The sequence below is a fragment of the Mytilus californianus genome, unplaced genomic scaffold, assembly GCF_021869535.1.
Source record: "Mytilus californianus isolate M0D057914Y unplaced genomic scaffold, xbMytCali1.0.p SCAF_7, whole genome shotgun sequence".
In the NCBI taxonomy this organism is placed as follows: Eukaryota; Metazoa; Mollusca; class Bivalvia; order Mytilida; family Mytilidae; genus Mytilus; species Mytilus californianus.
In genome coordinates this window covers 47,004,193-47,148,371 of record NW_026262723.1, presented here as the reverse complement: position 1 = coordinate 47,148,371, position 144,179 = coordinate 47,004,193, and the positions used below count along the sequence as shown (strand labels likewise).

At 32.4% G+C, this 144,179-nt stretch overlaps 1 protein-coding gene and 1 long non-coding RNA gene across 2 annotated transcripts; both read right to left on the bottom strand.

Moving 5' to 3' along the window:
* Nucleotides 1-34,054: 34,054 nt before the first annotated feature.
* LOC127708441 (mediator of RNA polymerase II transcription subunit 15-like) lies at nt 34,055-46,099 on the bottom strand. Its single transcript, XM_052213310.1, has 5 exons — nt 46,018-46,099; nt 41,334-42,837; nt 39,816-39,904; nt 34,830-34,924; nt 34,055-34,403 (listed from the first exon to the last, which is right to left on the bottom strand). The coding sequence occupies exons 1-5, from the start codon at nt 46,097-46,099 to the stop codon at nt 34,365-34,367; spliced, it is 1,809 nt and encodes a 602-aa protein (XP_052069270.1). The 3' UTR covers nt 34,055-34,364.
* Nucleotides 46,100-67,421: 21,322 nt separating this feature from the next.
* Nucleotides 67,422-68,014, bottom strand: LOC127709164 (uncharacterized). The gene is made up of 2 exons (XR_007985529.1): nt 67,918-68,014; nt 67,422-67,520 (listed from the first exon to the last, which is right to left on the bottom strand). It is a non-coding gene; the product is annotated as an uncharacterized LOC127709164 (long non-coding RNA).
* Between the last annotated feature and the right edge of the window lie 76,165 nt (nt 68,015-144,179).

The window sequence follows — 144,179 nt, the reverse complement described above, 5'->3', positions numbered from 1 at the left end:
AATGGGTCATATTATATATTTTTATTATAACAAATTTTCTATTTCAGTTACTTTGACATTATATATATTAATCAATTAAATCAAAATTAATCATGTTATGTACTTTTTTTAACCTATTCTTTAATTTACTTTTATATTATGTTTGAAATTATATTGTAATTATTCTGCTCATTTTGGGCGCCGTGATTGGCAAATAAAATATTTGTTTGTTTGTTTACTATTTTTTAAATTACAATAACTTTTTAACTTTCCAATGGATTTTCTTCATGTTTTATGTTTTTAGTTTTATTAATGGTTAAGTTAAATATTTTGTAAAATCGAAATAAAAAAAACATTAATAGATCTAATATTAATAATAAAATTTATACCAAAACTCGGACTGCCTGAACAGGGAAATGAAAAGAACTGAACGGACCTGAATCATCAGTGGCGTAGCTTGACCCTTAATTAATTCTAGTGAGGCAAACGATTTGCTCCTTGGAGTCAAAGCCTATGGAAGCGAACATCCGCCAAAATTAAACATTTCTTAATTTGTAAAATGCAATTTCTTAATTTGTAAAATGCAATTTCTTAATTTGTAACATGTAATTTCTTAATTTGTAACATGTATTTTTTCCATCCGTTACATGAATTTCTGCATTTCTTTATTTGTGAAATCAAGGATTTGTACTATACAAATCCTTGGTGAAATGTAACTTCTTAACTTATGTAAATGCAATTTCTTAATTTGTTAACGTATTTTCTTCGTTCGTTACATGAAATTCTATATTTGTAATTTCTTTGTTTGAGTCACGTTTTGGAAGAATGTGTCAGTGTAATTGTTACCGCTGCCAGTCAATGAGATGTTCCGTTTCTCAAGAAAAACTACAAGTTACAAATCAGCAAGTTACAAATCAAGAAATGTATGCAGATGCCATGGTCATTTTTTCGGAAACCAAAGATGGTTTGCAAGAGATGTTAAATGCATTTTATATTTATACTAAAAAATGGAAATTAACGGTAAATATTGATAAAACCAAAATTGTAATTTTTAGAAATGGTGGCTTAGTAAAGGAAGAAGATAAATGGTTTTATGATGATGTACAAATAGATATTGTTAGCAAATTTACTTATCTAGGTGTTGTTCTTAATTTTAATGGAAAATTTCCTGTTGCACAAAAAAAAGTTGCGGAACAAGGTAGAAAAGCTATGTTTTGTTTATTTAGTAATATTAGACAAAGTTTTCATTTAATTATGCCACGTTATTGTCATTATTTGATACATATGTGAGTAGTATTCTATGTTATGGTTTGGAAATATGGGGCTTCCATAAAGCTCAAGACGTAGAAAAAATACATATTGATTTTTGTAAAAGAATTTTGAATGATAAAACAAGTACACCGAATGTCATGGTTTATTATGAACTTGGCAGATTTCCAATGTTAGTAACCAGGAAATTGCGTATATTTAAATATTGGATTAAGGTATTGAATAATAACAATTGTATATTACTTGGTTGTTACAATTATTTATATGATATGTGTTTGAAGAATCCGAATGACAAAAATAACTGGGTTTGTAATATACGAAAGGCATTGTTCCACCTTGGTTTAAATGATCTGTGGTATTCACAAAATTCTTTATGTAAAGATCATATTATGGTTATTAAACAGAGACTATGCGATATTGTCAAACAAGAGTTTGATGCTACTTTAGATAGTTCATCAAAATGTTTTTTGTATAGATATATGATATCCAATTTTTCTTTGCAGTCATATTTATGTAAACCGATACCCGAAATTTACAAAAAGTGTATTGCTAAATTTAGATTGTCATCACATAATCTAGCTATAGAGAAGGGAAGGTATTCTAATGTAAAAAGAAACCTTAGAACCTGTACATTGTGTATTGATGATATTGAGGATGAAATGCATTTTATTTTATCATGTCCTTTATATTCAAATTTGCGTGAATCTTTGATAAAACAATATTATTGGCGTAAGCTACCTGTTTATAAACTTTTACAATTATTAAGCACTACTAATGTAAAAGACTTGTGCAACTTAGGAAAATATATATTTAGAACACTGAAGCTCAGAAATGACTGTTTTCAGTAAGTTGATCTGTAATTCATTTGTTACATATATTTGCTTTTTGGAATTATATTTATATGTATTTATTTTTTGTGTATTTTACTTCTGTCTGTTTTGTCATGATCGTATATTTTTGTTATCTATATTTAGTATATATTGATTATACATGTACCTATATGTTGTAAAACATTTGGTTAATAAAGAATTGTTATTACCATATATCCCCACACAAAAGCATAAGTTGTCAAACAAATAGGGGGTGCATGTACCAACCCCCGACCCCCCTTTCTCCTGCCACTTACTAATGATCACTGATTAGAATTTTGTATGATTATAGTTATTCAACATGTATATGAAATTGATTATTGCTCACACACAATTTCATATAATCGCTTACTTCTAAAGACGAATGATTAATTTTAGATATTTCTGATTTGAAAACAAATTGCATCAGATTACCAGTCAATAAAGTTTGTATTTTGTATATTATATAAAAGAACATAAAAACTTAAATGCGTATGAATAATAAAATATTGGGTACGAGATGGTAAAAGTACTAGTTGATAGAAGTACGAGTTGGCTAAGGTACGAGTTGACATGGATCTACAGTGACCTCCTGCGGAATATTGTGGAATTATTTCATTCTTGATTTGTAAAAAAACTTCTTGATTTGTAAAACTTCTTGATTTGTAACTTGTTGATTTGTAACTTGTAGTTTTTCTAGAGAAACGGAACTTCTCATTGGCTGGCAACGGTAACAATTACACTGACACGTCCTCCCAAAACGTGCCTGACTCAAACAAAGAAATTACATTTCACAAATTAAGAAATTGCATTTACACATTAAGGAGTTACATTTCACAAATCAAGAAATGTAGAAATTCATGTAATGGATGGAAAAAATACATGTTACAAATTAAGAAATTACCAATCTAATTAAAATTAAATCTCCGCACTTGCTCCTCGTTGTTTATATGTCGCGCGTGGGAGATCCTCCCAAGCGCGACATATAAACAACGAGGAGCAAGTGCGGAGATTTAATTTTAATAAGATTGAGAAATTACATGTTACAAATTAAGAAATTGCATGTTACAAATTAAGAAATTGCATGTTACAAATTAAGAAATTTGTTTCTTACAAATTAAGAAATGTGAAATCATGGCGGATATTCCCTTCTATAAAAGCCTGACACTGCACCGTTCAAAGAATGCGACGGCCCGCGGATAGTAAAACGACGGTTATGACATAACCGACGTCGCAAAAAATGTATGCATATATTCAAGACGACTCAAAAATAAATAAATAACCGTTTTCAATAGCATATATGGCGGTTCTGTAGTGTGTCGACCAGTATTATATGAGTACGAATTTCGACTGCAACGGGAAAAGGACTAGGAAACCTTGAAATATTTGTTTCAAGGATTCTGTGATATTAACAGTAACATTACAAAAGTTTATTTTGATATTTTGATAAATGACAATATGCGCTTTACAGATTTAAATGGTATAGATAAAGTTACAAATATACTCAACCAAAGATCACACATCCACACAGGCAAGTAAATAATCTCGGATCCTTTTTAAAACAGTCTATCAGTGCTGAAGGCCGTACCTTGACCTATAATGGTTTACTTTTATAAATTGTAACTTGGATGGAGAGTTGTCTCATTGGCACTCATACCACATCTTCCTATATCTATCATGTGAAATAAGGACAGGTGACACTTGAAATATTTACTTTTATTATGTATATAAATGATCTTGTTGATATTGCTTATTTTTATTTTGATATGTTTATTGTGTCACATGCTATAATTGTATGGTGAAATGGCAATTAAGATTTGATTTGAATTGAATTGAATTGTAACGCGTAGTGAGCATATTACACTATCTATACTGTTGGATAGGGTCTGACATAACGCCCACCACTTCAACAGTCGACAAGAGCTTTTCTGTCGCACGTGAGAAATTTAGATTGCACTTTTTTCTATATATCCTAATCCTATCATTGCAGGATAAAAAATAAGATACCTAGATATTCATGAAAATGGAAAATTGCATTTTGGCAGTCTTATAAAACTATTGTTTGATTTTATTTGACAAATATGATTTTTCATACCGATATGGTTTACATAAAATTCAAGTTTATTTTATAGTCTAGTCAATTCAGTGAACAACCTTCAACTAATTGCAACACAAAGTTTTTCTCTGAAAAACAAGTCTGTTACTATCTATGAACAACATACTAAAATTATACAAAAATATATTTTGCGGAAAGTGGTGTAATTAATCAAAATTTTGTGTAGTAAAAGTAAGGTTATATGAGTTGCTTCCCAGCAAACAAAATAACGTTAGTATAACGTTGGTATAACGTAAACTTTATGTTATATTTACGTTACTGAGAGACGTTTATTTTACGTCATTTTGTAGACTCCGATCAACGTGGAAGTAACGTTAAAAGTAACATTACAAGAAACATAAATCAAACGTTATAGTAACACTAATCAAACGTTAGTCTTCCATAAATTAATAACGTTATAAAAAGATGTATCTTTAATGTTAGTTTTACTTAAAAAATAAACGTTCTCAAAAACGTAACCACCACGTTAGTCTTCTGTAAAAAAATTACAATCTAAGAAATGTTACTTTAACGTTGGATTTACGTTAATAAACAACGTTAGCAGATATGTTACTATAACGTTGTTTTTTTACAGAAGACTAACGTGGTGGTAATGTTTTTTTAACAATGTTTGTTTTTACTCAAAACTAACGTTAAAGTTACATTTCTGATAACGTTATTTATTTACAGAAGACTAACGTTAGAATTATATTTTTTACAACATTATTTATTTACGTAATATTAACGTTAGAGTAACACTTCTGATAGCGTTATTCATTTACTGAAGACCCACATTAGTGAAATGTTAAAAAAAAAAAATCATTTACTTGCGTTTACCATAAATCAATTCCTGTCTTGTGAAATCTTAATGTTTTATGTTATTCCTGAAATTCTGTATAGATGGATATGGCAGATGTCTGTTTCTGTTTTATTCATTCACAACTAGTTTAGTGAATAGACATCTATGTTGTTGAAGACTATATGCTATATGTTCCCATCTAAATATAATTTGACTACTTTTGTTCGTCGAGTTGCTGTTGCATTGATGTATACCTCACGTCTAAAAGTGAGGCGGGAGATACCTATGGGATAGTTAAACTAGAATAGTCGAAAAATAGCCGACAGTGCTTAAGGCACACTTAAAATTAAAGGGTCATCTTTTAATCTAAAGATTTACTTAAATGGTATTCCAATACAATTAAATGCACTCTTCTTTTTTTACCCTGCCTCTCAGCTCTTCCTTACTAGTATTTCCATTGAAAAGTTAGATCATTTTGACATTACTGTTGGTTGAAAAACTTCAGCTTCAGGTAATAGAATACTCCAAACAAATGCATAAAGATGTGTTTTCATATTTAATTTGATCATATATTATGTATATATATTATACATTATCATATATTATTTATCATTTATATAATTTGTATCATTGAAGAGTCATTTAAAGAGTCACTCAGAGTCTGATATATCCTTTCTTCTTCTTGAAGCTGGTTTCTAAAAAACACAATAAAAAATAAATAAAGGCAATAGTAATGCAAATTTTAAAATGAATTTTATACATAATGAAAATAAATGTAAGTTTATTGATTTAATTAAACGAACCAACTTTAAACATGTAGTAGGCATGATTGTTTTATTAGTTGTTATTGGTTTTGAACTAGCTGATGAGTTAAGCCCTTTTCAACTGATTTTTATAGTTTGTTCTTATGTTGTACTATATATAACACCACTGTCCCAGGTTAGGGGGAGGGTTTGGCGAAAACAAACTTAGTTTAACCCAGTCACATTTTCTATGTGCCTGTCCCAAGTCAGAAGTAATTTAGTGGTTGTTGTTTGTTGCTGTATATCATATTTGTTTTTCATTCATTGTGTTGTACTTAAATCAAGCCGTTAGTTTTCGCGTTTGAATTGTTTAACATTTTGTCATTTCGGGGCTGACTATGCGGTATGGGTTTTGCTCATTGTTGAAGGTCATACAGTGACCTTTAGTTGTAAACTTCTATGTCATTTGGTCTCTGGTGGAGAGTTGTCTCATTGACAATCGTACCACATCTTCTTATTTTAATATAAAAGCAGTTAACTTTATGAATAAAAATAAATTGTTTAAATTGAATATTAGGTCTTGGACAAACACTTTGCCTTCAAGTATCTTAAATAACTCCTCTCTACTTTCTGTTCTGATGACACTTACTGCAAGCAATAAAAAATGTCTACATTTGTAATATAGTATGGCAAATCTCATTTTGAAAAGGTTCATTTAAACATAAAATAGAATACATGTAGAAGAAAATAGAAATCCAACTTGTAGGCAAAATGCGGAAACAGGATCTGTTTTTTTATCTATTAAAAATGAATACTCTGTTTTAGGTTTTGTTACAAACATCTTTCTTATAGATAGTTTTAACATGCAAGCTCATAATGTCATGCAGAGACGCATTTTTCCATTATAATTCAGCAGCAACAAACATTTCTGAATTCTTTATTTTTATGTCAACTTTTTTAATATGAATGCACTACAAAATATCATCTACAGGTGGGTGTTTTTGTACAGTGAAATTGTAGGTGAAATTCTAAAATTGTCTCTTTAGATGGTACCCCAACCTCAAAGTGCCTTTTGTGTGTACAAAGTATGTTTAAATGGAACAGCCCTAACTGCAATGTTATCCATGGGAAAATCTAATTTATTGTGGATTTTAAATATAACAGTCAAATATATATATGCAGTGAACACAATCTCTTGGTACTGTTCCAAAATTGATTGTGGTTTGGGGCATGGGATTCACTAAAATCAAATAATTGTGTGTGGTTGTATTTTCCTTTTAATTATAAGTAAAATGAAAATTTTATATCATAGGTGAATGGGGTCTTAATAATAACCCTCCCATGCCAACTCCCACCACCACTTTTCTGCATTTAATTTTCTGTAACGCCCTTACCTAAACGGGTTAAATAACAACAAAATAATAGATCTGATTATAATGATTTTTTTTTAATGCATAATTAGCAACAAAGATTATTAGTAGCATGTGTTTTTTTTATCTGGTAACTATAGAGGCTCTCAAGAGCCTGTCGCGCTCATCTGTATCTACTGTGGTTTGGGAAATCATGTAAAATAAGGTTAAAATCATAATAAATAGTATTAGATACCCTAATAATGATTGAAGCCAAGTTTGGTTTAATTTGGCCCAGTAGTTCAATCAAAAGCAGAAGATTTTTTAAAAAGTTTACAAAAATTACCAAAAAATTGCAGAAAATGACTTTAAAGGACAATAACTCCAATAAGATGTCAATTGACGATTTTGGTCATGTTGACTTATTTGTAGACCTTTCTTTGCTTGATATTTTTGCTGTTTACAGTATATCTCAATCTATAATGATATGCAAGATAATTAACAAAAACTGCAAAATTTCCTTAAAACGAGATATCATTGCAAAAGGATGCTGTCATGAAAGTCTCCCAAACGAACATCAATTGAATACCCCTCCTCTCCAAAATTTATTTCACCCAGGGCCTGTATAATGCTGGAAATGCCTTTGTTTTTGGGAACACCCCTTCAAAAAAAATTTGGGCAGGGGTCTCCCTGACCCGCCAGGTCGGGAAGGGCATTCACCCAATATAAGTATTCTGAAAGAGACGATATAATAATGGTTTATAGAAAAGTAACACTGAATAATTCTGAAAATGGAAAATATTAAGCAGAAATTATAAGCACCCCCCTGAAAAAATTGCACCCTCCCATGGAAAAAAATCAAGTCATCCCATTGTAGTCTTACAATAGTTACTGAAGACCCCTTATCATTATTTAAATTAGTTTTCAAGTTGTGACCAATTGAAATTGTTTTTTTACAATCATTGACTTCTATAGTAAACCCATATGTTCTACATATTGAATATGCAAACTCTGTAGGAAATAGAAGATGAGATGCATTTTCTTTTAACATGTAAAGCTTTGGTTAATGTAAGAAATCCCTATCTTAGCAAAATATTTAGTAAAAATAAAAATATTTCAAAACTTGATAACAAATCTCTGTTTATTTGGTGAATGGGAAATGAAGATAAAAATATTTTGATAATAATTTGTCAGTTTATAAAGAGGTTTTAAATAAAAACAGGGATACAATACTAAATTAGATTACTTTGTATAGAATTATAGATATATATGATCATATATACATTTACAATAGTTACTATTTACATTTAATTAATAATTGGTATGCTGTGAGGTGTACTGTCCAATAAAGGGTCCAGAATAACAAACAATGGGTCATATTATATATTTTTATTATAACAAATTTTCTATTTCAGTTACTTTGACATTATATATATTAATCAATTAAATCAAAATTAATCATGTTATGTACTTTTTTTAACCTATTTTTTAATTTACTTTTATATTATGTTTGAAATTATATTGTAATTATTCTGCTCATTTTGGGCGCCGTGATTGGCAAATAAAATATTTGTTTGTTTGTTTACTATTTTTTAAATTACAATAACTTTTTAACTTTCCAATGGATTTTCTTCATGTTTTATGTTTTTAGTTTTATTAATGGTTAAGTTAAATATTTTGTAAAATCGAAATAAAAAAAACATTAATAGATCTAATATTAATAATAAAATTTATACCAAAACTCGGACTGCCTGAACAGGGAAATGAAAAGAACTGAACGGACCTGAATCATCAGTGGCGTAGCTTGACCCTTAATTAGTTCTAGTGAGGCAAACGATTTGCTCCTTGGAGTCAAAGCCTATGGAAGCGAACATCCGCCAAAATTAAACATTTCTTAATTTGTAAAATGCAATTTCTTAATTTGTAAAATGCAATTTCTTAATTTGTAACATGTAATTTCTTAATTTGTAACATGTATTTTTTCCATCCGTTACATGAATTTCTGCATTTCTTTATTTGTGAAATCAAGGATTTGTACTATACAAATCCTTGGTGAAATGTAACTTCTTAACTTATGTAAATGCAATTTCTTAATTTGTTAACGTATTTTCTTCGTTCGTTACATGAAATTCTATATTTGTAATTTCTTTGTTTGAGTCACGTTTTGGAAGAATGTGTCAGTGTAATTGTTACCGCTGCCAGTCAATGAGATGTTCCGTTTCTCAAGAAAAACTACAAGTTACAAATCAGCAAGTTACAAATCAAGAAATGTATGCAGATGCCATGGTCATTTTTTCGGAAACCAAAGATGGTTTGCAAGAGATGTTAAATGCATTTTATATTTATACTAAAAAATGGAAATTAACGGTAAATATTGATAAAACCAAAATTGTAATTTTTAGAAATGGTGGCTTAGTAAAGGAAGAAGATAAATGGTTTTATGATGATGTACAAATAGATATTGTTAGCAAATTTACTTATCTAGGTGTTGTTCTTAATTTTAATGGAAAATTTCCTGTTGCACAAAAAAAAGTTGCGGAACAAGGTAGAAAAGCTATGTTTTGTTTATTTAGTAATATTAGACAAAGTTTTCATTTAATTATGCCACGTTATTGTCATTATTTGATACATATGTGAGTAGTATTCTATGTTATGGTTTGGAAATATGGGGCTTCCATAAAGCTCAAGACGTAGAAAAAATACATATTGATTTTTGTAAAAGAATTTTGAATGATAAAACAAGTACACCGAATGTCATGGTTTATTATGAACTTGGCAGATTTCCAATGTTAGTAACCAGGAAATTGCGTATATTTAAATATTGGATTAAGGTATTGAATAATAACAATTGTATATTACTTGGTTGTTACAATTATTTATATGATATGTGTTTGAAGAATCCGAATGACAAAAATAACTGGGTTTGTAATATACGAAAGGCATTGTTCCACCTTGGTTTAAATGATCTGTGGTATTCACAAAATTCTTTATGTAAAGATCATATTATGGTTATTAAACAGAGACTATGCGATATTGTCAAACAAGAGTTTGATGCTACTTTAGATAGTTCATCAAAATGTTTTTTGTATAGATATATGATATCCAATTTTTCTTTGCAGTCATATTTATGTAAACCGATACCCGAAATTTACAAAAAGTGTATTGCTAAATTTAGATTGTCATCACATAATCTAGCTATAGAGAAGGGAAGGTATTCTAATGTAAAAAGAAACCTTAGAACCTGTACATTGTGTATTGATGATATTGAGGATGAAATGCATTTTATTTTATCATGTCCTTTATATTCAAATTTGCGTGAATCTTTGATAAAACAATATTATTGGCGTAAGCTACCTGTTTATAAACTTTTACAATTATTAAGCACTACTAATGTAAAAGACTTGTGCAACTTAGGAAAATATATATTTAGAACACTGAAGCTCAGAAATGACTGTTTTCAGTAAGTTGATCTGTAATTCATTTGTTACATATATTTGCTTTTTGGAATTATATTTATATGTATTTATTTTTTGTGTATTTTACTTCTGTCTGTTTTGTCATGATCGTATATTTTTGTTATCTATATTTAGTATATATTGATTATACATGTACCTATATGTTGTAAAACATTTGGTTAATAAAGAATTGTTATTACCATATATCCCCACACAAAAGCATAAGTTGTCAAACAAATAGGGGGTGCATGTACCAACCCCCGACCCTCCTTTCTCCTGCCACTTACTAATGATCACTGATTAGAATTTTGTATGATTATAGTTATTCAACATGTATATGAAATTGATTATTGCTCACACACAATTTCATATAATCGCTTACTTCTAAAGACGAATGATTAATTTTAGATATTTCTGATTTGAAAACAAATTGCATCAGATTACCAGTCAATAAAGTTTGTATTTTGTATATTATATAAAAGAACATAAAAACTTAAATGCGTATGAATAATAAAATATTGGGTACGAGATGGTAAAAGTACTAGTTGATAGAAGTACGAGTTGGCTAAGGTACGAGTTGACATGGATCTACAGTGACCTCCTGCGGAATATTGTGGAATTATTTCATTCTTGATTTGTAAAAAAACTTCTTGATTTGTAAAACTTCTTGATTTGTAACTTGTTGATTTGTAACTTGTAGTTTTTCTAGAGAAACGGAACTTCTCATTGGCTGGCAACGGTAACAATTACACTGACACGTCCTCCCAAAACGTGCCTGACTCAAACAAAGAAATTACATTTCACAAATTAAGAAATTGCATTTACACATTAAGGAGTTACATTTCACAAATCAAGAAATGTAGAAATTCATGTAATGGATGGAAAAAATACATGTTACAAATTAAGAAATTACCAATCTAATTAAAATTAAATCTCCGCACTTGCTCCTCGTTGTTTATATGTCGCGCGTGGGAGATCCTCCCAAGCGCGACATATAAACAACGAGGAGCAAGTGCGGAGATTTAATTTTAATAAGATTGAGAAATTACATGTTACAAATTAAGAAATTGCATGTTACAAATTAAGAAATTGCATGTTACAAATTAAGAAATTTGTTTCTTACAAATTAAGAAATGTGAAATCATGGCGGATATTCCCTTCTATAAAAGCCTGACACTGCACCGTTCAAAGAATGCGACGGCCCGCGGATAGTAAAACGACGGTTATGACATAACCGACGTCGCAAAAAATGTATGCATATATTCAAGACGACTCAAAAATAAATAAATAACCGTTTTCAATAGCATATATGGCGGTTCTGTAGTGTGTCGACCAGTATTATATGAGTACGAATTTCGACTGCAACGGGAAAAGGACTAGGAAACCTTGAAATATTTGTTTCAAGGATTCTGTGATATTAACAGTAACATTACAAAAGTTTATTTTGATATTTTGATAAATGACAATATGCGCTTTACAGATTTAAATGGTATAGATAAAGTTACAAATATACTCAACCAAAGATCACACATCCACACAGGCAAGTAAATAATCTCGGATCCTTTTTAAAACAGTCTATCAGTGCTGAAGGCCGTACCTTGACCTATAATGGTTTACTTTTATAAATTGTAACTTGGATGGAGAGTTGTCTCATTGGCACTCATACCACATCTTCCTATATCTATCATGTGAAATAAGGACAGGTGACACTTGAAATATTTACTTTTATTATGTATATAAATGATCTTGTTGATATTGCTTATTTTTATTTTGATATGTTTATTGTGTCACATGCTATAATTGTATGGTGAAATGGCAATTAAGATTTGATTTGAATTGAATTGAATTGTAACGCGTAGTGAGCATATTACACTATCTATACTGTTGGATAGGGTCTGACATAACGCCCACCACTTCAACAGTCGACAAGAGCTTTTCTGTCGCACGTGAGAAATTTAGATTGCACTTTTTTCTATATATCCTAATCCTATCATTGCAGGATAAAAAATAAGATACCTAGATATTCATGAAAATGGAAAATTGCATTTTGGCAGTCTTATAAAACTATTGTTTGATTTTATTTGACAAATATGATTTTTCATACCGATATGGTTTACATAAAATTCAAGTTTATTTTATAGTCTAGTCAATTCAGTGAACAACCTTCAACTAATTGCAACACAAAGTTTTTCTCTGAAAAACAAGTCTGTTACTATCTATGAACAACATACTAAAATTATACAAAAATATATTTTGCGGAAAGTGGTGTAATTAATCAAAATTTTGTGTAGTAAAAGTAAGGTTATATGAGTTGCTTCCCAGCAAACAAAATAACGTTAGTATAACGTTGGTATAACGTAAACTTTATGTTATATTTACGTTACTGAGAGACGTTTATTTTACGTCATTTTGTAGACTCCGATCAACGTGGAAGTAACGTTAAAAGTAACATTACAAGAAACATAAATCAAACGTTATAGTAACACTAATCAAACGTTAGTCTTCCATAAATTAATAACGTTATAAAAAGATGTATCTTTAATGTTAGTTTTACTTAAAAAATAAACGTTCTCAAAAACGTAACCACCACGTTAGTCTTCTGTAAAAAAATTACAATCTAAGAAATGTTACTTTAACGTTGGATTTACGTTAATAAACAACGTTAGCAGATATGTTACTATAACGTTGTTTTTTTACAGAAGACTAACGTGGTGGTAATGTTTTTTTAACAATGTTTGTTTTTACTCAAAACTAACGTTAAAGTTACATTTCTGATAACGTTATTTATTTACAGAAGACTAACGTTAGAATTATATTTTTTACAACATTATTTATTTACGTAATATTAACGTTAGAGTAACACTTCTGATAGCGTTATTCATTTACTGAAGACCCACATTAGTGAAATGTTAAAAAAAAAAATCATTTACTTGCGTTTACCATAAATCAATTCCTGTCTTGTGAAATCTTAATGTTTTATGTTATTCCTGAAATTCTGTATAGATGGATATGGCAGATGTCTGTTTCTGTTTTATTCATTCACAACTAGTTTAGTGAATAGACATCTATGTTGTTGAAGACTATATGCTATATGTTCCCATCTAAATATAATTTGACTACTTTTGTTCGTCGAGTTGCTGTTGCATTGATGTATACCTCACGTCTAAAAGTGAGGCGGGAGATACCTATGGGATAGTTAAACTAGAATAGTCGAAAAATAGCCGACAGTGCTTAAGGCACACTTAAAATTAAAGGGTCATCTTTTAATCTAAAGATTTACTTAAATGGTATTCCAATACAATTAAATGCACTCTTCTTTTTTTACCCTGCCTCTCAGCTCTTCCTTACTAGTATTTCCATTGAAAAGTTAGATCATTTTGACATTACTGTTGGTTGAAAAACTTCAGCTTCAGGTAATAGAATACTCCAAACAAATGCATAAAGATGTGTTTTCATATTTAATTTGATCATATATTATGTATATATATTATACATTATCATATATTATTTATCATTTATATAATTTGTATCATTGAAGAGTCATTTAAAGAGTCACTCAGAGTCTGATATATCCTTTCTTCTTCTTGAAGCTGGTTTCTAAAAAACACAATAAAAAATAAATAAAGGCAATAGTAATGCAAATTTTAAAATGAATTTTATACATAATGAAAATAAATGTAAGTTTATTGATTTAATTAAACGAACCAACTTTAAACATGTAGTAGGCATGATTGTTTTATTAGTTGTTATTGGTTTTGAACTAGCTGATGAGTTAAGCCCTTTTCAACTGATTTTTATAGTTTGTTCTTATGTTGTACTATAACACCACTGTCCCAGGTTAGGGGGAGGGTTTGGCGAAAACAAACTTAGTTTAACCCAGTCACATTTTCTATGTGCCTGTCCCAAGTCAGAAGTAATTTAGTGGTTGTTGTTTGTTGCTGTATATCATATTTGTTTTTCATTCATTGTGTTGTACTTAAATCAAGCCGTTAGTTTTCGCGTTTGAATTGTTTAACATTTTGTCATTTCGGGGCTGACTATGCGGTATGGGTTTTGCTCATTGTTGAAGGTCATACAGTGACCTTTAGTTGTAAACTTCTATGTCATTTGGTCTCTGGTGGAGAGTTGTCTCATTGACAATCGTACCACATCTTCTTATTTTAATATAAAAGCAGTTAACTTTATGAATAAAAATAAATTGTTTAAATTGAATATTAGGTCTTGGACAAACACTTTGCCTTCAAGTATCTTAAATAACTCCTCTCTACTTTCTGTTCTGATGACACTTACTGCAAGCAATAAAAAATGTCTACATTTGTAATATAGTATGGCAAATCTCATTTTGAAAAGGTTCATTTAAACATAAAATAGAATACATGTAGAAGAAAATAGAAATCCAACTTGTAGGCAAAATGCGGAAACAGGATCTGTTTTTTTATCTATTAAAAATGAATACTCTGTTTTAGGTTTTGTTACAAACATCTTTCTTATAGATAGTTTTAACATGCAAGCTCATAATGTCATGCAGAGACGCATTTTTCCATTATAATTCAGCAGCAACAAACATTTCTGAATTCTTTATTTTTATGTCAACTTTTTTAATATGAATGCACTACAAAATATCATCTACAGGTGGGTGTTTTTGTACAGTGAAATTGTAGGTGAAATTCTAAAATTGTCTCTTTAGATGGTACCCCAACCTCAAAGTGCCTTTTGTGTGTACAAAGTATGTTTAAATGGAACAGCCCTAACTGCAATGTTATCCATGGGAAAATCTAATTTATTGTGGATTTTAAATATAACAGTCAAATATATATATGCAGTGAACACAATCTCTTGGTACTGTTCCAAAATTGATTGTGGTTTGGGGCATGGGATTCACTCAAATCAAATAATTGTGTGTGGTTGTATTTTCCTTTTAATTATAAGTAAAATGAAAATTTTATATCATAGGTGAATGGGGTCTTAATAATAACCCTCCCATGCCAACTCCCACCACCACTTTTCTGCATTTAATTTTCTGTAACGCCCTTACCTAAACGGGTTAAATAACAACAAAATAATAGATCTGTTTATAATGATTTTTTTTTAATGCATAATTAGCAACAAAGATTATTAGTAGCATGTGTTTTTTTTATCTGGTCAGTCACAATGGTAACTTATAGAGGCTCTCAAGAGCCTGTCGCGCTCATCTGTATCTACTGTGGTTTGGGAAATCATGTAAAATAAGGTTAAAATCATAATAAATAGTATTAGATACCCTAATAATGATTGAAGCCAAGTTTGGTTTAATTTGGCCCAGTAGTTCAATCAAAAGCAGAAGATTTTTTTAAAAGTTTACAAAAATTACCAAAAAATTGCAGAAAATGACTTTAAAGGACAATAACTCCAATAAGATGTCAATTGACGATTTTGGTCATGTTGACTTATTTGTAGACCTTTCTTTGCTTGATATTTTTGCTGTTTACAGTATATCTCAATCTATAATGATATGCAAGATAATTAACAAAAACTGCAAAATTTCCTTAAAACGAGATATCATTGCAAAAGGATGCTGTCATGAAAGTTTTAAACTCCATGCTCACATCTGAATGCGTCAGATATCTTTTTAAAGATAGTAGTTGTTTTCTATCTCTTTTTCATATTGGCACAGTATTACTTTTTGTACAGAAATAATGATGCATTTAGATTACAGCTTCAAAGCGATACCCAAGCTCTTGTAAAACGCACCGACAAAGACAATATTTAACAATTTTTGAAAATTCAAACTGGGGAAATTTCCCGCCAATGTTATCTGAAATCGCTAGGGTACCGTTACCAGGCAAGGACGGATTTACAAATGGTTCCTATATATATATATAAAATGCATGAATACTGTGTTTTATTCATGATTGTATACTTTGAATGTTCCTTTCCAGGATATTCACTGTATTTTATTTAAAACTTTTCTTTTACATAAATGTATAGTGCTTTTTAATGTTAATATAAACGAAGAAAGACTTCTCTAATATATATTTATCAATTTAAAAGAAGATGTGGTATGATTGCCAATTTATGTTCAAAACAATAAAAAAAAAACAAATATGATAGACAGCAACCAATATAACTCATTTTCTTAAAAAGAAACAACAACGTAGAATTCAGTCTTTTCTCAGGATTATATCACAGGTAAATTACAGGTAAATTCGCGCAAACGTAAAACTATTTCTTCGGGCGCAGGACGTTTGCGTTTTTTTTACCTGTAACACAAAAGGACTCTTGCGCTCAAACAATATAGACATTTGCGCTTTAAACTTGATACACCTGAATCAAATTGACCGGACATTTGCGCTTTTTACCTTTGAAAGTATACCTGTAATCGTAACCAACTTTACTAAAGTCAAGGAATGATATTCACGCATTTTCTGAAAGTTAACCCGTACACAAAATCACAAAAAAAAAAGTAAAACAAAGATAAAACGAATTTTTTTTAGATGGAATATTCAAAATTTTGCACTTAATTTCTAAGGCAGCTTTATACCATTAGTGGATTAAAAATGGAAACTTTATTCCATCTTTGTTCATTCTACTGTCTGAAAAGTCAGAGGAACTATTTCATCATAGTTTATATATCTAAGATTGCTTCAATCTACAGACCAAAATTAGTTTTTTAACCACATGCAGATCATGTTGACCATGAAGAAGGTTGTTATAAGGAATTTACTACTATCTGGCCTCTTTTGAGTGTTGTCGTATTCACCTGACACAAGCATGATGGCGAAATATTTGGTAATTTGAACTTTTTATGTGTCAGATGTGAAATTTCGTAACCATTTGTCTGTTTTAAAAAGAAGCAATTGTGTGCTTTTTTTGTAATGTGTTCAATGACAGAAATACATATATAAATAGTACATGGTATATTTACAGTAATTAGTACATCGGCAAAATCAAGACAAATACATATGGTTGGTTCTTTGAATCATTTGACAAACTTATAAATAAATAAAAATAGTAAAAAGGCAGTCTGGATTGTGAGGATATTTTTATTACTTAAAAGTTTACTTGTATGATTATTCTATTAGTAGGAGCATGGAAGTATTATATTGACAATATTATACCTCGATTGGAGGAACCAGGGGTTCCAGCAGGAGTATGCTCTTTGCAATGCTTTATTTTTATGAAATATTATAAGATATTTTTTTTAAAGCTACACTATTTACTTGTCCACTTTGCATTTTCGTTTTGTATATCTAATATTTAGATAATAATATTATGAGGTTTCTTATGTAGTTTTTTCCGTTTTTTCTAATATCCCAAATAAAACTATGTCTAAGATAAGTGGTAGTTCAATTTGGACTTATGTGTATATCCATCTATTAAGTTCTTCTCATAAGTCAAATACTTTTGCATGTCCAGATTATGCCTATGATTTCTATTGAGTCCGTACAGAAAGTACATTTATTGTTTTGTATAACTTTAATTTTGTAGAGAAATTCATTTGTCCCCAAAATTCTGTGAGTGATCCTGTAATGGAGCCACTGTGATTTTGAATTTTTAGTTAAGTAAAATAACGTTCTATACACTTTATTCCAGATAATATTATGACTACTAGTATTTAGGATTGAGGACTACTTTTCCTGTGATGTGATATTTGTTGTTTTATCTTTTATAACATTGTACATGTCTTTTGATCCTTTTGTAGATTTAAAAAAATATTGTAATAGTAATTGGTATAATTTACCGATAAAGCTTCAAAATCTGATTACATTTAATATCAAGACTTTTCATATAAGAATTAACTGCTGAAATAACACCCAGGTATATAAGAAAGTTGGTATCAATAGTATATGTTTTTTGATATTCTTTTACATGTGTTCTTGAACCTTTTTTTTCCCGAATAAGTCAGTAACTTACAATAATTATTATTTTGTTTAATGATTCTTTTTTATCCCAGTTAATCTTAATCCTTTTATAAACTGTTTAAATTTCACATGTTAATATAAATAAGAAGATATAGTATGAGTGCCAATGAGAAAACTCTCCATCCAAGTCGCAATGTATAAAAAGTTAACAATTATAGGTCAAAGTACGGCCTTCAACACGGAGCCTTAGCTCACACGGAACAGCAAGCTATAAAGGGCTCCAAAATGACTAGTGTAAAACAATTCAAACAGGAAAACTAACGGTCTAAATAAATCTATATAAAAAACGAGAAACGAAAAACACCTATGAACCACACCAACAAACGACAACCACTGAACAACAGGCTCCTGACTTAGGACAGGTGTATAAAAATGCAGCGGGTTTAAACGTTAAAGTCCATTCAATTCATATATTTGAGAAATGGTTTCTCTTTTAATTTTGTCAGGTTTACCATGGCCAAAAATAACAGAAAACAAATTATTGAAGCAGCCACTTGCATACATGTTGTAAGAAGGCTAGCACATTAATCTGTCAGTGAAGCAGCCACATGTATACATGGTTGTAAGAAGGCTAGCACATTAATCTGTTAGTGAAGCAGCCACCTGTATGCATGTTTACAACTAATTATGTTTTCAACACATTTCTGTGTGTGATAAAAGTTGATATTTCTCTAAAAACTATTTTTACCTAGAATCAAAAATTACTCTTCCTATTTTAAGTCAAAATGTTGCCTACATCATTCCAAAAGAATTCAACTGGATTTAAGAAATGTTTTATTTTATGTACAATGTATGTACCAGTATATGTATATCTGATTTAAAGGAAAGTTCAAATTAAAAAATTTCTGAAATGCACTAGCTAGTTATATGTTGGGTTTTTTTTTGCAACTAAATTAGTTCTTACTGTCTTCACATTGTAAAATGATTTGAACGTTGAGTAAGTTATTTACGTCTCCCTTCTTTGGTCTTTGAATAGTTGTCTCATTCGGAATTATACCACATCTCCTTATTTCTATACCAGTTATAGAAATAACTGGGTTGTGGTAAATTTTTCAAACAATATATTAGTTTACTGTTTATTTTGTGAGCAAGCATTGACAATATGCTTGAATAGGGAAATATTTGTTGTTGATATACACGAATGCATAAAAATTAGAAGAACAAATGTTGAACATATTCCTTTATAGCTTTTCTTTACTTTAAAGGTTGGTGTAATGCCTTCAACAATGAAAAAATCATAGAGGGCTATGTATACGTAAAGGTCACAACCACTTATTTTTTACATGTAGAATTTGAAAGACAACTACAAATAAATGTGTACCCTTCATTGAATGGCGAGGATTACTGTATGCCTAACAGCAAACTCTTTAAATGGCTAAAACAAAGGCAAATGCAAAAAAGATTCTATCTACTATATTTGCAGACTTAGTCACCATAAGATGATTTATTATGTTTTATGGGCCACTACGTTCATGTTCTATTTTATTTTTAATGAGTTTTTAGCCTAATGTAAGTTATGGTGTTACTTTCATTTTCTGATGATAAGGTGCAGGACCAAAAGACATGTACATCATCTTCAACATGCTGTCAGATTAAATACATAGAGGGATAACCATGTTTAAGCTTTAAATACTTTCCTCACCATGTTTAGGAGAAGAATATATGTAGGAGAAAACAGCATAATTGTACTCATCTACTTGGTAACAAAAAAATGTTAATTATAACAATCAGAGTTATCTCTCTTAATTCACGAACTGGACTTGCATGTTTTATGTTCATAATCAGAGTGATCGGAGTCAGTGAGAGGTGTTGGTATGAAAGTGTGAACGATCGTGTCAATGCCCGAAAGGGCGCTGTGATTAGGAAAATAAAGAATTTGAATTTGAATTTAATTTAAAAAGGCGAGGTATGTTTTGCAGTAGATCTTTTCTTGGCCATTGATTCTTTTCTGGTAATAATTTCTAATTTTTTGGACTGCTTATATACAATGCTGCAGATCAAATATAAGATAATTGGTGTGATTTCCATCACGAAGTAAAACCCATGGACACAACTACCAAGTATGAAATGCTACCTCTTACATCATCAAAGTTACAACTGAAACAAACAAAATTTAGTTGGCTGGTTTTTTTTTCTATCCAACTATTTATTTTTGTTTCTCTAAGCAAATCGTAGACTTTGCCATTGCTGTATGTGGGGCGGGGTTATCATTTTGTGATCTTTGTACGCAATACCTTTCGTTTTGTTGGTGTTAAGTAGTATGTCTTTTACTCTCCTTTTTTTCTCATTTTTATGCCTGCCATGTGTTATTATCACCAGTGACCTTTCTCAAGGCCGGAAAATATACACCATCCACGCGTTCTTTTTTGCAATTGAATTACTCATAATGTCTTTAAAAAGATCAAGATTGTCTTCACAGTGTCTGTTGTCCTGAAATCCACACTTTAGTTTGGCCAACAGGCCATTCGATTCTAGAAACCATACAAGGCTTACTTTACCCATCATTTCGAGGGGTCCTTTTTTCAAGTTTACTGGAATACATATGAAAAAGATGGTCACCAAATTTTTAAATTTCCACTTACAGGACATCGTTTATATATAGAACGGGAAGTTAAGGGTGAAGATAGCATCTTTTATTTTCTTGAGAAACTGTAATAGTTGTATGTAGTCTCATACGAATAAATTAGATAAGTGGAAATAGTTTGTTCCCACAGAAATTTCTAGTGTCTGTTAAAAATATCGTCATCCGTACGTAACAAAAATATGCATCTTGGTAATTTAGAAACATTTTGATAGAACAATGTTGTTTTCATACAAAGATAATTTCGTCTTTTTTATTCTATTTTTCTTTAGTGTTTACGCTCTATGGATCTTTGGTTTCAGAAGTAAAATTGTAAATTTTCAACTTTGTGACTAAACATTGTTCTCTATCACGTACAAGAGTTGCACCACTCTTTACACATAATTAAAGGATTATATCCTGTTTTAGATAAGAGTCATGCAGTTTAAGGTCATCAATATCTTTAAATGGACGTCTACGAGAAAACCATGCAAAATGCCAAAAAAAATATGAAAGGGGTGGTGGAGATTTCAGCTGATTTTGGGTTCCTGACAAAATATTAAGTACATCTAATAGTCCTATGGTTGAAAAATGACAATATACGGCAAATACAGTAAATATTTTGGTACTAATTTTGCTTTAAAATCTTGATGAAAATTGACATTTTTTAATTTTTTTTATTTAATTGTTCAAAGTATTAAAGTATTACATGTCAAAACTTTTTGTTTTGCCTAAAAATTTAGATTTTGAACTAAAATTAAATGCAAGTTGAATCTTATTTCGACCTTCATTTTTGTTTATATATCTATTGAAAAAATGTGTTTTTCTCAAATTTGAATGTAACCTGCACTTCATATGTCCATAAATCCTCAAAAGTCACTCAACTTGACACAATATTTTGTCAAATGTTATGGTTCACTATAAACTTATATTCCTTAACTGGAATTCTGTTGCAAATTAATATAAGCTTTTTGAATAAGGATAAAAAAACTGAAAAAAAATATACCTGCAATTATCTCCCTTTGTAAAACTCTCCAAATAAAAGGTAGATTTAATGTTTATTATGGAAGGAGGGAAATGAACAAATGAGCAGAAGGATGGATTATAATGGCTGAGGAAGGAAAGCGGTGTATTTTTTATGATAGCTGTGTATCGACAACTTATTTTTATTATGAGAATGTAAGAAAGAAACCACAAATCATGTGATATTTTTCAAATGTGGCACAGACATTTCCATTGCAGAATCATTGGTGATTCTTAATCGTGCTGGTCTAGGTTTCAGACTGTCAAACTTTACAAAATACATATGCCTCAAACATAGAGAAGAGTTTGGACTGCAGTGGACAAGAAAAAAAAGAACATGTTGCCATCCACTCCATGACCTTTCCAAATCTGCAAGAGTTGCAAATGGAGTTAACTTCATCCAAAGCAGAGAGATCTGGTTCAAGTTTAACTTGAATGTTTCAGTTGGTTCTAGTAAGATTATTTCAAAATTAATGAATAGAAAAGCAAAATGACACAATAAAAATAAATCTAGAAATTCATATATATATATATATATATATGGCAGTCAGCAGGGTTTAAGAACATCAGTTGTTCGACCTGTTAGTCAAATGCGTTTTGTTAAAATATACTTTTTCACTTTTTTTGGTCTTTTGAAAAATGTTGTTTGTGCTGTATTTAGACCCCTCTACAACGAAATTTATTTTACATGCACACGTATAAAAATTGCGGTTTTTATCCAACGCAATCATAGCTTTGAACGTTGTTTTCAATTTAGACTTGTTTATTTTTTCGTTTGGGCTTGTATTATATTTGCTTTCGGGTTTATATGATCCGTTCATCCTATTTTGACTCCTCAAAATTCAAGAGTTTATCCTTAATTGAGGTAAATTGTATGGCTTTCCAAAGACCGTTTCGATTCCTAAATTCGGATATGGTGTACAAAAACCTTTGCACCTTTTGTTTGCGGTATACCATCTTTTCCGCAAGTTTATTGTTTCTGTTTGTATTAAATTTACAATTAAGATCCATTTATTACATCGGTGATCCGTTTATTTGGCAATCGCCAATGGCAGTCAGCAGGGTTTAAGAACATCAGTTGTTCGACCTGTTAGTCAAATGAGTTTTGTTAAAATATACTTTTTTACTTTTTTGGTCTATTGGAAAATGTTGTTTGTGCTGTATTTAGACCCCTCTAACAAGAAATTTATTTTGCATGCACACGTATAAAAATTGCGGTTTTTATCCAACGCAATCAAAGGTTTGAACGTTGTTTTCAATTTAGACTTGTATATATATATATATATATATATATATATATATAAGTGCCTATAAATAGCAGCACATGACATACAAATCTATGGGAGTGTGGATTAATCAGTACAGAGATTAATTCAATTACACAAATAAAATTATAGATTGCCTAACAATGTAATTTTAACACGCTATTTAGTATGTAAATATAAGAATGTTTAAAATATCTACAAAATGATGAAAATAAACGCAATATTTAGCTAGACTAACTAGCTTTATCAAGCGTGCATCTATCCAGGTGAAATCGGATGTAGATGATAGAAACTTTTGCAGCTCAATGTATATGTTGCACTTGAATTTAGCTGCCTTGAAAATAATACATAATATGGATGAAGTTCAAGATTTTTACAAAAATTGATAGTTGAAGTTAGCAACGTCCATTGGCCAATATTACAGGATAAAAAGGACGATGCTGTGTACTAAATTATGCTTTATCTTTCCTGTATCTTTTCTCATCTTTTTCGTTAAGACCATCAGGTTCTAAAGTGCGGAGTTGGTGGATCCAAAAATTTTCTCTTCTCCTTCTCGCCGTGGTGTCCCACTCGGTGTTGACTTCTATGATTTGGAAAGTAACATTATCAAAAGAATGTTTCGTTGAACGAAGATGTCTTGTGAGAGGACATTTTTTGTTGGTTTTGTACCATGAACGATGGTTATTGAGCCGAATATTAAATTTGTCCATTGTTTCTCCCACATACTGAATGCCACAAGTGTCACATGTTAATATATAAATTGAGTTCTCCGTTTTACAGTTGGAATTTGAGTAGATGGTATAATTTTGTTTAGTAACGGAGCTGATGAAAGAACTGCTTGTATTGGCAGCTTTACAACACAAGCAGTTCCTTCGACCACATTGTTTGTAGCAACCGGGAGATGGAGTAGGCTGCTTTGCTAATACAGATGTCACTAATTTGTCACGGATGTTTTTAGGTCTTCTGAAGGCCATGACTGGTGGTGAGGAAAATACTTTTTTAAGATTAGAATCATTTTCTATAATTTTCCAATGCTTCTGAACAATGGAAGACACATTTTTTAAAATCAGGATGGTAAGTGAGTACAAGGGGTGTTCTGTTAGCTGCTTTATTCTTATCTTTGTACTCTAGAAGTTCTTGGCGACTAGTTTTGTTTGCTCTTTCGAAAGCGCTATCAAAGATGTTGTTATTGTATCCTCGAACAACTAGATGTTTACGTAGTTGTCCAAGTCTAGCATTTTGCGTATTTTCAGTAGAGCATATTCTCTTGATTCGCAACGCCTGGCTGAATGGGATGCCACGGGAGCAGTGTTTAGGATGGCAACTTTTAGGAGAAAGGAATTGATGTTTGTCCGTTTGTTTGGTATGAAGGTCCGTTATAATGGTTCCGTTCTTGATGTAACTCGTAGTGTCGAGGAAGTTTATTTTCTCCATAGATGATTCATATGTAAATTTTATTGAATGGTGGAAAGAGTTACAGTGTCCTAGAAATTCATTAAGATGTTCTTGTGAATCTGTCCATTTGAAATCAATATCGTCAATGAATCGGAACCATGATAAGGGCTGGTATGGAGCACTAGCCAAGAGGCGTTTTTCAAGTTGGCCCATAAATATGTTGGCATATGACGGGGCCATGTTTGTGCCCATACTAGTACCGTCTATCTGGAGATAATGTTTTTCATTGAAAGAGAAGTTGTTGTTCTCTAGCACTAGTTTCAGAAGTGTAACAAGGCACTCAGTTGGAGGATTTTTTTCACTACGAGTGTTCCATACCTCTTCACACGCTGCTATTCCTTCGTCTTGTGGAATGTTGGTATATAAAGAAGACACGTCCATGGATGCAAGTATAGTATTGCTTGGTAGAGGATTGAGGCTTTCCATTTTCTTTAGATAATCAGTCGTATCTTGAATGTAAGAGGGTAGTTCTTTCACATGAGGTCTTAGATGATGGTCTATTGCGTTTATTTTCATCATTTTGTAGATATTTAAAACATTCTTATATTTACATACTAAATATTGTGTTAAAATTACATTTTTAGGCAATCTATATATATATATATATACAAGTCTAAATTGAAAACAACGTTCAAACCTATGATTGCGTTGGATAAAATCGCAATTTTTATACGTGTGCATGCAAAACAAATTTCTTGTTAGAGGGGTCTAAATACAGCACAAACAACATTTTCCAAAAGACCAAAAAAGTGAAAAAGTATATTTTAACAAAACGCATTTGACTAACAGGTCGAACAACAAATGTTCTTAAACCCTGCCGGCTGCCATTGGTGATTGCCAAATAAACGGATCACCAGGTGTAATAAATGGATCTAATTTATAAATTAATACCAGACAGAAAACAATAAACTTGCGGCAAAGATGGTATACCGCAAACAAAAGGTGCAAAGATTTTTGTACACCATATCCGGATTTCGACAATTAATGTCTCAAGTTTCAGTGATATATATATATATAAATATATAAGAAATTAATGTCTCTTCAGTGATGTTAGGGATCGAAACGGTATTTGGAAGGTCATAAAATTTACCTCAATTTAGGACAGACTCTTGAATTTTGAAAGAGTCGAAATAGGATGAACGGATCATATAAACCCGAAGGCAAATATAATACAAGCCCAAACGAAAAAATATAAGAAAGTCTAAATTGAAAACAACGTTCAAACCTATGATTGCGTTGAATAAATATATAATATAAACAGAGAAAAAAAAACACTGTCCATTTATCTTGGAAAAGAGGGGGGTATTTTTTGGGGTATCGGGTTCGTTTGCCCTGGTTACATATTTGCCATGGGTCTGTTCGCCCTGAGTTCATTCGCCCATAGAGTCCATTCGCCCTCGGTTTTGTTCTCCCTACTTTTATCAAGGGTTTGTATATATACAAATCCTTGCTTTTATTAAAAAATATTAATAAACTTATTCAGATATTTATATGGTATAGATTCTTGAAATTCATGAAAATACATGGAAATATTCAAAATTGATGGCGTGTTTTTGAACATTAATTGTTCATAATAATAATTCTCATTGATTGTTGTAATAATTTTCTTTGATGGATTAATAATAAAATCAACATTTTGTTTTGATAATCTAGTCAGCTTGGAATGAGAAAAACAATGATGTACGATTTGTAAAACATGAAAAGGATTTATCAGTTCATTTATTATTATACTGCATAAATTGACTGACTAGAATTATTAAAATTGTTTACAAATATCAATAAAGATAAATACATTGTATTCCAGTATTCTACGCAAATCAAAGGAAAATAATTATTTGATTGCAGCAATACAAGTATTCTGCAAATTTTTCAACAAACTTTAACATACTCTGTTCAAATAATAAACACTGTGCAACTAGACAACAACAAAAAAATAAAAATCAGGGCGAATGGACTCTTGGCGAACAGGTAATGGTATTAGAGTGAACAGGTACTAGGACGAATGTAAATCAGGGCGAACGAACCCGGATTATTTTTTTGGAAGAAAAAACCTTTTCACTACCTTTCTGCATTGTCCATTTCTGAAACAATTTTTTTTCTCTCAAGAAATCTAGAATAATCTGATAAATCATGATAATAAAATATGGTCTATTCGAAAATACCTATTTTCCCCAGGCTTCCAACAGATGAATAGTTTTGTGCCTACTTTTTTCCTGGGTTGTTTGGTTTGAATCAAACAAAGTTATATTTCAATTAAGTTTTATTATACATGTGGGAATGTATGCACTTTTTTTTTTACCTCATACATTGATAAGAAAAAATAGAAAGTGGTTTCTTCCAAATTAAATGTGGATTCATTTATTTTCGTGGGTACCAATTTTCGTGGATTAAGTAAAACTTACATGTTCGTTGATATTTATTTTGGTGGTTTTGACGAAGTCTGCATACAAGCTTATGGAAAATTTGTTATTCGTTGAACATTTAATTTCGTGGTTTACCTGTACCCACGAAATCCACAAAAATTGGTATCCAACGAATAATAATGAATCCACAGTATTATATGTTATAGTACCATTCATTGCCATTATACATCACAACTTTCTGTTATTGGCAATTTGTACTTTTCCGTTTAAACTCTGCTGCATATATTTTTGTCCCCCGCGTAACGCGTTGCGGGGGACATAGAAATATACCGGGTGTCCGTCCGTCCATGTGTCCGTCCGTCCGATCTTGTTAGCGCTCTCACGGGTACAATTCTTGCTAGATTTTTATAAAACTTATACTGTAGTTTAATATTAGCAATATCTCGGACAAGGTCTTTTACATTTAGTGCCACAGATGCACAGGACAATTCAGACAAGAAGCGTAAATGCTAAATTTCCTACAAAACAAAAGGAGTTGTAATAAATATTGACATTTTTTTTTTAATTTATTTAGTTAAACCTCGGAATTTTTTTAACACTGAAACTTTTCACAAACAAAAAACGATGTTCAACAAATAAAAATGATTGAAGTATAATCAACGTTCAAACCTATGATTGTGTTGGATAAAAACCGCAATTTTTATACGTGTGCAAGCAAACAAATTTCGTGGTAGAGGGGTCTAAATACAGCACAAACAACATTTTCCAAAAGACCAAATGAGTGAAAAAGTATATTTTAACAAAACGCATTTGACTAGCAGGTCGAACAACTGATGTTCTTAAACCCTGCTGACTGCCATTGGCGATTGCCAAATAAACGGATCACAAGATGTTACAAAATAGATCTTATTATTAATTAATTACCAAACAGAAAACAATAAACTTGCGGAAAAGATGGTATACCGCAAACATGAGGTGCAAAAATTTGTACACCATATCCGGATTTCGACAATTAATGTCTCTTCAGTGATGTTAGGAATCGAAACGGTATTTGGAAGGCCATATAATTTACCTCAATTTAGGATAGACTCTTAAATTTTGAAAGAGTCAAAATAGGATGAACGGATCATATAAACCCGAAGGCAAATATAATACAAGCCCAAACGAAAATATATATATATATATATAAAAAATAATATAAGATAATGACGGTTTCAATTCATCACTTTTACATATATATAACATTAATTCCTGATATGAAAAAATAAACCAAGTTATGGACATTGATTCACACCAGTATTGACATATATACGGACAAATTACTCGTTTTACTATTTATATTGTATTCATGGATAGATATGTTGGAATTCACAAGTGTAGGTGGACATGCTAAGATTTTAGTAACAGAAGAATGACATTCTGTAAAAGTAACCCTAGCAAAACAAAAATTACTGATGCAAACATGAAGCTGCGGTGACTTCAGACATGCTTTTGATTCAGTACCTCATGCTAGTTTATTTTACAAGCTGAAACGTGCAGAGGTTTGATTCAAGTTTTATGATATTATTAAGTCCTAATATAGTAATATTAATCTATGTATTAAAATAGAAAACAAGAGAACTAACTTTTTGCTCATCCTGTATTGGTGTTAGACAGGGAGATAATCTTAGCCCTAATCTGTTTAGTTTATATCTCCGTGATTTATCATCACATTTTGATTCCCCTTGTGACCATATTACATTAAATGACATAAATATTAACTGCCTATTATATTGCTGATGATTTAGATTTGGTATCTACCAGTTAAAAATGGCTTTCAAAATTCAATTAATGAATTGTCACCATTTGCTAAAAAGTATGGCATCTGGAAATAAATACTACTCAAACTAAAGTATAGTTTTTAATAAGTCAGGATACTGGTAGAATCAAGAAAAATATTTTATTTAGATATGGTATAACGTTGAAAATAGCAAAATATACACCAATCTATGCCAAATTTGATGCCTAAAAGCTTTTATTCCATTAAAACAAAAAATCTCTCAATTAATACACATATTTAATTCCACAGTAAAACCAGTATTGCTCTTTGGATCTGAAATATGGGGAGAACTCCAAGTACCGAAATTTATAAATGACCCTGAAAAATTTGTAATAAAAAAATTGGAAAATTCAAAACAAGAGACCATTCATCTTAAATTCTGTCAATTTGCATTAGATGTTGGACCAAAACCTTCAAGAAATGAGACTACAGGACATTTAAAGAACCAGTAGCTATGTCGACATAACTGCCAAGCAAGAATCATGGGTTAATTGTATTCACAAGATGTTTGAATTTTTGAATGTTGAACACTTATATATAAATATATCAAAACATAAACAGAGTTATAATAGTTAAGTTATAGATATTTCATATCTTTTGGATAGTTTTGCGGTGTTTCGTAAATTATACCATAGCTTTTGTTGAAACCCCCGGCAATAACCTCACGAGACGAAGTCGAGTGAGGTTGCCGAGAGGTTTCAACAAAAAACTATGGTATAATTTACGAAATGCCGCAAAACTATCCAAAAAATATGGAATATCTGTTTTAACCTATCGCATCTTTTGCTGTTTAAAATTGTATATTTCATATATTTTTGTTGGTTTACTTTAAAAAATAGTTTTGATAAGAATCAGTTAAATAACCCTTTTCGGGCCTTACGCATAAAGGTCCGCCTACTTTTTAAAATAAGCACGGGCTTCTGAAACAGATTAAAAGTTGAACTGCAAAGGGTTAGTTTTTTTTATTTTATCAAAATGTTAGAATGTTTCAATTTTTTAATATTCATTTATAATTCTGAGGAAATTAATTTCACAAGAAACTTTTTGAGAGTTTGGATGAATCATTCCACATTTTAATTTGTACTGAAGCTCAAGTCGTACATTGATTAAAAGGGATTTCAAAAGTTCATGATTAAAATCACATGTTGACTAGCAATAATTTACACAAAAAGTAAGCTTCATTTAGAAAAACCAGACGCTATCTAATTTTAACATTTCAACATTATTGTTATTACTTGAGCAACCTCGTTAAAGTCTAGATGTCAGCAATGTATAACAAATCGGGTGCGGGTCCAGGATTCTGAAAGGGGGATATAGCAAGCCAATATTTGGAGTAATACAATGAAAAAGTCTATGCATTTACCAAATATGAAGCTCCTTAAAATGGGCTTGCTCCCTGCCCTCCCCACAAAAAGCTGCCTCGGCAAATTCAAACCTATACAAGTAGCTGTACAGTGAAGCCTATGGAATACAATCCAAGTATAAATCTCAATAACCAAAAATCAACTTATATTTTCCAGCATAATATATACACATTTATATACTTTTTAAACTTTATTTGTTTATTTGTTCGAGGAGCGATTTTTTTTCATTTAAAAATATAGGACAACAGAGTTGCTGTACGTGGGTTCGATTCCCACCCTAGGCATTCATTTATATCGGCTGGCGCAAAGCGGGCAGTTTAGCTTAGTGGCCCCGCACTGACTCTGTTGTTCAAATGTCAAAAAATTCAGGCAGCCAGGTCTTGCTATCTTTCTTTTTCTCGAAGACCCTATACAACAAAACCATGGTTATTGTGAAAATTATACCATAGATATCTATGGTATAATTTTCGGTTATTGAGATTTATACTCGGGTTGCATTCCCATAGGTTCCATTGCACAGCTATAGGTTAATTTTCGGTTATTGAGATTTATACTCGGGTTGCATTCCCATAGGTTCCATTGCACAGCTATAGGTTAATATTTAGTAAAATGATTAAAAACAAAATGTATAAATCTTTGGCATAAAGAACTAACTAATGATAATAAAACAAGAGTCAAAGTTGGAAATATGTTAAGAACATACAGAAAATTTAAATATGTATATAGAACCTAACTTAAACATAGGTTCAGAGGAGCAAAGAAAATTATTTGCCAAATTTAGACTTAGTGATCATAACCTGAATATAGAAAGGGGTAGATACCTAAATTTATTAATTATAGACAGAAAACGTAACTGATGTAAGGAAACAGTAGAAGATGAAAAGCATTTTTTATTAGACTGCTCAGCCTCTGTTCTTAAAAACTGTAGAATGCCATTCATCAGTGATCTGAATTAAAAGATGTTATGGTTAATGACTAATGAAGATAAAATTGAGAATCTAAACGGGGAATGTGTCAAAGAGACAACAACCCAACCAAAGAGCAGTAAACAGCCCAAGGCCACAAATGGGTCTTCAACACAGTAAGTACTTGTTGCTAGCTAGATGAACAACATCCGAATTGATTTTGTCGGTAACATCTTCCAGTGTAGCAGATTTGCTTGGTTTTGAAATCCATGAACTCTTCTTTTTAAAATGCGGAATTCTGATTTCTTCCTCAGATTCAGACGTGTCTGAGTCTCCCTCATTATCCTTGTTACCAAAGTATTCTTTAATTCTGAGGGTTCTGGCAAAGTTATTGAGGTCATCTTCCAGTTTCATATTATCTATGATACTGGGAGAAGGGCAAAAAATTCAAACCCTAAGATAAAACTTTTATTTCATCCTCAGTTAGAGAGACTGTTGACAAATTAACAACCGTGTTATTGGTATTGACCGGATTTTACTTTTTCTTCGAAATCTACGGTTGCGAGGCTTTTTAGTTGAATTTTTTGAAGGTCTGTTTAAAGGGTGGTTAACTTGCACACCATCACGTTTAAATTTGTTTATCTGCTTGATGTGAAGCTTATGTGATTCAATAAGTTGATATATATATATATATATGGTAAAAATCCTCTTTTTGCATTTTTTTTTTGCTATTTATGGATATATTTGGATTCTGTGGATTTATGTGGACTCGCTAGAACAAGTTACGAAAGAATGACTTTTTATAATGAAAAAATAGGAAAAACAAAAACAAGTTATGCAAATCTGTAGTTGTGACATAAGGAACTATTACGATGAAACTCAAAACTACCGAAATGAAAAAAAAAATGTAATTTTTTATTTTTTTTGGGGTTTTTTTTTTGTAGCATATAAAAACTGTGCAAACAGTAGTGACAGTTTTTTAACAGTTGCGTGTATTAAATAAATCATCTGGTTTTTTTTACAAATAAAGAGACAACTTAAAAGGTCAACAGAATATCAGAAATGGCAAGTTTAAGTAGAAATTTAAAGACAAACATTTGTCTTTACACTGGAAACAAAAGACGGAACAACCTTAACACAAGTCAACACAAAAATAAAACGAACTAACATTAGAAATTAAGCAGTCCGTCCTTCATTCGTGACACCCTTCGCTTTTCTCATGTAAAAATCGGCTCATCAGTCATCATCATGATAAGTTGAATACACCGCAAGTAAAAAATCGGTTTTGGTGGGGTTCGTGTTGCTCAGTCTTTAGTTTTCTATGTTGTGTTTTCGTATACTGTTGTTTGTCTTTTGGTCTTTTTCGTTTTTAGCCATAGCGTTGTCAGTTTATTTTCTACTTTGCAAGTCCCTGTGTTATCTTTTGCCTCTCTTTCTTAATCACGTCGAGAAAATGGCCAACCAACCATTCATATAGAGTATATATATACTTGAAAGATTAAGATATATTCGACACATACTCGTATATGAACACATAGGGCGATTCATTTAAGATGACTATGATGTCGAAAAAATCGGACAATTAGGTGGGAGCAATATTTATATACCCTGGCTTTTAATGTTCTATTTAAGAATTGAATTGCTTCTTTCTGCAATTTAAATGAGGTTTAAAAGCATTGACCATAACACAGTTTGTATGAAGTGTGAACGTCAAACACTTTTACAACTCTATAAAATTACAAAAAGAAGCATTCAATTCTATTGCTACAACCATAAATTACCAGTTAATTCAATCCTTTTCATTTGTTTTGTTATCCATTGATTTAGGTGGCAGAAACCTGTTATTTTACAATAAATCTTTAGAATTTCATTAATTTATGATTTATTTTTCCTGAAAAATCATTCAAGCTTATATGCAAATAACATTTATGGTTTCGAGTAACTAAGATGTGTGCGTACTTATGTGAATATAGATCTATAGAAAACCTGTAAATTTGGGTGTCTGTCCAGCATGGAGGTTTTAAAATTTATAAATGCATTGCAAATGAGGCAAAAAATGTGATGCTCTGATACAAATCTAATACTCACCTTCAGAATCCTGCTATGTCAGACAAGAATTTTAAGCAAATTTCAAGAGATAAATGATATTCAATGAATTAGAGCCTTGTCCGCACCTATCCTTACCATCAAAATCTCTACATAAAACTGAATTTTCCCCCCATTTTGATTGGATGCCGTCAAGAGAGGAGACCCAAATTTTGACTTCTGATTGGTCCCATATGTGAAAAAATCCCAAACCTGTGTATGCCACTACTTACTAATGTAGTACAATAGCCTAGAATTTACATTCATTTGTTTTTTCAGTCCACATGATGCAATTATATACCTTATTGCTTAACTATAAAAAAAATTCTCCTGCGTGGGACACATGTCCTAGGTACTGGTACCTGCCACCTTAACGTAGTCACGGTTAGCACGTGCAGTCTTTAAATGTTGCAATTCATTCGAAAAAAATATTTATATTTTTGGGGGGATGACTCAGTCAGTTAAAATTACGGAATCGTATGAAAAGTCTATGTAATGAAGTTATTCAGATATGAAAGGCAAGTAATAATATCAATCTGGGATTATGCATTAATAATTTGGTTTTAAGTGAACACAAAATAAAACGTTTAAATATTATTCCGAAAATTAATTTGCTGATTAAATTAAAACACATTATTTTGTTTACCTTTTTTAAAATACGTATTTTTTTAGAAAAAAGATTTTTGCGAGGAAACTGCATATTTTAAAACCTATTTTCTTCGTAACTTCATAACAATAAACTAAGAACGACTGACTTTTCAACAGCAAAAACATTGATCATGTTGATGTATACAGACTGTAGGAAAATATACAGTTTTATTTATAGATATCATATGTACAAAGTTTCAAATGAATGTCTTAAAACGACAGTTGAATGAATTATAATGACAAAATAATGAATTGGTTATAACATTCCCACAAAATCTTCAAAGAAACAAACAGCTGTAATCCAATGATGAAAGACATATTTATTTGGTTTTCTTCTGCCTGCATTCACTCTGCAGATGTTGAGGTTTTTCGTTGAAAAAACAAACGAAACGCTAATTTCTTTGTCCCCGATCAACTTTGTCGATTGTTAATAACGTAATCAGGCAGCGTTCGGGCATTTTATCTTCGTACAAGTTGCCTGAAAAAGAAGATTACTATCTTGTGTATATCTTTTAACATCTACCACGTGATATTTACCCATCAAATTTCCTTTGTTTGTCTCATTGACATTTTCCGCCCATTTAGAAGGGTACCTTGTTATTTGTTCTTGTTATATTTTTTTACATTTGCCTTTGTTACTTAATTTCTCTTTTCATTACCAGTATTTTATTTTTCTCCTACGATTTCAGTAAAACAATTAAGGTTTATTCTCTTTTTGCTTCTTCATGTTTATGTAAACTATTAGTCCATGTATGAAATCCAGGTATTTTAGATATAGCGTTTTGGTAACTGCCGTCCGAGATCCGCGGCGTCTACAGAAAGTACCCAAAAGGTTGTCAGTTAACATGAGTCATATTTTTAACAAGTACTTCAGGAAAATATGGAATACATTGAGTTGACTTACCACGCCATCATCTCTTTCGCAAGCACAGTGATTGCCACATCTGTCAACTGGTATCACAAAATTTTTACGTATGAACCAGTCGTTATACATACATCCTGTAAAATATATATGGTGTTCAAACGCTTTAAAATATCCTTTGTAATAACAACATTTGCCTTAACAAATTATGCCTCGCAATTTTGTTTTGAATTAAGTCTTGTAAACTGGCTCAAAATAATTTATATGGATACGTTGTTAAACTAACGTCTCTTAAAGTTTCTTCATTTATAAACATACTTATTGATTGTTAAATAAATGTATTCCAATAAAGCATGACTTTACATGATAAAAACATTTCCTTTTAACAGTTAACCCAGCTATGAAATGACAATAAATGAAATGTGAAATAGTAAAATGGCAAAATTATACAAAGTATATATAGTATATTTCACTGTCACATAATCGCTAGTAAATTATTTGTGTGCGACGCTAGTGCTTTGTATAATGTGTAATAAAGACGAGTTTTCCTGCCACTTTCGCACACAGCCATCACAATCACAGGCGCTTGGGTTTATGATACAGAATTATTTTTTTTTAATTTTTTGTTGTTGATTAAAATATTCAATTTTCTATATTTATACAACATATCTATCACAACTGCGCATGTCTCACCTAGTTTCGAGTGATTTTACCAACTTTGAGACAAACCCGCATTTTACTATCCACACTTTTTGTTTCTTAGTGTGGATACCCAGTTTTATTGACCCCTACGCGACGCGTTGCAGGGTCACAGAAACACCGGGCGTCCGTCCGTCTGTCCGTCCTTGTATCCATCCGCCAGTGCATACTTTTTTACCATTTTTTTCACTGTCTTAAAGAGTTCAAGGCATTAATTTTAATTAAATCTCTCTCTTCAAGTTAAAACATTGGTGCATAAAGATAAATCAAACTGACGTTCTTCTAAAAAAAAATTGACATTAAGGTTTCATTTTAGCTGTCAAAAAGTCTATTAATATAGAAAAGGGTGCTTCATGTGTTCAAGTTAAGCACTATTAGCATTTAACAAGAAACATTTGTCCATCCTGTACAATGAAGCTAGCATCACACACACAATCATGTAAGCAGTATAGCCTCATTAGAGCCTAAACTTTCTTAGTTCTCTGCTTTGGAATAGAAACGAAGTTTAGTATCTACATGTAAGTAGTTCAACAAAACATAATTTGACAAAATGTTCACTATAGTTAAGAAATTGATACTCCTTTTCAGTTACGTAAAACATGAGGCCCGCTCCTCTATCAATCTATGTTTTGTTTGAGTGAATATATCCTACTGTTTTCACTAATACAACGGTGACTATCAATCTAACTTGATAGGTTGCATTTACTGTTCTTGATCAGTTGATGGACAAGGCCTTCTTTTCTAAATGCAGTTTTAGTATTAAATGAACATGTCATCATGCTTTCAAATATAAAAGAGATATAATTTTTTTTTAATTATTCAGTGTCGGTCTATTGGGGCGTCGGACCAATGGGGTGTCGGACTAATAGGGCGTCGGACTATTGGGGTGTCGGATCAATGGGGTGTCGGACTAATGGGGTGTCGGAATATCAGGCTGTCCCGAAATTTTACCTTGTTATATATATGTCAGCTAGTGATAACTTAAAGATCTTTTACGTGCAAAGAGTGTGTCACTCTTTTAAAAGGAAGCTTCAGAATTAATGTCCCCATTTCGACTGGTCCTAGCTTCGTACTTATACATGTATTTTATAGTATGGACAGCTTTTTTACAACAAATTAACGAAATCACGACAGCAACAAACAGCTTCTAACTACAAGTTAACCAATTTGAAAGATTATCAGCTAATGAACGAATCGTTATCACAAGCTTAGTTGTTAAGTAAAAAAGGCTCCGTTTTACGGAACATCAGTATACTTTGCTATCTAATTTTCAATTGCTACTTATTTACTAATAACGACGGCAAAAAAATTGGTAATAACTTGGAATAAGGCTTAAAGTACATTTTAAGAAGTACTAACGAAACTAGTCAGTTACTATTTCATTTAGACCAGTTAAGTTTGATTAATATGTTTCGTCAAACTCCTATACAAAAATGGGAGTATGAACTGTCAGGTCAAATGTTGTGGTCTGTTGAAAGAACAATTAAACTGTCAGTTTGAGATTCTGATGACCGTATTTATTAAAAGTATTTTAAGCTACCCATGGCCATTAACTTTTCCTTTAGGTTAACGGCTTCTAATGATGTAATATTTTGATCGCAGAGAAAAAATAGTCCTAAGAGAAACACTCTTTTTTTTTTCGCGTGATGCATGGGACTCTTCTTTTGCTCCAATTATTATTTTCCCAGTTTTTACGCGGAACGATGTTGAGCAAGCCAGTGTTTATACTAGTAATGCTATTTCTGGGAAACATTTATACGTAAGAATTTAATTACTAGTAGTCATTTCTTTTTTTAATTTCCATTCTAAATTTTAATATGGCTGTACTACGCTTCACATAATCATTTGAGACAATATCTTTAGTTGTGAGTAGATATATACATGTTGAAAAGATAAAATTACAAAATGTAATCAAAATAAGTAAATAAGATGCAACCGTTTCAAACCCCAATACCAACCACTCTGAACGAGCTTGGCGTAGATCCTAAAGTAACTGTTATCGATTCAATATAAAACTGGATGACAGCAAACCGTGATATAAGTATTCAGTTTGGTGGTTTGTTCTAACCGGAACAAAAAGTAATAGTTTTTAACAACCACTTTAAAAAATGTTATCATCATTTACCTCAGTCTTTGGGAAGTAATATAAGGCGTTTCTTTGGTACGAAAGTGGACAATAGACTCCAGGGAATAACACAAAATTTACATAATACTGATAAAATTGTATACAACAAATTAACTTTCTTACACATTATAAATTTACATGCATATTCCTCTTATGCCGTATTTTATATGTTCTCAAATCATGATCGGTCGGACCGTTTCCTGTTCTCCGAAAGAAATGTGCACTTTTGTGAAACTTTTCGTAAATAACTCTTGTTTTGCGACACACTCAAATTCAATATATATTATATCAATTGCAAAACATATTAACAATGAATATTACTTAATGACAAAGAAAATATAATTGTACTATCGATTCTGTTATATAGATACAATGGATAAGCGTGGATTCTTGAAAAAGAAACCATGAGCCCGGAGGGCGAATGGTTTGTTTTTCATGAATCTACGCTTATCCATTGTATCTATAACTTAAACTATTGTGTTCATTTCTTTTCAAAATTAAAGCCTTTTCTTAATTAGAAGGTATTGTAAGTGAGTTTAAATAACCATGTTATCGTGTCTAACGATGCATTGATAAATCTCAGATCACAATAAATTGGTTAACAAAATACAAATATAACACTTCTACCTTTACAGATCTTTATATTACCAGGCATATGAATATTATCTGTTTATACAAAATAAGACATATTCGAAATTATTTCTAATAAAATTGAAAATGGAAATGAGGAACGTGTCAAAGAGACAACAACCCGACTAAAAAGCATATATAAAGTATATATAATAAGTATGTTATCGAAATTTTTCTAGCACGCTAGGCACATCACGATTTTCTCGCATAGGAATTTGCGAACAAACCTTTGTAATATTATGTAGTAAAACAGATGAAATCAAACTTTATTTATAAAACAAAAATTGACAAATAGAATGTTATAATTTTTGTTTCAAACATGTGAAATAACCAATAATAATATAAAAAAAAACAGGTAAAACTCGCTATTATTACAAAAATATCCACTATGACATGCAAATTTAGAAAAAAAAAACAGGATAACTTAAGAATTGGAACAACAGAGAGAATACAGGGATTCGAACCTAAACCGACAAATCCCTATCTTTAACTCATTGATTTTAACCATGCTAACCTCGCGGCTACCAACTCATACTATACGATTGCCTATTTTGTCTATATAAAGGTACAAGCCATGTGTGTCCGATGAACCGATGTATATCAGATGTTCATTTAAATATATAAAATAGACATCTATAGTGTAACCCATTGGTAGCCGAGAGGTTTTGTCGATGTGTTCATGTCAGTCACATATAACAGATTTCAAGAATTCCCAGTGAAGGCATATAAAAAATACAAAAATTAAAGGTAAGTTTTTAAATTAATTCCATACGTGAACAGAAATCAGTAAATTAGCCAATTCAAACTTAATGCAATGAGGCACACAAAGGAAACAATTGAATATAATTTGGTGAGTCAATTTCAGCGGCTGATTTAGGAAGCGTTGATTCTAGAAAAAGAATCCACGGTAAATGAATAGGCTGACGTCACCACAATGGTTTAATTAAGTTTAACATTGTTGGGCTGTTATTTAGACGAATTATATATATATTATATATATATTATTTCTCTAATTCTTCGTCAATTTATCCCTTTCTGCACCCATTGTATAAAAAAAATTTAATCAACGTGTGGTTCGTTTGATCTCAGTTCTTCATTGGTTAAAATCCGATTATGACGTCGAATTTTCTTGCTTTCCTCTGAATTTCCTATTGTGACGGCATGAAAAAAGGCGACCATGCATGATGACATCCCATAGAAAGAACACATCTTTTTGCAGATCATTCGAAAAGAAGGAATAAATTTGCCTGCGTATTGTTTGAAAATCATCAGAGAAACAGATTCCACCACCAAATCTCGTATAATACGATATTTATCCACTCTCGACAGTTAAATTTTAAATATTTAAAACGCTCGGCGAGCCTCGCGTTTTAAATTTGAAAATTTAACTGTCTCGAGTGGATAAATATCGTATCACACTCGATGCAGTGGTAGAATCTATATATATATATTCAGTTTCATTATCACTTGTTTTATTTGAAATATGATTTGACGCTTGACTTTTGTAGGATGTGTCTGATACAATGAGGGTATTTGTTGCAATTAAATGATAAATTACTAAATACTTTTATTACCTGCCAAACATTTACACTGTAATAAAGGAATCCATTTTGGACATCTGTATTTCTCATCATAGACACAAGCCTGTCCTTTGCCACATTTACTGAAATGAAAAATTATTCAGTTAGGAGGAATTTTGCTTCTATTTCATTAGCTAGATTAATTGAAACATCGTATAATTGATTGATTGATGAATGCTTAACATCCAGATACTTATATCACTTGCATATTCAAGATGATTGCATGGTACAATGTTATGAGATTTGAATATACCCTGCTTTGTGCTGGACCGCCGTGCTAGCTAACAAGCCAGCACAAGACTACTGAAACAAGTATGCCACCACAAGAACACGGATGCGATTTCAACTCGTGTATCATTGCACCAAATAGATTTCTATATGTCATAAAGGAAAGTAACTTTTCACGTGGTCGTGTTTATGGCATGTGCAATGTCGCTTCAAATCAATGGAGTTATGTGAATCTTTTTACAGTCATTAGTACTTCCGGCGAAAAAGAAAATTGCACATATGCCTTAAGGGAAAGTTATGCACTTTTAGTACATTTGTTTTTCAATTTAAAGAATTGTTTGCTTTTAAGTTCATTTTATATTAATTGTTTCGAAAGATCTTTTTAAAGTTAGCACATCATTGCACGTTTCTAAAAATGCATATAAGATGGTGTTACAACATTGAAGTGTTCTTATATTTCTAAATCATCAGTAACTCAACAAAATCTTTGGGTAACATTCATACTGAACTGCGTTTTCAACGGTATTGGTTCACAGTTGTCAGTTGTCTTTGTTGCAACTTCGACAAAAACACAATAATAATTAATATAATATAGCAGTTAAAGTAAATATGGTTGTATATACTTTCTTTTATAAAGACATTTCTCCTCTTTTATTGATGGAGGCAATTAGTTTCATGTCACTAAATCGTAATTTGATAAAGTAAAGTTTATAAATCTACAAAAAAATAATTAAATATACATCACTATTGTTTTATTTATGGTCAGTAAATTCGTGAAAACTTTAGAACAATCATATTACAGTCTCCATTGAGAGTAAATGTGATGATTCCGTGTTCATACTCAGTTGTGCACAATTTAAGAAACAAGAGTAGGTAACTCTTCCTGTACATTTGATTTATACCTTTCCGTCGACCATGCATGTAATCGTCTAAAATTCCCCAGGCAAAGATTTTTAGATCTTCTTTTAATGCCGCTTTATTTCACATAGCTCCCGTGTAATTTACGTGTATTTGACTTAAAACAATTGAGTGCTAGCGTTTTGATGAAGATTAGTAAAAAGGGCGATTTAGTCTTGACAAATTGTTTATATTTTGATATTCAAATACGGTGCATTAGAACCCCTTCTCTCTAAATAACAAAAGGAGACAAAAATGTATTTTCTCGATTCCAAATATTTAAGTTAAATATCTTACAAAATAACTATCTTCTCATGATTAAGTCTGTTTACTGGTCACTTGATGCTCTTAAGAAGTTTAATTAGTTTCTAATTTTTAGCACCTTACCTATGTTGACAGCTATATTCGGCAACTGTGGTCGTTGAAGGTGGAGGCATTGTTGTAAATCGAGTAGACATAGTTAAACCTGGAGCCAGTGTATTCATAATATCGGGAATTGGTGTCGGTTGAGACTGACCCGGAAAAATATCTGTAAAACCTTGTTGGCCAAAATCTCTGAATATTGTGTTAGCCCTTTGAGGAAGATTATTTAATAAAACATCTGTTAAAAGTAATCCAACACTAGGGTCCATAGGATGTGTCAATGTTACGTTGAAATCATTCGCTTGTAAAATGGCACGCGTATTTGCGCTTCGAATATCATTATTATTAGCAAATTCAGACCTTGGAACATTGTTAAATTGTCTTTGATTGCCGATAAATTGTGGAGGAGGTGGATCAAATCGGTTAAACTGTGAGTTTTGTCCAGGGGCTTGAAACCCAACATTAGGTAAACCTCCTCTAAATTGATTGTTGATATTTCCTGTAACCTGTCCTTGATTTTGAAACTGATTCTGTTGTGGAAATATACTATTTTGAGATGGCTGCTGTAAATTTTGATTGGCTTGAAATTGTCCTTGTTGATTCTGCGCACCGGGATTAGACACATCCTGAACCGCATTATTAGTAGTTGGATCTATCAAATTAAAACGCTCGTCAAAAGTATTAGAACTAGTTATAGAATTTACTGCATCTTGTGTGTTTGGTATTCCCGTTGGAAGTGCTCTCTGAAATTGTTGGTTTCCATGAATTTGTTGAAATTGGTTTCCTTGATTTTGCTGAAACTGGTTTCCTTGATTTTGCTGAAACTGGTTTCCTTGAATTTGCTGAAACTGATTTCCTTGTAACCCCTGATTTCCTTGCATTTGAAACTGATTTCCAGACATGGGAAGATTTCCCTGAATGTTTCCCATAGGTAATCGCTGCCCTATGTTGACTTGGTTACTAGGTATAGCCGTTGGTAAAGGATTTCCTGGAATTCCTGCTATGATATTATTCACTAATCGACCTGAAGGTGAATTAGGCGGGCTGAGAAATGGATTTGTATTTGGGATTGGAGCCATAAGAGTTGCAACAGGAAGCTGTATACCTGGAAACGGATTCCTGAATCCACCCCCAGCCTGAACAATTCGTACCTGTTGATTTTGGCTATTAAATACTCCAGCTGGTCGGGTAATAAATGTTTGTTGTCCTTGTAGATTAGGTTGGAAACCCTGCTGTCCACCTCCTTGAAGGTTAGGCAGGAATCCTTGTTGTCCAAAATTTTGTCCCTGTCCTCCTTGTTCGTTCTGCTGACCTCCTTCTTGAAGTATTATTCTGTTTCCATCTCTAACTGTTGTTTCTAATAATTGCACTCCTGCAGAACCGTCTGGAGGACTTAGTGTGAAAGATCCCGCTTGTTCTAAATCTATAGTTTGGTCCACTGGTCGAGGAAAATTTTGAGGGACGAAAATGTTTCCTCCACCAAATGGCGAAGGCGGTTGTGCTCCAAATCCTAACCTTTGGCCTAGCACTCCAAATAATTTCGAAAAAATTAGAACACAAAGAAATATCAATTTACCGGATCTCATTTTAAAGATTTTTAATTCCAAACAATCGAAATAAATACGGAGAAATGAAAAGTGTGTATTGTATCAGAACGGTCGTACGTTCTACTGACCATAACTATCAAAGGTATGGAACGACAAACAAGGTGTTTACGATGACAGGGTGTCAGAGATGACAACTTTTATTGCTTTATTAATAGTTATCATGTCTATACAACTCGAACACAAAAACAAGAGGTGGGAAGAAAACGCTTAATTAAAATAAAGTCGTATTTCATTTTTAACATCAATAGAAGTTGTTTAATAGCCTAATCAAGTGAGACAATGTTTTGATCAGCTTTATTTTGATAAATTATAAACGTATTGTCGGCTCAAAGAAGACACGGTGATAGATCATATAAATACGAATAGTTTTATGTCGTGATATCTAATAGTAATAATTAGCATGAAGTATTTAATATCATTTGGAAAATTATTCATATTTAAAAACCACCTTAAAATTGAATACACACATATCTCTGTGACCAATAACCCAAGAAGAACTTATGGTGTGTACATATTGTACGTCGGAATGCATTTTTTAAATAGATCTAGCTATGATTTGTTTTAACTAGAATTCAATTTGGCAAAATATATCATTTTCATTACAAGCTATTAGTTTGTGAAGAGATACAAGAAAAAGAACAAGAAGAAAAAGAACATATTTTATTACCAATTAATTATATTATGCATATAGAGCAAACAGGTATAAGTAAAACAGAAAATTGATTAGCAGAGATACTTAGAATCACAATACAATTAGCCTGTAATAAAGCCCTTGGTTTATAGTATATAATATAGTTACATGAAAAATGATTTTAATAAATGTTCCAACAGCATTAAGGTCCAGTATAGAAAAAACATGTAATTGTTTGGCAAACAAAGTCATTCAGAGTTAAATTTTTCACATGAAGTTAAAAAATGGATTTCATCTTCAACACAGCCAGAGGAGCATTTTTTGCAAATTTTTTCATTTCGTGGAATATTTAAAAAAACGGCCAAATTTGAAACTTATGAGCAGATATAAGTAGTTTTCAAATAGCTCTTCTAAAATCAAAGTTCTTAACCAAAGAGATATAATTTTCATAACCAAAATTTTGTTTAAATTTCAAATAATTGAACAATTTTCAATCAGAAGCATTATTTTGGCTAACCAAGGAGGTCTCATGCAACCTCCCTGGGCTAACATACCAATTTTTAATATATTCAGTGTGAATTTTAATTTGCTAGATACATTCAAAAACTTATATTGTCCAAAATGTATTACTTCTTGTTTAATTTTTAAAAAATCTAATAATTTTTTATATACATGTTTTATATTATATTGAAAAAAATAAACCCTGAAGATTAAACAGAATGTTTTCTTAAAAAAATAAACCCTGAAGATTAAACAGAGTATTTTCTTAAAAAAATAAACCCTGAAGATTAAACAGAGTGTTTTCTTAATCAATAAGAGTAATTTAAAACATGCGATTTGGGTTCTTCTGGCTATTCCTACATTTTGTATTTTACTATTCTGGCTATTCCTACATGGGAGCTTATGGGAAGAACAATAGATGTTGTTATTGCAAAAATATGTTGTTTTAGTCATTAGTGTCTAATTAGGTCACAGGTAACTTTACCTATGGAAATTAGATAAAAATAATTATTTATATGAAATTTATGTACAAAAATTGTTCTCCTTTTTTTGTATGAAAACATGTATCAAGTGTTATAATTAATTGTTTCTAATATGGCATTTCTTGAAAATAAAATTATTCAAAAGAAAAGGTAGTTAAAGCATTTAATAGTAACCTACACTTTCAACTTTGGCTTCAAAGATTTAATTAATTTCATTATTTGAATAAATTATGATTTTTTAAACAAAAACAGAAGGTCCTAGAATAACAAATCATTTAGAAGGTTGGCATAGTAATATGAAGAAGTTAGTCAATGCACCTCACCCAAACATCAAAAGCCTTCCATGCTCTAACACTTATCCAATACAGAGCCGGTGGAAAACGTGTTCCAAGAAAGAGCAAATACAGAGAAATAGATGACGTCTTTGCTCTAAATCCATTGGATGTTGGATGTGTACTGATTGATATTTTAGTCTTAGATGCATGATTTTTTTTTATTAGTTATTGGCTTTGAACTAGCTGTCAGTAACTGCGAGTACATTCAGATCTGAACTTAGCGTCATTTTGTTGTGGGGATGTATAAGTACCCGTCCACGTCCACTCTGTGTTTTTGTTAGATGTATTTCTATTTGTATCCCTCTGATGAAGCCTTTTTCCACTGATTTTTTATAGTTTGTACTGTTACTCCACTGTCCCAGGTTAGGGGAGGGTTGGCGCCTTCAAACGAGTTTAACCCCGCCGCATTCTGTATGTGCCTGTCCCAAGTCAGGAGACTGTAATTCAGTGGTTGTCGTTTGTTGCTGTGTAACATATTTATTTTTTGTTCGTTATTTTGTACATAAATTAGGCCGTTAGTTTTCTCGTTTGAATTGTTTTACATTTGTCATTTCGGGGCCTTTTATAGCTGACTATGCGGTGTTGGCTTTGCTCATTGTTAACGGCCGTACGTCGACCTATAGTTGTTAATTTCTGTGTCATTTGGTCTCTTGTGGAGAGCTGTCTCATTTGCAATCATATCCCATCTTCTTATTTTTATATTCAAATACTGAAAACAAGGTTACAGAATGATGAACTTACGCCAGTCCAGTATGGAGATGCTGCTTCTCATCTCCTGCACATTGATTAAGACTTTGTATTCTCTTGTGTGTTCAATTTAGTACAATGTATTACTGTGTTAGTGCTCTGTTTCAATGTCAATTTAGTATACTTTTCGGTGCTTTGTTTCAATGAATATATAGTGTAACTCAAAATTTGGTGCTTTTTTCAAATAATAATTACTACATTTTTAATATATTTATATTTCAATTGATATTATTTACTTGTATATATTAATATTTTCACCTAAATAATTTAAATTGCTTGTGAATAACCTGTGCCATTGTGCTTTTGAATATTATTTACACAAAATGTGCTATGAAATTATCAATAAAATATTGTAATAGAAACTATTCTTTGTCTTTATTTTCCACAAGATTTACCTGGATTTACCTTGGTTCATTAGTTTAGTGTTGTTACAACATGATCCTACATAATCCCATTGTTTACGTAAAAATTCTGGGATTTCCAACATAAAATTTTACTAAATGTAGGAATAGCCAGAATAAACCGCGATTTGTATATAAATATTTGACCTAAAACAGATAACTGTAATATTAACAAAATATACAATGAGTAGGTGGACGACATGAATTCACACCAGTACGTGCTGTGATCTTGCAAACAGTGACTGCAAGCATTTTTCATACGGTATAATGGTGTTTATTAATATTTCTAACTCATTTTTGTGCTATATATTATAACTTTCAACCACTCTCTTACTATTGCGTTCTATTAAATGTACCTTACTGTTTGAGCCATACATGTGCATGCATGTGATCAGCAGCTTCCATAGATTTGATTTCCAATTGTTAAAATATAATTTATTCATGATTTTTAGTGTAAGTTATTTCTTTTGTATACACAAGGAAGTTATGTGAGAAGGAGAGTGATTAAAAAAATAGCATCCCAGGATAGCAATCCGAACACAGTCCATGGTCCACTCCATGTGATCAGGAGAATTGCTAATGTCACGTGATTCTAATCGTTGACTGGGTCATTAAAATGCAGGTGTAATTACCGTCTCCTCGAACGATGCACAGTCTGCAGGATGAATGCTTCTTACTATCTGATTGTAAGATAATTACTGACTCTATAATAGTGAAGTTCGTTGATTGGTTGGGACAATGATAACCTAGTAAATGTCTGTTAATCCCGTAGACTGTCGGATTTGGACTCTTTATTTTAGCAATTAGATTTTGCCTGGTTACCAATCGGTACACAGGTAACACTTACCTATAAATAGCCGAAACTCCTAAAATTTTGTAAACACACGTGATTATTTCGCATTCAATCCAGTCGTGCGTAAATTTTATACATGAAAACATAGGAAAACACCGCGCATGCTTTTTTCTTAGATTATAGATATTAATTCTTAGTAAGATAATCAAAAGGCAGAAAAAACATTGAAAACGGATATATCCAAATCATTTATTTTCAATTAATATTAGTTTACAATGGAATCTTTATCTCATCTCAGGGGGCGGCGGCACTTCGACCTTTTTTTGGTAGGGGTGACTAGCTGAGACATCCAATACCCCACCCTTTTCATCATATCTTGAATAACAAAAGAACATACCCTAGCTATCATATTTTTTACAATAATTATACCTACAAAAAAAAATATAGCTATCATTGTTACGTTATTTCAACGGGAGATGAATAGTTTTTGCAAGTGTCTTAAGCATTTACGACAGTAATTTTAATTGCATCTGTAAAATAATATCGACATCTGATTAGTTTCAGATTGACAATCATCAACCTTGTTATATATTTCACCTAAATTTGTCGACCAGCGGCTCATGCCTTCCAATCATTATAATAAGTGCCGCCCCTTTTTTCCACATACCCCAAGATCTTTAGGGGATCCGGGTGTGGGTTGGGTTGGATGTTGTCTATCTCTCCCTAGCTCTTCCTATCAAGATATCAGACGTTTACTAAACAAAAATCCAAAGGGGAATATAAGAAGCATGGAATAAAACAAAACTACTCTTAGACGATAAAAGCAATTATACATGTATGCTAGCATATTACAAGCAATATTTGATATTTATGCATGATTTAAAGGGAGATTTGAAGTATACATAATGTATTTAGGAAGCAACCCAATTAAACAGCAAACAAAACAATTTACTTCTAAAGGTTTAACATACGGTCTTTTACAATGGACATGTCATTACAATATTTTAAGTTCTTTATCCTCCCAAGTCTAGCTATAATATATAGCAAAGTTACGAATACATGTACAAAAATATCTTATGATAGCAAAACATTCATAAGGGGTTCTGCGGAACCCTGTGTCTCGCCTGCGATTGCTGCTATCGGCGTAAAGGTGTAATGTTGAGTCTATTTATGAGTACAAAGAATTAAAAAAAAAAGACTTTTTCTTTAGATGCTATTTCCTGGTCTTGAAGATTAGCTTATGTCCAAATTTCATAACAATTCATGAAGGTTTAAAAATGTCAAAAAAGTTTAAAACCAGACTGTCTGTAAATGTTTAACTGTAAAAAACCCAAGTCCAGCTATCAGAAAAAACTGAAAATAAAAAATATTTTCAAAAGTTTGCTACAAACGCAGATGATTAACACATTACCCCTCCGTTTGAAGTATTATTACATTCCCCCAAAACAGATATTGGTAAATCTAAAAAATTGTATAAGCCATTCATAAGTTTTGTAATCCACTACAATTAATATACAAGGGCGTGAAGGCTATTCTGAATGAATTAACCTACAAAGCGAAAACATTTTCCACTTTCATCAGCTAAAGACGGCTAGCTTATTATAAAAGCTATTACTTGTTATCTATACTAATCAGTTTAAATGTGTTTTCATTGTGCAATATCATTTGACGCAAAATTCGAAAGTATATCGTATAACTACTGTGAAAATCGACTAACAAATGACAAAGTTATGAGGGTTTAAAGAAATTCAAAAATGCAATTTCTATTGAACCCCACCTTGCTTTAAACAAATATTTTCGCTTCACCTGTATGGCGCTGGCCTTGATAATTGGTAGGTAATATCATAGAAAATAGAGGAATATGTGAGGTACTTTCGTTACGGTGACCTGTTTCGACCGGAACGAGTATTTGTAATTGAAACGAAGAGAAATTTATCGAGAGTCAGCGAAAAGTTTGTTTCTCATTGCGTTAGGTTGTAGATATAGGCATAGGCGCTTAGATTTTCACTTCCCATGTTGGCTCCTGGACATGGGAAATGGTAGGTTATATCCTCAAAAGGAATATGTGAGGAACCTTTGTTAAAGTTACCGGTTGCGACCGGAGAGATTTAATCTTATTGAAACAGAGGAACTTATCCGAGAACCACTAAAAAGTTTCAGTAGGTATGCTGTAGACATCAGTACATGGCAGTGTATTTCTCTCATAAAATTGTTTCTGTGCAAAATTAAATGTTTTTGCATCCAATATTTTAACTTCGTTCCCTTTAAATTTACCGGGTCTCAGTGAAATCAAAGGAACAAAAAAATAAGAAAAATAAAGAAATAAGATAACAATTTTTATTTTTGAAAATTCTCACAATGTGACCAAGCCAAATCAATACCTTGTTATACACTGAGTTTATTAAATGAAGATTTTGTTAAAACCAGTACTTCATTGGCTTAATAAAACGGTAAAATGTCAGAAAATTAACACATGCTTTTTACAGAGGATGACCTTCAGGTCATTCCGATGTATTGCTATCGCCTAAATTTCCATTATGCAAATTACTTTTGGGATTTCAACCGATCTATAAAAATTATAGATCCGCGGTCATTACAAGGGAAAAAAGTGCATTTTTATACCTGCGATTCCGTTTTCCGTTCGTACGATGTTTCATCAAAAAATGGAATCATTTCAGTTGTTGATTTAGTACTGAAAATTTGACTGAATTATCTCCTTTTAAATACGGTTTTATATGTTTAATTGGTGTTTAAGAAAGAGGTCAGGTGCTCATGTTCATTCATAAAATTATCGTTCATTCATTCATGAATTTATCGTAAAATCAAAATCACTACACAGGTCACACAGGTTGTATACGTAATGTCCAATGATTACCTGTAATCTAAAAATAAACAAACTTAGCTGACTCCCCTTACTATAGTGTGTGATAACATTTTGTGAGGAAATTCGATGTTTGCTATACCACTGTTCATTTCAAAGCACTTTATGACGATACCACTTTATCAATATGAATGAAACTTTTTGCAGTGTTTTAAGAAATAATTTTACTTTAAAATCGCGTATCATTTGTGAACTATTAAATGTTTTACAAGGACGAATTTTCTGTATAAAGTCAATAATTGTGTGAACTTTTGAAGCCCAAACTTTATATAGCCTTAAATACGCTAATGAAAGATCCGAAAAATATACCCATACAGAACGACATGTTTTTGAAATTGTAGCAAAACTTTTGGTTGACAAATTTTAATTCGTTATTGCATAAATATTAACTTGAAATATCTGTCATTTTCTCCCTACCAAGTTTACCCCTATTACTCATTATGATGTGGATTGGACGTTGTTATTGAATCTTATGCAATTTGATTGGATTAAGTTATTATTAGATTACCTTCAAACTGTTCATGCTTTTTCGTACGAGTATATCGATTAAATCAGAGCGTGCATGAATGTGTACAGTAAATTAAATGACCTGCAAACTGGACACTGGACCAGTCCATATTACGTTTTATCAATGAATAGATTTTTTTTTTGTATTTTCCAAATTACAGGGCCCATAAAGGGCATAAAATCAGATACAATTGATTTACATAATTGGTAACAACAACAATAATAGCGGCATATGAATGAAACTTAAGGTATGAAAGGTAACAATTGCCACTTTTTATCTTTTCACATAATTTTCCACATACACATTAGATAAATTATTTTTGATAGCCTATTGCAGAGAAAAAAGAGAAAGTTTACTGTATTAACGTTCTATTCCATTAAATACGCCATTTTTCGCAGAAAAACATTTTATGCACGGCTACGCCAGGTAAAATTGTTGTTTATCCTAACAAAAAAATACAATTTTCAGTTTCATTGGAATATTATAATAATAATAAATCCCAAATTTATGTAGTCATTAGATAAAGTCCTTATATGTCCGATCTGCCTATTTTTGGACATCAAAAGACAATACGATCGTTTTAAGGTCAATTTCGTCTACCTCACACAATCTTGTTAGGCACTATAATGAAATGGACCTGAAATTTATTTCACATGTTTCCTGAAAATTGATAAATATCAAAGCAACATAGAGCTGTTTGTTCTAGTTCGTATAATGACAATTTAATGTCATGTTTGTTTGTGATGACCCCCCTTTTCGGGATTGCATCAGAATTATAGTTATCTCGTATCGCATGAGGATGACACATATCAACTGAGCAATTATGTTTGGGACTTAGTTTTAAGAAATGATGTCAAAGTAACATTATGAAAATATTTTTAGTAAGCTGAAATATATATTTATTTTTTACATGTTTATGTCTTGTAAGATATTTTATTTCTTGCCCGTTTTTCAACATTTGCGTCTGGAAAGTTGAAATGTTTTAACTGAATGGTTAATTTAAATTAATTATGAAAATTATTAAAATTAAATCAATAAAGGAAATTATTGCCCAGTTACAAACACTGCCAGGGGACAATCCATATCGATTTTTTTTTTAGTTATATGTTTCAGCACATGTATAATTAACCCCAACTTTAGCCTGGTAAACTTGTTGTCTCCTTGCGAAATATAAAACATATTTAAAATGATTTCCTGCTAAAGTCTTTTATTGATATAAAGTTAAAACCGTCTTGCTTCTCACTAGTCAACACTCCTGTCCTGTCAGGTTTAATTCTTATATATATGGATGAAAAATAAAAGTCCACAAAGCATTAACATGGCAGCAATTGCTTTTACAGCCTTTAAGGCTTTGATTTTTTTTACAGAAGAGTGTCCACCATGCACTTGCACTGCACTATAATAATAGTAGAATAGAATGATATACAAATAGATGAAAATTATATATACATGCAACCGTAATATTAATATAATATATAACAACAAACCAGTGTATTCTCTGGAACTATTATTATATTAGTATAATAGTCTAAGGTATACTGATTTGTATCACTACAATATAATAGTTATTACGGTGAGGTTGAATTTCCTGTCATTTATTCATCATCCAAGCAGGAACTTGTATCAGAAAAAAAAATCTCTGTAAATTAACCTCAGTTTCAGGTATAGAGATGTGATCTGTTTCTGTGACATGTGCTTTTGACCATACACAAGAACCTGCGGTCATCCGATGTTCAGTACTTCAGTACTTTGATTTTACATTAATAATAGGATTGCCAGGCATGTAGATTGGTACCTCTCTATATGTGATTTTTTACCGACAATACACATGGTATGTGTAGATTTCTTCTTAATCGATACTCTTTTAAGGCCATCATGCACGGTTGTAATATTTATATAAAAAAAAATTTAGAAAATACGTCAATTTGTTAATTAAGATACCACGACAGGAAAGCGTGCCTATTCAATCATTTACGGACATTTTTCCTGCACATTTTTATAAATATTTTATGTTTTAAATTTTAATTCCATATATATATATACATGTAATTAGGTTAAAGGCTCCCTCTGCGCCAGAATCGATCTCAACACCCACTTACAGAAAAGGCGGTAACATTTTATGTGTTATTAGCGTATTTCGTCCTCTCTCCTTCTCATATAACCTCCTTGGTGTACCTTTGCTTTGCTAGTCCACTAAGGGCATTTAAAGGGGAATTTTGAGGTCTAAAAACGTACACCGCCACATATTTGATAGCCTGTTCCAATTGAGGAACCTTGTCGTTTATAGCAAATAAATGCAGATTGTTGCCATGGATACACCAACAATAAAAATTATACATTTTAGCAGGCTTTGATGTTACATGCTTGCATAAATTAAATCTGAAAGCGTCGCCGCTGTTTGAAATTTATTCATTCATTCATTCAAGGCTTTGGTATACTACATGTATTCCCAACAAAACTGACATAAAATATCCACTAAAAAGGTTTTCTTATGTAGTATCATATGGATTAATTATCTTTTTTATTTTGATTTTAGTTGTTAAGAATTTGGAGTTTATGGCATATCTTTGATAGCTTTTGTTTAATTTATTCACAATTTTTTTAGACACAGAACGATTTAGAGCTAGACATATTGTATAGACACCTGTTTATTGTTTCAAAGAATGTGCGCAACATCTAGATGTCTTTTAATTGTTTGTGGCGTTGGGTAGCAGTCTCATAGACATATACTCACATATCTTTTATTCCTATGTAAGTAGAGTATATATAAAAAAGAAAAAAAAAGACATTTTTATAAATTAAAGAATTCCATTTCAGTAGTGTTAAACAAACTATAGAATGTCTTCTGCAGAAATATGAAAATGAGGAGATGTGGTGTGATTTCCAATGAAACAATTATCCACCTTAGACCAAATGAAGAGAACATAAACAACTACAGGCCTTCAACAGTTAGCAAAACTTATGGTAATCTACAAAAAGCCCCGTCTGACATGACTTAATTAGAGAAACCTACTACAGACAGCAACCAACCATAACTATTGGATCACAGGATTTAGACTTGGGACAGGCGCGTAATAAACTTTATTTATGTGGTATCAGCACTCGTGTTACCTTGAGGTAACAATTGACAATAAATAAATGTGTAAGTCTTTGCTAAATATCATTCACTTGGTAATAAATAAGGTCAAATACAGGTCACTTATAAAGATACAGAATTCTTTTGTGTTCCATATTTGTCACTTTATCAATTATAGAGATCTCAGCATGGTGACAACTAATCAACTTGTAAATGTGTATGTAGATATATTTTTTGACATTAATCATGCAATTACAATTTTACAAATCGCATTACGACTAAATATATCTAGGAAAAATGATCTAAGATATATATATAAAATACGGATGGGATGATAAGAACAATGAGAAAAGTATGTGCAATATTTTAAATGTTTTTGTAGTTTGTCTTGTTTAATGTCTCACGATAAAATGTACTAAGGACAGACAATACATTTATGTTTAGTATATCGTGTTCCAATCTGAGTATTGTAGATTTTTTTATTTTTGAATATTAAATTTGTCATTAGCCAACAATACAGCGTGATCGAAGAAAGATTTAATAACAAAAAATGAAAACAAAATAGGACATTATTGTAAGACTTCTTACTGATTTCAGAGCGTGATTCTACAATTGATATCGAAAACAAGTTGTCTCGAGGCAATACCAGTGCCCCCGCCCGCTGCCAATTCATATATGTTAAGCGCACTATATAAAAAAAGTCCGTACAAGTACAATTATTTGTATGAAACTGGATAGTTATTTCGGGTTTAATAGGCCATCTGAAACGAAACTCAAGCTCTGATAAGTTAAGATATAATATTTTATTAGTATAAAATCCAAACAATCGGATTGCTACTAAATACATGTACAAACACAAGCTCTGTGACCGTATTGTTGAATGCCTCACTGTGATTTTGAGATGAAGAACAGCAATAAAAGCGCTGTTCCTTTGTCTATTCTGTTTTGTTTTTTGCTGTGCATATACCGATTTTATGTTATTGATGGATTTGAAAATTAAGGACATAGGTAACATGATATGCCCTGTAAGTAACTTGCGGGGCATAACATTGTCCAATTATTAAACGAGATATTCATTTATAGATTATAGTATACTTTTGCAAGTAAATGATTTTGAAAAATGTAATTTTTTGGGTAGATTAAACTGTTCAAAAGTATGATATAAATGGAAAATCTTGGTTGTATATACAGGTATTACCAAGGAATTGTATATTTAAAAGGAATGGAAACGCGGTCGATTTCAAAGAAAATTATATTATGCATCTCTGTTGATGCGTTAATTACCCAGTTAACACATAAACATTTTGTTTATGTTTTAAAAACATTTTGAAAAATGTTGTAAAAATATCGTAGAAAAATATCAAAATCACATTAAAATGTATGGCGCTAAAAGTATTTTCCAAACATTTTCCATAACATGTCCAGGATATTTTTAAAACATCATTGAAACGTTACTGAATTTTGTCGACAATGTTTGTAAAATGTTTTATAAATGTTTTAAATATGTTTGTTTATAAAATATCCTTGAATCATTTTTAAAACATAAGAAAAATAAAAAAATTGCAGGATACAATGTTGTGAAAATGTTCAAAAAACATTTAACACAATGTTTTAATAATGTTCATATTCTCAAAACATCATTTAAATGTTATATGAATATCATTATAAAAATGTTTTCTAGCATCATTATTTTCAGATTTTAAAAATCTTTGTGCATTTTATTTGGTCTTCGCATTGAACAAAAAAATTTTGAGAAGTATTCATTGATCTCTTGTTTGATCGATGATGTGTAGCATCCGACTTTTTTTTCTGAACAGTTTTTTGACTATACAAGATAACTAGTGTCAAGATATCCAGCAATTCTCATCCTGCAATTCTCTTGCGATAAAGCTATCCTGCAATTCGTCATCCTGCAATTGCGTTAGAAAAACAACTTGAATGACAATTTTATTTTTTTCAAAATCATGGTTTTTGACTTGTTTTGTTTGAAAAAAAAGATAAATATAAAGTTTTTTTATATCCCATTCACAGATTTCTAACTTTAGTTTACAAATTTCAAACTCATCTTTACGGTCTATAACTAGAATTTACAATTAAAAAATCATGACGATTCACAAAGAGTTATATATCTATGAAGTCCCAGATATGGTTTCGTTTTTATGCATGTTTAAGAATTTCTTGGGTAAGCTTTCCTAAAGGCCCAAAATTTCGTTCGAAACACGGAAATAAAGCCAAATTCTAAAAAATACATATTGCACTGTAAAAATTGTGCTTAGAATTTAAACGTGTTGCAAGACTTATGTGCTTAGGAAAGTGTTTAATTTCTAAACATAAAAAAAATAAACATGTTTTGGCTCTCAGCACTTCGCAATAAACATGTTGCTGTGCTAAACATGTTTAGCTACTTTGTCAAGTATATAAAGCTAAACGTGTTTAAATTCTAAGCACTTTCAATATTTAGACACTTTCCTAAACACGTTTAGAATTACAACACATTTAGGCCGAATACGGCATTCATATCACGTGCTAATTTTTGAGCGGAAAGAAGAAACAAAGAATCCGAAGTCAAAGGCCACGCTGTTTACTTCTGACCATAACTGACAGTAACTTGACTGTTTCAGAAAGGTAAGGAGTTATGATTATACTGTCTTTTGGATAACCACTTTCCGACCCATTGTTTTGGTAGTTCTTAATGGCTAAGGATTATAAACTCTGCTCTAATGAATAGCTATTGGATTTTACTACAACGGGAGGATAAAGAATTTCTGGGGTTATCATTCTTAAAGGCCGAAAATGTCGTCCGAAACATGGAAATAATCCAAATTCGATAAAATACGCTCTAGGGTCACCGACTTTCAAACCAATTAGCTGGGTAGTTCTTAATGACTATGGATTATAGACTCTGCTTCAATGAATAGCTATTATATAGTTATACATTGGGATTGTAGAGAATTTCTGGGGTAAGCATTCTTAAAGGCCTAAAATTTCGTTCGAAACACGGAAAAAAGCCGAATTCTATAAAATAAGCTCTAGAGTCACCCACTTTCCAACCAATTGTCTGGTTAGTTCTTTATTGCAAGGGATTATAGACTCTGCTTCAATGAATAGCTATAATATAGTACTACATTGGGATAGTAGAGAATTTCTGGGGTAAGCATTCTTAAAGGCCCAAAATTTCGTTCGAAACACGGAAATAAAGCCAAATTCTAAAAAATACGTGTTGGGGTACCCACTTTCCGACCCATTAATTTGGTAGTTTTTCATGGCTAGGGATTATAGACTCTGCTTTAATAAATAGCTATTGGATAGTACTACAACGAGAGGGTAAAGAATTTCTGGGGTAAGCTTTCTTAAAGGCCCAAAATTTCGTTCGATACACGGAAATAAAGCCAAAGTAGATAAAATACGCTCAATGGTCACCCACTTTCCAACAAATTGTCTAGGTAGTTCTTTATGGCTAGGGATTAGACACTCTACTTCAATGAATAGCTATTTTATAGTACTACATCGGGAGGGTACAGAATTTCTGGGGTAAGCTATTTTAAAGGCCTAAAATTTCGTTCGAAACACGGAAAAAAGCAAAATGTTATAAAATTCGCATTTGGGTACCCACTTTCCGATCCACTGTTTTTGTAGATCTTTATGGCTAGGGATTATAAACTCTGCTTCAATGATTAGCTATTATATAGTACTACATCGGGAGGGAAAAGAATTTCTGGGGTAAGTATTCTTAAAGGCCGAAAATTTCGTCCAAAATATGGAAATAAAGCCAAATTCGATATAATACGCATTTGGATAACCACTTTCCGACCCATTGTTTTGGTAGTTCTTAATGGCTAAGGATTATAAACTCTGCTCTAATGAATAGCTATTGGATATTACTACAACGGGAGGATAAAGAATTTCTGGGGTTATCATTCTTAAAGGCCGAAAATGTCGTCCGAAACATGGAAATAATCCAAATTCGATAAAATACGCTCTAGGGTCACCGACTTTCAAACCAATTAGCTGGGTAGTTCTTAATGACTATGGATTATAGACTCTGCTTCAATGAATAGCTATTATATAGTTATACATTGGGATTGTAGAGAATTTCTGGGGTAAGCATTCTTAAAGGCCTAAAATTTCGTTCGAAACACGGGAAAAAGCCGAATTCTATAAAATAAGCTCTAGAGTCACCCACTTTCCAACCAATTGTCTGGGTAGTTCTTTATTGCAAGGGATTATAGACTCTGCTTCAATGAATAGCTATAATATAGTACTACATTGGGATAGTAGAGAATTTCTGGGGTAAGCATTCTTAAAGGCCCAAAATTTCGTTCGAAACACGGAAATAAAGCCAAATTCTATAAAATACGTGTTGGGGTACCCACTTTCCGACCCATTAATTTGGTAGTTTTTCATGGCTAGGGATTATAGACTCTGCTTTAATAAATAGCTATTGGATAGTACTACAACGAGAGGGTAAAGAATTTCTGGGGTAAGCTCTCTTAAAGGCCCAAAATTTCGTTCGATACACGGAAATAAAGCCAAAGTAGATAAAATACGCTCAATGGTCACCCACTTTCCAACAAATTGTCTAGGTAGTTCTTTATGGCTAGGGATTAGACACTCTACTTCAATGAATAGCTATTTTATAGTACTACATCGGGAGGGTACAGAATTTCTGGGGTAAGCTATTTTAAAGGCCTAAAATTTCGTTCGAAACACGGAAAAAAGCAAAATGTTATAAAATTCGCATTTGGGTACCCACTTTCCGATCCATTGTTTTTGTAGATCTTTATGGCTAGGTATTATAAACTCTGCTTCAATGATTAGCTATTATATAGTACTACATCGGGAGGGAAAAGAATTTCTGGGGTAAGCATTCTTAAAGGCCGAAAATTTCGTCCAAAATATGGAAATAAAGCCAAATTCGATATAATACGCATTTGGATAACCACTTTCCGACCCATTGTTTTGGTAGTTCTTAATGGCTAAGGATTATAAACTCTGCTCTAATGAATAGCTATTGGATATTACTACAACGGGAGGATAAAGAATTTCTGGGGTTATCATTCTTAAAGGCCGAAAATGTCGTCCGAAACATGGAAATAATCCAAATTCGATAAAATACGCTCTAGGGTCACCGACTTTCAAACCAATTAGCTGGGTAGTTCTTAATGACTATGGATTATAGACTCTGCTTCAATGAATAGCTATTATATAGTTATACATTGGGATTGTAGAGAATTTCTGGGGTAAGCATTCTTAAAGGCCTAAAATTTCGTTCGAAACACGGAAAAAAGCCGAATTCTATAAAATAAGCTCTAGAGTCACCCACTTTCCAACCAATTGTCTGGTTAGTTCTTTATTGCAAGGGATTATAGACTCTGCTTCAATGAATAGCTATAATATAGTACTACATTGGGATAGTAGAGAATTTCTGGGGTAAGCATTCTTAAAGGCCCAAAATTTCGTTCGAAACACGGAAATAAAGCCAAATTCTATAAAATACGTGTTGGGGTACCCACTTTCCGACCCATTAATTTGGTAGTTTTTCATGGCTAGGGATTATAGACTCTGCTTTAATAAATAGCTATTGGATAGTACTACAACGAGAGGGTAAAGAATTTCTGGGGTAAGCTTTCTTAAAGGCCCAAAATTTCGTTCGATACACGGAAATAAAGCCAAAGTAGATAAAATACGCTCAATGGTCACCCACTTTCCAACAAATTGTCTAGGTAGTTCTTTATGGCTAGGGATTAGACACTCTACTTCAATGAATAGCTATTTTATAGTACTACATCGGGAGGGTACAGAATTTCTGGGGTAAGCTATTTTAAAGGCCTAAAATTTCGTTCGAAACACGGAAAAAAGCAAAATGTTATAAAATTCGCATTTGGGTACCCACTTTCCGATCCATTGTTTTTGTAGATCTTTATGGCTAGGGATTATAAACTCTGCTTCAATGATTAGCTATTATATAGTACTACATCGGGAGGGAAAAGAATTTCTGGGGTAAGCATTCTTAAAGGCCGAAAATTTCGTCCAAAATATGGAAATAAAGCCAAATTCGATATAATACGCATTTGGATAACCACTTTCCGACCCATTGTTTTAGTAGTTCTTAATGGCTAAGGATTATAAACTCTGCTCTAATGAATAGCTATTGGATATTACTACAACGGGAGGATAAAGAATTTCTGGGGTTATCATTCTTAAAGGCCGAAAATGTCGTCCGAAACATGGAAATAATCCAAATTCGATAAAATACGCTCTAGGGTCACCGACTTTCAAACCAATTAGCTGGGTAGTTCTTAATGACTATGGATTATAGACTCTGCTTCAATGAATAGCTATTATATAGTTATACATTGGGATTGTAGAGAATTTCTGGGGTAAGCATTCTTAAAGGCCTAAAATTTCGTTCGAAACACGGAAAAAAGCCGAATTCTATAAAATAAGCTCTAGAGTCACCCATTTCCAACCAATTGTCTGGGTAGTTCTTTATTGCAAGGGATTATAGACTCTGCTTCAATGAATAGCTATAATATAGTACTACATTGGGATAGTAGAGAATTTCTGGGGTAAGCATTCTTAAAGGCCCAAAATTTCGTTCGAAACACGGAAATAAAGCCAAATTCTATAAAATACGTGTTGGGGTACCCACTTTCCGACCCATTAATTTGGTAGTTTTTCATGGCTAGGGATTATAGACTCTGCTTTAATAAATAGCTATTGGATAGTACTACAACGAGAGGGTAAAGAATTTCTGGGGTAAGCTTTCTTAAAGGCCCAAAATTTCGTTCGATACACGGAAATAAAGCCAAAGTAGATAAAATACGCTCAATGGTCACCCACTTTCCAACAAATTGTCTAGGTAGTTCTTTATGGCTAGGGATTAGACACTCTACTTCAATGAATAGCTATTTTATAGTACTACATCGGGAGGGTACAGAATTTCTGGGGTAAGCTATTTTAAAGGCCTAAAATTTCGTTCGAAACACGGAAAAAAGCAAAATGTTATAAAATTCGCATTTGGGTACCCACTTTCCGATCCATTGTTTTTGTAGATCTTTATGGCTAGGGATTATAAACTCTGCTTCAATGATTAGCTATTATATAGTACTACATCGGGAGGGAAAAGAATTTCTGGGGTAAGCATTCTTTAAGGCCGAAAATTTCGTCCAAAATATGGAAATAAAGCCAAATTCGATATAATACGCATTTGGATAACCACTTTCCGACCCATTGTTTTGGTAGTTCTTAATGGCAAAGGATTATAAACTCTGCTCTAATGAATAGCTATTGGATATTACTACAACGGGAGGATAAAGAATTTCTGGGGTTATCATTCTTAAAGGCCGAAAATGTCGTCCGAAACATGGAAATAATCCAAATTCGATAAAATACGCTCTAGGGTCACCGACTTTCAAACCAATTAGCTGGGTAGTTCTTAATGACTATGGATTATAGACTCTGCTTCAATGAATAGCTATTATATAGTTATACATTGGGATTGTAGAGAATTTCTGGGGTAAGCATTCTTAAAGGCCTAAAATTTCGTTCGAAACACGGAAAAAAGCCGAATTCTATAAAATAAGCTCTAGAGTCACCCACTTTCCAACCAATTGTCTGGGTAGTTCTTTATTGCAAGGGATTATAGACTCTGCTTCAATGAATAGCTATAATATAGTACTACATTGGGATAGTAGAGAATTTCTGGGGTAAGCATTCTTAAAGGCCCAAAATTTCGTTCGAAACACGGAAATAAAGCCAAATTCTATAAAATACGTGTTGGGGTACCCACTTTCCGACCCATTAATTTGGCAGTTTTTCATGGCTAGGGATTATAGACTCTGCTTTAATAAATAGCTATTGGATAGTACTACAACGAGAGGGTAAAGAATTTCTGGGGTAAGCTTTCTTAAAGGCCCAAAATTTCGTTCGATACACGGAAATAAAGCCAAAGTAGATAAAATACGCTCAATGGTCACCCACTTTCCAACAAATTGTCTAGGTAGTTCTTTATGGCTAGGGATTAGACACTCTACTTCAATGAATAGCTATGTTATAGTACTACATCGGGAGGGTACAGAATTTCTGGGGTAAGCTATTTTAAAGGCCTAAAATTTCGTTCGAAGCACAGAAAAAAGCAAAATGTTATAAAATTCGCATTTGGGTACCCACTTTCCGATCCATTGTTTTTGTAGATCTTTATGGCTAGGGATTATAAACTCTGCTTCAATGATTAGCTATTACATAGTACTACATCGGGAGGGAAAAGAATTTCTGGGGTAAGCATTCTTAAAGGCCGAAAATTTCGTCCAAAATATGGAAATAAAGCCAAATTCGATATAATACGCATTTGGATAACCACTTTCCGACCCATTGTTTTGGTAGTTCTTAATGGCTAAGGATTATAAACTCTGCTCTAATGAATAGCTATTGGATATAACTACAACGGGAGGATAAAGAATTTCTGGGGTTATCATTCTTAAAGGCCGAAAATGTCGTCCGAAACATGGAAATAATCCAAATTCGATAAAATACGCTCTAGGGTCACCGACTTTCAAACCAATTAGCTGGGTAGTTCTTAATGACTATGGATTATAGACTCTGCTTCAATGAATAGCTATTATATAGTTATACATTGGGATTGTAGAGAATTTCTGGGGTAAGCATTCTTAAAGGCCTAAAATTTCGTTCGAAACACGGAAAAAAGCCGAATTCTATAAAATAAGCTCTAGAGTCACCCACTTTCCAACCAATTGTCTGGGTAGTTCTTTATTGCAAGGGATTATAGACTCTGCTTCAATGAATAGCTATAATATAGTACTACATTGGGATAGTAGAGAATTTCTGGGGTAAGCATTCTTAAAGGCCCAAAATTTCGTTCGAAACACGGAAATAAAGCCAAATTCTATAAAATACGTGTTGGGGTACCCACTTTCCGACCCATTAATTTGGTAGTTTTTCATGGCTAGGGATTATAGACTCTGCTTTAATAAATAGCTATTGGATAGTACTACAACGAGAGGGTAAAGAATTTCTGGGGTAAGCTTTCTTAAAGGCCCAAAATTTCGTTCGATACACGGAAATAAAGCCAAAGTAGATAAAATACGCTCAATGGTCACCCACTTTCCAACAAATTGTCTAGGTAGTTCTTTATGGCTAGGGATTAGACACTCTACTTCAATGAATAGCTATTTTATAGTACTACTTCGGGAGGGTACAGAATTTCTGGGGTAAGCTATTTTAAAGGCCTAAAATTTCGTTCGAAACACGGAAAAAAGCAAAATGTTATAAAATTCGCATTTGGGTACCCACTTTCCGATCCATTGTTTTTGTAGATCTTTATGGCTAGGGATTATAAACTATGCTTCAATGATTAGCTATTATATAGTACTACATCGGGAGGGAAAAGAATTTCTGGGGTAAGCATTCTTAAAGGCCGAAAATTTCGTCCAAAATATGGAAATAAAGCCAAATTCGATATAATACGCATTTGGATAACCACTTTCCGACCCATTGTTTTGGTAGTTCTTAATGGCTAAGGATTATAAACTCTGCTCTAATGAATAGCTATTGGATATTACTACAACGGGAGGATAAAGAATTTCTGGGGTTATCATTCTTAAAGGCCGAAAATGTCGTCCGAAACATGGAAATAATCCAAATTCGATAAAATACGCTCTAGGGTCACCGACTTTCAAACCAATTAGCTGGGTAGTTCTTAATGACTATGGATTATAGACTCTGCTTCAATGAATAGCTATTATATAGTTATACATTGGGATTGTAGAGAATTTCTGGGGTAAGCATTCTTAAAGGCCCAAAATTTCGTTCGAAACACGGAAAAAAGCCGAATTCTATAAAATAAGCTCTAGGGTCACCCACTTTCCAACCAATTGTCTGGGTAGTTCTTTATTGCAAGGGATTAGAGATTCTGCTTCAATGAATAGCTATTATATAGTGTTACATTTGGATAGTTGAGAATTTCTGGGTAAGCATTCTTAAAGGCCCAAAATTTCGTCCGAAACATGGAAATAAAGCCAAATTCGAGTAAATAAGCTCTAGGGTCACCCACTTTCCAACCAATTGTCTGGGTAGTTCTTTATGGCTAGGGATTATAGACTCTGCTTCAATGAATAGCTATTATATTGTACTACATCGGGATAGTAGAGAATTTTTTGGGTTAGCTATTTTAAAGGCCAAAAATTTCGTTCGAAACACGAAAAAAAGCCAAATTTTATAAAATACGAATTGGGGTACCCACTTTCCGACCCATTGTTTCTGTAGTTCTAAATGGCTAGGGACTAGAGACTCTGCTTCGATGAATAGCTGGCATATAGTACTACATCGGTACAGTAAAGAATTTCTTGGGTAAGCATTCCTAAAGGCCGAAAATTTCGTCCGAAATATGGAAATAAAGCCGAATTCGATAAAATACGCTCTATGGACACCCACTTCCCAACCAATTGTCTGGGTAGTTCTTTATGGCTAGGGATTATAGACTCTGCTTCAATCTTAAAGACCAAAAAATCCGATTATATCTTAATGAAGTGTTATCTAATAACTTTTTCACTATATTCATTTTGTCAGTCATAGTGTGAAATGGCCCTCCATACTCTCGGCATCCTGTAAAGTAGTTCCTAAAAAATAACAATATGTCTATGTTGAATGAGTAACTGATATTATCTGTATTATAGCAAATGTCTTGTAAAACAAAGCAGAAAAAGTGTATTACGCTTTTTTGGAATTTTTGGTCCTCGGTGCTCTTTAGCTTTGTACTTGTTTTGGCTTTCAAACTTTTTTCATCTGAGCGTCACTGGTTGGTCTTGTGTGGACGAGACGCACGTCTGGCGTATTGAATTTTAAGCCTAGTACCTTCTGCTAGCTATTATTCGTGTGTTTCTTTGTCCTATATGTTCTCCAATTTATTTCTATTGTGGTCCTGTCATGTGATGTTGTCGTTTTGGTGTTGTGTTTGACGTTGCCATAAAAGCGGGAGGTTTGGCATGCCACAAAACCAGGTTCAACTCACCATTTTTTTCTTAAAATGTCCTGTACCAAGTCAGGAAAATGGCCATTGTTATATTATAGTTCGTTTCTGTGTGTGTTACATTTTAATGTTGTGTTTTTGTTGTGTCGTTGTTCTCCTCTTATATTTGATGCGTTTCCCTCAGTTTTAGTTTGTAACCCGGATTTGTTGTTTTTTTTTATCTCTATCGATTTATGAGTTTCGAACAGCGGTATACTACTGTTGCCTTTTTTATCGCAAGTGGCTTGCGCTTGAATCTAATAAGATTATGGGTTTATTTTTTGTAATCAATGTATGGCAAGCAGAGAAAAAATAAAATTGATTTAACTTATGGCGCACTATCCCGTTCTAGTTGAATCTAGTGCATGTTTTATCAAATATGACTTTTTTCCCCGAGTTACGGACGAAATTTTCGGCATTTAAGAATGCTTACCCCAAAAATTCTTTACCCTCACGTTGAAGTACTATCCAATAGCTATTCCTAAGGGCAGCGTCTATAATGCCTAGCCATAAAAAACTACTGAGACAATGGGTCGGAAAGTGGGTGCCCCCAATGCGTATTTTATCGAATTGGGCTTTATTTCCATGTTTCGGACGCAATTTTCGTCCTCTAGGAATGCTTACCCCAGAAATTCTTTGGCCCCTCGTTGTAGTACTACCCAAAAGCTATTTATTAGAGAAGAATCTATAATCCCTAGCCATACAGAACTGCCGGGCAATGGTTTTGAACAAGTGGGTGACCCCAGTGCATATTTTATCAAATATGACTCTTTTTGCCGTGTTACGGACGAAATTTTCGGCCTTTAAGAATGCTTACCCCAGAAATTCTTTACCCTCACGTTGAAGTACTATCCAATAGCTATTCCTAAGGGCAGCGTCTATAATGCCTAGCCATAAAGAACTACCGAGACAATGGGTCGGAAAGTGGGTGCCCCCAATGCGTATTTTATCGAATTGGGCTTTATTTCCATGTTTCGGACGCAATTTTCGTCCTCTAGGAATGCTTACCCCAGAAATTCTTTGGCCCCTCGTTGTAGTACTACCCAAAAGCTATTTATTAGAGAAGAATCTATAATCCCTAGCCATACAGAACTGCCGGGCAATGGTTTTGAACAAGTGGGTAACCCCAGTGCATATTTTATCAAATATGACTCTTTTTGCCGTGTTACGGACGAAATTTTCGGCCTTTAAGAATGCTTACCCCAGAAATCCTTTACCCTCACGTTGAAGTACTATCCAATAGCTATTCCTAAGGGCAGCGTCTATAATGCCTAGCCATAAAGAACTACCGAGACAATGGGTCGGAAAGTGGGTGCCCCCAATGCGTATTTTATCGAATTGGGCTTTATTTCCATGTTTCGGACGCAATTTTCGTCCTCTAGGAATGCTTACCCCAGAAATTCTTTGGCCCCTCGTTGTAGTACTACCCAAAAGCTATTTATTAGAGAAGAATCTATAATCCGTAGCCATACAGAACTGCCAGGGCAATGGTTTTGAACAAGTGGGTGACCCCAGTGCATATTTTATCAAATATGACTCTTTTTTCCCGTGTTACGGACGAAATTTTCGGCCTTTAAGAACGCTTACCCCAGAAATTCTTTACCCTGACGTTGAAGTACTATCCAATAGCTATTCCTTAGGACAGCGTCTATAACGCCTAGTCATAAAGAACTACCTAGACAATGGGTCGGAAAGTGAGTGCCCCCAATGCGTATTTTATCGAATTGGGCTTTATTTCCATGTTTCGGACGCAATTTTCGTCCTCTAGGAATGCTTACCCCAGAAATTCTTTGGCCCCTCGTTGTAGTACTACCCAAAAGCTATTTATTAGAGAAGAATCTATAATCCGTAGCCATACAGAACTGCCAGGGCAATGGTTTTGAACAAGTGGGTGACCCCAGTGCATATTTTATCAAATATGACTCTTTTTTCCCGTGTTACGGACGAAATTTTCGGCCTTTAAGAACGCTTACCCCAGAAATTCTTTACCCTGACGTTGAAGTACTATCCAATAGCTATTCCTTAGGACAGCGTCTATAACGCCTAGTCATAAAGAACTACCTAGACAATGGGTCGGAAAGTGAGTGCCCCCAATGCGTATTTTATCGAATTGGGCTTTATTTCCATGTTTCGGACGCAATTTTCGTCCTCTAGGAATGCTTACCCCAGAAATTCTTTGGCCCTCGTTGTAGTACTACCCAAAAGCTATTTATTTGAGCAGAATCTATAATCCCTAGCCATACAGAACTGCCGGGGCAAAGGTTTTGAACAAGTGGGTGACCCCAGTGCATATTTTATCAAATATGACTTTTTCTCCGTGTTACGGACGAAATTTTCGGCCTTTAAGAATGCTTACCCCAGAAATTCTTTACCCTCACTTTGAAGTACTATCCAATAGCTATTCCTTAGGACAGCGTCTATAACGCCTAGTCATAAAGAACTACCTAGACAATGGGTCGGAAAGTGAGTGCCCCCAATGCGTATTTTATCGAATTGGGCTTTATTTCCATGTTTCGGACGTAATTTTCGTCCTCTAGGAATGCTTACACCAGAAATTCTTTGGCCCCTCGGTGTAGTACTACCCAAAAGCTATTTATTAGAGCAGAATCTATAATCCCTAGGCATACAGAACTGCCGGGGCAATGGTTTTGAACAAGTGGGTGACCCAGTTTCAAATAGAAGTTGTGTTGTAGGTATACCATGAAAAAATTTATTTTACATCAAAATTCTATATTTTTAGTCGTTAATATGAGTTTCGAAAATCGCAAATGTGGGTTAAACATGGGTTTATACGAATCACATCCTGGACTTATTAACAGATAATACTTTGTTTGAATCGTCATGATGATATTATTGTAAATGCTAATTACAAAATCGTAAATATGAGTTAGAAATTTGCAAACTAAATTTAGAATTTTGTTAATGGGATATAAAAATCTTTGATTTTCTATATAAATCTTGTTTTCGAACAAAAAAGTCAAAAACTATGATTTTAAAGAAAAATAAAATTGTCGCTCAAGTAGTTTTCCAAACGCAATTGCAGGATAGATTTTTATAAAGAGAATTGCAGGATGAGAATTGCTGGATAGCTTGACACTAGTTACAAGATAGCAACAATTAGAAATAGAAATGCAAAACATTTATTCAATATTGTCATATCACTGTTCTTTTTCAAAGCTTCATTTGTTCCAATCTTTTTATTTCTTTTGACATCTGCTGGCTTCTTTACAAAAAATGTAAACTGTTTAGTGATTAAACGAGTGGAGATTCAGCTAATTTCATCGAATAACATAAGAAACTTTTTTTCTTCAATTTAATCCAGTGGTTTCACAAAAATATATCGAAAAGTGTCATCTAATCAGTGTTACTGGATTCAGGAGCAACAATTGTAGCTATTTTATACATCTGTAGAGTTTGGGGTGTATTATTATTACACGAGTCTAACGGTAGAGTTCACTAGACTACATGTATACAGGACAATTTTCCCAACTGAGAGTAGCCGTGTAGGGCCTGTAACCTTTTCTTGGTCTTACAAAAAAAAAAGCAAGTCCCTTTATGGTTATTTTATATTTTAGCGCAAATACATGTAATATAGATTGAGGATTTTAAAGAATAAATACCTTCATAAAAATTTGCTCCTCCAGGATGGTTTGAATAATTTCTAAGCTTATATACTTCTGCATATCTTGAATCTATCCTTAAATTTGGTACTTCTAATTGATCCTACAAAAGTTAAACTAAACATAATAAATACAGGTAAGAAAAACTCACATTGTATTAGTCAGCTACAAAGGCCACAACATTCCAACATGAAAGACAATTCAAACAAGGAAACTAAAGGCATAAATTATAACATTTGACGAAAACAAATGTGTCAGAAATGAACCGACGACAACTACTGAATCAAAGGCTCCTGAATTGGGACCGGCACATAAATGATTATCTGGCCTAGGCTGTAAGGCTAAATACAAATGTACAAGTAACATAAACAACATATTATAGAGGCAACAACACTCAAGTTATTGCATAGCAAAAGCTTTGATAACCAGATACGTAGCCAGCAGTTGAGCTAAGGAACTACTGCTCAGTCTGTTAAAGCCAATAAAGGGCTGACTTGTAACACAGAAGTCCTGGAAGAGACATGCTCACCGGTTAAAAGTGATTTCATTTATGAAGTTTAAAATCATATAAATAACCCTTAAGTTTAACCCCTTTTGTATAAATCGTAATGTTCATTGGACATGAACATCGAGTGGCGGATCTACAAATTTTCATAAGAGGGGGCCCACTGACTGCCTAAGAGGGGCCCGCTCTAGTCATGCTTCAGTGATTCCCTATATAATCAACCAAATTTTTTCCACAAAAGGGGGGCCCGGCCCCCCCCCCCCCCCCCTAAATCCGCCACTGGCATCATAACATCTAGGTACTGACTAAATCATCACCCCCCCCCTTTTTTTGCATTGTGTTTACTTATATTAATTCTTGGAATATATTATTCAAATTAACTAAGATATTTCCAGTAGCATAACAATGTTTTAAAAATGTGAACTAGTGTCATATCTTACCAGTTTTAACGCATGATAAGTCTACGTGGCGGTACATAAAACTTCCGGTTACTGGTTCCAAAATTGCTTCGGATCATGTTCGTTGGTCATCGGGAACAGTTAAATTTTAAATTTGTAAACGTTTGTTGTCGGCACTGGAACAGAAAATCCGGAAAATAGCAATACGTGCACTACATAAAGCTATTTATGGGAAGTACCGCTTTAATCACCTTTAAGTTTCTGTCATTTGATTAAATAATTTTTTTATTCCATAACCTAAATGAATGTTTGCAAAATATTGTTTAAACATTTTCTATTAAATGTTTTTGGGTAATTGTTTTCATAATATTATTTTAAAATGTTGTTGAAATATTAGCAACAAAATGATTTGTAAATACATTTTCTCAATATAAAATCCGTAACGTTTTTAAAATGTTTTCATCAAATATTATAAAGAAATGTTGTTAAAAATATCAAAAAGGCATGTTATTAAAACATTTCATGAAACGTTTTTAGAAAATGTTTAAAAAACATCGGAACAACATTGTTTAAGAATGTTTTACTCGTATGCTTTTAAAATGTTTTTCAGAGGTAGGACCTACATATCTTCTGAACATTTATAAAACATTCAAACTAAATATCTTAAAAAAAGTTATTGAAAACATTTCATGAATTATATTCTTACTTCATTGTGAAAACATTTTCAATTTTCTTTTAATTAAATGTTTTTAAAATACCGGAAAAAATATCTACATAACATCACAAAAATATTTTTCGACAACGTTTTGAGAAGACGTTTATACAACCTTATAGAAATGTTTTGAAAATGTTTTGTGCTACCTGGGTACAACCCATAGCCCTAACTGGATAATTGCTTGACTTGCATTAGTTATCGAACTTGGACATTTAATCTTACACCAGTTGTCGGACTATGTTGTAAATTATTGGTACTTATATATATATAAACTGTGCAGTCCGAAGGGAGTATATTGGGTGATATATTAATCATGTATAAATATAAAAATAAATGAAATGCAATAAAAAAATAAACAATGCAACCACACGTAAAGTCACTGATAAAAAACGCTCTTTCAAAATTTGGTTTAATCTGGCATATGACTCGTGTAAAAATGTAGTTTATCAGTTGAAAGAAAGATGATCGTAAATTTATGTAGTACTCTATATAAAAGAACTTAAGAGTACAGAGGTGTTATAATAAACACCGGTATATATAGGTTATTCCAATTTGCAGGTATAGTCTAACATTTATACGAAAAACTTAACGGGAAAAAAGTATCAATGATAATTTATGCTAATTCGTGTGGTATATTCAAGATTTGAAAAACGAATTGCGACGAGCACACCGGTTAATTAATGCCTTGGTGCAAAAACATTTTTTTATCAGAAACAGTTTAAAATATCCCACATTCACACATTCGACATTTCTTTAACACTTAGGAATTAATTTGCTGTCTTGTTGTAATTTTACAGCAACGCTTAACTGTGACATAACCTGCAATATCAAATAATGATTAAGTTAAAAAAAAATATTAAAAAAATGAATTAAATCGTGTATTAAATAAAACCATGAATTCCAAAAGGAAAATCTGTTATATTTATATATTTTGTCGGTACTTTCAGACTTCGTCGGTATGGAACTTGACTGAACAAAATGGCGTCAATGTTACTGACTATAAACATGTTTGTTTCTTTTTAAATCATAGAAAATTCATTGTTATTACCATTTTCATAAAACCAAGACGATGTTATAGAACAAAGGTTAAGCTTTTGAATAGTTATTTCATTTACATGTCTAGTTCAAAATGCTTTTTAACCTTTACCAGAATATAGCGTGTGGGTGTATTTTTTTTACGCACTACTTAAAATTTTCAGCATGTTTCGAAAGAAAATCTTTACAATATATCAATACAATTTAACATTCGTAATTTACACCAAAGTGTAGCAAAATATTCCCTCTTTAAATGGTATCTCATTTTGACACTTTGTTCTTTTCTAATTTTCAACATTTTGAAAATTCGTACTTAACTTCCAGATTTCATGGTTTTCGAGCCTTTAGAAAAAAATCATTACACTGTATTTTTTTGGCTTATAATCCGGATAAAAATAATAGGAAATGGACCTCCGTTATGATTCTTTGAATTATTTATCATACTTCCGACCGAAACAGACATGCATTATCGCTCGGCGGGAGTCCCGATTGATCTCGAGCCGCATTTCCATTCCTTTTAAATATACAATTCCTTGGTATTCAATATTACTTCCATGGTATTACTAAGATGTCGGGAAACTAACATTTTACCCGTATTTGCAGTTTATTTTCTGGTGCCTTATGCGTTTTAGTACATATCCTTTTTTACAATTCCAATCAGGGGAAAACTAACATTCAATAATACAAGTACCATTATGACACAGAGGGAAACTAACATTCATTAATACAAGTACCATTACGACACAGAGGGAAACTACTTTTGCTCGTATTTGCAGTTTATTTTCGGGTGCCTTATGCGTTTTAGTATATATCCTTTTTTACAATTCCGATGACTTCTTATGATTAATCTGTGGACGACTTCCTTGAATGCATACACATATAAAAGAAGAAGAACCATTTATTAATGATATCAAATGATGGATAATTTCCAAGATAAGAGGAAGTCGCATTGTTTACGATGCGTGGTATATGGCTAGTTTCCTTAGAATGAATGCTTTGTTTATAAGATTAATGTGCAGGAAACTTTCTTAAATGGAAACTATAAATAATGACCTATCAAATAACATTTTGTTTCCGATCTTGAATTCGGCGAGGTTACACGAATAACTTATCAATCTATAAAGCACAAGTTTAACCTTTCTAAAAAGGTATGGAGTGCTTCTTCGCACTATCATGAATTACGTCAACATGTACAGCAATAATTGTTGACAGGGGCTTGAATAAACATACTGTAATTATATTCCTTATCTGCCGTATTTGATATTTCCTGCTGTCTGGTACATATGTCTATATTTCAATGTAGCCAATAGAACGATAGCCACCAGTGGCGGATCCAGGGGGGGGGGGGGTTCCAGGGGTTGGAACCCCCCTTATTTGACGATCAATGCTTTTGAATGGGGACATATGGTTGGAACCCCCTTTTAATAATGGCAGGATCCGCCACCTAATCAAAACTGAAAGGAGAAGGTCCGGTTAGAGTTTATTTTGGCCTAAAATTTGAAGTACATCTGATGTAACATTTTTGACATTTTTTAAACACTTAAGTGTCTTCTTCAGTCGATTCAATTAGATTATGCAAAAGATTTGAACTGATTTGGTCATTAAAGACTCCTAAATTCAAGCTTAAATAATAATTGCTTGACTTGCATTAGTTATCGAACTTGGACATTTAATCTTACACCAGTTGTCGGACTATGTTGTAAATTATTGGTACTTATATATATATAAACTGTGCAGTCCGAAGGGAGTATATTGGGTGATATATTAATCATGTATAAATATAAAAATAAATGAAATGCAATAAAAAAATAAACAATGCAACCACACGTAAAGTCACTGATAAAAAACGCTCTTTCAAAATTTGGTTTAATCTGGCATATGACTCGTGTAAAAATGTAGTTTATCAGTTGAAAGAAAGATGATCGTAAATTTATGTAGTACTCTATATAAAAGAACTTAAGAGTACAGAGGTGTTATAATAAACACCGGTATATATAGGTTATTCCAATTTGCAGGTATAGTCTAACATTTATACGAAAAACTTAACGGGAAAAAAGTATCAATGATAATTTATGCTAATTCGTGTGGTATATTCAAGATTTGAAAAACGAATTGCGACGAGCACACCGGTTAAATAATGCCTTGGTGCAAAAACATTTTTATCAGAAACAGTTTAAAATATCCCACATTCACACATTCGACATTTTTTTAACACTTAGGAATTAATTTGCTGTCTTGTTGTAATTTTACAGCAACGCTTAACTGTGACATAACCTGCAATATCAAATAACGATTAAGTTAAAAAAAAAATATTAAAAAAAATGAATTAAATCGTGTATTAAATAAAACCATGAATTCCAAAAGGAAAATCTGTTATATTTATATATTTTGTCGGTACTTTCAGACTTCGTCGGTATGGAACTTGACTGAACAAAATGGCGTCAATGTTACTGACTATAAACATGTTTGTTTCTTTTTAAATCATAGAAAATTCATTGTTATTACCATTTTCATAAAACCAAGACGATGTTATAGAACAAAGGTTAAGCTTTTGAATAGTTATTTCATTTACATGTCTAGTTCAAAATGCTTTTTAACCTTTACCAGAATATAGCGTGTGGGTGTATTTTTTTTACGCACTACTTAAAATTTTCAGCATATTTCGAAAGAAAATCTTTACAATATATCAATACAATTTAACATTCGTAATTTACACCAAAGTGTAGCAAAATATTCCCTCTTTAAATGGTATCTCATTTTGACACTTTGTTCTTTTCTAATTTTCAACATTTTGAAAATTCGTACTTAACTTCCAGATTTCATGGTTTTCGAGCCTTTAGAAAAAAATCATTACACTGTATTTTTTTGGCTTGTAATCCGGATAAAAATAATAGGAAATGGACCTCCGTTATGATTCTTTGAATTATTTATCATACTTCCGACCGAAACAGACATGCATTATCGCTCGGCGGGAGTCCCGATTGATCTCGAGCCGCGTTTCCATTCCTTTTAAATATACAATTCCTTGGTATTCAATATTACTTCCATGGTATTACTAAGATGTCGGGAAACTAACATTTTACTCGTATTTGCAGTTTATTTTCTGGTGCCTTATGCGTTTTAGTACATATCCTTTTTTACAATTCCAATCAGGGGAAAACTAACATTCAATAATACAAGTACCATTATGACACAGAGGGAAACTAACACTCAATAATACAAGTACCATTACGACACAGAGGGAAACTACTTTTGCTCGTATTTGCAGTTTATTTTCGGGTGCCTTATGCGTTTTAGTATATATCCTTTTTTACAATTCCGATGACTTCTTATGATTAATCTGTGGACGACTTCCTTGAATGCATACACATATAAAAGAAGAAGAACCATTTATTAATGATATCAAATGATGGATAATTTCCAAGATAAGAGGAAGTCGCATTGTTTACGATGCGTGGTCTATGGCTAGTTTCCTTAGAATGAATGCTTTGTTTATAAGATTAATGTGCAGGAAACTTTCTTAAATGGAAACTATAAATAATGACCTATCAAATAACATTTTGTTTCCGATCTTGAATTCGGCGAGGTTACACGAATAACTTATCAATCTATAAAGCACAAGTTTAACCTTTCTAAAAAGGTATGGAGTGCTTCTTCGCACTATCATGAATTACGTTAACATGTACAGCAATAATTGTTGACAGGGGCTTGAATAAACATACTGTAATTATATTCCTTATCTGCCGTATTTGATATTTCCTGCTGTCTGGTACATATGTCTATATTTCAATGTAGCCAATAGAACGATAGCCACCAGTGGCGGATCCAGGGGGGGGGGGTTCCAGGGGTTGGAAACCCCCTTATTTGACGATCAATGCTTTTGAATGGGGACATATGGTTGGAACCCCCTTTTAATAATGGCAGGATCCGCCACCTAATCAAAACTGAAAGGAGAAGGTCCGGTTAGAGTTTATTTTTGCCTAAAATTTGAAGTACATCTGATGTAACATTTTTGACATTTTTTAAACACTTAAGTGTCTTCTTCAGTCGATTCAATTAGATTATGCAAAAGATTTGAACTGATTTGGTCATTAAAGACTCCTAAATTCAAGCTTAAATAATAATTGCTTGACTTGCATTAGTTATCGAACTTGGACATTTAATCTTACACCAGTTGTCGGACTATGTTGTAAATTATTGGTACTTATATATATATAAACTGTGCAGTCCGAAGGGAGTATATTGGGTGATATATTAATCATGTATAAATATAAAAATAAATGAAATGCAATAAAAAAATAAACAATGCAACCACACGTAAAGTCACTGATAAAAAACGCTCTTTCAAAATTTGGTTTAATCTGGCATATGACTCGTGTAAAAATGTAGTTTATTAGTTGAAAGAAAGATGATCGTAAATTTATGTAGTACTCTATATAAAAGAACTTAAGAGTACAGAGGTGTTATAATAAACACCGGTATATATAGGTTATTCCAATTTGCAGGTATAGTCTAACATTTATACGAAAAACTTAACGGGAAAAAAGTATCAATGATAATTTATGCTAATTCGTGTGGTATATTCAAGATTTGAAAAACGAATTGCGACGAGCACACCGGTTAAATAATGCCTTGGTGCAAAAACATTTTTATCAGAAACAGTTTAAAATATCCCACATTCACACATTCGACATTTTTTTAACACTTAGGAATTAATTTGCTGTCTTGTTGTAATTTTACAGCAACGCTTAACTGTGACATAACCTGCAATATCAAATAATGATTAAGTTAAAAAAAAAAATATTAAAAAAAATGAATTAAATCGTGTATTAAATAAAACCATGAATTACAAAAGGAAAATCTGTTATATTTATATATTTTGTCGGTACTTTCAGACTTCGTCGGTATGGAACTTGACTGAACAAAATGGCGTCAATGTTACTGACTATAAACATGTTTGTTTCTTTTTAAATCATAGAAAATTCATTGTTATTACCATTTTCATAAAACCAAGACGATGTTATAGAACAAAGGTTAAGCTTTTGAATAGTTATTTCATTTACATGTCTAGTTCAAAATGCTTTTTAACCTTTATCAGAATATAGCGTGTGGGTGTATTTTTTTTACGCACTACTTAAAACTTTCAGCATGTTTCGAAAGAAAATCTTTACAATATATCAATACAATTTAACATTCGTAATTTACACCAAAGTGTAGCAAAATATTCCCTCTTTAAATGGTATCTCATTTTGACACTTTGTTCTTTTCTAATTTTCAACATTTTGAAAATTCGTACTAAACTTCCAGATTTCATGGTTTTCGAGCCTTTAGAAAAAAATCATTACACTGTATTTTTTTGGCTTGTAATCCGGATAAAAATAATAGGAAATGGACCTCCGTTATGATTCTTTGAATTATTTATCATACTTCCGACCGAAACAGACATGCATTATCGCTCGGCGGGAGTCCCGATTGATCTCGAGCCGCGTTTCCATTCCTTTTAAATATACAATTCCTTGGTATTCAATATTACTTCCATGGTATTACTAAGATGTCGGGAAACTAACATGCATTTTACTCGTATTTGCAGTTTATTTTCTGGTGCCTTATGCGTTTTAGTACATATCCTTTTTTACAATTCCAATCAGGGGAAAACTAACATTCAATAATACAAGTACCATTATGACACAGAGGGAAACTAACATTCAATAATACAAGTACCATTACGACACAGAGGGAAACTACTTTTGCTCGTATTTGCAGTTTATTTTCGGGTGCCTTATGCGTTTTAGTATATATATATCCTTTTTTACAATTCCGATGACTTCTTATGATTAATCTGTGGACGACTTCCTTGAATGCATACACATATAAAAGAAGAAGAACCATTTATTAATGATATCAAATGATGGATAATTTCCAAGATAAGAGGAAGTCGCATTGTTTACGATGCGTGGTATATGGCTAGCTCCTTAGAATGAATGCTTTGTTTATAAGATTAATGTGCAGGAAACTTTCTTAAATGGAAACTATAAATAATGACCTATCAAATAACATTTTGTTTCCGATCTTGAATTCGGCGAGGTTACACGAATAACTTATCAATCTATAAAGCACAAGTTTAACCTTTCTAAAAAGGTATGGAGTGCTTCTTCGCACTATCATGAATTACGTCAACATGTACAGCAATAATTGTTGACAGGGGCTTGAATAAACATACTGTAATTATATTACTTATCTGCCGTATTTGATATTTCCTGCTGTCTGGTACATATGTCTATATTTCAATGAAGCCAATAGAACGATAGCCACCAGTGGCGGATCCAGGGGGGGGGGAGTTCCAGGGGTTGGAACCCCCCTTATTTGACGATCAATGCTTTTGAATGGGGACATATGGTTGGAACCCCCTTTTAATAATGGCAGGATCCGCCACCTAATCAAAACTGAAAGGAGAAGGTCCGGTTAGAGTTTATTTTTGCCTAAAATTTGAAGCACATCTGATGTAACATTTTTGACATTTTGTAAATACTTAAGTGTCTTCTTCAGTCGATTCAATTAGATTATGCAAAAGATTTGAACTGATTTGGTCATTAAAGACTCCTAAATTCAAGCTTAAATATGAAAAATCTGTCAAATATGCCACAAAACGTCACTTTTCAGATGGTTTTTGTCTAAAATGGATGTGGCCGCATTCGTGTTCATCTCAACCTTTATATATGTTATGTATCATCATCAAATACAACATTTATTTAAATATTAAGACTGAACACAAGTGCGGCCACTTCCATTTTAGACAAAAACCGTCTAAAAATTAGCACAAATGCTGAAATTGTGAAGATTTCAGTAATTTGGCATGAATTAATTATGCTAGTACCTGATAAATGTGCAGTGTAAAAACAGTCCATATGTATGTAATAAAAGTATTCTATTTTCCAATAAATAGCTAAAAGTTTACATTTTTAACAAAATTTTGATATGCTATATTTTGGGGCCAAAAAGGGGTCTTACCGGTCCTATTCCTTTGTTAAGTAATAATTTCAAGATGGCGTGAACATCGAATGAAATTTATAGCTTTACACAGTGGTTCGAAGCAAATACAAATTGAGCATTCATTTACTTCAACATTACCAATTAATCAAAATTAACTGCCTAGGCTTATTTATTAATATGAATTTGACGCAACATTATAAAGCAAGTTAAAACCAGTAAAGATGGCGTGAATATCGTATGAAACTAATATAGCTTCGCACCGTGGAGGGGGTTATGGTTTTTTACTAAAAAAAAATATTCTGGTCCCCAATTTGATGAAAAAAAATATTCTGGTCAAGGATGACAAAAAAAAAAATTCTGAATCCAAATTTTCGCCATACCTTATAGTGTTAAATATTGAAAAAAAATATGTGATTAATAGCGTTGAAAAACTAAATAAAATTGATCGCGCTTTGCGCGAAAAAATTTTCTGACTCAGACAAACAAGAGTGCACACGCTGAAATGTCTCGCCTTCTTTACTAATCATTGATATTATGTTGATAGTCCTAAATATAAAGCTTTCTTACAACTGTCACATAGACTTAACATTAACCAAGAAAACTAAACATTGACCAATGAACCATGAAAATGAGGTCAAGGTCAGATGAACCATGCCAGGCAGTCATGTACAGCTAACAATTCTTCCATACAACAAATATAGTTGACCTATTGCTTATAGTTTAAGAAAAACAGACCAAAACACAAAAACTTAACACTGAGCAATGAACTGTGAACATGAGGTCAAGGTCAAATAAAAACTGCGCGACTGACATAAAGATCATAAAATATTTCCATACACCAAATATAGTTGACCTATTGCATATAGTATTAGAAAAAAAGACCAAAACTCAAAATCTTAACTTTGACCACTGAACCATGAAAATGAGGTCAAGGTCAAATGACACCTGCCAGCTAGACATGTACACCTTACAATCATTCCATACACCAAATATAGTTGACCTGTTGCTTAAAGTGCAAGAAAAACAGACCAAAACACAAAAACTTAACATAAGCAATGAACCATGAAAATGAGGTCAAGGTCAAATAAAACCTGCCAGACTGACATGTACATCATTAAATATTTCCATACACCAAATATAGTTGACCTACTGCATACAGTATTAGATAAAACAGACCAAAACACAAAAACTTAACATTTAGCAATGAACCTTGAAAATGAGGTCAAGGTCAAATAAAACATGCCAGACTGACATGTACATCGTAAAATATTTCCATACACCAAATATAGTTGACCTACTGCATACAGTATTAGAAAAACAAACCAAAACACAAAAACTTGACATTGAGCAATGAACCGTAAAAATGAGGTCAAGGTCAAATAAAACTTGCCAGACAGACATGAACATCGTACAATATTTCCATACACCAAATACAGTTGACCTATTGCAAACAGTATTAGAAAAACAGACCAAAACACAAAAACTAAACTATGACCACTGAACCATGACAATGAGGTCAAGGTCAGATGACACCTGCCAGTTTGACATGTACCCCTTACTATCATTACATACACCAAATATAGTAGACCTATTGCTTATAGTATCTCAGATATGGACTTGACCACGAAAACTTAACCTTGTTCACTGATCCATGAAATGAGGTCAAGGTCAAGTAAAAACTATCTGACGGGCATGAGGACCTTGCAAGGTACGCACATACCAAATATAGTTATCCTGTTACTTATAATAAGAGAGAATTTAACATTCCAAAAAATCTGAACTTTTTTTTCAAGTAGTCACTGAACCATGAAAATGAGGTCAAGGACATTGGACATGTGACTGACAGAAACTTCGTAACATGAGGCATCTATATACAAAGTATCCATAGAATTTTTTAATAATTTGCCAAAATGTAGTTTTTATCATGCTTTTTTCCAAAATATAACAAAAAGAATACTAGGTCACCGGACTTTTTTTCACGCTACAGGTTGTGCAAAATTGTCAGATTTTGTATAGATTATGCATGGAAAATCCAATTTTGTGTGATAAAAAGAAAACTACACCATAGAATTTAAAGATAAAATGTGAGAAGATAGCTCTTATAACATGCTTTCAGATAAGAAAAAAAGACAAAATGGGGTCACCGGACTTGTTTTCTTGCTACATATTAAAATAGGTAAATTCATAACGCTTTCTATTATAAACATTTACTTTATCTGAGTTATCTCCCCTACTATCTGAGTTATTTCCCTTTTTGTGGCAAAGTTGAAAAAAAATTAATCAAACAAAAATAATGTGTTTTTTTAGAAAAACAGCCGTAAATATGATAAAACACATAATTTTCTATATTAACATGAAAGTCTTACACATGAATTACATACTACTATCAAAATTTGCATATGTCATTAAAGATCTAGACCAATTGTTATCTGCTACTTCAAAATCCAAGATGGAGGAAGACACCCCAGCCACCTTAAAAGAAATGTAAAGACTTCATTTAAAAAAAAACACGTGCACTTAGAACATCAAATTTGAACCCCTACAATTCCCAGAAGGTTCTAACCCCCCAAAAAAATATTTCAGTGGGCTCTGCTCTGATTTATTTTCATTTGAGCTATGTCCGGTCCAGAACTTTGCCGTACAGAGTTGGTGAGGCTTGCCGAAAGAATGTACGGTGGACGCGTAAAAAATAAAAAAAAACTCTGTAGGCAAGGTTCTTCACAGGACAAGGTAATAAATCAAAGCAGAGCCCACTGAAATATTTTTTTTGGGGTTAGAACCTTCTGGGAATTGTAAGGGTTCAAAGTTGATTTTAATTAATTTTTTATTTGTCCACCATTCATTCTTTCGGCAAGCCTCACCAACTCTGTACGGCAGAGTTCGCCACTGGACATAGCTCAAATGAAAGGTAATAAATCAGAGCAGAGCCCACTGCAATATTTTTTTGGGGGTTAGAAACTTCTGGGAATTGTAGGGGTTCAAAGTTGATGTTCTAAGTGTACGTGTTTTTTTTAATCAAAAGTCTTCACATTTCTTTTAAGTAAGGATGCATGCCGTACAAAATAGTGCATGTATAATTTCAATTGAAATACTTTTTGTCGGCATGAAATGCACTCCTTTGTATGTTTTCATTTTTAGTATAAGAAATAGACATTAAAAGTTCTTTTTTCTAGAAAATAATGTATATATGTATATTTGGGTCATATTTGAGGATGCCGAGTGTATGGAAAGCCAGTATATAGTAATTCTTTCGCACATATTTTTCTTATTTCGATTATTTGAAAAATTATACATTGTACAAAGGATTAAGTTTAATTATTTATTCTATGCTCCGCCTATGACAGTAAAGCCCACAATATGATCTGGTCTGTGTGTTCGTTCGTTCGTTCGTTTTTTTCGTTCATCCGTTCCTTTGTCCGTCCGTCCGTCCATTCATAATGCATTAGATTGACGTTATTGGTGAACTTGTCTAACATGAAGTTGTAGTCAGATCAACTTGAAACTAAGTACACATGTTCATTAAAATATGTTCTTTCTAAATTGAATGCCAAAAGCATTTTGACACAAATTTGACGGTTTACTGAATATGGAAAACGAAGTGCGACCAAATAATCATAGACAAATATTCTTGTTTTTTTTTATATTCAATTCGTTAACTTTTTATTCTAATTTCTGATCCGCAATGTAGTATTTTATAACCATAATGTGCTTGGGGGATAGGCACTCCGTTTGTAATATTTTGTTTGCAATAATTGATATCTGTTTACAATCTCGGTTTAGAGTTTGGAAAACACAGAAAACGTAAAGAAGACGTCAAAATATGGTTATTTTCCCAACTAGTCCCTTTCCCGATGGTGTAAAGTCTGGGCACTTTCATTTATATAAATACATGTATGATAATATGTAGTATGTGTTTGAATGTAGGGGAATAAAAATTGTTCGTTAACAAAGACTGTCCTGATAATAGACACATACAGAATTTCATCAAACATCATACATCTGACACAGGCTTGTGACTTTGAGATGAAGAACAGCAATAAAAGCGCTGTTCAAATGCTTTTTGTGTGTTTTTCGCTGTGCATGTACTGATTGTGTGTCATGGATGGATACCCCATATCCTCTGTTTTTCTATTTTATTAAGATGTTTTTTACTCTTTTCGAATTGCTAGCACGTTATTTTTTTTTTATAGAAACTACATTTCTTTATACTGACTGATATTGATGCGGACATTTAGCAGTGCATTCAGCTATAGACGTCATTGGTGTTGTAGTATCCCCCTTTCATTTCAAATGCTGGACATCTCTGGTCATTTAAACGTTTTAAAAAACAATATATACCGTACTGGTGGCTAGATTTTCTTTTTAATAGAACGTTGTTTCATAATGTGGTTTTGTGGTTTTCCCATATATTACATTTTGATTCTTTGACAAGTTGATTCTCATTGTGTTCTTTAGTGGTCGCTAGAATTGGTTGCTAGTTTGATTGGTCGCTAGAATTGGTCACTAGCTTGAGTCTGGTTGCTAGGATCATTTGTTTACAAGACTAATGCGCTGGAAGCCCCTTCTAAATAGAAACTGAGGATATTATTTATAATTAATTAACATGTCAAGTTGTATATGTAGACTGATTGTTTCTCATGATCTTCGGCGAGATTACACAAACACGTTTTACACTCATCTAAACAGTGCCTATTTTACATAGTTCTAGTGTTAATTATGATTTCATCAATACAAAAACAGAATGCAATCGTGAACCTAAATGCCTGTTTGGAATGAAAGATCAGATATTTGTTTAAGATACATGATTTTACCTCATAGATGTAGATAAACTGACATGGATTCTTAATGAAACTGATGTTCTATGTTAGGTATTATTTTCTTGTTAAAGAAATAATTTCTCTATCTCCCATCCCTCAGGTGCTTAGGATAGGTAACATTACAACATGATAAATAAGAAGCAACCACTGTATGTTAATTCCTTTCAGAGGTGCTATTTTGGGAATTAGAGGTAGCTTCCTGGCTGAGGTCGAAATGTAACTGTGAAAACAGAATTTGTTGTAAAAAAGTTTAATGAAATGAATCATGATTATTAGTTTTTGTAGCCAGTTTGAAAATAGTTCAAAACCCTAAGCTATATTCTTTTTTTAAAATTTTTTATTGATCTTTTTGGTGTTCAAACTACAGTGCATACATACATTTTTACAAGACATAAGTGAATGACATGACATTTATGGCATTGTTATACTATTGATATTATGCGAATAAGACATAGTAAAAAATTTACAAGTTGATGATGTGAATACTCAGTATATGATACATCTTAAAAATACTCTGGAATACATTAAATATAATCATATTAAAAATAAATTTAATTAAATGACTTCCATAAATCCCCCCATATGTCGACAAATGACTCGTGTTTGTCTTTAGAAAGATATAAATATTCTAATATCTCCAGACGTCTTTTCAAAAATTTAAGAAAAACTTGCACAGATATTAACAGTCTGTCTAATTGTGTGTTCTTTACATAATTAATGTAATACTTTGCCTGTAGAATACAATAATTTAAAACTAAGTTATCAGAAGTCAATACACCAAAAATGACACTATCTTTATTCAAAAATTTTTTTACTCCAAAAACTAAATACCACCAATTAGAAAATTCTCTCCAAAATTGTTTTATTTCTATACATTCAAAAAAATTATGCTCTATAGTTTCTATTTCTTTACAACTGGCACATTCATTAGTTAAGGAAAGTTTATATTTTTCAAGAAGATAATTATGTGAGACTATTCTGTGTAAAATTTTATATTGGAAAGCTTGTAGTTTGCTTTCTATAGTACATTTAAAAGCTAGTGAATAAATATTTTTCCATTTTTCGTCACTAATTTCTATATTAAAACTTTCTTCCCACCTTTGTTGTGAAATAGGAGAAATACTTTCCTGATCGATAAAAAGTTAATATACATCTTTAGAAAATAATTTACTGATAGGCTTTTTTTTATTCTCATGCTCAAAAACAAATCCAAATGAGTTGCTGTTAGGTGACATATGTTGTTGTAATAACAAATTTTTCCAGTCACGTGGTATAGCAAGTTTAATAGATAGAATGTCTACAAAAGTAACATTCAGGTTATATTTTTGGTTAATTGCGTCTTGAGACAAAAATTCGCCTTTATCATCCACAATATCGTTGATGAACCTTATGCCTTTCATGTACCAAAGATCTGTAAAATATACTCGTTCTGTCAATTTTGATAAACGGATTGAACCAAATAAATTCTTTTCTAACATGAAATGCATTTAACGGGATGAAAATATCCTTGAAACGTTTCCAAGCAGATGTGGCGGATATGCCACAGTGGTTATTGCACACATTTTGATTTTTAATTTCATACATTTTGGTGCTTAATTTTACCTGTTTTCGCTCGTTATTCTTTAGATCTTTTTGATATAAAATTCCCATGCTTCTTTGTTGACCTTTTCCTTTCACTATAGCAGTTAAATATACGAAGTTTTTCATTGGTTATTTGTTAGGGGTAGATTTTCAATTATTATGACTTACACCAAGTATTACTTCCCTTTATTATGCCGGATTTACAAGGTGATTAATAATTTTGTGTGTTGTGTAGAAATTTCTAAATAAAGCATGTCATTTAGTTAAATAAGTTGTTTATGTAAGAAATTTAAGTAGTATTTATATCTTTATAATAGATTTTGATGATATTTTGTAGATTGAAATACGGTTTTATACCGCATATGGAAAATATTATGTTTTCCTTCTTATAGTAAATGTGTCTCTTAGATAATTTGTCGAATACTTTACTGTCTAAAGGTAAAATAACCACCTAGATTTATCATTAATCCGCTTATCGTTTATTACTACTTGGTTTTATCAATAATCCGACCATTAAATGAAGTCTCTATTTAAATAAGTCTCTAAAATGTAGACTTTTCACTCTATTGAACAAGTTTCAAGCAAATTTAGGTTTATTAATTTCACTTTAAAACTTTAGGAAACCGTTTAAAATGTAGCTTAATATTTAACTTTCGCTAACTACCACAGTGTGTTCTCGCGGTTGATTATCCGATAGGGTCGTGAATGCTGTAGTCCTTGCCAGTACTACCTATGTTTACTACTAAACATACATTTTGAGATTACTGTTGAATATTTATTCAGATATTTTTATACTGTAAACTGTTACACTTGTTTTTACACTTGTTATATTTCACATTGTGATAATAAAATATGTAAAACTGATTGAAATGATGGTCTCATTGCCAATATCATACGTCTCAGTATAACAAGGAAGAACCAGTCTGATTGCAACATAACACAAAAGTACATCACTTGTCGCATCCGTCGTTCGTCTGTCAGTCTGTCAGTCTGCCGCTGAGTTTGTAGCAATATCAGACATTTTAGTAGTCGGCAGGGTTTGGTGACGTAAAGCCGCCCGACCCTCCTGTTACACAGATAACACTTCTATATAAAAAAGAGGTGCTTTTAAATTCAAAAACTCAAATTCACATCTGCTCATAAATAAATCCTCTAAATCAAAAAGGGAGAAAAATGCTTTGGAAACATGTTTCCATTTGGAGTCATGTTCTGACAGAAATCTTTTTACCCACATAATACGAAAGGATAACAGCTGTACTTCAAAATTTGGGGCTCTCAGTCCCCCCTCGCTAGGAGACTTTTGAATAACTTTCGGAGTACTACCATTCCATAAAAAACTATTAATGTCACGTTGTATTTTAATTACATAAGATTTTGGTACATGTGTAGATGAAATGACATAAATAAGCTTCGATATTGCAAGTGATTTAAGAATTACAATTTTACCGATCAAGGAAAGGTTTCTGATCCTCCACAGTTTAATTATTGATTCCATTTTTTCTATGCATGTATCTAAATTAGAACAAACAATTTCTTCAAAAGCATTACATTTTAAACCTAAGGTTTTAAAACCATCTGTCCATTTAATAGGAAGGGAACCTTCTTTGTTAAATTTATTTCTTCCAATCCATGTTGCTTCGGTTTTAGAAAAATTGACTTTTAACCCTGAACACTTCTCAAAATCATTAAAAGAATATAATAAAATTTGCGCGGAAAATACATCTTTCAAAAAACAAGTGGTATCATCAGCCAACTGTGAAATTTTTATTTCAGTATCCCCAATTTTTATACCAGATATCTGATTGTTCTTACGAATACTTATTGCCAGCAGTTCAACGGCCAAAATAAATAAAAAAGGAGACAAAGGATACACCCCTGTCGAACACCTCTCTCAATTTTGAATGGACTAGAACTAAATCCATTATTAACGACAAGACTAGATATATTTGAATATAAAGTTAAGACCCATTTCCGGAACTTGCTACCATAATTAAAACAAACCAATGCTTTTTGAATGAATTTCCATTCTAGCGTATCAAACGCCTTTTCGAAATCGACTAGTAGGATAAGCCCTGGATAATTCTTTAAAGTAGTAAACAATATAATATCAGCAATGAGTCGTACATTTTCACCAATGTATCTACTAGCCACATATCCCGTCTGGTCCGGATCTATAAGATTTGGAAGAAATAATTTCATTCTTTTCGCAATAACTTTGGCTAATAATTTGTAATCAAAATTTAAGAGAGAAAGAGGACGCCAGTTCGACAAGAGTGTTCTATCTTTATCTTTCTTTGGAATAAGAGTCAGAATACCCGCCTTTGGTCTATTGAGATAAGCTATATTCTTATTTGTTAATCCCGAACTAAAACCATTTTTGTAAACCAATTACACTGGTTTGTATGGTTTGGTCATTGCATGGCTATCATATTCAAGATATGCTTGATCTCAATTTATTTATACCCCAGGCAACAAACTCAAATCTGGTATTTAGAGTAGAAACTGTTGGAAACCTCAACTTTGTACTTAAATCAGTTTGTTTAAAGAAATCTCACTTTTTCATTTAATAACTTGTCCTTTTGTAAATTAGCCAACATATAACGAAGTTGTTGATTTGTTGTTTTTATACGAGTGTGTGACAAACAGAGAGAAGCAGGAATAACAGTGCCAATTCAGTATAGCTCATGTCCCGTGAGTACGTAATTCAAAAGTCATGTTTTTTGCAATCGCATGTCCGTTGAATACGGATATAAATTTTCAGAAAAACAATTTGTTACTTAGTTGTGCTAGTTTTTTCTTATGAATACAAACGTTTTTGTATCGTCTAATGTGTTTTGATATCGTCCTATTTTGTCGCCAAAAACGCTTTAAGCCTTTGTCAACTAGACCCTCTAAATTCGCTTATGAATACAGATTTCCTCGACGCCTGGATAACAAATTGACGGAATTCCAAGAAACTTGCACTGATTCTTCTTTAGGGTGGACATGAAGTGGTGCACCAGCTACTTCAACTTTAAATCTGATTTTTTTTAGGGGGGGGGGGAGTGGTCACATACCAAAAACACAAGAACTGACTATGCCATTTATAACAATATTTTTTGGAGAGAGTAGTCGACACACGTGCTTTGGAAAACTCACACATTTTCCAATAAAAAATTAACATACGCATCTCTATAATTTTATAAAATAATCTGGGATAGATAATATTCAGCTTCCTGTTACTATAATTTTTTGACAATTAATAATATATTATCGCAATCACATACCGTTAGTAACTTAATAATAATAGTTTTCAATCCAAACATCGCATCGAGGAATAGATCAGAGCTCTTTTTGGTTTTTTTTTTACTTCACAGACCATAAGTTTCAAATAAATAGAGAGCCATCACGTCAACTCCAAAGAATATCACTCAGTGTCTGTAAATCGTTTCATATCTATAGAATTATTTTAAGGACTCAAACGCATATTCATTGATGAACTGTTTCGATATGACATATAATTTCTGCATTTAAAACACCTAAAAGGTGCCTTTAAATTTCGTCATAATTTCCAGGGTTAACTAATATTTTAAAATAAGATTAAGTACGGTTTCTTTATACAAAAAAAGGAAGATGTTGTATGATTGCCAATGAGAAAAATCTCCACCAGAGACTAAGTGACGTAGAAGTTAACAACTATTGTCACCGTACGGCCTTCAACAATGAGCAAAACCCATACCGCATAATAAGCTATTAAAAGCACTTAAATAACTAATGTAAAACAATTCATACGAGAAAACTAACTGCCTGATTTCATTGCGTCTATTAATCTTTATTGCTTTTTTGCGTGAACCCCCTGAGGGGTTCACGCTTATATATTGGCGAGTTTTGGAAGTGTCTATGGGCCACTCGATATCCTCGGAATCACGATTCTCGGAACGTCTCGAAAATTTTCCATCATTTATATAGGTAGTTATTTATGTCTTTGATACGGTCCCTCTATGGATAGGGTACAACGTGACATTGTATATTTCAACAATCCGACAAACGGTTCATTTGTGTATTGAAAGTAAAACTATAAAGACTAGGTTGCATTCTAAAAATCATTTAAATGTTAGAACCTATTTGTCTTTTGACAAAACATATATGCTTTGAGTAATGTGAATGTTTATTAAATATCAAGTGTAATGATACCGCAATTATATAATGTATGCTTTGAGACGGTCCCTCTACGCGTTGTGTGTGTTGTATTTAATAAACCTGGAAACAATTTATTGATATACAAGGTGTCAGACCACCAATTTAAAATCCCTATCTGTTAAACCAAATTTTGCAATTTTCACAGCTTTCTTAATATTTTACCTTAAGTTTAACTTCATAGAAACCAGGTATATCCTGAATTGTACATGTATCTACTTTCTACATGCCAATTTTCAACCCATGTTTAAAATCTTATATAAAAAATCTGATCAATGAGCAGGGATGCGTACCCTAAGTTAGCTAAATATCTAAATTTTAAACGGTCGTGAATGAAAAAATACTTGCGTGGTTTCAATTCACAAGGATTTTAAATCCTTGCATCTCACGAAAAACGTAATTAATTTTTTACAATAATCATTACAAAATTTAATTACTATCATAATGTTAATTTTTTTTTTTAATTTTTTTTCTTTTATTAGTTCAACCTTACAGCATCTAAATATTTGTACTATGGTACGGTTTTGAAAATTGTATTCATTGTGTTGGTCAGCTATCCTACACGTCTTGATTCATTCACATTATACATCACCCTGTTCACACGCATACTATAGGTTTGCGTTCACAAAAAATCCGGATAAAATGTCAATGAATCCGGAGTCAAAACACTTGAGGTAGGTAGTTTGACATCCGAATTCAACTATAAGATTAATATATGTGATGACGCGAATGCGTATTCTTATCCAGAGTAAGTATCAGTGCGTATGCTTTCAATTTACTAAGTCTTGTGCAAAAATACCACGTTCATACATAAATATTAATTTCACTCGCGAATGCGAATTTTCGCTTTTCTTCTCTAAATGCAGGACACAGCAATGAGAGCTTGCCATGTGACTTTCAAGCACGGTCATCATTGCTTACGGTATTCTGACCTCTAGCTGTTTCTCTTTTGTTTTTCTTTTTTGAGTCACTGTCCTTTTATAAACTTTGACATTTTCAAAATGCCAAGGATTTTCTACCCAAGGAATAGATTACTTAACTTCGTACTTTATTTGGCCTTAATGCCAAGGATTTTCTACCCAAGGAATAGATTACTTAACTTCGTACTTTATTTGGCCTTTTTAACTATTTTTATTCGAGCGTCACTGATGAGTCTTTGTAGACTTAACTCGCGTCTGGCGTACAACATGTTAATCCTGGTATTTTTTTTATATCTACATGTCTTTTTATATAAATTGGTTCTTTTGAGAGTATGTTCAGGTATTCATAAAACTTCTGAAAATAAGATATTCTTCAAAACCAAGTTTCCCTGTAAAATATTTGGATTGATTTAAGTAAAATCAGGAAATCCTTGAAATTTGAGATGTTTTATGAGACCAAAATAAGTCTCTATATAAGAGGTCTAAATGAAGCTGGTGTGTTACTCTCAAGAAAAATATACGAAACCTTCTTATAAGTTGCATGCCATAGAGTTTCACTTCACATGGCAAATGGACTTTAAATTTATCTGTACAACATCTACCATGAGTACAGACAACTTCAATAACGAGTTGAGAATATGAAGGCATCCATGCAGGAAACAAAATATAAAGATGTGATAGATAAAATAAATGCATCCAGATTATAAAGCAAACTGAGTGCTTAAATTTATATTGCGATTGGTTTGTGCAATTTGAATTATACATCCGGATTGTAGAAACTGGGATTTGCAATAAGATTTTAAAAAAATGATGTACAATCCCAAGTAATAAATGAAATAGTCGAGCTTTAAAATGTATATTCAAATAGTAGCTGTATATACACATTTCTATTCACAACTATCCAGCATTGCTATCCAACATTGCTTTCAACTGATTTGTGCAAGAATGTACACACTATTACATATTCTAATAAAGGTAGTTTAACTTCGTCATTATCTCCTTCTATTCACAGTCAATTATTTCAATTCAAAAGCAAAAATTCAGCAACAATCTTTTCGTGACCAATCAGCGGTCTTAAGTTCACGTATTGCTTTACTTTTTTTTTTAAAGAAAGCAACTTGTTTTCCTTATCTATAGTTTGCTACAAATGTAGAGCCTTAATTAATATAAATAGAAATTCATTATCTTATATCTGACTGTATCTATCATCACTCAGTCTCTATAAAAGACCATCGTTATTTTATCTCTGATCCTGTATTAGAATTTCACCTCTGCTATTGTATAATTTATGCATAATCAACTTTTCTATTATCCGTCATCTCAGAAATCAAGTCCTTAACCTTAAATCTAATTCTTCTTTCAGAATCATCACCATGCAGCTAAAAATATTTTAATAAGATAAATGTTTATTAAAAAATGAAATATTTCGTTGTAGCATCTCTTATCTTCAATTTACACATCTCAACGATTCTTTAAGGTTCAGCTTGTTTTTCTTTAATTCATTTTCTTTTTATTTCAGTTTGTATTTAAGACACTAATGCATATTCGTTATGTTAATTAATTACCTATTACGCAGGTGGCCACATAAAAGAACAGATGCATTCCGAAAAGACAATAGGCATTTCCGGTATTCCGAAAGACTACAGCATCAATTAATATATATGCGTGAACCCTCAGGGGTAATGTGAACGTTATTGTATTTAACGCCATTTTGTCCCATGTTATAGTTGTCTTTTTTTATTAATATTGTATTTATATTGTGTCATAGATCAAATTTATTCGTTCAGTGTATTTTTACTTGTTTTTGTTAATATGTCTTTCTGATCGAGTTAATCCATTTCAATTTATATTTTATAGTGTGTCTTTCTATGTTGTAATGTTACAATACTGTTTCAGGTTAGGGTGAGGGTTGGACCCTGTTAAAACGTTTAAACCGGCTGCATTTGTTTGCACCTGTCCTAAGTCAGGAACCTGTTGTTCAGTGGTTGTCGTTTGTTGATGTGATTCATAAGTGTTTCTCGTTTCTCGTTTTTTATATAGATTAGACCGTTGGTTTTCCTGTTTGAATTGTTTTACACGAGTCATTTTGGAGCCCTTTATAGCTTGCTGTTCGGTGTGAGCCAAGGGTCCGGGTTGGAGGCCGTACTTTGCACATGCATAGAAAAATGTGTTAGATAACTTGGCAGGGAAAAAAACCTATGAATAGGGCAAATAATTCGGGTAGACTTTGTAAGATGTAACACCACCAACTCGGGACCGGTAAAAAAGAACATAGTACATATTTGAAACAAAATAGTTCCTACTCATAGGTACATATACGTATAAAGTTACATTCTTTAAGTTGCGTTATACCATTCGTGGATTCAAAAATGGAAACTATATTCCTCTTGTGTTCAATCTAATGCCTAGAAATTCCTGGGAAATCTTTCATCATAGTTTATCTATGCTTGTTTCATTTGTTAAGACCGAATTTGAAAGATTCAGTAAAATCTCATAATCATATGCATTTATCTCTGTTTGAAATAAGCAATTACTTATCTTTTCGAAAACTCGAAATAATTTGTTTTGTTAGTTACAGGCCGTAATTAATAGAATTTATTAGTACAACTTTAAAAATTCTTTTGATTTCACAGAATAAACATATTAGAGTTGATTATTTCAAATAAAAGGATCTACTTTTTTTTTCTTTTCATTTACTGAACAATACAAATTTAGTATTCTAGATAATCATAGACTTCATATTGAAATTAAATATTAAAAAAAAATCTGTATGGTATTGATTAGTCGTAAAGTAACCCAGCAACCAAAGAATGAAAGACAACTTTTAGCTGTATATAAACATATGAATGTGCTGTGTTTTGAATATTTAATCATTTTCAAACTTTTACCCATGTTAACTTAAATGTTACATTGATAAAGCGCAAATGTCCTACAGTAAAATCGCAATTGTCCTAAAAATCAAAGCGCAAATGTCCATTAAAAAAGGCGCACACGTCCTATCAAAAAGAGCAAACGTCCCGCGCCCTCATAGTGTAATCAAGTAAAAAAATATATTCTAAAACAGTAAAGTAAACAAAAATTAACTTTGCATAATTCAAATAGTGGAATGAAAGTCCTAAAAATTAAAGCGCAAATGTCCTGTAGAAAAATAGCAATTGTCCTAAAAATCAAAGCGCAAATGTCCATTAAAAAAGGCGCACACGTCCTATCAAAAAGAGCAAACGTCCCGCGCCCTCATAGTGTAATCAAGTAAAAAAATATATTCTAAAACAGTAAAGTAAACAAAAATTAACTTTGCATAATTCAACCTTAAAGAAGCAATTTCAGGATACTATACTCATGTTAGGCACATTATTCTAGAAATAAATCACCTGTTATCAAACAAGTTGGATTTTGGGGGATTTGCAGTCGACCTAGAATTTTATTTCCTTTATTTTGAAAGTTGTAAAAACTTCACTACTATAAACAAATAGTGGAATGAAAGTTGAAACATTATTTCTTGATGTATAGACAAATTATGTTCTTTGTCCAATTGAAAACGTTTCTGAGTGTATAATCTAACTTTTCAACAATTATAGATCATTATACGATGATATTGCATAAATTGAAAGCTGAATAAACTGTTATAATTATTGTATTGACAGCAATCATATATTTTCATTCAATTGGTCATCTTTGTTGGTCGTTTGACATTTTATGATCATTTAGAGACAAAGGAAATCACATAGGTAACACTTTGTCGAACCTACCACATCAAATTTTTTTTCCTAGTTTTAGTCGAGTTTTGACTCTGATCTAGATTTTACTAGGCTTCAATTGTCGACGTCTTATGTGTGTAAGTTAGCAGTTGTTTATGTTCACCAAATTAGTAGAGCAGAAATTAAGAAAATTGTCATAGGCGAAAACGCAAAATGACCACATCCGATCACCGCAGTAATGATTTTGAAATCTCAACACATATTTTTTTATAAAGGACTATTTAATTTTAACACTAAATAGTACAATGTTTCGTCCTATTCCATCGTATGCACGTGTATTGATCAAGAATGATTGAAGTAGTAATTGTGATTGAAACAACTAATTCTAGTTAACAACGATTATACATTCAAAAAAATTAGAACAGTAAACAGATCATTATAGGCAATCAAAATCATAATGATGTCTGGCTATAACTGACAAGGTAGTGTAAAAAATGTCGATCGGTGATCAAAGAGAATTTCTTTAAGAAATGTATTTTATATTCAAATGGAAAAAACAAAACCAAATAATGACAAGCAGATTGCTTCAGTTAATGAATACGTATGTCTGTCAAATATCAAATTTTCTTTTAGATTAAAACATTAAAGATAAAAGAAAAAATGTATTAGTATTCAAATAAACATCCATAATTAAAAAAAGAAGAAAAAAAGAAAGGCATGTTCAGTTACAATAATTTAATTTCAAATGTTTATTGTCATATGAATTTTAAACAGTAAGTTTGTGACAAGTACAAAATAAGTACACACTATAAATGACAACTCATATTTATATATCCCATCATTTAATTCCAGTAAAAAGTCCAGAGTCCGGTTCCTTACTTGTAATGACTTTTTAAAGTAGGACCTAAATCTATTTACTTGTGATGGTGTAATAAAATGTAGCAAGAACTAAATACTCACTATTTTTTTAAATGTCTATGATTCCCTATTTTTATCTGTCTGTTCTATTACGTTCTGAATCCTTAAATTTCATCCAATCTTTTCTTTACTTTACAGACAGACACTGAACTTGAGGAAAAATCTGTAAAAAATAAGGATTCTAACTTGCAAGGCGCGCGTAAATGAGCTCGTGCATTCTACTATATTGGTTTTGATGGCTCAATAACCTGGAGGAATAGACTTTTAGGCTTTTTTGAATTTTTCTCTGAAAAGCACAGCACGGTATGTAGAAAAGGTGTTGAAAGCCATCAAGGCTTTGTAATCTAAAAATAATTTTATAAAGATATATATGAAGTCCACTTGACATGATGTGACGTGCAAATAGCCTTACATTATGTCCACATCTCAGTTTATGATGTGCTTTAATGTTATACAACTTGATCATGTTGATAAAGATTAATTTTAAAGATATGAATACCAAACTCTTATTATACTGTTTTACCTGTATCTTAAAAACTATGTGAAATCTGATTCTAACACCAAGCATCCGCTCACTTCATTGTATAGTATTAGACGCAAAAACTCTCTTCAAGTTTATTTTCATTTTATGATGTGATTTTTCAATTATGTGGTTTTATTATATCTTTATATGAGGTGGAAGCGACATTATACGAGGTGCACTTGTCATTGTTTGATGTGCAATTGTCATTATATGAAGTCCACTTGACATGATGTGACGTGCAAATAGCCTTACATTATGTCCACATCTCAGTTTATGATGTGCTTTAATGTTATACAACTTGATCATGTTGATAAAGATTAATTTTAAAGATATGAATACCAAACTCTTATTATTGCCAATGAGGGTCGTTTGGGGACTAAATTTTACGACAGAAGTAACAATTTTAGTTTTCCAATTGCCGAAGTTTCATTTGTTTGTACCAACATTCCAACATTCAAGTAACACCTGTATATGGAGTATATAGCTCACAGTTTATATGATATTCCAGGGCTAAACATGGTTCTCTTGGTGGATGGTTGCTCCCTTAAAGAAAGATATCTTATATAGGTGCAGCGCTCTCTGTGGCTCAAAGAACTCTTTCAAAATTTTCAAGAGGTTGTAAGTAGCCTGTATTAAGTCCTTTCCCAGATCTCCCCTTTTTCCAATAGCAGTCGTTACTTACAACTCTCTATCCCTGTTGGTCCACCTTGCAAAGCCTGCTTATAGGATTTACTGTTAACTTATTCTCTTTTAGAATGTGCCTGAAATATTTGCCACTTAACGTTTAGCAAACAATAATTAATAATTTGAACGGACAATTTATTTACTTATAAGAAACAATCGAATATAGTTATGAAACACTCGCAAATAAATAGAACGACAACATATAGTTCAATACCATATAATAATGCAACCACACCATGAAATTATAGAACCACATTATATAGTTAAATAACAACAGCATATAATAATAAATTCACAGCATATAATTAAATACCCCTGCATCTTTAATTAATACCCACAGCATATAAATAATGGAACCAAAGCATATTTTCATCAGAGAAGAAAGAAATTTATTTGAAAATTAACATATATTTTTCATAGTTATATTTTTTAAGTCTCTTTATTATTGTTACTATTGTTACTTTTTAGTACAGATCTTTTATCTAGATCCATTTATTTAATATTAACCACATTTAAATTATTTTAATTTTTCCCCTAGAAATATGTTGTTTTATTTTTGTTTGTTTGTTGTTTTTTTTTTAAAGTAGTTTATCCGGTTTTTGGCAAAACGTTTTTCTTTTAATCATTGCTAATGTTTTTAAACTGTAATCCTTTTATCAACATCGTCTATCTAATATTAATTAAAATTTTTACTAGTAAAATGTTTTAAAAAGCAGTTTACATAATGTGATCAACCAGACTGAGTAATTATTTTAGAATTTTATAAATATATATATAAATAAATCCTCACTTTATTTTTTATATAAATGTACAGTTGTCTGATATGTTTTATAGTGTCTCATAAGTCTATTCTAAGGCTGGATATTTGATCTCTGTTTTTATTATGAATTGTTGTATATATATATATATATTGTTTGATCAAATATGTGACACTATAATAAAATAATTATTTATTTATTTATTTCATTTACATATAATAATAGAACCACTGCATATAATTAAATATCATATAATATTGGAACCGCATCATACAGTTGAATGCCCACAGAATATAATTATAGGACCATTATAACATATAAGTAATCACATACATACCTATATTGAGTAATTTTCTTTCAGAACGATAGGTCTTTCTTTTGAAGAAACAACCCAAACGATACCAAGTTCCAATTAAATGTGCTTCAAGGCATAAGATAATGACTTGCAAAAGGTAATTATTTATCCTGATTAAAAATGCAAACTACCGTGTACTAAACATTTAATGCTTTAAATAGTTATCGTGTGCTGTTGACAATTGGGGTTTCACTGTACAACTTTCCATCTTTAAACATCTGAAACAATCCTCTTCTCCGTTTATCGGACTGAAATACCAGAAAACGTCGTTAATGCACAGTTTAACTTTCGTAACAAATGATGTGAACTTTTATTATTATATGGCTACAATAAAGGGCATTATATGAGATACATTTATAAATATTTTTTAAAAGTGTGGGGTATCTACACATAACCTATGGGAGTATTTCAGTACTTCTGATTACAATAGAAACCTCCACAGTTTTGAGTGCTGTTGTTGATTGGCTAACCATTCAAATGTATACTCATTTATAATAGATGTTAAAAAAAGTCAAGTATCAAATAGAAATCCTCAATAAACTGATTTCGGAAATGGTGTTTAATATTCTTCGCCCTTACATGTGTTGATCTGATTAGCCCCCCCCCCCCCCTTCTTGCGAAATGATGAATTAAAATGCATAAAAACGAAATTAATGTTTTGATAAAATATACCATATCGTCTAGCTCATGAAACCAAACATAACTATATAATAGTAATAATTAGTATCAATACAGTAAATTTTCTGGGTAAAAAAGTGCATTTATTATGAGGTTAATATATGTTTATATGTACGCGGACCTCGACGAAAACATTTCGATTTTCCGAAAATGAGCACTTTTCTTTCCAGCTTAAAGTATAAACATTCTTTATGAACATTTACTTTTTTTACTTTTTTAAAGACAAACTAACCACAATAATGAGAGAAAAGGGGAACGAATCTATAACAAGATTCAGCTTTCTCGTGCAATTTAGTCCCTCCTATCATGTATCTATACATAATCAATCGTTCGACAACTGGTAACGAGTACAGGCCAAATGAAATACGAAGTCGAACAGCATTGAGGACTCGAATTTCCGAAAGGTTGTGCCAAATACAGCTATTAATGGTAATCTATTCCTGGGGTAGAAAAACAGTTGATATATAAATATGACCATATTAATGATATTTCATGTCAACATAGAGCGGTGAACTTCAAACACAGCATATAACTGGTACATGTATTGTCTATCGATATCATGTCATTAAATTAAGCTATATTAGACAGCTATTCCAAACTATTGCAATTCCTTTGGGTGATAACTACCACCTCAAACGTTACTTTTACACGATAACAGATACCAAAGTACGGAAGCCGATAAGGGCCATTAAAAAAAAAAATTATGTCGTAATTACGACATAGCATGTCGTAATAACGATATCGCTATATCGTAATTTCGACATAACATGTCGTTATAACGACATCGCTATGTCGTAATTTCGACATAACATGTCGTTATTACGACATAGCTATGCCGTAATTACGACATAGTGATGTCGTAATTACGACTTGTAATGTCGAAATTACGACATAGCGATGTCGTTATAACGACATGTTATGTCGAAATTACGATATAGCGATGTCGTTATAACGACATGTTATGTCGAAATTACGACATAGCGATGTCGTTATAACGACATGTTTTGTCGAAATTACGACATAGTGATGTCGTTATTACGACATGTTATGGCGTAATTACGACATAATTTTTTTTTTTGAATGGCCCTTATCGGCTTCCGTACCAAAGACTTCTGACTTGTCCAAAAAGTTTTACAGTCGATCGTTATCAGCATCTTACCTGTAAATATTATGTTTCTTGTCGAACTGATATCAGACGGAATAGTCGGATGCTGTTGGTTGATACGGTCTGTTGTACAGTTTACAATTTTTGGTGGCTCCACTCCTTTTATGTGCCATTGAAGAATTTCATCTCACTCGCAATGAAAACACACAAAGAATAACAAGCCGACTATTTTAAAAATGAATTCGATGTTTTTTTGTGATCAGGACAAAACAACGCAACACAGGGGGATGTTCAACAAATAATGATTGAAACTAAAGGAAAAGAAGAAGAAACATTGAAAATGTTGCTTTAGATAGAAAGATTCGCACACCTTGTACTGCATGTCGACTTGCCTTATGTGGGAGATATTGTAAAAGTACAACCAATTCCGAATTAAAACATAAATTTACTTAAGATAAGTCATTAAAACGCGGATTTAGTGTGAAACTTCAATTTAGAAGATGTGTGAACATAGGCTTTTTCAGAACTCATTGCTAGAATCACGATCATTTCTTTTAAAGTCATATGAAACAAGTTTCTTGTAATTTCAATGTTATGGAAATTATTGAACCAATGCAAGCAAATAAACTAAACTATGTCCTATATACACGTTTTTTGCATTTATTACGAATCTATAACGTATTATTGAAAAAAAATATTTCATTTAGTGATTTTAATTGCAAGCTAATTAACTGTCAAGTTTGTTGCCGAAGTTAAACGGGTCGTAGACTGGTACCTGGTCGTTATTTGTCAAGTTTGACATATTCCGAATACATACTATAAAATTTGCGATATGAGCCAACCAAACCGGATAGTGCCATTGATAAACAATCAACAAAGAATCATGAAGCACGTGAAAAATATGTTTTAATTGTTTGTTTTATATTTTCCTTGCGATCCCATTTTTTAATTAAACTTTTCCATAACAGTTGTCAAATGATTTTTTGTTTTTTAATTTGTTCTTTAAGAATCACTTAAAGATTCTCTCATCACTGGTTTTCCCTCACACTTGCGCTGTGTGATGGCCAAAGTTCTAACGAGAGGTCTTATAGTTGAGGCCACTGCTTACGGGAAAATATCGGCGAATTAGAGTACGGGAAGACAATAATTCAATAGATGTACTTTTCTGAAGATTTTGATACGATAACGTATTTTCTTTTACAAGAAAGTCCACATACACTCGATTTATAGTAAAATTTAGCTATTCGAGTATATAAAACATTTTCAACTTTGTTTTTAAATGGAAGTTTTATATGACTTTAATTGAAAGGACTTTGCGTGATTGTTTTGTTGACGATTGATGCATTCTTAAATATTCTTTCAAGAATAAAAAGATGTTTTTATGTTTTATATCATCGACAGCAATCAGTGATTTTATTGTCAAATAAATGGTCATCTTTGTTGGTCATTCAAGACAATGTTGTTTACTTTTTCTTGAACCATTAACAACAAAACAAGTTGCTTTCTTTAGAAAAAAGAAAAGCAATACGTGAACCCGAGACCGCTGACTGGTCACCAAAGAAATGTTGTTGCTTTTAAGGTTGGGAGTTTACATAATTTTTTTTTCGTGCTTAATATACATGCAAAGTCTGCAAACCGGGTGTCTAAAGCAAATTGCACAGACCAATATCATAATAAATGTCAGCACTCAGTTTGCTTTATAGTCTTGATGCATTTATTTATTCTTTCCTAAATTTACATTTTGTTTCCTGGTTGCTTTCAATTATTCTTATACTCATTATTGAAGCTGTCTGTTCTCATGGTAGAGGTGATAGAGAAATTCAAAAGTTCAATTTCCATGTTAAGTGTAACTCTGTGGCATGCAACTTGTAAGAAGGTTTCGTATTTTTTTCTTCAGAATAACACACCAGCTTCATTATGACCTCTTATGTACTAACAATTATCTTGTCTCACAAATTTAAGGATTTTCTGAAGTAACTTAAATAGATTCAAATATTCAACAGGAAAAAGTTAAGTTTTGAAGAGTATCTTGTTTTCAAAAGTTTTATAAATACCCGAACATGCTCTCAAAAGAACCAATCTATATAAAAAAATATGTAGATATAAATAGATCGAATAGAGAATGGAAACAGGGAATTTGTCAAAGAAACGACAACCCGAACAAAGAGCAGAAAACGTTCCAAGGCCACCAAGAGTCGTCAATGCAGCGAGAAAATTCCGCATCCGTAGGCGACTTCAGCTGTCCCCTAAACAGTAATGTATACAAATATACAAATGAACTAAAATTTAAAAACACACAAGACAACCAAAGACTAGAGGTTCCTGACTTAAGACAGGTTAAACAAATATCAGGATTAAAATTTTGCCCGCCAGACCCGCGTTTCGTCAACAAAAGACTCATTAGTGTAGCTATAAACAAAAAAAGTTAAAAAGGCCAAATAAAGTACGAAGTTCAAGAGCACTGGGGACCAAATATTCCGAATATTGCCTAATACAGCTAAGTAATATATACCTGGGGTAGAAAATCCTTAGTTTTTAGAAAATTTCAAAGTTATAATAGGATAGTTACTTAAAAAATGATGACAATGATTCAAAGTTACACGTCAAGCTCTAGCTGCCGTGTCCTGAATTTAGATAATAAATGATAAAATTCACATTCCGCGAGTGAAATTTATGCATGCACGTGGTTTTCTTGCGCACGAAATAGTAAATGGAAAGCATGCACATTCATATTCTGGATAAAAATATGCATTTGCGTCATCACGTATATTTATTCTAGGCTCAAATCTTATGTTAGTTGAATAGGATGTCAAACTTCCTATCCTCAAGTGGTATGTCACTGTCATTGAATCCGGAATTTGTGTGAACGAAACCGATATTGTTGTCAAATCGGATTTACAAAATCGCACCATTTTGCAAAGATTTAGATGTTATAAGGTTGAACTATAAAACATAAAACAAAATGAATTGTTATTTCATTTACATGCATTTAATAAATCTTTTCCGAAAACTTAAAATATACTATCAATAAACACAATCGTCAAGTATTTACTGATTTACATTTTTTTTTGTCAAATCAATCTCTTCTTTAAGTCTAACTTTCCAATTGATGAATATACTGCTATACAAAATATAAGCAGAGACGGCTTACAAATCAATACTAAACGGTATGAAATAATTAACGTAGTAATTATAATTAATAAATGATTATTGTAAATTATTAATTTCGTTTTTCGTGAGATGCAACTATTAAAAATCCTTGTGAATTGAAACGATGCAAGTATGTTTAAATTCACTACAGTTTAATTTTTAAGATATTAATTTATGTGTGTGCATCCCTGATAATTGGTGCTCACATGTTGCATACAATTTTCATAATATATTCACTGTTAAAACCTGTGAAACATAACATTACATTATTAATAATTTGAATGAATATTCCCTATGTCTGGTAGTATCTTTTAATGAAATTAGATATTTTTGGCAAAAATATCGTTTAGTTTTATTATCTTTCTGCTTTCCGACAAATGTGTTTCAGACCTAAAATAAACATTTTTAACAAAAATATCGTTTAGTTTAATTCTCTTTTCTTTTCAATATTGGCTCGTATGTTGCATATAATTGTCTCTACAAAATATCAAGGCCTAAACGTTAAAAAATAATCAATTTAATCTGGGACATAATATATTGTCAGTTTACTATTCCCAGGTTTTTTTTTCTCAGAATGCACAATTGCTCGATACTACATACACAACGCGTACAGGGACTGTTTCAAAACATAAATTATATAATTGATTTATTTTTATACGCAAGGACGTATATTAGTTATACGTCCTTGTTATACGTGATATTTGATAAACATTCACATCAAAACGCATATGTTCTGTCAAATGCCAAATAGGTGGGAATATATAAATGATTTTGTTACTGCAATCTAGTCTTAATTGCTTACATCCATTTCATTTTAACTTTGGTGGATAGTTGTCTCATTGGCAATCATACAACATCTCCTTATTTTTATATTTACTGCTTTACTTTCCGATCTGCAACGAACTCGGATTGTTGAAATATACAATATCACGTGGTAGCCTTTACACAGAGGGATCGTATCAAAAAAGATAGAAAACTATCTGTATAAATGATCGAAAATATTCGAGACGTTCCGAAAATCTTGTTTCCGATGATATCTGAATGGTCCATAGAAGCTAACAAAACTCACCAGTACATGGGGTTTACGCAAAGAATGCAGATTTTCTCAGTTATCACAATTAAATGTTGTTCTTAACTCAGTTGATGAATTTTAAAACAAGTTGCTTTCTTTAAAAACAGAAAAGCAATACGTGAACCCGAGACCACTGACTGGTCACCAAAAAAATGTTGCAGAATTTTTGTTTGCTTAGGATTTGAAATAATTGACTATGCATAGAATAAGATAAATATGATGTTAAAACACCTTTATTGAAAATATGTAATTGTGTGTAGATTCTTGCACAAGTCAATTGAAAGCAATGTTTGATAGTTGTGAATAGAAAAGTGTATATATACTGCTACTATTTGAATTTACATTTTAAGGCTTGACTATTTCATTTATTACTTGGGAATGTACATCATTTTTTCATAATCCTATTGCAAATCCCAGTTTCTGCAAACCGGATGTTTAATGCTTATTGCACACACCAATCGCAATATAGATTTAAGCACTAAGTTTGCTTGCATGTATTGTATGCATTTATTTTATCTATCATATCTTCATATTTTGTTTCCTGGATGCCTTCATTTATTCTTAATATACTCGTTATTGAAGCTGTCTGTACTCATGGTTGATGTTGTATAGTTAAATTTAAAGTCCAATTTACCAGCTTCATAGGGACCTCTTATAAACTGACAATTATTTTGGTCTCATAAAACATCTCAAATTTCAAGGATTTCCTGAAGTAACTTAAATCAATCCAAATATTCTTCAGGAAAACTTAGTTTTGAAGAATATCTTATTTTCAGAAGTTTTATGAATACCTGGACATACTCTCAAAAGAACCAATTTATATAAAAAGATATGTAGATATAAAAAGATACCAGGATTAAAATGTTGTACGCCAGACGCGAGTTAAGTCTACAAAAGACTCATCAGTGACGCTCGAATAAAACAAGTTAAAAAGGCCAAATAAAGTACGATGTTGAAAGGAATTGAGAACCCAAAATTTCGAAACAAAGGTTTTGCCGAATACATCTAAGGTAATCTATTCCTGAGGTAGGAAATCCTTAGTATTTCGAAAATGTCAAAGTTTATAATAGGACAGCCACTCAAAAAAAAAAGAAAAAGAAAAGAGAACCAGCTAGAGTTCAGAATATCTTAAGTAATGATGACCATGCTTGAAAGTCACATATCAAGCTCGTACTGCTGTGTCCTGAATTTAGATAAGAAAAGCGAAAATTCACATTTGCTAGTGAAATTAATATCTATGCATGCACTTGATTGTTTTGCGCAAGAAATAGTTAATAGAAAGCATACGCACTGATACACTAGATAATAATACGCATTTTCATCATCACATATATTGACTCCGGATTCATTGCCATTTAATCCGGAATTTCTGTGAACGCAAACCGATAGTGTGTCGTGTGAACAGGGTGATATATAATGTCAATGAACCAAGACGTGTAGGATAGTTGGTCAACACAATGAATACAATTTTCAAAATCGTACCATATTGCAAAGATTAAGATGCTATAAGGTTGAACTATTAAAAAAAATCAACAAAAAAATTGAAATTTAATTATTAACATACATTCCTGTTAATGAATCTTTTCCGAAAATTTAGAATATAATATCAATAATCTCAAACGTCAAGTATTTACTGATGGCCGTTTTATATATCAAATCAATCTCTTCTTAAACTCTAACTTTCCATTATATGAATATATTGCTATGCAAAATATAAGCAGAGACTTATAAATCCATACTAAAACAGTATATAATAATTAACGTGGTAATTAAATTTTTTAATGATTATTGTAAAATATTAATTAAGTATTTTGTGAGATGCAAGTATTTAAAATCCTTGTGAATTGAAACCATGAAAGTATTTTTTCATTCACTATCGTTTAAAATTTAGATACTAACTTATGTATACGCATCCCTGCTCATTGGTGCTCATATCTTGCATATAATTTTCATTAATGTATTCACTGTTCAAACCTGTGGGACATAATACACGTATATATAACACTTTTAATTATATTCTATCAAGGATAAATTTAGTCTCAGTTTAAACTTAATAGTTTTAATGAATATTCTCTTGGTCTGGTAGTATCTATTAATGGAATTAAATATTATTGATAGAAAACCCCTTTTGTTTAATTATCTTTCTGCTTTCCGACCACTGTGTTTCCGACCTAAGATAAATATTTGTAACAGAAATATCGTTTTGTTAATTTCTGAGACTACTATAATAGCAGTCTCAGGTTAATATTCTATGTGCTTTCCGACATCTTCCCAGGCTATGATTGAAATACAAAATATCACGTGATAAACGTCCAGAAATAGTCAGTTTATTATGGGACATTATATATTAATAAACGATTACCAGGTGTATTGTCACAATGCACAACAGCACGCTGTATTAATACTACACACACAACACGTACAGGGACCGTCTCAAAGCATGAATTATATAATTGCGTTATCATTATACTTGGTATTTAATAAACATTCGCATTATTAAAAACACATACGTTTTGTTAAAAGGGAAATAGGTTCTAACATATAAATGATTTTTTGACTGCAACCTAGTCTTTATTTCTTTACTATCCAATCTACAAATGAACTTTGATTGTTGAAATATGAAATGTCACGTGATAGCCTATCCATAGAGGGACCGTATCAAAGACATAGATAACTACCTGTATAAATAATCGAACATTTTCGAGAAGTTCCGAGATTCTTGTTTCAGGAAATATTCGAATGGCCCATAGAAGCTACCAAAACTCACCAATATATAGGCGTGAACCCTTCACGCAATTATATGACGATGTTTATGCTCAATGTTGAATGCCGTACGGTGACCTATAGTTGTTTTTACTTTTACGTAATTTGGTCTCTGGTGGAGATTTGTCTCATTAGCAATCATACCACATTTATTTATTGCGTGAACCCCCTGAGGGGTTCACGCTTATATATTGGCGAGTTTTGGATGTGTCTATGGGCCACTCGATATCTCTCGGCCGGAAGTCGGAATAAAATTCTCGGAACGTTTCGAAAGTTTTCGATCATTTATACAGGTAGTTATCTACGTCTTTGATACGGTCCCTCTATGGCTAGGCTACCACGTGACATTACATCATCAAAGTAAATTGGAAAGTAAACAATAAGGCTAGGTTGCAGTCAATAAATCGTTTAAATATAAGAACCTTTTTGCCTTTTCACAAAACATCTATGTTTTTAATAATGTGAATGTTTATAAGCGCTTTGATGTGAAAGTTTCTAAACAAGTATTATGAAAACGCAATTATATTGGTTTTAAAACGACCCCTGTACACTGTGTGTATCTAGGTCAATTATAACGTGGTATTGTGCATTGTCATGATAACATGTAAACTAATTATGTCTGAAGATTTAACCACGTGTGTATTTTCATCATAGACTAAGGAGAGAACATTCTGGTTTAAATGTGTATATTTAAAACAGAAAGATAATATTATTATCAAAAGTATTCAATGTAATTAATTCAATAGAAATCAAAGAAATATATACAAAATATATACTGTATTTATGTTTCTGTAGAAACTAAATATTAAATTGAAGTCAGAATATTTTCAGAGTTGCAATTAAGAAATAAGTATTTATATGACAAGATACTCTGCTTTGGTATTTTTAAATATTTATTTGTAAATGAAACATGCATAATAATTAAATCTGAATAAATCCTTGCATCATACAAAAAAAATGTTGATAAACAATAATAATTATAGTTCTACGTTAATTATTTCCTACCGTTTTAGTAAGGTTTTATAAGTAATTGTTATTTATTTTTTGTATTGTAATATATCCATAAAACGGAAAGTTAGATACATTAATTAAATATTTAAATTTTAAACGGTCGTGAATAAAAATACTTGTGTGTTTTCAATTCACAAAGATTTTAAATCCTTGCAGCTCACAAAAAAACGTAATAATAATTTACAATAATCATAACAAAATTTAATTAAGTACTATCATAATGTTAATTTTTTTGTACTGTTTTAGTATGGACTTATAAGTCTTTGCTTATATTTTGTATAGTAATCTATTCATATAGTGGAATGGTAGAATTTAAAAATAGATTCATTTGATAAATAAAATGTCCGTCCGTAAATACTTGACGTTTGTGTTTATTGATACTACATGTATATATATTAAAAAGTTTCGGAAAAAAATTAATAACAGGAACTTATGTTTATTTTAAAATTTCAATTCTATTTTTGTTTGTTTGTTTTAATAGTTTAACCTTATAACATCTACATATTTGTACTATGGTACGGTTTTGAAAATTGTATTCACTGTGTTGCCCAACTATCCTACACGTCTTGATTCATTCACATTATAGATCACATTTCAAACGCACACTATCGGTTTGCGTTCTCAAAAATTCCAATAATACTAATTTCACTCGTGAATGCGCATTTTCGTTTTTCTTATCTAAATTTAGGACACGGCTGTAAGAGATTGACATGTGACTTTTATACACGGTCATCATTACTTACGGTATTCTGACCTCTAGCTGTTTCTCTTTTGTTTCTTTTTTGAGTCACTGTCCTATAATAAACTTTGACCTTTTCGAAAAGCTAAGGATTGTCTACCCAAGGAATAGATTCCTTAACTTTGTAATTTATTTGGCCTTTTAACTTTTTTCATTCGAGTGTCACTGATGCTTTTATGTAGACTGGCGTCTGGCGAACATCATTTTAATTCTGGTATCTATTTATATCTACATACTTTTTTATATAAATTGGTTATTTTGAGGGAATGTACAGATATTCATAAAATTTCTGAATTAATATATTCTTCGGCAAAACAAAGTTTCCCTGTAGAATATTTGAATTGATTTAAGTAAAATCAGGAAATCCTTAAAATTTGAGATGTTTTATTAGACCTTTATAAGATGTCCCAATCAGTTGCATGCCACAGGTTTTATTGCACATGGAAGTTTGACTTTAGATTTATCTATACAATTAACATCTACCATGAGTACAGACAGCTTCAATAACGAGTTAAGAACATGAAGGTCCATGCAGGAAGCAAAATATAAAGAGATGATAGATAAAATAAATGCATGCAGAATTCCAAATTATAAAGCAAACTGAGTGCATAAATTTATATTGCGATTGGTTTGTGCAATTTGCATAAGTCATCCGATTTGTATAAATTGGGATTTGCAAAAGGGTTATCATCGGGAAAATTATGTCCATTCCCAAGTACTAAATAAAATAGTCTAGCTTTAAAATGTATATTCAAATAGTAGATGTAAATATACACTTTCAAACTGACTTCTTCTAATCACAGTCAATTATTTAAAATCAAAAGCAAACACAAATTCAGCAACAATCTTTTGGTGACCCGGCAGTCAGCGGTCTTAGGTTCACGTATTGCTTTTCTTTTTTTTTAAAGAAAGCAACTTGTTTTTATATTTACGAAAGCAAAGGTTATAATCAAAATTGAACTCAACCATAGATGCTGTTCTTTAGGGACTAGTTGGTAGATTGAACCAACGGATCCCCTCCTTTCTTCGGATTTTTTTTCTTAAGCTATCTTCTTTTCCAGGTAAACCTCCCTAGTAACACCCCTTTTTTTCAAATTTCGGACCGCCACTTGTACCCAGGAATTTGTTTTTAAAAGCGATAGATTTTTTCAACGGGGAACAACACGCTATGCAATTTGAGGTCAAAGTGCAAAGAGAAAGGAACAAATCTTTTATAGATAGACTGAAATTTGCGAAAGTTTAAACCAGTACGTTTCATACATCGTTGTAAGTAACACGTTAATTAACAATGTAATGCTAAAATCGACATAATTTTCAGTAGTACCACAAGTGACTGAAGTTGAATTACAACACATTTACTCTTCTAGGAATACATTTCTCTATGGATCTTACTGAAGTCGAAAACAATGAACCTAAGACGAAAGAAACTGAAAATACAATAATAACTTGAGCAAAACATTTACAATTATCCAGTGAAAAAATGTCCATATTTTAAAACTGAAAATCTCAAAATTAAATTATTTAGTTTGAAAAACATCTTTCGGATCAACTGGAGAATACGGAAGAAATAGTTCTCATCCTCGGATTATTAATAAGTGAATCGGCATTACATTTAATGGCTAATCTGGACATATCGACACATCGACACATTGACACCTCGACACATTGACATAGTGACACATCGACATATTGACACATTGATACATCGACACACTGACAATGGTTTATGATCAATCTGTCACCATAGCTAGGCTTTGACAAAGAACGATATAACGCCTTAAAGCCCTTATGATTTGCCATGTTGGCATCTAGGGTCCTCTGGTACCATGGTAAGAGTAACAGGGAAATTTATCGCCGTAAGGCTGGCTGTGTAAAATAGGAATCTACTGGAGTAGGCTGTGTCAAATAGAAATATAACGCCGTATGCTGTGTCAAATGGTTATCTAGCGTCCTAGGCTAGGGTTAGGGTAAAGGGTCACATTTAGGGTTAATGTTATGGTTAAGGGTTAGGATTAGGGTTAATGATATGGTTCAGGGTTAGGATTAGGGTTAGATTAGGTTTAGGATTAGAGTTTAGGATTAGGGTAGGATCAAAAGGCTGTGTCAAACGGCAATCTAGCGCCGTAGGCTGTGTCAAAGAGCAATTTATCGCCGTAGGCTGTGTCAAAGAGAAATATAGCGCCGTAGGTTGTGTCAAATGGCAATCTAGCGACGTAGGCTATTTCAAACGGTAATCTAACGCCGTAGTTTGTGTCAAAGAGCAATCTAGCAACTTAGGCTGTGTCAAACGGCAATCTAGCGCCGTAGGATGTATATATATATGTTGTTTGTGCTGTATTTAGACCCCTCTACCAAGAAATTTGTTTTGCATGCACACGTATAAAAATTGCGGTTTTTATCCAACGCAATCATAGGTTTGAACGTTGTTTTCAATTTAGACTTGTATATATATAGATGTGAAACTGCAATAAATAAAAGACAGTCGAAAATATTTTAAACACATGTAACATTATAATTATCATCAATGTGCTTTCAAAAAACAGTACCTTGACACATTCCAATAATATCTACTTAACATTATTTCCAAGGATTACATGTTGGTTCCAGTAAATACATGACATAAAAGTTGTATACATTCCTCAATGACATGACAATTTCTTACAAAACCAGTACAATTCTCAAAACCAACTATAGTTGATCAATTTCTCATTGCAACTGAGATACTAACCTAAATGAGAAAAGTTAAAAGTTGCTCACTAAATAACGCAAATATAGTCATGGTTAACAAATCTTAACCATAAACCATCTATACAGAAAAAAATAAATGTGTACTAGTTCTCCAACTTTCTGAAATATTATGTTTTATACAATTAATTAATGTCGATGTGTCGATGTGTCCATGTGTCCATGTGTCTATGTGTCAATGTTTCAAGGTGTCTGTCGTTGGAGACTACGTTAAGAGGCATACATGATATTTTATACAGGTCTCATTCATATCCTTGCTGCTGTATGAATATCTAGTTTGGTAAAGAACTACTTCCACCGTATATTACAGTTGATCTCGTCTTTCTTATTCAAATTTTGAAAACATAATATAGAACTCCTCAAACACATTTGGTATTTTTTATATCTATATTCCAGACCATTCGATAGGATTTGACATTAAGTTTGGAAATTGTTCATGCATTTGTCCAACGTTGTATTTCTGAATTTACTGTAGATTAATTTGCTATATAGTTGCATTTATAAACGTACACCTATTTACATTGATTCAGAAGATATCACTGATGAGTCTTTTGTAGACAAATTGCGTGTCTGACATACCAAGTTGTAAATATAAAAATAAGGAGATCTAGTATGATTGCCAATGAGACAACTATTGTACCGATAAAAGCAATGTTCAAAGATCAAATTGCAATGTTGAATTGGTAACCTTTAATGATAAGTTTATTAAAGGATAGATAAGTTTACCTGGATCGTATCCAAATTTATGGGCTCGGTAAACAACAACACCGTAAAAATTAGGATATCTTACGCTATCCCGTTCGTAATATGGTTTCTACAGGTACCTTTGATGAGTTGTTACCGTGATTGTTTGCATATTTATCATTTTTTAATGTTATACTTCAATTTGTTTTATAGCCAAAATTAATTGCAGTCTGTTGTCAATTGAACGGTTTGCAATAAACGTATTGAGAGCACAAACAGGAAGTTTACCCATAAGCTGCAAAAGTTGCATAAAGTTGAAAGTTTTTTTTTCAGACAAGAGAATTTCATTGAAAACTTGGGTTCTAATATTGATGTATGCGAGGCAAGCAAAATTTTCTAACCTGAATTACCATATTGAATAACATGCTTTGCTATATCTATCAAACATGGTAAAAATAAAGATAGTTTCCGTTCACTTACATAAAAGTCGTATTCAATAGTAAATAAAATCTGTCATTATTTATGTCTATAATAATGATCATTTATTTTATTATAATACATAAGCTTCGGTAATGATACATGGTCATCATTTTGACATAAGATATAGATTTTAATCACTAAACAGAACACGGACGTCAAACATAAAAGTATGGATGCCAAAAAAATACATTCTTCATTTCATTTTGTACAAGGTTATGTTTGAGCATTTGTCACTTGATACATACATTTTTATTCACGTTCCTCTCGAGACTTGTTACACAAAGCATGTTTTTTATTGTTCAAAGAGTCATCATTACAATTTGGTAATTTGGATCTAATATTGGCCTTATTTTTTTCTTTATATTGTTCTATAAATATATTTTTACAAGATGTGAGCCCATATTCTATGTGAAGCCACTAAGTCGAGCAAACTAAAAATGATGGGCTGAATTTAAATTTAATAAATCATCTCATCAAGACAAACACTCGGTATGAATATCCAAGCAATAGAGTTTAGGATACACAAACTTTAAGTTATTTTCAACTAGAAGCGGTGGTTTTCTTGCCGATTTGTGCAAGTGGTTATCTCCCCTGATATCACCAGTCAAAAATGAAAACCCACCTTAATCAATAAAAAGGAGTTTACATCACAAAAATAAAAAAAAATAAAAATAAGTAAAATCCAATTTACAACTATGTTATTTTAATATTAACAAGAGATGCCTCCTTCTTTTCAGAGAAAAAATAGAAGTCAAGATTGAAAAACAATAAATTGGTAAAAATTATGAATTTCGAAAAATACTTTTTTACACGTAAGCGCGGCCGTGTAAGGGATCACCATTCTTTCTGTAAGTTTGCGTTTACGGTTAGAGTTATGGAGGTTATCCACTTGATAGAAGTTTGTACGGTGGATATTGGCCAATCACTATTCAGACTTTGCATATTTTGTCATCCTGAAATATTTCAGGGCAAATTTTAGACGAGAGTGTTCTTTTTACGTGTAATGAATTTCAAAAAAAAAAAAAAACGGATATCGCATTCAGCTGCCTTATTAATGTCATTACAATTCTTTTGAATGTATTGTTGTGTATGTCTAAATTCGGGCTTTGTTTTCTTGTAATTCTTATATGAGTCGTGATGCAAACCTTCAGGACGACCATCAATAACCCGGCTTTTTTTGGGATGTATAAGTACCCGTCCACGTTCAATTTGTGTTTTTGTTAGATGTATTTCTTTTGCATCCATCTGATGAGTTAAGCTTTTTTCAACTGATTTTTATAGTTTGTTCTTATGTTGTACTGTTACACCACTGTCTCAGGTTAGGGGAGGGTTGACCGCTCACAAACATGTTTAACCCCGCCACATTCTGTATGTGCCTGTCCCAAGTCAGGAGCCTGTAGTTCAGTGGTTGTCGTTGGTTCATGTCTGTCATATTTGTTTTTCGTAAACTGTTTTGTTATAAATTAGGCCGTTAGTTTTCTCAATTGAATTGTTTCATATTTTTCATTTCGGGGCCTTTTATAGCCGTCCAAACGGTATGGGTTTTTCTCATTGTTGAAGGCCGTACGGTTGCCTATAATTGCTTACATCTAATTCATTTCAACTTTGGTGATGTTGTCTCATTGACAATCATACCACATCTCCTTATTTTTATTTTCTTAATGTCCGCTCCTTCTCAACGCCAGATGTCCAACACGGTTTAGTAAATGAATTTCATCCACACTTACGGACTTTTTTATATGCTGCAAAATGTAAAAAAGTCACCATATCGTTATACATTGTATATAGTATCATTGTCTACATTATCCGAGTTTATTTCCTTTTTCCAAAATTGTAAAGGTTCGTGTAAAAATTGTTTATGCAATTCGATTTGATTGTGCCATGCTGGTAGCTTACTAAATTAATTCAATACTTTTTTGGATTATGTTGCAACACTATTTCAGCTAAAACTGGCAAATGATCGGATGTACCACTAACCGAACCGTCACTAAGGATTTCATAAGAGTTTGCTACCTATATATACTATCATTCATAAGAATATAATCAATCATTGATGTCTTATTAATAAATGTATAATATCGCCCTTTAAGTTTGATTTTTCCACATGAAAACAACAATTGACATCTTTTAACAAATTCAATTAGCTCAACAGACTTGTAGTAAGTATATGTAAGAGAATGATAATCCCTTTCTTCATGAAGAAAGGGATTGTCATCATGAAAAAAGGGATTATCATTCTCTTACAAACTTAGAATATTGTAAAGTGCTCAAGGCTCAAGTGATCTTTTGGTTGGCTGTATTCAAGAATTTGTTTCATTGTCAGTGCAATTTTTATAGACAAGACAACACAAGACAAATACTTTTTCAAAGTCTCACCTTATGTACATACATATAAAACATAGACATATATAAAAGGTAAACAACAGCTTATACATAAGCCACTCTAAAAGAAAATGATTAAAACATAGTAACATAAAAATAATGCATATACAAGCATTAAACATATAAAACACTTTTTCTTTTTAATAATATATCGTGGCAGATTTTGGCAGTGTAAAATTGCATATATACATTATTTAACATAAATATAAGTTTTTCATCATCAAACATATCCATAAAACTATCGTCAAATTGACTTGCACGATTAAAAAGGCTATCACGTAAATCTGCATATATTGGACATTGCAATAACACATGTTTTTCATTTTCAATTGCATTACAATTAAAACACAACCTTTTCTCTAAACAAATATTCTCATAACTCCCCGTTTCTATTCGAATAGGTGCGACGCCACACCGAAATTTAGACATAGCACTCCTGTATTTACCAGGCATATTTTTAATCAAATAATTCTCAACACTATATATACATTTAAATTATCTGTAAGTTCTCAATTTACTTGTATCATTAGACATCAATTTTCTTAACCAATCCTGCTTAAAATTTTCAAATGATACATTTTCGATATCTTTTATATCACTCTTACTTAAAATATAATTAGTATTGCATAAATAATTCATATCAAGACTTATAAATTTGGCATTTACTCTAAATTGCCAATTTTTTATTTTACCCTTTCGATAGGAATTACTCCATAAAAAAACTTTTTTATTTAACCTCTCATCACACATTTTTGTTAATCATGATCAGTTTCTAGATACACAAGACCATTGTTTAATACTATAAGGCATCCAGCCCATATCACCATATAATGACAGATTAGGTGTATATTTATCGACACCCATAAAAAAGCGCATGGCTCTATTCTTCACACTATTAATACATGATAAATCCTTCGTACCCCATATGGCAGCACCATATTCAATTACAGACCAAACTAGAGAATCAAAAACCTCCATTTGCTTTACACTTGGATATTAACAACCCTAGTGATCTAATAGCGGATTTTGCCACCGCTTTTGCCATATCATCATAACTCAAAAATTCAGTAAAAAGTAGTCCAAGATAATTATATTGAGATACAGTATCTATTTTGTTTCCATTAAATAAAAATGGAAAAGTAGTTCTAGGCACAGACTGTGTTCTAAAATGTACAATGTTTGACTTAACTAAATAAACTGTCATAACATTTTTATTGCACCATGTATTGAGTGTATCTAACAATTTTTGTAAATCATTGTCATTTTCAGTTAAAAAAAACGACATCATCTGCATACAATAATATACAAACTTTATCATTATCAATATTAATACCAATATTTAACCTTTTAATATCATCAATTAGATCATTAATAAAAATAATGAACAATAATGGGGATAATATACACCCTTGTTTTAAGCCACAATTTACGTTAAACCAATCAGTAAAATTACCGTTAATCTTAACACAAGACTGAACATTTTTATACAATGTGTATTGCCTGCAGCATTTTCGAACTTATTCCTAACGACTGTAGTTTACAAAACAATAAATCTCTATTTATCCAATCATAGGCCTTTTTAAAGTCAATAAATGCAATATAAGTTGAAAGTTTTCGAAGTTTTCGTGTACTTATATGGTCCAATGTATTTCTACCTTTTCTAAAGCCATTTTGCACGTCATGCAGGAAGTTGATGTCATCAAGTTTGTGTGTTAAAAGTACATTAAGAACAACACAATAGAGTTTATATGAAGTTGGCGCTAAAGTCAAACCGCGATACGACAGAGGGTCTCGTGGGTCTGACGTGGCACTCTTGGGGATTGGAGTAATAACACCCTTTGACCACATAAAAGGTACCTTCCCAGAGTTATAACAAACATTAAATATTCTAGTTAATGCCATCAACGTAGTCTGATTCTTATCAAGTTCAACGGAATCTCATCATAACCAGGAGCAATTCCGCTTTTAGAAGACAGTAGAACGTTCAAAACCTCTTCAACTGAAATTTCACAGTCAAGCAGATCATCAAGTATAGATTGATTATTTAATACATAATCATAATTATTACAATTTCTATTAAACATATTAGAAAACTCAGATTTTCATTTATATAATATATCATTTTAATTACACGAAATAGACCCATCACTAAGTTTCACCTCCATAGGAATACCACTTTGACGCTCGTTTCCTACACCAATTCTACCAATCTTTCTTCAAAATTCCTTTGGATTTTTACAAGAATTATCCAAATCTTTTTGAAACAAATACCGATACTGACGTTTTGATCTTTGCACAGCTTTATCAAATACTTTCCGTTTTTTTATAAAATAATTGCGAAACTCTTTCTTTTGAATTCGATTTTTACATCTTATCCCGTTTTTCCAGAATAACACACTTCATTCCAGAGAACTGTTAAATCATCATTCCACCATGGTTTCCTACACTTTCTCTTTTTATTACTGGCTCCATCATGTATACATATCGTTTTAGATGGAAGTTTTGACGACATTTCGTTTTTTATAGCGCTCACAAAATCTTCGTACACACGGTCAATTTTGTCTTGAGTGGCCTCAGAAGATTCCAAGCGCTGAATAAGCTCATTAATTTCAGAAATAGCAGAACTAGTTAGAAGCCTATCATCGGGTAGATTGTGTGTATCGGATTTGGTTGTTTTACGTACATTTTGAGTTATGTTGTTTGTTTCGATTCCAGAACTAAAATTCAACGAGAAGTCACATGACAGGAAGGAGTGATCCGGAACGATTCTGGTCAGATCGTATTTACCGATGGCACAAGTTTAATTGATCATTACACTTGTTCTAGTTACTTTGAAATTATCGAAACAATCAAGCATTTCGTATGGTACCACACATTAATCTACGACGCTGCTACCACGTGAAGATACAAATGAAAAGTCGTTTTGAACTGTTTTACGTCCATTTAAAATACACAAAATTTTACGTCAGTTAAGAAATCACAAAAAATACTACCATAACTATTATGATGAAAGTCAATTACATGTCTTTCGGGTAAACTGTCTATTCCGGCAATCCAATCTGACAAATTGGAACATCTACTATTCCAATCGCCACACACATAATCAAAGTACTGAAGTACTGAACATCGGATGACCGCAAGTTCTTGTGGATGGTCAAAAGCACTTGTCACAGAAAAAAATCACATCTCTATACATGAAACTGAGGTTAATGTACAGAGATGTATTTTTTTCTGAGACAAGTTCGTGCGTGGATGATGAATAAATGACAGGAAATTCAACCTCACCGTAATAACTATTATATTTTAGTGATACAAATCAGTATACACTGGTTTGTTGTTATATATTATTATAATATTAATATAACAGTTACATATATATATAATTTTCATCCATTTGTATATCATTCTATTATACTATTCTAATAATAGTGCAGTGCAAGTGCAAAGTGCACACTCTTCTGTAAAAATTCGATTTTTCTAAAAGATTGGATATGAGTAGGCATTCATATTTTCCCGCAAAAACAATTACAGAGTTACCGGTCGTTGCCGGGATTGTCGCAAAACGTTCTTGAGATATTCTTCCGCATGCTTTAACACAATTTTTCGGTACGTGTGCATAGATATTATCAATGATTTTTTACTTATATATATATATATATATATATATCTAACGACAAAACATTTTCATATTATTAATTTATGTTCTAAACAAAAATATTTTTATCAGTATTCATTGAAGAGATGTATTTATAACAAACGATAAGGAATGTTAGTTTGCACTCGTTAATATCCGCGTATTTATCATGTTTATAGATCGGTTACAAACCCAAAACGAAAGTTACGTAATGGAAATCTAGGCAATTGCAATACATCGGAATGCCCTCACGGTCATCGCGATGTAAAAAGGAGACCCTTGAGGAAGGGTGCAGATTTTTGACATTAAGGTTTCAAAAAATTCGTTCACGTTTACTGCACATGTGGAGTTTTCAGGTGGCAAATATACAACACAAACACAGAAAGCGTTCTGTAAACAGTTTTTATCCTCCAATCCATCTGTATCATTGTCAATTATTTCAACATTAAATTGACTGCAAATATCATTTCTTATTAAAAGTCCGACCACATCAGAACCATTTTTCGCACGCACGTGAATGTTTTTACGATGAAAACCGAACCAGTTATAACCATCGACTTCAATGCCTTTATTACCGGTCAAATGCGTTTCCGAAATTCCAACCATATGCAGATTATAATATTTAAAACATGAATCTAAAAAGTTAAACTTGACACTATGTACATTTGTATTCCATCCATTAACATTCCAAAATCCGCAGGATAATTAATATCTACCTCCTCTAGTATTTGTTCCGAAGTTCTGACTTCTACCACGACTATAGTTCCCACGACCACGACCGTTATAATTTCGACTTCGATCGTTATTGTTCGATTTTGAATTACTGTCTTGTTGATTTTCAAGGTGTTTTGGTGATCTGTTATTTTCGGACCTATCTAATTCACCTCTATGACTGTTTTTATCTAATTTTGGTTTCACAACTGTTCCCTTGATATCTAATTTATTTTCGCCAATAGCTTTCACAATATTCTTCAGGCTAGCATTTAAAATCCGCTGCGCTTTAGGAATTGAATGTTCAATGAATACATTTTTAAAATTCCGTGATTCATTTAAGCTACTTTTTTTCTCCATCACTTTTCGCTTGTCTTCTGAAGACGCAAAGCCAATTACAACAACACCATGTTTTCCTGTGCGATTATCAAATTTACGCTCCGCTGATACAGGTTTAACATCCTTTGGTCGCAAACCATCCTTGATCAATGCAGTTGCTTTTTTCAACACATTTTCGGTTTCGGTCTGCGGTAAATTTCGCACAACAATTTTTATAATTAATGCGGACTTCCTTTTTAGGCATTTCATTTATGGATTAGTTTAAGCGATGTAAGGACTTTCTTATATTTTGGAAATTATAATAAATTGTATTTCAAACAATAGATGACACAACAGTACGATGAAATGGTAGGAATTTAGGCATTTTATTTATGGATTAGTTTTAGCAATGTAAGGACTTTCTTATATTTTGGAAATTACAATAAATTGTGTTTTAAAAAATATATTACACAAAAGTACGATGAAATGGTAGGAATTGTATAAGTTTTCTAATTATGAGTATGAAAGTAAATCATGTAATATTTTCCTCTTATAGTTGATGTGTTTCCCACGGTTTTAGTTCGTTATCCGGATTTGTTTTTGCTTATCGAATTAGGACTATTGAACAGCGGTATACTACTGTTGCCTTTAGTGAGGAATTATCTTATTGTTTAATTATTTACAGTTCAAATCAATAAATTATAAATTTGAGTTACAACTAAATATGATTTCACAGCCAATATTGTGGTCAACCTCTTTACATCAAATACTACTACATTATGTGAGGTAATTAACATACACTATAATAAAATATTAATTATTCCGACCATCGCGCGCGGAAGTAGTCAAGAACACAGTATTATTTTTTTTCAGGGGTTGACAGGACACACGTAATCGTCATTAGTTTAAACTTCAAGGTTCTTATGCAAGCAAATTTAATAAACAATGCTTTTATATAGGTTTTTTTTGTTGTTTTCACTTTACGTCGGGCTTTATCTCTGATCTTATTTCAGTGTGCACAGTTCTAATTCTTCATATATCCCCTTTATCAATATTAGGAAATCTGTTTGGACGATTCCATATATCATTATGTTTTAGGGGTTTTTAGATTCAGTGTCGAGTTGATGTATATTATATAGCGTTGTCTGCGAGAAATAAATATTTTTTCTGATAATGTTACTAAATTTAAAACCAATTTTAATATAATTAACATAATTTTTTTTATATATTCTATATAACTGTGTAAATTGATCGAAATGTGAATGACAACATAGACCTGAAATTCAGTATGGCCTTTCCCGTTTTACACATGACATTTGCGCGGGAAATTCGTCCATCGTAATTTATTAATGAATTGTTGGGTTATTGTTATGATATATAAATTGTGTTTGGGTGAAAGGTGGTATGATTTAATGTGATGTAATTTGTGTGCTCTACTACAGTACATACATTGACGTCAGGTTTGTACACATAAAGCTCTAGTTTAGTCACAACTGAAGTCTAGAGCATATATATCCCATCATATTTCAACCAACATTGGCAACAAATACAACGGATTTATTATTAATGCATGTTACATAATTAGGTTTTTTTTTTGGCGAAAACTAATTAGCTTATTTTCCCTGAAAAACTTCCTTGATACAGAAACATTTTATAAAGTTGATATTTTCTTTATATTTTTCTGTGTCAAAATGACCTAAATATGAAGAAATGTGTATGACAACATAGACCTGAAATTCAGTATGATCTTTCCCGTTTTACACATGACATCTACACGGGAAAAGCTTCCATTCGAATGTATCACCATTGCGACAATTAAATTTGTTTCTGCATTCATAGGTGGATCCAGGGGGCCCTGGTAGAGTCCCATGCCCCCTTTTGTTGGGAAAATTTGGTTGATTATATAGGGAATCACCGAAGCATGACTGGAGCGGGCCCCTCTTAGTCAGTGGGCCAGCTCTTATGAAAATCTTAATCAGCCACTGCCTGGGGGCCAGGCCTCCCCTTTTGTGGGAAAAATTTGGGTGATTATATAGGGAATCGCTGAAGCATGATTGACTCAATGACTGGAGTGGGCCCTTTGTAGGTCAGGCAGCGCCTTCCCCCACCCTATATAAAGTTCTGATTCGACCACTGACATTGTTATTTACTGACGTGTTTTAATTTGATTTCCTACCACTACAGTGCAGTATTCAAGTAGAACAGTATCAACATTTGATTTCGGGTTTAAATTTGTCCACTCCACATATACATAATACACATATACTGGTCCCAGATGAGATGGACTTTTTAAAACAATCTTCGTTTTCTATTGAAAATTAGTGGATCCATCCTTTGAAAAAAATACCAACCCCCCTTTATAAGTTAAAAAAGGCTAAATTTTCTTTTTCTCTTTTCTACAACAGCAAAATAAGGGATATCCCTCATTTTTTTTTTTTTTTTGAGGGGTTCCAAACTGAGCTGTTGTTTAGTTGTTAAAATGGCCATTACTTTTCTCGATTGAATTGTTGCATACTTTTCATTTTGGGACGGTTTACAGCCTTCAAGGCTTTTCCTCATTTTATGAAGGCTGTATGGTTGCCTAAATTTACTTACATCCATGTACATAATGTGAACTTTGGTGAATATTTGTTATTTATAAAAATAAATCCCATGTCAATATTACATTTACATGTACAACAATCAGACATCAACCCAACGCCAAACTGAATGTAATTGAAAAATATCTAGAGGTTAAATTAATATACAGTCGAACAATAAACAAAATTAAAAATTATACAGTGAATTTTTGAAAAGAAATATCATATACATGTATTTGCAAGATTCAAAATATATCTTTCACAATTTATTAAGTTGTAGGTTCACCTACAATTTTTATATGCCCTTTTATGGGACTTATTATGGCATACCGTTGTCTGTCCGTCTGTCTGTCAGAACGTCCGTCATCAACATGCCAGACATTAATAACTCAACAACACTTTAACCAATTTGCATGAAACTTTGGTGAATTGTTTATATCTATTGACGTGAGCTCGCTTTCGTTTGTTATAAATGTTTTATTTTTCCTTTCAGAGTTATGGAGTTTTTATTCATACAAAAAAGGGGACATTTTTCCAGTTTTCAGACAGTAACTCAAAAATGCTTTTACTAATTTGCAAGAAACTTTGTTTATTTAAAACTGATTTCATTGTGGCTAGTCGGTAAAAAGGATGTCATGTAGAGAAGTGAATACTTTAATTTTGAGACATATTTGAAAACAACAAATAGACGTCTATAAGAATGATTAGAGGGGAATTTGATTGGTCGTAGATTTGGAATCTTATTTTATTATGAAGTCTGATTTGGACATCGTCTTGAGGAATGGAGGTTGATTAGAAATCTGACATCAATCTGAGACTTATATGTGTATACATATATTATTGAATCAGTTGTGAGGGTAAATAGACACCGATAGGGTTATTAAAAAAGAATTGGTGTTCAATGTTCACCAGTTTACTATGATTAGGTGAAAGTTTGTTCTTAATTCAAACAGAGGGCACAAAGCCTACATGTATAACAATTTGTGCATGAAGTGATTGTTATATATGCTAGGTTGGAATGATTTTACCAAAACTTTGTAAGCTTTAACAGGTTTATATACTAAAATTATAAAAATGAATCGTGTCTTTTTCAGGCTTTCTGATCCATGCAGTATGTCATTTTTGTGAGATGTGATTATTGACAATGGATGTTCCGAAAGGACCTGTACAAAGTATATCACTGGATTGAGCTCTTTGTCTAAGTGTATTATTAAAGTGCTTTGCTTTGAGCTCAGTTCATTGTTATGCAATTCATTCTTGGTGAATTTAAAGATTTGATAGACAACTCTCAACTGCACCAGGAATGTTTTAAGTAGTATCCATTCTATGTAAGTAGTGATTGGAAGATAAAGGCATTTTATTTACATTTGATCCAAACACTTTGGTCCAGAAGCCAAATTGAATACAAGAACAGTTCCAATTGCAATGTCCCCCATGCTACACTTATTTAATATTTCCAAGGGCATAACTCTTAAAAAAGTCAATTGTCGACCAATTTAGAACTTGTCGAGATATTACTGATATTAACCTATAATATAAGTTTTATAAAAATCTGGCAAGAATTATACACGTACCTGTGAGAGTGCTAACTAGGCCATTTTCCATAAATTTAATATTTCGAAGTGACATAACTCTTTTAAAAAAGTCGATCGTCCACCATTATGGAAGTTAATTGAGATATTGCTGATATTAACCTATAGTATATGTTTTTTTAAATTTCTGACAAGAATTGTACTCATGACAGTGCTAACAAGGCCATTACATAAATTTGATATTTTCAAGGGCACAACTCTTATACATGTAATATGTCGACATCCACCATTTTAGAATTTGTCCATGATATTGCTGATATATACCTATATAAAATGTGTTTTATAAAAATCTGGCAAGATTTGTACCCGTGAATGCGCCAATGAGGTCATTTTCCATAAATGTAATATTTTTATGAGGCATAACTCTTTAAAAAAAAGTTGATCAACCACCATTAAGGAACTTGTCCGAGATATTGCTGATATTAACCTATAGTATAAGTTTTATAAAATCTGAAAAGAGTTTTACCTGTGAGAGCGCTAACAAGACCATTACATTCATTTAATTTTTTCAAGAGGCTCAACTCTTTTGTAATAAGTGGATGTCCATCATTTCAGAATTTGTTCAAGATATTGCTGATATTAACCTATAATTTACATGTAAGTTTTATAAATATTTGACAAGAATTGTACTCGTGAGAGCGTTAACGAGCCCATTTTCCATAAATTTAATACTTTCAAGAGGCAAATCTCTTTTAAAATAAGTCGATCGTCCACCATTTTAGAACTTGTCCACGATATAGCTGATATTCACCTATAGTATTAGTGTTATAAAAATCTGGCAAGAATTGTAAACATGACAGTGCTAACAAGACTGAAAGGACCGACACACAGAGGCACAGCCAGACGCTTGGTATTTCCATGTCCCCTGCAACGTGTTACACGGGGGAAAAAGCACAAAATTACCAAACAAATGCTACACGTGCTAGTAGCAATATGATGCTCGGTGGTTTTGTAACACTTTTAAAACATCTGTTCTGCATGTAAATGGTCATTCACTATATGTAAAAGAAAAGGACAAACTTCATAGGGCATATCATGCTAATTGATTTTAAAAATTATGGTTTTTAAAATTATATTTCATTGTTTGACATTTATTATTCATTTGTTAATTTATTAATTTGTGTGAATTAGCAGTAAATGTCAATTACAGCACTTTAATACTACATCAAAACTAGCTCACTGTACTGGTCTTACTTATATTTGTATCCATATGACAAAATATCTTGAAACAATAAAATTGAGAATGGAAATGGGGAATGTGTCAAAGAGACAACAACCCGACCACAGAACAGACAACAGCAGAAGGCCACCAACAGGTCTTCAATGCAGCGAGAAATTCCCGCACCCGGAGGCGTCCTTCAGCTTGCCCCTAAACAAATATATATACTAAACTCCAAATTGTACACAAGAAACTAAAATTAAAAATAATACAAGACTAACAAAGGCTAGAGGCTCCTGACTTGGGACAGGCGCAAAAATCTCAATCCCGTTCTTTTCTTTGTAACACCTGTAAACAAAGTTTTCATTTGTCGAATGACGACCTCGTATCTTTGAACTTGCAATTTACCGTTGATCTAGTTTTAGTGTGGGGCATAAGGGAGATTTAGTTACTCTCTTCCCACTTATGTAAAAGTTTAGCTACCTCTTTACAAAGTGTCCATGTTAAGATATTGTAGCGCGCAAGGGAAGTGCTATTTTGCAGGTTGCGGGTTGCAGGTTGCAGGTCACACATATCAATATTATTATATGTAAAAAGGTCATATTAGGGGAATGAATACATATACAATCAAACCATGACTGATAAATTTACAAATTATTTCTTACGTTACACATACTGTAGGATAGAAGTATTTTGTCAGTTATCAGTTGTCAGTATTTGATTTTGTCATTTTTTTTTTATCATATTCAATAATCATAATTTTAATATACATACATGTATCTTTTGATGCTTATCATACTGCTCAATTGCTATTAATTGTTCTAAAAATTGATTCTAGTAAAGTTAAAGTAATAAAAACTTCAAATTGACATATGCTGAACCGGTTCTATGGAACACATAAATCTGTCTAAATCTAGTTACATAAACAATTAAATTCCTTTCAGTGGACGTTCAACATCTTGAAATTTTTAGCTTTAAATAGTTTTATGCATTTTCTTGCATGAATATAAATTAGTGCAAGAAGCAAACAAAATAATTTGCTTCCTAAGTCAGTTTTTTTGTGTAAAGACCCAAAACCAAAGCTTGGACATTACAGAGACCCTTGAGAGTCAACATTAGTTTGCAGACCCAGCCACAATAAGTGAAACGGGTGAGTATTCTTATTTCTACTTTCTTTTTTTTGGGGGGGGGGGGGGGGGGGGGGGGGAATGGGGGGTTGCTTCAGTCTGTTCTGTTGCAAGTGTTCATTTTCAATTTGTCTAATGATTTATAAGTAAAAAAAAAATTTTTTCTTTAAAAGGAGACTGTTTATAAAGTATACACCTCCCCAAATTTCAAGGAGGGATATCATAAGCACACCTGCATACCATTTTCCATTTGCAAAACATATTTATTTTTATTTTTACATTAACAAGTCAAGGAAATAGAGTTAAACAATATGGAGTGAAGTTTTGGGAATTACGGTTAAAGATTTAAATGAATTCTTATTATTACAAAAACAATAAAACAATAATAATCAACTACATTACACTGCTTACATTCTGTTTTTATTGTTTATTTTGTACAGATTCAGAATAAAGTAGTACGTAGAAGTAGTAAAAAGTTGTGAAAGTAAAGAAACAAGACTTCTGAAAGGTAAGAATTTCATGTTAGCTATTTTCATCTAGTAAGATATATTTTTAAAATGAACTCAAAAGTCTTTGTCATTTGTTAAAATCTTGTTAACTTTAACTCCTATGAAGGACAACTCTTCTAATCACAGTGATGTTTTAAATGTATCTGTTTCCGTAAAAAAAGACCTAAATGTTGCTTTTGGGTTTTCATCTCATATATACTAGACCCCCCTCCCCCCGCCTCCTCCATCAATAAGGATATTTTTTCTATTTTATTTCCTAACAATGTTGTGTTTATTCTACAGAAAAATCATAGATACAAATAACTAAGAGAAAGGTTCAATTTCTTGGTCAATTGGGTCATAAATTAATATGATCCCAAGATTTTGTTTTGACTGCTGTTGCAATAAGTAATTAATTTTATTGATAAGGGATACACTTTCTTGTTTAATGGGTCTCTGTCATGCAAACAAAGGGTAAAAATCCTCATTTAAGGACGATACCTCCTATAGACGAATTTCGAATTCGTGCACTTTCCCGTAAATTTCCTATGTCACAATGGTTATGTTATTACGTCACAGGAAGAACCGATTGTTCGATGACGTCGTTTACGCCGATTGACCTCGGGTCAACCGGCGTAACTCATTCATAAAAAAAAACAACTCGAGATTGGCGTGTAGAGTCGACTGTCAATTTTGACCAAGTTGATATATTTGCAGATCTTATCCTGCTGATTATTTTGCTTTTACAGTTTTCAAGATAATAAGCAATAATGAAACAAATGGGTAAACATCATCATTTAAGGGCAATAACGCCTATAAGAAGCCGTCTGACAGTTTTGGTGTAATTGAATAGTAGGCAGATCTTATTTGTCTGCTCCTGTTAGATTTATTCTATCTCTAGCAATTTTAATGGCAATTGACACAACTTGCATTTTAGTCCTATTTTCTACTTGTAGTTATGTCGACAATGTTGGTTGACGAGCGGGATCATTGGACACATTTAAAAAATGTGCCCCTTTGTAGAAAATTTAAGTTTTTTTTAACAAAAATAACAAAAAGGGAATTATATTTCCAACAACTTTTTGCAGCCTATTGTCTGAAACCTGGTTGAAAATAAAATGGCTGACACGAGTAAAATTACATCTGTTGAATTATTTAGATTACTCATCAGAAGTGATTGATTGATTGTTGGTTGCTTAACGTCCAGTGGAAAGTATTTCATGCATGTTCAGGACGATACTCTACAAGACATTGCGTATTAATGTTAAAACAGAAATGTCAACCATCTATGGAGTAATGTTTAGCATTTGCAACAGTAATACCAACACCATATGGAGTAATGTTAACATTCAACGATTAGCAGGTAAAATGCAACAATCACTGGTTTTAATCAAGGTTCGCAGTTGCCAAAAAGTTTAATTTTCTCTTCAGTCTTGAGTTCATTCACTTTTACTTTTTTTTCACATCTTTTGCCTTGGTTCATCCTTAACCTGAAATCTGTGAGTTGAAAAAAACATCAACAAAACAGTCAATTAGAATTATTTACTCTCCAAGGAACAATAAATGATCAACGTAATTAATGCCGATGCACAATCAAAAGATAAAACAAACAGATAAAGAATTTAAAAATCTTTAATGACAGAAATGTTCTGTTCCCCTTATTTTTTTTCAGAATACAAAATAAATATGATAAATATAATGAAATTTTGAATAAATTAAAAGATTAACAAAGAGCCGTACAACATGAACATGTACAAGAGAGGCGAAATATACCAAAGGGACATCCAAACTCATAAGTTGAAAATAAAATAACAACGCCATGGCAAAAAAAGAAAAAGACGAAAACATAACATAGATAACTAAAGACTGAGCAAAACGACCCCCACCAAAAACTGGGGATCATCTCAGGTGCTCCGGAAGGGTAAGCTGATCCTGCTCCACATGCATGAGGCACGCGTCTTGTTTCTCGTGTAAGTACAAACCCGGTGATAAGTCTAATTTGGTAGGTCACATTCGGGGGAAAGGAGGGCGGGATGGTGGTTACGAAGATTGGAACATATCCGTCGTCATCTGTGAAACAGATATTCCATAACGGTAAACCAACTCGTGATGGCGTCCGTAAAATTCCCGAAGGGATGATTTCAACTTCACCACTTGGAACTCTTGGTTCAAAAGCTTCCTTGTGAGCAGCAACCTTCTGGGAACTCTTGAGAGGAAACGCAAGCCCTTGAATATCGTATCAACTGGGAGATATATACTACACATGGAGGCGCTGCTGGAATGTTGCTACCTAGAAATCGAAAGTCCAAGCCGTAAAGTTTTGTTCTCAATCGACCCTCATTGTCAATTTCAAGATATAAGCCAAGTTATGAGGCAGACTTAACTGTATCTGTTGTATCCTTTATCTCAAGTTCGATGGGATAGATACATTCAACATAGTCACCAAACTTTGAAATATTTATTGAGAGAACATCATCTATTTAGCGGAAAGTGAAGTTAAAGGATAATGCTAATTTCTTTTCTTTCTTTCTATGAAGCTCCTGTATGAAGTAAGCTAGCCTCATATGAATAAAGGAACAAGTCGGCAAGCAGAGAAACAAAGTTGGTTTCAATGGAAATCCCGATTGTGTGTTGAAAAGCACGTCCTCAAAACGTAACAAATATTTTGTCAATCAAGAAATCAAGCATCTTGATAATGTCAGTTTCAGAGAATGTTTTGTTTTAATCAGAGTGGGTTTTACAAATTACGATGTATCCCTCACTAAGACTAGATTCTTGTATTTTCGTTGGCCATTCTTATTTATAAAACAAAACAGGACCAACTCTTTCAATTGGTCTTGTATGTACTCTAAAAGAATTTGGGATTTTTTTAGTATCCCCATCTGATTCACGCCACCTCTAGAATATGTAGTTTCACAATAACCTTGAAGTCTGGCATTGATTGTTGATACAATTGATGTTAATATTGTAGAAAGAGGTTTTGTGGGGCAATTGGAAGACCCATAAATATAACGTTGTTGGTAAGGACACTTATGTTATTTAAAGATTGATGTAGCATGTGTATTCATAGACCCATTCATTTTTTAAATTCTGTATCAACGACCTCGCAGCCGTCGTCTATTCGGAAAGAGTATCAACATCTGATTTCTTGCGCTTAAACCATTGCCTGGCATAGTCCTCTACTGAATCCATCAGTATTTTGAAGTTGTATTTTTAATTGATGGATTTGGGCTCACGATATTTCGGGCATTTGGATAACACATTTCACAGAAAAGTTATTGACAATGGTTAGGTCACCAGTTATATCGTGACCAGTCGGATTATATATCAACGAGGAACTAGCGCAGGTGCACTCATGAGGTTGAGACTTGAAGTCGTCAATATTGAGGGTAGTAATTGAAAATTTAAGATGTAATTGGTTTAGTATAGGTATAAGTAATATATATAGCACGCCTTTTATGAATTATAGAAAAAATTACCTTTCATGTTACAAGAAATGATAAGTACAGACTGATCTTTAAAATAAGGAGGTATTTTCGAGTGAACTGACTTATGATAAGGATATGGCCCAAGTGGATGGCATCGAGACCTTTGTAGGCAAATGAAAGTTTTAGAAAGGATCTTTCCTCCTTTTCATCTTTTCCAATGCAAACTAGTTTGAAAAGTCTATGACTGGCAATATCCGAGATGATAGCTGTAAGTTTGTATTGGTTTGAATTGGGGTCTGTAACAGTGGTTGTCAAATATAAGCTGTGCCGAGAATGAAGTATTGAAAGGAGAAATGAATAAAGCTTCGTGCGAATGTGATGAATATCTATAACGGCTTTTGTATAAATGGCAGCAGGTCATTGATAGAGACATCATGGAGAGTAGGTGATGTATTATGACGATGACCATGACTGCGTCTACGTCTACACCGAGGAGTAGAGTTGAAAATGTTCATGACATTCACCGAGCTACAGGAATGACTTGATAGAATACCACTACATCAATTTTGTCATTGCAACCATATGGAGTACGAACTTGCATAAAAAAATTGCACGATCAGACGAATTAAAATGCTTGTTATCAATGTCGTTGATTTGTTGATTTACAATTCTGATCATCGTAGCTTCCGGTAAAGTAAGATTTTTAGTTAGATTCAGTGAATTGAGCATCTGTGATTAACATTTTACAGATTTTGCAGTTTTTGGTTTTAACATTTAGAAATGAGACAGTGTTGATCAGAGTCATTAAAGTCCAAAATATCTTGTAGAAGAACTGAACGCGGCCGCGTACGAAGATTATTGCTATTGTCATATATATGATCATATTCGAGGTATTTGTCGTGTCATTTCAGACGACATCGTGTACATGGTCACATTCGGGGAAAAGGACGGGATTGTGGTTACGAAAATTGGAATATATCCGTCGTCATCTGTGAAACAGATATTCCATAACGGTCTACCAACTCGTTATGGTGTACGTAAAATTTCCATGAAGGGATGATTTCCTTTTCACCACTTGGAAGAGCAATATACAGTCTTCAACAACAGTCAGTTGTCTATACAATATGTCAAGCTGTAAATCGTCCAGAATCTATTCAAGATTTGAATGAAATTAACAGAAACAATAAAAAATCTGCCATTAACACCAATTCTTCAAACAACGTAACCATTAAGATATGACATACGGCAACTACTGACAAAGTTCCTGACTTGTGACATGCAGATTTGAATGTGGCGGGTTACTCTCCATAAGTTTAATCTCTAAATCTGCTAGTAAGAAATCATGCTGTCTTAATAGCGGCTCAAGTCTCTACATCATAGAAGATCTCATTCAGTATCGTCATCAACAGATAAACTAAAGAAGCATTTTAGTACTGCTCCAGCCTATAAATTAGTGGAATGATTTATTTTTATCATAGACATACGAGGCGCAGTGTTTGAACAACAGTACAATGATAACCTTTATCAATAAGTCTATTGAGCCAAGGAGACATATTTGAAGGACAACTACAAAATTATATATATATAGCTTTATAAACAATATTACCGTAAAGTTCGATTTTAGATACAACTTTTCTGTAATATTCATGAACAACCGAAATTAAGTGCAATAGATTCTACCACTGCATCGAGTGTAATACGATATTTATCCACTCAAAACAGTTAAAACGCAAGGCTCGCCGAGTGTTTTAAATATTTAGAATTTAACTGTCGAGAATGAATAGATATCGTATTGAACGAAATTTGGTGGTGGAATCTGTTTCTCTAATGATTTTTAGACGATATGCAGACACATTTCGAATGATCTGCAAAAAGATGCGTTCTTTCTATATGACGTCATCAGGCATGTCACCTTTTTCATGACGTCACAATGGAAATTTCAAAGGAGAGCAAGAAAATTTGACGTCATAATCGAATTTTAACTAATGAAGAACTGAGATCAAACGAACCACACGTTGATTAAATAAAAAGAATCAACAGGTCAGGAAAAGTATAAATCGGGTAAACAAAGGCAACAGTAGTATACCGCTGTTCAATAGTCATAATTCGATTAAGGTGGCTCGGCCCTTTAACAGTGCGCATATTTTAACGCATGTTACTAACGACGAGCGCCTTGGAAACGGTCGCCTTGAGGGGTTTTCTCAAAAATAGTTTTGACGACATTGGAACGCGGCGTGTATGAAAGAACCCTTTCCCAACAAACCATGCAAAACGTTCTACAAAAGCCACAAAACAGGAAATACGTACGGTAGGACTACAGAGTGGTTTGTTCATTTTTCACATAAAAAGGACAGAATTATGCACGATATATTAAAGCATAACATTTAAAAAAAGAAAATATAAATATTGACTTGTACGACGGTATCTGGTGTGTTCGCTCCAAAAACACATTCTCGCCCTACACGTTCGCACCCTATTTTCATTTAAATACTGGTTGAATATATCAAAAGATGTCTTTTAGATGTATTAGTATATATATGAAAATATTTTGCCAATGACGCAATGTTTAACCGTAAACAAAGGATAGCGATGTAAACTGCATGTCACCTTTCGGCTTTCAAAAACAAGTAAAACCCATATAGTATGCTATAGTATAACGGCATCGTGGTTCATCTGCACGCTATAAATAATAAATAAATAAAAAAATAATAAATAAGCTTTATTTAGAGTCGGCAAAGTGTACAAACAGAGTCAACATAAGCTCTAATGAGCTTTTAACCGTTTTATCCGTTTGGCGTTTTTTTTAACATTTTGTTACTGTCATAAATCTATTTTTTACTTGAAATATCTTCATTTCCAAGTATTGCTGGGGTCTTATTCCGGAGTATGTGAAATATTTCCCACTACAAAATTTTGATAATATATATAGTTACGTATTTTTTATTTGCCAAAAATTTTTGAACATAACAATTCCGGAGTATGGGAAATATTTTAACACTGCAAAATTTTGTATTTAATAAGTATTTTTTATTTTCCAAAATTTTTTTTGGACATTACAATTTTCAAACAAAGACTAAATACTTGACAGTCACACATAACATTTTTATTTAAAGATTTATATACTTTATCAAATAATGGGCACGAAAATATCTAACAAATTTTCTGGTATCATGATTCTATGAAATTTGGAACTCTAGTACTATAACATGAGACCTCGGGGCCAATGTTTTCTATTTATAATATTTTCCTTTTACTTATTTTGCTATTTGTTAATTTTCTATTTTCTGTTGTATCTATCAATATGCCAACAGAGTTCGCATTAAAAAAAGAAAGAGGAAATATCAGCGTAAAAACTTAAATAATTGATTAAGAATGAGTTATTATAAAAGACTAACGGAACTCGAGCAACACATTTTTTGTTTTACGCAGAAAAAAAAACCGGACATTTCAATAATTTGCAGTTTTCAACCTTTGATCATGTAGATGAAAGAAAATTGGTCAATAGCAACCGGGACCTTACTAGTATTCCGGCCTTATATATCGGTATATGCTATTATCCCTCAATACCACATGCTTTGCGGCGCAAAATATTTGGCTTGACCAAGTCGGGATTTTGCCTAGGACACACATCCGCAGTCTATCGGGCAGTTCCAAACACTACCAGTTAAAGACATTAAATAAACACAAAATCTTTACTACTAACTAGGTTCAGGAAAAGTTGGGATTGTAATTTTAAAACTCCGCCCAGTACACAGGGACGCTATAATAGTCGGTGATATTGGCAAACTTCTGTCTTACTTTTTGACATGCGTTTTTTTTCAAAAGGGAAGCTAATAAGGAAAGTTCTTGATTTAAAAAAATTAAAGTGGAGTATGTCATTGCGGCAAGAAATATGCATGACAACTTTTTTAATGATGTGTGAACACTGGTTTGACCCACCTGCTAGCTGCAAAGAAACGTAATTATCGGCCTATGATGATAATATGGAGATGCATTTTTTTTTAATATTGACTTTTAAATTTGAACTTTGGTGGATAGTTGTCTCATTGGCAATCATACCACATCTCCTTATTTTCATATCGTAGGGTATAGAAATATGACTTCCCTAATCTGACAGATAATCCCTTGCTATGGCAGGGTGTTCATACAGCTGGATGTATAAATACCTCCGGGGGGGGTAGGAGGGGGCACTTCAATACTTAATTGATAAGGGGTGCCGCTGGGGCCCACCTTTTTCAAAAATTTATATTTCAAAAATGTATACCTTTTCATATATTGCGTAGGTAAAAATGTAACCTTTTCCCTATTATGCTTGGGTTTCATGTAGTGTAATGTAAGACTAGAATACCAAAGTCTTAAAAGAGAAAATTTGGTTGATAAAATCACACCCGGGAACACCAAGAAAGATGACAGACGAAGAAGTTATGGAAACTTTATTGACCTTATATATTTTTGATAGTTTTCCCCGACCTTTTCACATATTTTCAAGCTTGAAAAGGTGACCTATTCCAGCGGCACGTCCTATCACCTTGAATATAGGAAGTGCCCCCTCCCCCACCCCCTCCCGAGATAAATACGCAGCCTCGTATGGTAAAAAGGAGGAATTTTGTCCATACCAAGCATGCATTGTCCATTTATTTTCTAGCGACAGTCCATATAATTTTTGTGTTAACAAGAGTGCACAAGCTGAAATGTCTCACCTGCTTTACTAATCATCATTCATGATTGGTTTTATGTTGATATTCCTAAAGATAAAGTTTCACTACAAGTATCAGAAAAACTTAATATTATCAATGATCATGAAAATGATCAGATAAACCAATCCAAGCCAGCCTTACACAGTGGCGGAGCCAGAATTTTTCATGAAAAGGGGGGGGGGGGTGACTAAGAGAGGCCTGCTCCAGTCATGCTTCAGTGATTCCCTATATAATCAACCAATGGGCCTCCCCCTAAATCCGCCTCTGTTACAATCACCCCATCAACCAAATATTTTAAACATATATATAGTATGCCAGTAACAGACAAAACCATGAACATAAGGTTAAGTTCAGATAGACCCTGCAAGACAGGCATATTTGTTTTTCATTCATTATTTTGTACATAAATATGCCATTAGTTTTCTCATTTGAATTGTTTTAAATTGTACATTTGTCATTTGGAGGCCTTTTATACCCAACTATGCAGTATAGGTTTTACTCATTGTCGAAGGTCATATGATGACATTTAGTTGTTTATTTCTGTGTCATTTGGTCTCTTGTGGAGTGTCTCATTTACAATCATATCACATCTTTTTACTTAATATTTCAATATATACATTTAATAATCATACCATACACCAAATATAATAACCCATTGATTACACAATGTAGCATGTTAAAAGAGGACTTACCATTGACCAATGAACCATGCAAATGTGGTCAATGACAATTGCCAGACAGACATGTACTCCTTACATTTGTGAATCATTGCATACATATAGTTTATCTACTACATGTACTTTTAGTATTAGAAAAAACAGACAAAAACACAAAAACATGACATTGACAAATGACCTATTGCTAACAGTATCTGATAAACAACCCTAATCAGGTAACTTTAACCTTGATCACTGATCCATGAAATGTGCTTGAGATCTTTGTAGCAATCTGTATTAATTTGAGTGCATATCTAAATTTACAAAACAAAATTAATCTGGATTTTTGTGATACTATAAATTTAGAAATTATTGTGAGGTTATTATTAGTGCAAATAATGCCACAGGGTGAATATCGCAAAAATTATAATAAGAACTTGCATTCTGATAACTGAATTATAGATCTTTATGCAGATTTTTTTTGTAATCGCAATAATTAAACTCGCAATTTAGTCCATTCGTCAAAAATCGCAATAATAAATGCACGCAATAATTTCTGAATTTACAGTAGGTAAAAATGTTGTCAGTTAATAGTGAGACACAAGTTTTCCCAGACAATATATAATTCTTTTGGTTGTTTTGTTTGGTTGCTGTCTCATTGAACAAAACTGTATTTTATTTCTCCTTTTATCCAGAAAATATAACTTTTGAAATAGAAACTGAATAGCATATGAATGGAAAACAAATGCCAAATGATGTAAAATAATTCAAGTGGCCATTTAGGTCAGGGGTTGGCGAGGTAAAAGATGAGGCAAAGGCATGTGCATTTACCACAACTGCCACTTGGTATTATGATTTCCAAAATTTCCAAATCTCATAGCTACCTTCTGTATTAAAGACAACTGCATATATTGCAGTTTGCATATCATGAATTGTGTTTGCAGCAAAATTCACTACAGACAGCAAAAAAAGCTCTATTAAAATTCATTTTTTGAAACATTTTTGATTTTTATTCCTAAAATGTCTATGAGATCAAATTTATAAAACATTTATTAGCATTGTAAATTTCAATATACTAGTAATTGTTGACATGTATACATCATGTACATGTACAATCATTAGCTGATCAGCTCTATATTTTCATTATTTTTATATCAATATTCTTCATCAGTGTTTTTTATAAGACTCAATAATCTGTATTCATCATTGGGACAGGTAGGTAAAGTAGGTCCTTTTGATCTTGGATTTTTTTTTTATGGATTTTGACAGCACTAAAGCATATAGTTCCAAATTATAGTTGATCTTGGCTTCTTAAGTGGATTCTGACAACACTTTGCATATAGACACCAAGTGTAGATGATCTTGGGTTCTCTCATATGGATTCTGACAGTACTTTGATTATACATGTAGTTAAGTATTGTTGATCTTGGCTTCTAATGTTGTTCTTAAGTTTCTGCACTTTACATATAGTTCCCAATTGCAAGACAAGATGATACTGGCTTCTAGTGTAAATTCTGTCAGTTCTTTGCCAATAGTTTCCAAGAAAAGTTGAACATTCCAGGATCTTTCACAACAAATCACTCCTTCCTCTTACATGTACTTGAAGCCTGAAATTAAATGTCAGAGTAATTCTGTCAGAAAATCAACCATGATTGACATTTAAAAGCATAATGTAGTTCATATTTTAAATAAATGGGGAATGTGTCCATGGGACACAGATGATGCCCCCACTTGCATATAAAGTTATAAAGGAGCATAACTAAAGAACGGTAAGAGTGACACTACCTAAAGTTTTACTTGATCTGAATTTTGTTGTAATAAGTAATGTGTATAAGTTTCATAACATTTGGATGAGGCAAACTAAAGTTAGAGAACAGAAACAAAAAATTCAGCAATTTTTCCATTTGTAAAGGGGCATAACTCTAGAACAGTAAAAGTGACACCACCAAAAAAAATTCAAACTTGATCTGTGTTTGTTGGTAATAAGCATTGTGTATAAGTTTCATAACATTTGGTTGAGGCAAACTGAAGTTAGAGAACGGACACCAATTTTGGGACATACGTACAGACAGACAAGGGTAAAACTTATTGCCCACTCCACTACGGCGTAAAAAAATGAAGAATTTGTGGCAACAATAATGAGCAAACGAAATAAAATTACATGCACAGCAAGTGTAAATAGTGATTTTGTTTTTATATATATGTTGAATACAGACTTCTCAGGGCATGCTGTTTCGATGCCAGGGACAAGTTATTTCTATGCCTAAAAATTCTAAAATGCAGCTGAGCTACATTTGTACTCCTCGTCAACCAAATTATGCTGAGGTGTCTTGTAACCTGTTTGGAATATGGGATAAACAAATTTTGTGTTTAAAAATACTAAGCACAAAACAATAATGAATTTTTCACCTCAAATGTATGTGTTATTTGGTAAACAAGATAAGCCCTACGTGTATGTTTAAACCTGATACTTGATGCTATGAAATTTTTTATACAAAAGAGAGACAGGGGGGAGGGGGGGGGGGGGTGTTTAATTGTAAACAAATTGTGATCAAGACGAATCCATCAATAAAATGTTTTGCCTCGTACTGTAGTGGTTATAATTTACAAATCAGGCCATTTATATATTCTCAAGAAAACAAACGTAACAATCGAACCCCTTGAGTGGGTAGTCCTATAATATATGCCTTCGCATTATATATTCACTATTTAACGTTTTCATGCTGCTATTTTCATTTTTTTTTTTTGGAGGCACATTGACAATAAAAAAAAAAAGAAAAATAGCAAAATCAGTAAAAAGAAAACAGAAATAGAAAATAATGCCCCCGAGTTCATATATTATAGGATTACTTGAGCGGGTGGACAGGGATAAGGGAACATGGGAATGAGGGATCAGGAAGCGAGAAAAGGGGGTATCATGTGCAGGTCCATTACCGTTAATTAGCCTGGTCGGAGTGAAAATAAAATTAACCAATTTGGTAGAAGTAAATCTTATGAAGATTATAAATAGAAAAAAAACCTTAGATCTCGTGTGAGTCACTTTATTTTTAAACAATAAAAATAAACTTAATATATCTTTATTTTATTGTTATAGAACTATACTAACAAAAGCATGATTTAGATAAAAGGAAGAATACAAACAGACTCAGGGTGGGAATGTAAAAGGGATGAACGTAAATTGGAGCGAACATGATTTTGGGTGAAAGGACAAGAATTCGAAAAGAGGGGGGGATGAATAATCTGGGAAATATATTTTGCAATTTTTTTGTCTGGGAGCAAGGGGAATGGAAGTAGAAGTTAGGGGAGAAAATTTTAGAGTAAAAGGGAAGAGAAATGGGAGTTGGGGATAGGGAGTGGTAATCATGAACCCCTGTCCGAGGGAAGTTATGGGGTTCCCCATTTTACAGGTTGGGACCAAACCCTCTATATGGTTTTCAGGGGTGGATCCAGCCATTTATAAAAGGGGGGGGGGTTCCTAACCCAGGATAAAGGGGGGGTTCCAACTATATGTCCCCATTCAAATGCATTGATCGTCAAAAAAAAAGGGGGGGGGGGTTGGAACCCCCCCCCTGGATCTGCCACTGGTGTTTAAACCTGTATAGAGGAATAATCATTCTATAGAGGGGAATTTTTGTTTAGACTGGATTTAAAGCAAAATAGGGCAGAATGGCATTTTCTACTTATTATGGCAGTAACCTGCTACATTTGATGCACCAATTGATGTACTTAATTTCATTTCACATGCCCAGTTTACTGCTAAACTGACTGAATATACAATCTATTGTACACCATAATTGAAAGCTGTGATGATCAGGTAAATTCCACTCAGTTAGGCCTAAATTAATATACTGTTTGTTTCCCCAATCCCGACCCTGCCAAGCCAGGTGTGGGAAGGTAGGTAGGGAAATAATTTTATTTTTCCAAAAAGCTGGAACAATATTGGTTGATCCAGCGAGCCTGAAAATCAGAAATGAATAAAATAATATTTGACTTACTTTTGACAATAAAATTTTGCGAGTCAGACCATTTTTGCAGGGTTGGTCGGGATTGGGGAAACAAACAAACATTTTATTTTAGGCCTTATGCCTCACTGAACAGAATTTCTATTGTTAGATTTAACATAAAACTTAAAGGTCAACTGCATGTCCCTTTTGTTGTTGATCAGGTGTTCAGATAGGTATACAATAGATTGCAAGTTCTGTCACTTTAGCAGAAAACTGGGCATCCCAGGCCATTTTTTGGTAAAGAAATACAGAATACAGTAAAGTGCAATAATTGATGCATATATAGTGCTATAGATTATAGCAAATATAACTAGAAAATGCCATTCTGCCCTATTTTGCTTTAAATCCAGTCTACACAAAAATACCCCTCTTTTATCCCTCTATAGAAGGATTATTCCTCTCAGTATACAGGTATAAACACCATGTAGAGGGTTTGTTCCCAACCTGTTTTACTAGTCATTATAGACGCTAACGATAAATATTTAACTTCATTTGACCCTAAGGGAGCTACCATTTGATTTTTATGGGGGGGGGGGGGCTAGGATGTAATTTGAAAAGAAAGGCAGGACAGGAGTTTGGAGTAAAAAAAAAAAGGCAGGATGAGCAACATGGGTAAAAAAAAAAAGGCAGGATGACAATTTGTGTAAAAAAATTCAGGATAAACTAGTAAAAAAAAGGCAGGACCGAATAGAGTAAAAAAATAAAAAGGCAGGACAGAGATTACAACTAAAAAAAAAAGCAGGACAACATTTTTCATCCTAGCCCCCCCCCCCCCCCCCCCATAAAAATCAAATGGTAGCTCCCTAACGTGGCTACGAATTAGATTTTACGAATGACGATATAAAATCAAGACTTATTTGACGCTAACGATAGCGCAGATCATCATGATCATGAGATGCTGAAAATGACCATCCCCTCCTCTTTGACGAATCCGGGTATGTTCGCGCCCATTCACGTTCGCCCTCTTTCACGTTCGCACCCCAGGTCCGTTCGCACCCTACACGTTCGCACCCTTTTTATTGATTTTGTCTTAAATAATTTTTCAATTGTATTTTGGTTAGTGTATTGCTATAAATATTTTTTTTGTTTATTGTTTTAAAATGAAGTGACTTTCTAAAAACGATTTTTGTGTTGAATAATTTTTTAATCGTGTTTTGGTTATTGTATTGCTATAAATAAGTTTTTTTTCATTGTTTCAAAACATGCAAAATAAAGTGACGTTTTTTGTGTTGAATATCTTTTTAATCATGTTTTGGTTAGTGTATTGCTGTATTTTTCTTTTTCATTGTTTCAAAATAAAGTGACTTTCTAAAAAAGGTTTTTTGTGTTGAATATTATTTAAATGTTAAGATACCAGACCGCTTTAAACTCAACAACAATAACATTTTGAATCTTAATTGTTTTTACTCATACCAAGTTAAATACATGCTAATATAACTACATGCAGAATTTACATCAAGTTTAGCTGTGTAAACACCATATATAATTAACAGTAATCATAAATAATTAATCATCAAATCAATTTAAAACAATATTTCATTTAAAAAATTCAAAAATTGCCAATTTTCTTTATTTTGAGATAAACATCTTAAAAAACATCTTATAATTCATCGGGTTTTTGAATAAAAAAAAGGGTGCGAACGGACCCAGGGGGCGAACGTGTAGGGTGCGAACGTGTATTGGGCGCGAACGGACCCGATACCCTCTTTGACACGGATATTTTTTCAAAACAGGCTATACATGTTCACAACTTGCCAGTTAACAGGTTAAGGGTCAAGTAAACACATAAATAAGATACCAGCCATAACGATTATACATAGAACAGAAATTTAGCCCATGCAAGGTTTCAGCCGCAGTGATTTTCTACAATATCGAGTATTTTGAGATAGCCCCCCACTTTGTATTTTTCGTGATACTGATAACATTTGGCTGTCTAATATATTAAAATCTATGTTTTCTTATTTAATGACTCTACCTTCATCGTTGTCTATTCGCCACTATGTCTGTTATTCATGCACATGGTCGTATTTATCAGTGCAGTATGCTGCTCAGCAATGGCGACCCTGAAATTTCTGTTGTCCGATTATGGCGCCAGATTAGAGGGAAGCAACTCGCGCCAGACAAAATTACCGTATTTCAACAAAATAATCAAAATTTCGCTTTTTTATAACAAACAGTAAAATGTTCATCACATTTATATTCAGCTTTCGTCCATTGATATAATTACAAACATTATTTATTTAAAGACATTAATAAAAAAATCACAATAAAGTAATTAATGGAGTGCATTGAAATCAGACCTCATGGGGTAGAGGGGTTAAACAAAAGCTCGTAACTTTTTTAAAAGCCTGGTGACACCCATTTTATTTTACCTTAAAATGCTCGAAAAGTTCATAGCTTTGACATATCCGTTTTTAAAAAAAATCTACCGGGGAAATTTTACGAAAAATCGATTTAACCAATATTTTTAGCCTTAAACTGAAATTAAAAAATGCCAAATTTAGACATAAATCTGAAAATAAAAAGATTTTTAAGTCTAAAACAACCAAAGGGAACGTTTACATTTCAAATTTAATTGTTTTTTCACATAATAATCATACTGACATGGTTCTAAAAGTATTTGAATTTGATGTAGTCGTTATTGTTGAAAGGGTGTAAAAGTTTGGAAATAGGGTAAAAATCGCACATTTCGCTTCCATTTGAGGGGAAAACGAGCATGGTGACCCCCTTTTTTCTTTGCATTTTTGGATTCAGCATAAAAAAATCTACAAAATATGTGAAAATAAAAAAATTCTACCGGGGGTCCTTATTGGGGTGAGCCACCTTAAGCAAAATCAAATCCGGGTTACAAACTAAAACCGAGGGAAACACATCAACTATAAGAGGAAAACAACGGAACAACAGAAACACTGAACTACAACAAAAGCAAACGCCAACATACATAGAAACGGACTGTGACCGTACTTTGACCTATAATGGTTTACTTTTATAAATTTTGAGTTGTCTCATTGGCACTCATACCACATCTTCTTATATCTATGTAGATAACAAATGCCATATTCCTGACTTGGTACAGGACATTTTAAGAAAAAATTGTTGGTTGAACCTGGTTTTATGGCTAGCCAAACCTCCCGATTATATGGCAATATTAAAAATACCGCTAAAATGACAACACTACGTGACAGGAATACAATGCAAACAAACGCAAGAACACTCAGCACAGAGAAATACATAAATGAATAATATAATAGTACATTAAAACATGTAAACCGCAGAATAACAACGGACACTTCCCCTGAATGTACGACAGCACACCAGGATACCACAAACGAAATATAAACTGCGCGTCATATGAATGGATCAACGTCACAAAAAGTGACGTATTTTTTGTGACGTTTAAGAATAAGATAAGAGATAAGGTAACAATAATAGAGAAACTTTGTTAATCAACTGATCTCTTGGTATCGTCTTACTTTTTGCTGTTATTGTTACAAAACTTCTCAGATTTTATTTCGAATTCAATTCTTTTTCATTCGTGTGACACGAAAGCAGCTTTGAGGAAATTAATTTTGTTATTCTGCTGTCGTTTTATACCGGAAAGAAAACAACATTATAGTTTTAAACATATTGACAAAATGTGCAAGATATAATCAAATTGATAGTTTCAGGTTTTCTATGGCTTTTGAGTACATGCAAATCAATATTGCATCATAAACCCTTATCAACTCTCACTTAGTATGATGATATTAAGTTTTCTATACTTTCTTTGAAATTTTTAGCGGTTAACCAACCATTACGCGGAACTTAAAATTACTCCAAATGTAAGAGAAACATAATTAAAAATCACAGGTGACTTTATTTCAAAAAGGAAACAAGTCAGTAGTGTGCATATCCACATCCATCTTATTTAGTGAACGTTATAATCTATATATTTGGACCTTATATATTGTTAACTGTTATTTGTCTTTCAAATTGTTTTTTTTTTTATCTATTCAGTTGTTGGTAGTTGGTGTGGTCTCTTGTACCGTCCAATATTTTTGATAATTCCTGTTATCCTTTTAAGTTATAATTATGTATACTCAATAATATAAGAGCAGTTCTACGTGTATGATATTAAAATTGACTTTACCTGCCCGTTTATTTTGTTACTTTTGTTGTGTATCTGAATTATACGACATTTTTAATTAGAAAGTAATACTTTCATTTTAAAGACGATTGCACTATCAAAAAGATTAAACATAAAAAAGTCCATACTTTTATGTACTACGATGTATGGAGATACTTAGTCTTTAATGAATTAGGGATATTGCGTCAACACTAGTGCTTCTCAATTATTCTATTTAAGCTGTGTCCTAGTAAAATATTTGGATTCACATATTTTGTAGTTTTTTTGTTTGTTCATTGGAGTAATGTGACATTCGGGTTGACCCAATGATTGATCACGTGACACAATACGGTTTCATTTACCATCCCATGTCCATAATGGGTAATAGTTTATTTGACGTTGAATCTGACTTTGCGCTATCACAATTAGACTAAAACAAATTCAGAAGATGAAGAGAAAAGAGGCAATATTCCGTATAGTTAAATTAAGACGAGTTGGATGATTTCTGTTAAACTACTTGAACAAACCGAAGAGAAGTTTGTACATGGAAACATTTTATGGTTACAGTAAATGTTACATTTGCAGTCAGAAAATTCGTAGCCACTTCATTTAATTTCACCATTTTTGGGACATAATTAGCTTTTTTATAATTTTTAAATACAATTTTTATGAAATCTTTAAATATAACTATATTTATAAAAACAGGTAACTGGGTCATAAGGCCACGCCAATTTAATTCCTTGTTCGACGGACCCGCCCGCACATATTTTTTTTCTAAACGGAAACAAATATTTTTAAATATTCCCGCTTCCCGTATCCGGAAAAGTAATCGTGTCTATTTCCCGCGCCGGTTTAAAAAAATAAAAAGCGATCGCCAGAGCGTTTTAGTCTACGTCAAATCGCGACCCTTTAAACTGTTTCGAGCATTAACACAGATTTCTTATCGAAGTCAAGGACGATTCTTCACAAAATCATGCCGATTTTCGTTGTTAGAATAAAGGACGCAGAAGGAGGAGAAGTGTTGCCTTCAACTGCAATATCGTTTGCCGTCGGAAGTTTTGTCGAGCTCTTCCAATATTGCATTGGCACTAACTGAAAGCAAAACTATCCATACCCGCTGCATTTTATGCACTTGTCCTAAGTCAGGAGCCTGTTGTTCAGTAGTTGTCGTTTGTTGGTGTGGTTCATAGGGGTTTCTCGTTTTGTATATAGATTAGACCGTTGGTTTTCCTGTTTGAATTGTTTTACACTTGTCATTTTGGGGCCCTTTATAGCTTGCTGTTCGGTGTGAGCCAAGGCTCCGTATTGAAGGCCGTACTTTTACCTATAATTGTTAACTTTAAATACATTGTGACTTGGATGGAGAGTTGTCTCATTGGCACTCATAACACATCTTATTTATATACAAAGTCCCAAAAAGACAAAGAACAAAAATGAGAACACCAAAACGACGGAGACACAGACAACCAACATATAACACAAACAACTAAAAAGTACACACATCATCTAACAACACGAACCCCTAAAAACTGGGGGTGAACTCTGGTGTTCCGGAGGGATGAGCAGCTCCTGCTTCTTGCAAGACACCCGCCGTGTTGCTAGTTATAAGTCATGTCCGGTGAAGGAGGAAAGACATCTATGAAAATTCAATGGAGATCATTTAAGGCAGTTGAAACAATTATTCAATGATTTAGTTCAAGATCTGGTGTCCTCAGAAAGTAACAGTGATACAAAAAGTCATAAATATGCTGCAATTAAAAGTGGGCATTACATGTCTTGGTGAACAGGAAAAAAAAAACCACTCCAGCAGTTGATAAATTAAAGAAAATGTCAAAGTACAAGTGGTAAATCAAGTTTCATACCATCTTGTTTTGATCAATATTGTCAGAACCTATGATTTTATGTTTACAAAAAAAAAAATATAATCGCTCGCCTTTACTTTTTAAGCTTCGCCTCAAAAATTTGCAAATTAAATTTTTTATTATTCAAATTTTCAAATCGCTCGCTCGCCCCAATTTCTGGAGTGGAAAAATCCGTAGAACAAGAAATTAAATTGGTGTGGCCTAAGGTGTATAATAAAGTGTCTTTGGACTCACTGAATGATTGAGTTACTCTATTCATAAAAACATTTCCGTGTACACATGTAACACCCGTTAAACTTAATGGTTTTCTATAGCTCTGCAGGGGGCAAAGTCTACAAGTTTAATAATTGACTTGTAAGCCAATAATATATCATCGATGTTTTGCTTTTATTTTGACAAAATTGAATCATAACTGACTGATTTTTGTCAATATTGTACATTGTAGCTAGTCCCCCTATAAAATGTACATGTAAGTGTTTACACCGTAGGGACTAAGCCTACGCTTTGCCTCCAGGATTCGTACAATCTTCAGATAGTAATGGGCACTATAAATAAAAGGAGATGTCAGTTAAACGTCAATGAGTTACTACTGAACTTTATCCACTTAAAAAGTTTAAACTTAAAAAATCAACCGGTTATGAGACGTACAATAACGCCCTTTATTTTCACGGATGTCAAATAAATGTTTATATACTGCAGCTGTGCTATTTGCGCAGTCAAATTGCATTGACCGTATATTCATTTATATAATGCAGCTGTGCTATTAGCGCAGTCAAATTGCATTGACCGTATAATCATTTGTGATATACAGTCACTAACCGTATATCGCCTTGTTTATGACGTTGACAATGCGTTTCTGTAAAGTTTTATTTATGACGTCATTAAAAGTACAGGTTCGCGGCTTTTTTACGTCGTTCGCTCCAAATTAAACAAAATGATGGTTTTTACCCTAAATATTTCATTTGGAACAGTTGTAGGAGTTGCAGTATATAAAGAATAACCATACATTGTCTCGAAATA

Bases quoted from the DNA above. Each gene is read 5' to 3' on its own strand.
- LOC127708441 (XM_052213310.1), bottom strand. From the start codon at position 46,099: ATGTTGGAAATCCCAGAATTTTTACGTAAACAATGGGATTATGTAGGA. The intron at 42,838-46,017 runs GTAAATCCAGGT...AATTATTTGGAG, and splicing joins CACTAAACTAATGAACCAAG to TGCTAGGCCAAAGGTTAGGA. The intron at 34,925-39,815 runs GTAATAAAAGTA...TATATTTTACAG, and splicing joins ACAGTGTAAATGTTTGGCAG to GATGTATGTATAACGACTGG.